The 132,500-nt window shown below is 41.3% G+C and overlaps 4 protein-coding genes and 1 pseudogene across 4 annotated transcripts in view; all 5 read right to left on the bottom strand.

Annotated features, from left to right (window-relative positions):
• Positions 1–23,823: 23,823 nt before the first annotated feature.
• LOC131197910 (vomeronasal type-2 receptor 26-like) lies at positions 23,824–24,567 on the bottom strand. Its single transcript, XM_058182412.1, has one exon. The coding sequence runs from the start codon at positions 24,565–24,567 to the stop codon at positions 23,824–23,826; it is 744 nt and encodes a 247-aa protein (XP_058038395.1).
• An 18,326-nt stretch (positions 24,568–42,893) lies between these two features.
• Positions 42,894–57,905, bottom strand: LOC131197911 (vomeronasal type-2 receptor 26-like; annotated as a pseudogene).
• Positions 57,906–63,570: 5,665 nt separating this feature from the next.
• On the bottom strand, positions 63,571–75,350 carry LOC131197912 (vomeronasal type-2 receptor 26-like). Its single transcript, XM_058182413.1, has 7 exons — positions 75,068–75,350; positions 72,614–72,791; positions 69,285–69,576; positions 67,635–67,766; positions 66,891–66,954; positions 64,325–64,589; positions 63,571–64,192 (listed from the first exon to the last, which is right to left on the bottom strand). The coding sequence occupies exons 1-7, from the start codon at positions 75,348–75,350 to the stop codon at positions 63,571–63,573; spliced, it is 1,836 nt and encodes a 611-aa protein (XP_058038396.1).
• Positions 75,351–91,364: 16,014 nt separating this feature from the next.
• Positions 91,365–113,191, bottom strand: LOC131197913 (vomeronasal type-2 receptor 26-like). The gene is made up of 6 exons (XM_058182415.1): positions 112,968–113,191; positions 106,713–107,004; positions 105,375–105,506; positions 95,790–95,916; positions 92,756–93,610; positions 91,365–91,414 (listed from the first exon to the last, which is right to left on the bottom strand). Exons 1-6 carry the CDS (start codon positions 113,189–113,191, stop codon positions 91,365–91,367), a joined length of 1,680 nt encoding a protein of 559 aa, XP_058038398.1.
• An 8,310-nt stretch (positions 113,192–121,501) lies between these two features.
• LOC131197914 (vomeronasal type-2 receptor 26-like) overlaps positions 121,502–132,500 on the bottom strand; it is a 29,536-nt gene continuing 18,537 nt past the window's right edge. The window contains exons 2-5 of the mRNA XM_058182416.1: positions 130,867–131,151; positions 130,276–130,608; positions 126,323–126,449; positions 121,502–122,400 (exon numbers count right to left, since the gene is read on the bottom strand). Coding sequence (XP_058038399.1) covers positions 121,502–122,400; positions 126,323–126,449; positions 130,276–130,608; positions 130,867–131,151 — 1,644 coding nt within the window. The remainder of the gene's footprint in view (positions 122,401–126,322; positions 126,450–130,275; positions 130,609–130,866; positions 131,152–132,500) is intronic.

The raw sequence follows: 132,500 nt of genomic DNA on the forward strand, positions 1-132,500 counted from the left end.
CAAGGCTTTTTTGTTTGCGGTCGCACTATAACGCCATTTAGTTTCACTTACATAACATGAACGAAACTTATGCGCGGGTGATACAAATAGTATATTTTCAGAAATTTAAATTGTCACGGGGAATTTTATGAAAACCTAATGAAAATCTTTTTAAATAATGCTATGAAAATTTTGTAAAAAGTCAATTAAATAGGAAAGTGCTTCAGTATCGTACAAAAGCCCTACTGCCTACCATGAAAGCTGGAACGCCCACTAGTGGGTGGTAGGGACCAGGTTGACTACCACTGATGTAGTAGGTGCGTGTTGGACTGCTGCTCTTCCGGTTTCTGGCATGTGCATGCGCACTGGCCATCTAGTCTTCCGGTTCTTAGCATGCATGCATGCACAAACACTAGCTGGCCAGTGCACATGTGCACACCAGAAATGGAAGAGTAGCTGCCTGGCGCGTGCATACACACTGGGTGGCTGATCTTGTGGTTTCAGGCAGCTCTGCGCATGTGAAGATCAGCTGGCTGGCATGCCGGAACCTGGAAGAACAACGGGTGATGGCTCGCGTGCCCGGAGAGCAGGGGTGGTATTCATTCACCTTCACTACCGGTTCGCAAAAGTGAAACTGCAAAAGCGCGTGTCTGCTCCTCCATGCATGTATAGACATCAGGAATGGAACGTGATGACCTCCAGATGGGTGGGCGGAGCCTCCCGTAGCTGCCGCTACCGGTTCTCCCGAACCGGATCAAACCGGCTGAATGCCACCACTGCCAGAGAGATGGCTCTACATGCCACCGTTCGCCATCACGGACCTATAACTTATCACTTTGCTGATTGTATGTACAACGGAGAGCTTATTCACCAGAGACAAATTCCTTGTGTGTCCAATCACCCTTGACTGATAAAGAATTCTATTTCCAGGAGTGATGCTTTAGATACCAATACTTCCTTCAGGTCTGCAGCAGAGGTGGGTTTCAGCAGGTTCTGACTAGTTCTGGAGAACTGGTAGTGGAAATTTTGAGTAGTTTGGAGAACCGGTAGTAAAAAATTCTGACTGGCCCCGCCCCCATCTATTCTTTGCCTCCCAATTCCCAGCTGATCAGGAGGAAATGGGAATTTTGCAGTAACCTTCCCCTGGAGCAGGGTGGGAATGGAGATTTAACAGTATCCTTCCCCTGCCATGCCCACCAAGCCATGCCCACCAAGCCATTCTACACCCACAGAACTGGTAGTAAAAAAAATTGAAACCCACCACTGCTACAAACTCATGGTAAACCGATCCAAACTAGACTGCAGAAAATGCAACTTCAGTCTTACATATTGGAAAAAAGAACCCAAACACAAAGTACATGCTTGATGGACATTACCTTACAGATGACCCACACCCTGTTAAAGACCTTGGAGTTTTCATATCAAATGATCTAAGTGCCAAAGCCCACTACAACTACATAGCAAAGGCTCTAAGAGTTGTAAATCTAATCTTGTGTAGCTTCTTTTCCAAAAACACTACACTACTAACCAGAGCATATAAAACATTTGCTAGGCCAATTCTAGAATACAGCTCTCCTGTCTGGAACCCACACCACATTTCTGACATCAATACAATTGAACGTGTCCAGAAATATTTTACAAGAAGAGTTCTCCACTCCTCTGAAAACAACAAAATACCTTATCCCACCAGACTTGAAATCCTAGGCTTAGAAAACTTAGAACTCCTTCGCCTTCGACAAGACCTAAGTTTAACTCATAGAATCATCTATTGTAATGTCCTTCCTGTTAAAGACTACTTCAGCTTTAATTGCAATAATACAAGAGCAACCAATAGATTTAAACTTAATGTTAACCGCTTTAATCTAGATTGCAGAAAATATGACTTCTGTAACAGAATCATCAGTGCTTGGAACACATTACCTGACTCTGTGGTCTCTTCCCATAATCCCAAAAGCTTCAACCAAAAACTTTCTACTATTGACCTCACCCCATTCCTAAGAGGACCATAAGGGGCGTGCATAAGAGCACAAACGTGCCTACTGTTCCTGTCCTATTGTTTCTCTTTTTTCTTCATATATATATATATATATATATATATATATATATATATATATATATATATATATATATATATATATATATATATATATATATATATATATATATATATATATATATATATATATATATATATATATATATATATATATATATATATATATATATATATATATATATATATATGCTTATACTTCCTTATATTTCCTCATATATATGTTTATATACCGCATAATCTTTTTGTGTGATGCCTATATATATTGTTGTGACAAATAAATAAATAAATAAATAAATAAATAAATAAATAAATAAATAAATAAATAAATAAATAAATAAATAAATAAATAATAGAGTTATCAACACCTGGAATGCACTACCTGGCTCTGTGGTTTCTTCCCCAAATCCCCAAAACTTTTATCTTAGACTGCCTACTGTAGACCTCACCCCATTCCTAAGAGGTCTGAAAGGGGCGTGCATAAGTGCACCTGCATGCCTACTGTCCCTGTCCTAATGTTTTGTTTTATTCATACCCTTTACACGGGTATGTAATGTACCCACAGAACCGGTAGTAAACATTTTTGAAACCCACCACTGGTCTGCAGCCTACATCTGGACACGACACTGTAGTTCCCGAATTCAGTAGGAGGAAGATACATCCTGTCAGGCTGTTTCTGATTATATTTAGGAAAGAATACACCTTGACTTCATTTGTAAATAAAGAAAAGTACTTTTACTAAATACATCCGGACTACAGCTGTTCAAAGTTGGATCTGAGACAGAATATGGCTAACATCCCATATCCCCTCGTTAGTCCCTCCTTCCCACAAAAGGTCAGGCAGGCCTGGTCCAATGCCAGCTCCTTCTCACCCCCCTGTGGTAATCTTCTTCCGAAGATCTCCAGCAGTTTCTTATCTCTGGAATGCAGGGTACGTTGGAAAGCCCGGGCGTCTGCCATTTATGCTGATTCAAACATTAGCTGCCCCCTCCCCTCCTTTTATGACAGATGACACTCTTAAAGGGCCCTCTTCTGTTAATCTGAATAGGATAGTATACATCTTAGGTTCATGGCTATTTTACATTAACATACTGACACTGCAATCTAACTACTGAATACAAATTGCACACATATAACACAAATAGAGTGAAGCTTGGAGTGGAGGCTGACACATCCCTTGGCACAGGTTTGGAAATTATTATTATGGCTTAGGACCGGGGTATTTGCGAGACTGCCTTCTGCCACCGATTGCCTCCCAAAGACCTGTGCGCTCCCACAGAGCGGGCCTCCTCAGGGTGCCGTCAACCAAACAATGTAGGTTGGCGGCCACAGGGGGAGGGCCTTCTCTGTGGCGGCACCAGCCCTATGGAACAAGCTACCTCCGGGGTTACGCCAATTCCCTGACCTCCGGGCCTTCAAACGTGAACTGAAGACTTTATTATTTCACCAAGCGGGACTAGCCTAAGACGTATTTTAGTGAAATTTAATGACCAAATATTTGTAGTGTTATTTATTATATTTGTATTATATTGGTGTGTGTATTTTATGGGCTCTTGAGGCCGTGTGGGTCTGGATGGGGAGGAACAGGCTCCGACTCAACCCTTCCAAGACAGAGTGGCTGTGGGTTCCGGCGTCCTGGTACAGTCAGCTTACACCATCGCTGACTGTGGGGGGGGGGAAGTACTGACCCCCAGGGGAGGAGTGTGCAACTTAGGCGTTCTCCTGGACGACCGGCTGTCCTTAGAGGAACATTTGACAGCCGTTGCCAGGGGAGCATTTTATCAGGTTCACCTGATTCGTCAGTTGCGCCCCTTCCTTGACTGGGACGCCTTACGCACGGTCACTCACACCCTTGTCACTTCCCGCCTGGACTATTGCAATGCTCTCTACATGGGACTCCCCTTGAAGAGCACCAGGAGGCTCCAGTTAGTCCAGAATGCGGCCGCGCGGGTGATAGAGGGAGCACCGTGTTGCTCCCATATAACACCTACACTGGCTGCCGGTAGCCTTCCGGGTGCAATTCAAGGTTTTGGTTACCATCTTTAAAGCGCTCCATGGCTTAGGACTGGGATATCTACGAGACCGCCTTCTGCCACCGATTGCCTCCCAACGACCAGTGCGCTCCCACAGAGCGGGCCTCCTCAGGGTGCCGTCGATCAAGCAATGTAGGTTGGCGACCCCCAGGGGGAGGGCCTTCTTTGTGGCAGCACCGGCCCTATGGAACGAGCTTCCTCCAGGGTTACGGCAACTCCCTGACCTCCGGACCTTCAGGCGTGAACTGAAGACTTTATTATTTCAGCGAGCTGGACTAGCCTAAGAATAAAATATTTTAGTTAAATTTTAATGGGTTTTTAATTGGTCTTTACCGTTTTAGTGATTTGGCTATTATAATATTTTGTTTTAATTGGATTTTAAATTGGTTATTTATTATAGTGTTGTATTTTAATATGCCTGTGAACTGCCCTGAGTCCTACGGGAGATGGTGCGGTATAAAAGTATGATTAATAAATAAAATAAAAAAATAAATAAAATATTGGCTGTACACCGCCCTGAGTCCTTCGGGAGATGGTGCAGTATAGAAATGTAATTATAAATAAATAAATAAATATTAGCATATTTATAATTAAACAGTAGAGGGATGCGTGGCTCAGGGGGTAAGACAGCTGAGCTTGTCGATCGAAAGGTCGGCAGTTTGATGGTTTGAATCCCTAGTGCTGACGTGTAATGGGATGAGCTCCCGTGACTTGTCCCAGCTTCTGCCAACCTAGCAGTTTCGAAAGCATGTAAAAAATGCAAATAGAAAAAATAGGGACCACCTTTGGTGGGAAGGTAACAGCGTTCCATGCGCCTTTGGCATTGAGTCATGCCGGCCACATGACCACAGAGACGTCTTCGGACAATGCTGGCTCTTCGGCTTTGTAACAGAGATGAGCACCGCCCCCTAGAGTCGGCAACAACTAGCACGTATGTGCGAGGGGAACCTTTACCTTTTTAAATTAAACAGTTCAATAATACACCAGCTTTTTGCACACCTTTGCCATAGATGGAGTGAAATGAAGCAGTGTATATGAAATTGGTCCTTTTAGCCCATGTTAATGATATGGTACCTGAGTGAATTCAGGATGCCACTGGATTTTGTCTGGATGAATGAGGAAGGATTTTCCTGGAGGTGCTCGTGGATCTATTTCTCCAACCGGGATGTTGATATAAGAGCTATTTGGGAAAGTGACCAAGTTTACAATGTCAAATCCAGCTTGCAGTGTTCCATCTTCGTTCAATTTAATTTCATCTCCAGCATTGTTGTTGAAGGAAATTCTCTGCAGAAATGCGTGGAGCTTGCAGAAAAAAAAAAGAGGGTCAGGTTTAAGGAGAAACAGATATGCTTCCTAATGATCTGAAAGAACACCCGTTTTTAAAATTTGAAATCTTTATGAAGGACTATAACAGTTTAACTGTAATTATTGGACCCTAATCTGTGGGATGTGGTGGCTCAGGGGCTAAGACAGCTGAGCTTGTCGATCGAAAGGTCGGCAGTTTGGCAGTTCGAATCCCTAGTGCTGCCGTGTAACGGGGTGAGCTCCCATGACTTGTCCCAGCTTCTGCCAACCTAGCAGTTTCGAAAGCATGTAAAAAATGCAAGTAGAAAAAATAGGGACCACCTTTGGTGGGAAGGTAACAGCGTTCTGTACGCCTTTGGCGTTGAGTCATGCCGGCCACATGACCACGGAGACATCTTCAGACAGCGCTGGCTTCTTCAGCTTTGAAACAGAGATGAGCACCGCCCCCTAGAGTCAGCAACGACTAGCACGTATGTGCGAGGGGAACCTTTACCTTTATCTTAATCTGTGCTAGATACTAAAAACTCTTTTAGTATTCGGCGATTTTCTTCAGTGATGTTTAGATAGCTGCCTGTTGTGACCTAGGCCCAAGTACTTATTACCAGACACAATCAGTCCTAAACAAATGTATTTTATTAGAACAGCTGAGAATTACTTCATTCTCAGCTTAGTCCAAATTAATTCCAAAACAAATCTTTCAGAAAAAGTCCTTCGGCCTTATCACAAACCTTTGTCTTCTTTGGCACCCTGCCAAAGGCTTTTCTTGGCAAAGCCCCACAAAATTCAGAAACAAGAGACGCCAAATAGATTGTAGCAATGTTACTTTCCTACAAAGAGCCCAAGATCCATTGCTGCTTTTTAAAGCCTTATGGGAGGGGCCAATCATCTCCTGGCCTTAGTCCCGAGTTGTCCTTTTTGTTTTAGCTGCCACCTATTTCCATCTTGGTTCTCCCCTTGATTAGTTTCCATCCATTGCTTCTTGATCTGCCTTCAGGCATTTTTGAGAATAGGTTGACCCCACCTATTCTCTGTGGCAGCCTGCTTCTATCATGTCACCCTAGTCCTCCTTTTCATTAGAATAAGGTAAAGGTTTCCCACTCATATGCATGCTACTCATTTCTGGCTCTAAGGGTGGTGCTCATCTCTGTTTCCAAGCCAAAGAGCCAGCTCTGTCTGAAGACGTCTCTGTGGTCATGTGGCCGGCATGACTCAACTGCCAAAGGCACATGGAACGCTGTTACCTTCCCACCAAAGTGGTCCCTATTTTTCTACTTGCATTTTTTACATGCTTTCGAACTGCTAGGTTGGCAGAAGCTGGGACAAGTAACGGGAGCTCACCCTGTTACGTGGCACTAGGGATTCGAACTGCTGAACTGCTGACCTTCTGATTGACAAGGTCAGCATCTTAGCCACTGAGCCACCAAGCCACCACATCCCTCTCATTAGAATAGACATACCCCAAATCCTGCAACCTTAATTTGTATTTTTTATATATATTTGTTTTCTGAGGTTTTTGCGGGTGTTTGTATGTAGGTCTTTGGTTATTCGGGTTTTCTTCCGCGTAAAATTGGAAGTGTCTTGGCGACGTTTTGACGAAGTCTCATTCGTCATCTTCAGGCTGGTGTTTACAGCTTCGTGCTTCTAGGAGCAATGAATGTTCGCAGCTGTTTCTTCCTTTTAACTGCTAGTGGGGGTTTGAACTGATTGGTTGGGAGTTTGGCTGTGTTTTGATTGGGTGTAGGTGTGTTCTGATTGGTTGGGGGTTTGGCTGTGCTCTGATTGGATGGTGGGGTTGGCTGTTCTCTGATTGGCTGGGGGTGTGTTCTGTTTGGGTGGGGGGGCTTGGTTGTGCTCAGGTTAATCTGAGTTGCAGGGGGATTTGAATTGGTGAGCTGCATTGCTGTTGTTTGTCTTTGCGTTCATGGTCGTGCTACATCTTCATGATGGGTGTCAGTTTGCTGCATGTATGGATTGGAGGGGTTTGAAATGGCTAATGATGCAGCTGTGGCCTGGCTTCTGGTCCCAGGTCGTGCTTCATCATCGGTGTGGGTTTGAGTCTGCTTTCCACGTGGATGTGTGATGGTGACATGCTGTGTGGCATTTGTGAGTGTGGGTCTTGTGTCATTCTTCATGTTAGGGATTCATTTGTTGATAAGGGCGGGTTTCCAAATGGCTGGTAGGTGGGAGGTATCATCTCGTTTATTCATGTTGTGTGGGCATTTTTCTGTCTCGATGGCTTCTCTGATTATTCTGTTGTTGAAGTGTTCAGTTTTGGTGATAGTTCTGGTATTTTTAAAGTCAATTTTATGTCCTGGGGCTTTAAGGTGTTGGACCAGGGAAGAAGTTAGTTCCTCTTTTCTGACTGAGTTCTTATATTCTTCAATGGGTGCACTTATTCTTCTGTTGGTTTGTCCGATGTATGTGGTGCTGCAGGCGGTGCATGGGATTTCATATACTCCTTGATTTTCTAATTCAATTTTGTCTTTGGGATTTCTTAGGATGGTGGATATTTTTCACCATCCTAATGGGATTTTAAATTGGGTTTTATTTTATGTATTGTATTTTAAATTATTGCCTAAATTGAATAAGTTTTTTAATTTTGTTTTATTATTTTATTGTATTCTATGTTATTGTTATTTTATCTGGCTGTTAACTGCCCTGAGTCCTTTGGGAGAAGGGCGGTATAAAATTAAAATATTATTATTATTATTATTATTATTATTATTATTATTATTATTATTATTATTATTATTATTATTATTATTATTATTATTATTATTATTATTATTATTATTATTATTCAGTTTGTGCAGAAGCCCTCCTCCCATATATAAAAGGCACCACAGACAGAATCATTAAGATCCTCCACAAACACAACATCAAGACAGCATTCTGCTACCGTTCCTGTCCTAATGTTTCCTTTGATTGTATCCAATTTCATATAGTTATTACATACTTATGATTATACATATGTTTATATATCGTATAGTTATTTCATGCTTATGCTTATATATAATGTTGTGACAAATAAATAAATAAAAATAAAATAAAATCTTTATAAAAAAGACATCAATAAAGAGAAATCTTACCTGCCAGGCTTCTATTGTCTTTGATTGTATATGATCCATGCCCTTCCATATGTACTGATGTGTCCTAATTGTGTGAGCAGCATGTAAGGCTTGAGCCACAGCATAGACGGCATTGTAGATACTGTAACTATGGCTAAGCAGGCTGGTTTCAAAGAAGGCTGCGAGAAGGTTCTCCAGTCTTTCTTCTCCACTACATTCATCATCTGCAGGAGCATCTTTATTTGGTACCGAGCAGCCAAAAGCTTGCTTCCAGACATCTCTAATAAAGCCATCTTGATTTGCCCTGGAAGGGGTGACAGCCTTTATATATTGTTGGAAACCTGGAAGTTCCTTTTTGCTAATTGAGAAGGAAATGGCCCCATGGAACATTTGCATATCGAGAGCCTTCTGTATGGAATGTAAGGTGAAATCGTTTTGGGCCGTCGCGATCCACACTTTGCGTGTGGAAATTTCCTGTGAGTAATGAGAAGCCGTCATGGGGAAGAATTTGGTCACCAGTAGTGCAGAGGCCAGCCACATAAAGACTATATTTTCCCCATGTAGGATCACTGCATTTGCGGTTTTCTCTGTGAACACGGCGACGTGGCTCACCGTTCGTTCGACCATTTCAAAGAGTTCGTAAAAATGGAAGTTTCTGTCAACCCTTTCGGTGAATTCGGAACAGATTTTGTTTCGCAAGAGCATGGGTTCCATAATTTGGATGAAATGTTCCCCATGTGTGTCATCGGCAATGACGAATCCTACCCATTTCCATCCAAAGTAGAGGAGGAGCTGGACTAAGCCCATGTACTGGAGGGCTTCATCGGGGGCCATGCGATAAAAAGGGGGGAAACGCGATTCATCAGTCGCTACCAGTTGAAAGGAGCCATAGGAAATCTAAAGGAAAGAAAGGAAGAATGAGAGAAAGAGAGAATGACGGCGAAAGATAATTCCTTTTTTTATTGATTGAAACCACTTTATTTTTTAAAAAAAAAAATATGGATGCTTAATATTTTTGTTTAAAGATCTCCCAGAAAGGGAGATATCCTTTTTGAAACTTATATGCCTTTCTCTCTTTCTGTCTCTCTCTTTCTTTCATACATACACATGTATATATACACATACACACATACACACCAGTGGTGGGTTGCTACTGGTTCGCCCTGAATCGGGTGAACCGGTAGCGGTGGTGGCAGCAGGTTCTGTCCACCCACCTGGACGTCTGTTGCATCCACAGGAGCGTCACATATGTGTGTGAGAGTGTGCGCGCCTGCAGGCAAACTGGTAGGGACTAAAATTGAAACCCACTACTGATACACACATACACACACACACACACACACACTTATACACACACATACACATACACACCAGTGGTGGGTTGCTACTGGTTCACCCTGAATCGAGTGAACCGGTAGCGGTGGTGGCAGCAGGTTCTGTCCACCCGCCTGGATGTTTCTGCGCATCCAGAGGAGCGTCGCATGTGTATGTGAGAGCGTGTGTGCCCACAGGCAAACTGGTAGTGACCAAAATTGAAACCCACTACTGATACACACATACACACACACGCATATACACACACACATATACACATACACACCAGTGGTGGATTGCTACTGGTTCGCCCTGAATCGGGTGAACCGGTAGCGGTGGTGGCAGCAGGTTCTGTCCACCCGCCTGGACGTCTGTGTGCATCTACAGGAGCGTCACATATGTGTGTGAGAGTGTGCGTGCCTGCAGGCAAACTGGTAGGGACTAAAATTGAAACCCACTACTGATACACACATACACACACACACACACACACACTTATACACACACATACACATACACACCAGTGGTGGGTTGCTACTGGTTCGCCCTGAATCGAGTGAACCGGTAGCGGTGGTGGCAGCAGGTTCTCTCCACCCGCCTGGACGTCTCTGCGCATCCAAAGGAGCGTCGCATATATATGTGAGAGCGTGTGTGCCCACAGGCAAACTGGTAGTGACCAAAATTGAAACCAACTACTGATACACACATACACACACACGCATATACACACACACATATACACATACACACCAGTGGTGGATTGCTACTGGTTCGCCCTGAATCGGACGAACCGGTAGCGGTGGCGGCAGGAGGCTCCGCCTACCCACTCAGACATCTTTGTGCATTCACAGAAACGTCGCATGTGTGTGTGAGAGTGTGGACACCCACGAGCAAACCAGTAGCAACCAAAATTGAAACCCACTACTGATACACCCCCCCACACACATATACACCCCCCACACCCACATACATACACACATACATATGTGCACACACATACACATAAATATATACACACACATACACACACAAAAACATATACACACATATAAACACACACATATGCACACTCATACACACACACACACACACACACACAAATATATACACACATATATATTTACACACATACACTCATATATACACACACAAACACACACCACATATATACACACACATATACACACTCATATATATACACACACATAAATATATACACAAATATATATACACACACATATATATTTACACATATACACTCATATATATATATACACACATACACACACACATATACACACACACACACATACACACATCTATATATATATACACACACATAAATGCACGAGAAGCACGAAGCTGAAGCCTGAAGATGACAAATGAGACTTTGTCGAAATGTCGCCAAGACACTTCCAATTTTACGCGGGAGAAAACCCAAATAACTAAAGACCTACATACGAATACCTGCGAAATACCCTCAGAAAACACACACATAAATATATACACACACACATATACACACACACACATATATATATACATATACCCACATATACACATATATACATACACACATACATGCACAACCCCCCCAGATAGATATAGTTATAGTACAGGTATAGGTATAAGTATATAATAGATATATCTATATTATATATAGATACATAATCATAATCAATATGGTCATCATCAACTTTTCCTTAAAGGTAATCTAAATGCAGGTAGTCCTTGACTTACAACAGTTGATTTAATGGCTGTTCAAAGTTCGAAGTTACAATGGCACTGAAAAAGCGACACGACCATGTTTCACACTTACGACCATTGCAGCATCCCCATCCTCACATGATAAAAATTCAGTCGCTTGGGAAGTGATCCACATTTACGACCGTTGTAGTGTCCTGGGGGGGTATCATGTGATCCCCTTTTGTGACCTTCTAATGAGCCAAGTCAGTGGGAAAACCAGATTCATTTAACAACCGGGTTAGTAATTTAACAACTGCAGTGTTTCACTTAACAGCGGTGGCAAGAAAGGCCATAAATGGAGCAAAATTCACTTAATAAACATCTCCCTTTATTAAGTGAATTTTGCTAAACATCTCCCTTAAGGGACACCGTGGCTCAGGGGCTAAGACAGCTGAGCTTGTCGATCGAAAAGTCGGCAGTTCGGCGGTTCGAATCCCTAGTGCTGCCATGTAACAGGGTGAGCTCCCGTTACTTGTCCCAGCTTCTGCCAAACTAGCAGTTTTGAAAGCACGTAAAAAATGCAAGTAGAAAAAATAGGGACCACCTTTGGTGGGAAGGTACCAGCGTTCCATGTGCCTTTAGCGTTGAGTCATGCCGGCCACATGACCATGGAGACGTCTTTGGACAGCGCTGGCTCTCCAGCTTTGAAACGAAGATGAGCTCCGCCCCCTAGAGTTGGGAACGACTAGCACGTATGTGCGAGGGGAACCGTAAACATCTCCCTTAGCAATACAAATGTCAGGCTCAGTTGTGGTTGTAAGTTGAGGGCTACCTGTATTTGAATTTAAAGAATAAAAATATTCAGTTCTTCCAGACATTGTCCTCCACGTTTGATAAAAACCAGATATTTGTGCACATTATGCTTAAAAATGTATGAATTGAAATATCAGTGAGGCAGTTAATGACAGGCAGCATAAGCCTTCAGGTTCAAACAACTACGCACTCAGATTCTGTATGTCTTGATTATTCTTACTGAAAGCAATGATATACCGAAGGGAAACACGGATTAATTAAAGCCCACCCTTTATCCTAATTTCTTTACATCTCATTAGTGATACTGATAAAGCATCAAGATGCTTGTTGAAGGGGAAGTCAACTTTGAGATCTTTAGTTATGGCTCCAACCTGTGGGATCTTGAAAAGCTGCAGAATTTCTGCCATGCGTATGGACGTTTCGGGGCTCATCCCTCCAATGATTCCCACAATTTTCTTTTCAGTCCCACAAATATAGTTGGGGACAATTTTATGCAACTTAAAAAGCAGGTCCAGAGTGGTACGATAGGTCATTAGTGCATCCGAGTAGCTGTCGTAGATGTGGAATCCTAGAGTGATGTTGGGCAAGATTTGAGGATCCTTGTTGATCTCTTCCACGGCAAACACTAAAGCCAAGACGTGTTGGTAGAACTTGGTTACCACGCTGCAAATAAAGTAACTTTCTTAAAATGAGAATTGTGATAGGCCACTGAGGAAAAGATGTCCAATGGAAAAAAAACCCCACCGGAAATAAGTTTTGATTTTGCTTTCCTACACTGTCCTTGTATTGCATATATTAGAGATCTAGCTGAATTCTAACAATTTGTCTCTTCAGAATTAAGACTGATATCTTTTATATAAAGTACTGTATTTAATTGTACTCATTAACACAGTGGTTCTCAACCTTTATAGTGTTGCGACCCCTTTAATACAATTCCCCACAATGTGGCGACCCCAACTGTAAAATTATTTTCGTTCATAGGCTTAAGTATTTCCTAAGATTTCATCGCAGTGATAGGCAGCGATCTCAGCGCGCCTCAGCAGCTGCAGAAGGGGAAAAAAAGCGGAAAACTGTTTTTTTTAATTTATTGCGCCTGAAGCCGTCTTGGCTAGCGATCTGAACTGCTTGCGATTGCCTTGAGGACGGAGGCATTAAAGCGGAGACTCCTCCCCTATTAATTTTATTGCGCCTGAAGCCAGATTAGGCTAGCGATTGGGAGTGATTGCAGCTGGCTTGAGAGGGAGACATCAGAGCAAAGATTTCTCTCTTTTTTAATTCAGCGCGCCTGAAGCCAAATTCGGCTAGCGATTTGAAGAGCCTGCAGGTGACTTGTGGAGTCAACCATTGGTGCGCGATTCTTCAACTCGCAAGTATACTTCCCATATTTCTGATGGTCTTAGGCGACCCCTGGCAAATTGTCATTCGACCCCCAAGGGGGTCGTGTCCCACAAGTTGAGAACCACTGCATTAACAGATATTTAAACTGCAATGCCAAAAATGCCCTTTGGAATAATTGGCAAAACCCTGAAAGATTTTATAGAAGGATGACATGAAGACATTTATTTATTTTTATTCATTTATTTATTTTGTCACACAGTATATATAAGCATAAGCCTGAAATAACTATAGAATATATAAGTATATATATAAGCATGAGTATGTAATAACTATATTAATTGGATATAATGAAAGGGAACATTAGGACAGGAAGGGTAGGCACGCTTATGCTCTTATGCACGCCCCTTACAGACCTTTTAGGAATGGGGTGAGGTCAATAGTAGACAGTTTTTGATGAAAGCTTTGGGGTTTTTGGAAAGAGATCACAGATTCAGGTAGTGTATTCCAAGTATTAACAACTGTTACTGAAGTCATATTTTCTGCAATCAAGATTGGAGCGGTTAACATTAAGCTTAAATCTATTGTGTGCTTGTGTATTGTTGCAATTGAAACTGAAGTAGTCTTCGACAGGAAGGACATTGTAATAGATGATTCTATGAGTTAAACATTCCTGTAATATCTGAATAGTTGCCATGTAGAAGAGGTTTACAAAAGAATTCTCATTTTTCCTGCTTTTAGAAAGGAGAGTTTATTGTCATGTAATACTTTTCACGCACCTTTTAGTCCTTAGTAAACCTGTTGTTCAATCCACAATTACAAAAATGTTTCCCTCATAACAATAAGTCACTCCTGCACAAACAGATCAGGAGCATTTGGTGCTGTAAAAGCTAAACGTTCTGCCCTTTGAAATGAAACAAAATTATTGATGAAGTTTATCACTAATTGTTCAGAAGATATGGCCCAAACTCTGAAGAGAAAACAGGTTACTCAGCTGGAAGAAGCAGAATGGGTTGATTTTTCAGTTCAATTTCTTTCTAATTTACTATAGAAATAATCTAAGCTAATCTTGCATAGCTTCTTCTCTGGTAATAGTGTACCGCTAACTAGAGCATACAAAACATTTGCTAGACCAATTCTCAAATAGAAGCTCATCTGTCTGGAACCCACACTGCATATCGGACATTAATACAATTGAGCGAGTCCAGAGATATTTCACGAGAAGAGTCCTCCACTCCTCTGCTCGCAAGAGAATTCCCTAAGCCACCAAATTTCAAATTTTGGGCCTAAGACAATTTAGAACTATGCCACCTTTGGACTGACCTAAGCATAGTACATAAAATTATATGCTACAATGTCTTACCTGTCAATGACTACTTCAGCTTCAACCGCAACAGGACACAAGCACACAATAGATACAAACTTAAGGTAAAACGCTCTAAAACCCGATTGCAGAAAATACGACATCAGTATCAGCCTGGAATGCACTATCTGACTCTGTGGTTTCTTCCCCAAAGCCCCAAAACTTTAACCTTAGAGTGTCTACTGTTGACCTCACCCCATTCCTCTGACTACAACAAAATACCTTATGCCACCAGACTTGAAATCCTAGGTTTACAAAATTTAGAACTCCGCCGTCTTCGACATGACCTGTGTTTAACTCATAGAATCATCTGTTACAATGTCCTTCCTGTTGAAGACTACTTCAGCTTCAATCGCAACAATACACGAGCACACAATAGATTTAAGCTTAATGTGAACCGCTCCAATCTTGATTGCAGAAAATATGACTTCAGGAACAGAGTTGTTAATGCCTGGAATGCACTATCTGACTCTGTGGTCTCTTCCCAAAATCCCCAAAGCTTTAACCAGAAACTATCTACTATTGACCTCACCCCATTCCTAAGAGGTCTGTAAGGGGCGTGCATAAGAGCACAGCGTGCCTACCGTTCCTGTCCTAATGTTCCCTTTAATTGTATCCAATTTGTATAGTTACTATATACTTATGCTTATATATATGCTTATATATTGTATAGTTATTTCATGCTTATGCCTATATATACTGTTGTGACAAATAAATAAATAAAATAAAAAATAAATTCCTAAGGGGCGTGCATAAGCACATCAACCTGCTTACCGTCCCTGTCCTAATTCACACCCCAGTTCATGTACCCATTTATTTGTATCCATTTCATGTATTCATAATTATGTTTATACTTATATCTGTTATCTTATGCATGCTTGACAAAATAAAACAAAAAAATAAATGAGTAGAACAAATTTGTGAGGAAATATGACAGAAGATCTTATTGTCAAAGAAGGTAAAGCTGAAGAACATAGCCGTATGGTTATATATTTATTTTTTTCCTTCTGCACTCCAATTTCTTCTTATTTCTTTCTTAAAGGAAGATAGTGAGTAGGAGAGCACACATTTCTACCCTTCTTGAGAATTTTTCTGTTTCAGCTTTGAATTGCTCTTTCCACGATTGTAAGGTGCCCCATAATCTGTTTGAAGTAGATCAGATGGACCTCCAACTATTACAAAGGATATGTCCATGAAACCTTAGATCTCCAAACCCTACAGTATGTTGAAAGAAGCTCTCTATTTTACACGGATGGAAAGAACAGAGATGGTTTAGATTAAAATCAGGCAAGGGAATGATTTCTTACAATGGGAGGTCAACAGATTCCTCAAAAGGATGTCTCTTGAAATTAATTTCGGGGAACAAGTAATGGATGTGGGACATCAATCCACCAATGAGAAGCTCTCCATCCTGGTACCACTCCTGTGGAATTTTAACGGCTTCCTCTCCAGTGCATTTAAGAAGTTGTACCTTCATGGCCAATTCTGGAATGAGTAAAATGGCAATAATCCCCAACATTCCTGCTCATTTGATCTACCCTGTACTGCTGCTGGCAGAAGCCTTGATTCAAACAGGATGCTACAGACAGTGAAACAGCTGCTTGATATCTGACTTAAGAATACGCCATGCCTCAAAAATTGATGCGTTGTCTTAAGCCTCACCTATGTCTGAATGTCTCGATGCTCAAAATTTGCGAAAGGAAAGTTTATTGTCATGTAATACTTTTCACGCACCTTTTAGTCCTTAGTAAACCTGTTGTTCAATCCACAATTACAAAAATGTTTCCCTCATAACAATAAGTCACTCCTGCACAAACAGATCAGGAGCATTTGGTGCTGTAAAAGCTAAACTTTCTGCCCTTTGAAATGAAACAAAATTATTGATGAAGTTTATCACTAATTGTTCAGAAGATATGGCCCAAACTCTGAAGAGAAAACAGGTTACTCAGCTGGAAGAAGCAGAATGGGTTGATTTTTCAGTTCAATTTCTTTTTAATTTACTATAGAAATAATCTAAGCTAATCTTGCATAGCTTCTTCTCTGGTAATAGTGTACCGCTAACTAGAGCATACAAAACATTTGCTAGACCAATTCTCAAATAGAAGCTCATCTGTCTGGAACCCACACTGCATATCGGACATTAATACAATTGAGCGAGTCCAGAGATATTTCACGAGAAGAGTCCTCCACTCCTCTGCTCGCAAGAGAATTCCCTAAGCCACCAAATTTCAAATTTTGGGCTTAAGACAATTTAGAACTATGCCACCTTTGGACTGACCTAAGCATAGTACATAAAATTATATGCTACAATGTCTTACCTGTCAATGACTACTTCAGCTTCAACCGCAACAGGACACAAGCACACAATAGATACAAACTTAAGGTAAAACGCTCTAAAACCCGATTGCAGAAAATACGACATCAGTATCAGCCTGGAATGCACTATCTGACTCTGTGGTTTCTTCCCCAAAGCCCCAAAACTTTAACCTTAGAGTGTCTACTGTTGACCTCACCCCATTCCTCTGACTACAACAAAATACCTTATGCCACCAGACTTGAAATCCTAGGTTTACAAAATTTAGAACTCCGCCGCCTTCGACATGACCTGTGTTTAACTCATAGAATCATCTGTTACAATGTCCTTCCTGTTGAAGACTACTTCAGCTTCAATCGCAACAATACACGAGCACACAATAGATTTAAGCTTAATGTGAACCGCTCCAATCTTGATTGCAGAAAATATGACTTCAGGAACAGAGTTGTTAATGCCTGGAATGCACTACCTGACTCTGTGGTCTCTTCCCAAAATCCCCAAAGCTTTAACCAGAAACTATCTACTATTGACCTCACCCCATTCCTAAGAGGTCTGTAAGGGGCGTGCATAAGAGCACAGCGTGCCTACCATTCCTGTCCTAATGTTCCCTTTAATTGTATCCAATTCGTATAGTTACTATATACTTATGCTTATATATATGCTTATATACTTATGCTTATATATATGCTTATATATTGTATAGTTATTTCATGCTTATGCCTATATATACTGTTGTGACAAATAAATAAATAAAATAAAAAATAAATTCCTAAGGGGCGTGCATAAGCACATCAACCTGCTTACCGTCCCTGTCCTAATTCACACCCCAGTTCATGTACCCATTTATTTGTATCCATTTCATGTATTCATAATTATGTTTATACTTATATCTGTTATCTTATACATGCTTGACAAAATAAAACAAAAAAATAAATGTAGAACAAATTTGTGAGGAAATATGACAGAAGATCTTATTGTCAAAGAAGGTAAAGCTGAAGAACATAGCTGTATGGTTATATATTTATTTTTTTCCTTCTGCACTCCAATTTCTTCTTATTTCTTTCTTAAAGGAAGATAGTGAGTAGGAGAGCACACATTTCTACCCTTCTTGAGAATTTTTCTGTTTCAGCTTTGAATTGCTCTTTCCACGATTGTAAGGTGCCCCATAATCTGTTTGAAGTAGATCAGATAGACCTCCAACTATTACAAAGGATATGTCCATGAAACCTTAGATCTTCAAACCCCACAGTATGTTGAAGGAAGCTCTCTATTTTACACGGATGGAAAGAACAGAGATGGTTTAGATTAAAATCAGGCAAGGGAATGATTTCTTACAATGGGAGGTCAACAGATTCCTCAAAAGGATGTCTCTTGAAATTAATTTCGGGGAACAAGTAATGGATGTGGGACATCAATCCACCAATGAGAAGCTCTCCATCCTGGTACCACTCCTGTGGAATTTTAACGGCTTCCTCTCCAGTGCATTTAAGAAGTTGTACCTTCATGGCCAATTCTGGAATGAGTAAAATGGCAATAATCCCCAACATTCCTGCTCATTTGATCTACCCTGTACTGCTGCTGGCAGAAGCCTTGATTCAAACAGGATGCTACAGACAGTGAAACAGCTGCTTGATATCTGACTTAAGAATACGCCATGCCTCAAAAATTGATGCGTTGTCTTAAGCCTCACCTATGTCTGAATGTCTCGATGCTCAAAATTTGCGAAAGGAGAGAGTTGCCCCCAACTCTAACGCTGTGCCTAATTTTTCACTGTTTCTTAACTCGCATGTTAAAGGACCAGCAGAAGACGTTGGCCACCATAGTATTTTCTCTTGGTCACCCCAGTTCTGAGTGTCATTTGCCTTACACAAATTCTTCCAATACGGTTGTCCTGTCGAATCAGTGAGCTAGCATATTGGTGTGAAGTCCTATATCTCACGGATATGAAACAATGGAGTTGGTCTAATTTATTGAAATCAAAGAGAAATCAATCCGCTGCTGAATTGGCTTGGCACTGGCTGATCCCCAGTTTAAAAATATAAGCACAAAAGCCACAAAAGAACCCAATTGATGGCATCAGTTTTCTTATTGACCTTGTAATGTTGTTACAATGGCCCTCAGCAGGGAACAATATCTTGGAGATATAGGTCTGGGATTTGCCTGATAATTAATTCAGAAGCATCTTGAGAGCCACTGGAGGATAGACTTGGTGGTTTAATCATAGTGATAACTAGAGGTACGGCAGCTTTGCTCATTGAAATGCTGAAAGCAAACATATTTGTGAGATGCCACAGGAAGAGTTTTCCACGTGTTCTGATGGGAAGGTTTGAGGAGCTGATCTTGAGGTCTATAATTGCGCAGAGGGACTTGAGGAATCAAAGAAGAAGAGCAGAAAGATCAAAGTTTTCTGCTCTGGTTGACATACAGCAGCAGACAGAATTAGTCTTGCCTGCACCTTTAATAAGCCAACCTATTTTGGAATTGTTTTTAAATCCCTCTTAAGTATCTATTTGCATCCTTTGGTCAGCAGATGCCACGAGATAGAAAAGATCTACCAAGGTGGGAAGTCATAATTGTCAACTCGCAAAGCATCCCTGGCCGGCTTTCGAGTTGCCATAGGCCAGGGAGGATGGGAAACTGGCAAAATGGCATGGCAGCCAAAGACAGATGCACATTCCACGCTTATCTCTCTCAAGGCGGTATCCCAGGGTTACCTACAGCAGCCAGAGGGGAGTGATCTCTACAACCCGCAAAATTGTTCCTTTGGCGAATGTGATTGATGACACACCCTGGGGATGGGGGAAGGGAGGAAACAGGGTCATAACTGGAGTGTAAGTTCCGTAGGTCAGAGCTGGCTTCACTTGGGAACATGCCGACATGAAGCTCCTAATAAATAACTGGATTTCTTTTGAAGCTTGATGATATAATGGGATCCAAAGTTCTTGACAAGAGAGGATGTAATTAGATGGAAAGGGAGTCTAGACGCATCTCCCCCAAACTTCGAAGAAGTCAAATGGCTTCTTTCAGAAGAGAATGTGTGGAACAAGGCAGAACCGTTTGCATCTTCTCAGAAGGATGATGTTACTGGAAGAGCAATCTTCCCATTCTTTTGTCAGGATTCAACCTGATAATTAGGAATGGAAATACAAAGGCCTGGTCCAACCTATTCTGATATATTTAGATGGTTCCAAGCAATGAGGGAATTCAATTTTTTTTTACTACCAGTTCTGCGGGAGTGGCTTGGTGGGCGTGGTGTGGCTTGGTGGGAAAGGCAGGGGAAGGATACTACAAAATCTCCATTCTCACCCCACTCCAGGGGAAAGTTACTGCAAAATCTCCATTCCCACCCCACTCCTGGGGGGGGGAGAATACTTCAAAATCTCCATTCCCATCCTACTCCAGGGAAAGGATAATGCAAAATATCATTCCCACCCCACTCTGGGGCCGGCCAGAGGTGGTATTTGCCGGTTCTCCGAACGACTCAAAATTTCCGCTACCGGTTCTCCAGAACCTGTCAGAACCTGCTGAATTTCACCTCTGAGATGTCCCCTGTATATATGAACTGCTGTGGTCCAGAAAACTGTTTGTATTCATTTCTCTGAAAGATATATGGACAGTATGATCTAGCACAGGGGTGTCAAACTCAATTTCATTGAGGGCTGCATCAGAGCTGTGGTTGACCTAGGGAGGCCGGCCAGGCATGGCCAACTGGCTAGGTGTTGTGCCTTGCCCGCCCTCCTCTCCTCAGCCAGGCCCCTCCCATCTCCTGCTATCTAAGCCAGAGACTGATAGTGATGAAGAATTGCCTGGCATGCCTCCAGCCCCCAGCCCTGGCACCATGCCCGGACAGAATGAGCAAAAAAACCTCCCTCCTACAGCGTGTGAGCAAGAAGCCAGCCACGAGCTAGAATTGCCGGCAGCTGAGCAGGAGGACAAAATGTGGACAGATCCCCACTTCCGGAGAATGGAGAGGCGACATCAGCAAAAGGAAGGGAGGGGCAGGCCTGGATAAGTGCTGAGTCATGGAGCCACACCCCATGGCCTATATAAAGGATCTGGTTTTTGGCATTCCTTGAGTCAGGCAAAATCTCATCTGGTTGCTGAAGTCACACCTTGGATTCCTGCCTGCCCTGAGAACTCTGACAGGAATTTGGCAAAGCTGCAGAGGCTTCGTGGCCACGCTTGATACAGACTTCCCAGACGCGGCCGTCAGAGGAGGAATGGGACACGACACTAGGTGTGGCCAACTGAGTATGCGTGCCCAGCTTGATGCCACTCCCCAAACTGCTGGCATGTTTCCTCTTCGCATTGGGTAGACTAGTCCGAAGCCACTCTGGCCCAATGTTTCCTCTTCGCATTTGGGTACACCAGGCTGAAGCCATACTAGCCCAATGTTTCATCTTTGTATTGGGTAGACCGGGCTGAAGTTATGCGGGCCAGCCCCTTACATTTTCCAGGATGGCCCTACAGGCCGGATCCAACCACATTGTGGGCCAAATCCGGCCTGCGGTCATTGAGTTTGACACCCCTGATCTAGCAGGAATAAATAAATAATATCACAGTCACATGGATGAGTTTCTCTAAAATATTCCAACATCATGTATAATATTCATTGTTTCTGCCTTTTTTTGTATTCTGCCTTTACCAAAGGTATATAAACCAGGGTATGCTTCTGTTCTTAATTTCTCAGCAAACTAGTAATATTCTGAATATATATGGTATTATGTAAGGGACGTGGTGGCTCAGGGGCTAGGACGTTGAGCTTGTCGATCGAAAGGTCGGCAGCTCAGCGGTTCGAATCCCTAGTGCTGCTATTTAACGGGGTGAGCTCCTGTTATTTGTCCAGCTTCTGCCAACCTAGCAGTTTCGAAAGCACGTAAAAATGCAAGTAGAAGAAATAGGGACCACCTTTGGTGGGAAGGTAACAGCGTTCCGTGCGCCTTTGGCGTTGAGTCATGCCGGCCACATGACCATGGAGACGTCTTCGGACAGCGCTGGCTCTTCGGCTTTGAAACGGAGATGAGCACCGCCCCCTAGAGTCGGCAACGACTAGCACATATGTGCGAGGGGAACCTTTACCTTATAATATATAATATACCTTATACAGTATTATGGTTTGTATGCAAGCAAACAAAATCAGTTTGTATCTTCAAACCGATTTGATTGCTTTACCTGAAATCGGTGTTGGTCACAATACTATCCTATCTCCTCCTTTTCTAATTCATCCAGCAAAACCACAAAAAAGCAAGGCTTGCATTTGGAAATACTTGATTTCACCTACAACAGAGAAATATTTCTTTCTTATATTAAAAGATCCCTGCCATTAAGAGCTGTCCATTAACAGAATTCCTCAAAAGTACCATACAGCGGGCAACCTTCCTGGATTGAGTTGGGGGTCAGGCAAAGAATTCGGTGGTGGATATATTATCAGTTTTGGAGGAAAAACCCAATTAGTTAATAGTTTTTAAGATGACGGAAAAATCACTCGACAAGCTAATGAATCTTGAGGTTTGTTCACAGCAGGGGTGAAATGCTGCCGGTTCGGCCTGATTCGGCCGAACCGGTAACAATGACGGCCACTGGTTCGGAGAACTGGTAGCGATGGCAGCTCGAGGCTCCACCCATCTGCCCAGTCGTTGTTACTTCCTGGTTTTGACCAGGAAGTAACCTGTTTTTTAAACGCACATGCAGAGGGTCGGCGTGCACACGTGACGCACACACGCACTTCCGAACCTGTAGGGAAAGTAAGTAGATTTCACCCCTGGTTCACAATCTGTTCTTTCTACAGTCTATCTTGATAGTGGCCCAGTTCTTTTCTTACTCCGAGAATTGATATATGAAACATTGAAAACTCTCTCCAGAAAACCCCAACTGAATCATATAGAAAATTGCTTGCCTGAAAATATGAAAATACTTCTCTCACCAAATAAGGACCACCATCCATGGTGCAAGAAAGTCAAATTTATTCAGATTTTACTAGCTACATGGATACTATGCCACCTAACAGATTTACTTTTGAGTTTGGACAGAAAAATTCAATGTGGCTCTGTAAAAGATTACTTATACATGAGAGAGATAATACAGTATGTACCAGGGGTGAAATCTACTTATCTTCCCTACCGGTTCGGAAGTGCGTGTGTCATGTGTGATTTTGAACCCCCTGTACATGCGCAAAGCCTTCTGCGCACGCGCAGAAGGTCAAAGACAGGTTACTTCCTGATTAGAATCAGGAAGTAACAATGTCTGGGTAGGTGGGCGGAGCCTTGTGCTGCTGCCACTACCGGTTCTCCAAACCATGTGCTGCCGCCACTATCAGTTTGGCTGAATCGGTCCGAACTGGTAGCATTTCACCTCTGGTATGCACACATCCAATTAGTTGCTTGTAAAAATTAGATCTTGTTCTTTTTTTCTGTTTTTATGTGTTAATTGCTCCCTAGTGTTGAGTTCAGGCCTCAGTATAATCACATATATTTTGGGGATGAAGATGCACCCCAGTAAACCAACACCGGAAGACAGGATAGAGAAGATCTCCACAGCCACCATGTACTTCCCTTTGGTGCTCAGGTAGGTGGGAGAAAGGTCAGCCAAACATTGCAGAAGACCAACATGCTGAAAGTGATGAACTTGGCTTCATTGAAACTGTCTGGTAACTTCCTGGCTAAAAAAGCCACAGTGAAGCTGAGAAGAGCCAAGAGGCCCATGTAGCTCAAGACGCAGTAAAACATGATGATGGAGCCTTCATGACATTCGACTATCATTTCTCCATAGAGTGTCTCCATGTCTAAACGTGGAAATGGGGGAGATGTACTCAGCCAGATGGCACAAATAGTTACTTGAATGAAGGAGCAGAACCAGATAATAGAATAGGCCAACTTTTGCCCCATCCATTTGTGGAATAGGCTTCCTGGCGTTGATGCTAGGAATGCTACAATGACTGTGATGGTTTTGGCCAATATAGAAGAGATCGCAACAGAGAAGATGATGCCAAAATTTGTTTGTCGGAAGAGGCAGGTCATCCTATTGGGCTGTCCAATGAACAGAAATGAGCAGAGGAAACAGAGAAAGAGTGAGACGAGTAGAAGGTAGGTGAGGTTGCGATTGTTGGCTTTGACAATGGGAGTGTCCCGTTGCTTAATGAAGATTATAAACACCAAAGCTGTAAGTAGGGAAAAAAGAAGAGACAGGGACACCAAAGCAATGCTCAATGGCTGTTCAAAGGAGAGGAAATTCAGGGTCTTTGGAATACAGTCATCGTGAGCTTGGTTTGGAAACTGATCCTCTGGACAACTGTCACAGTTCTCCATGTCTAAAAAGAAAAAAAGAGTTTCTGAACAGATGTAAACTTTTCAGAAGTTTCAGAATTTTTTTTGTGGATTTACCTGCGATGTAAGTTTTTTCTATATCCTGTTGTAACTCTCTATTCAACCTAGATGAGCCATGGTGGCGCAGTGGTTAGAGTGTAGTACTGCAGGCTACTTCTGTAGTTGGTAGTTCAAATCTCACCAGGCTCAAGGTTGACTCAGCCTTGAATGGTGGGCGTGGCCATCTTGATGTTACTCGTGTCAGGGGCACCTATGGTGGCCAAGTGCTAAGGCAGGACTTTCCTGAGACCCTCCCTCCCTGTCATTATAATCTCCTCCCTCCCTCCCTCCCTCTCTCCCTCCCTTCCTTCTCTTTTTTCCCTTCCCTCTTCCCTCTTCATTCTTCTTTCTGCTTTTTTTGTTTTGCTTTTAGTTTGTTTTTTTTGTGGCTCCAGCCCCTGGACCTGGCCCCATGCCTGAAAGTGACTCCGAGAGTGAGGGGGAAGGGCCGGTAAGGCTTACCTCAGAAGCACCGATTCTTTTGGCCTGGCTCCAGGAGCCAAAACCAGGCCAGTCGGAGGACATAATGAGGCCGACATCCCCTGATTCCTCCCTTCCTCAGGCTACACCTTCAGATGTAGCTGATAATCATATTAATCAAGCCTGGATCGACCCGCGCTTCAGAAGATTAGAGAGGCGGCATCATCAAAGGGAAGGGTGGGGCAGGAGCCCCACCCCACAGGATATATAAGGAGCTTTGGGACTGCTCTCAGTTCCACGGGAAGCAAATTAGCTGAACCGTGTTGAAGTGAGCTGAAATCTTAATCTTTTTGAACTTTTTGGCAGGCAGCTGCGTTTTCCCGGCCAGGACTGATAGGAGCCATGAACCCACTGGCTGTAGGCCAACTCATTACTCCAAAGTGAGGACGGAGACAAAACAGTTTTGCTAGCCCTCTGCCAATGAATACAGAGCTTGGGGGTTGCACATGGCCCCTCTGATCCTGTTTGCAGCCTGGACAGCCTTCTGCAGTCCTCTGCCAGAAAAAATGGAGCCACCACAGGCTGGCACTTTGCTGTTTGTGGGGCGGCCCCACGGGCCAGGTCTAAGCACCCCATGGGCCAAATCCGGCCCACGGGCCATGAGCTTGACACTGCTGCGCTAGAGGATAGGAGAATAGGAATTGTACTACTGCATTACTGTTTCCTTTATGCAATGTGCCCATCATATGAATGAGATTGGATTGGATAGATTAGATAGAGAGATGGGGTAGAGCTGGGGCCCCCAACACCCCGGCTGTGGTCCACTTGCATGGAACTGTGCCATGCAAGATGTGGGTGAGCAAAGGAGGAAAAGGAAAATGAAGAGACATAAGCAGGGGTGAAATGCTACCGGTTTAGCCCGGTTCGACCGAACCGGTAGTGATGGCGGTACAAGGCTCAGCCCACCCATCCAGTTGTCGTTACTTCCCGGTTTTAACCAGGAAGTAACCTGTTTTTTACCTCCTGCACAAGTGCAGAAGGGTTTGCGCATGTGCAGAGGGTCCGCGCACATGCACTTCCAAACTGGTAAGGAAGGTAAGTAGATTTCACCCCAGGACGTGGCTGCTGCTTGCAAAAATGGAGTTGCACATGCTCAGGCCATTGACATAGAACAAAGGTTGGACATCACTGGTGTCTCTTTGTTTTCCTCCTTTGTGATACATCAATATAGCAAGCAATAACATTGAAGAGATTCTTGTTAACTGGGATACAAGCTTGGTTCCATTGGGATGCCATGAATCTTACCCATTTGTCCGGATATCATCTTTTCTGGACACGGAGCACAAGCGTAGCAGCAAAATTTCTGCCCTTCGATCTTGTTCTTTCTTTTTCCAAGAGGACATGGGTCATTACATAAGGAGGGAGGTGGTAGCTATCCCCAAAGAAGCAAAAAAGAGGTCAATATTTTTGGGGTTTTATTTTGTCTTACAGTCATTGTAGAAGAACAAGACTGTTGATAGGCAATCCTGACATGACAACTCAACCTCCAAAAGGTTGAAAGGGAGCCAGGAACATAACCGAAGCTGCATTTGATTTGTATTTTATTTAACTGAAGTTTAGCTAATGAAATACAGCCCACATTTATATGTAAATGTGGATTATTTTCCCTATTGTTCCCCAGTCAAGGCTCTGGTTACTATCTTTAAACCCAAGAAGACATAAAGTCTGGTTACAACCCGTCCCACATCGTATCTGTCTGGTTGCAACATTCTCATAGGGTTGGCACGCTTCAGGTCCCATCAATTAAACAATACCACTTATAGGGACCCTGGAAGGGGTCTTTTGTTGAAGAGAAGCTGCTCTCTTGAATGAGGCACCTTCCAAATCCACCCTATTTTTGTTTCAACGGTCGCTGAAGAGATGGTGTTATCCCAGGCCTTTGGTAAAGATGATCAATAGACCCTTTCTTTCTTTCGTTTGTTTCCATGCGCAGCATTTTCTCAACATCTCTGTTCTCTTGACTTGTTTTGGTGTGTCTTTGTATTGTTTCTTGTTTTAAATATTTTTAACAATTTACAAACTCCAAGAGTGACAGACTGTCTGTCCGTCCATGCACCATGCACCATGCACCATGCACCATGCACCATGCACCATGCACCATCCATCCAACCATCCATTGATTCATCCATCTCTCTATCTCGCTGTCTATCTTTCTCTAATCTGACTGTCACTCTGTCTCTAAAATCTCTCTCTCATCTATCTATCTATCTATCTATCTATCTATCTATCTATCTATCTATCTATCTATCCATCTATTATCTATCTATCTATCTATCTATCTATCTATCTATCTATCTATCCATCCATCCACCTATCATCTATCTATCATCTTTCTTTCTTTTCCAAGAGGACATGGGTCATTACATAAGGAGGGAGGTGGTAGCTATCCCCAAAGAAGCAAAAAAGAGGTCAATATTTTTGGGGTTTTATTTTGTCTTACAGTCATTGTAGAAGAACAAGACTGTTGATAGGCAATCCTGACATGACAACTCAACCTCAAAAGGTTGAAAGGAGCCAGGAACATAACGAAGCTGCATTTGATTTGTATTTTATTTAACTGAAGTTTAGCTAATGAAATGCAGCCCACATTTATATGTAAATGTGGATTATTTTCCCTATTGTTCCCCAGTCAAGGCTCTGGTTACTATCTTTAAACCCAAGAAGACATAAAGTCTGGTTACAACCCGTCCACATCGTATCTGTCTGGTTGCAACATTCTCATAGGTTGGCACGCTTCAGGTCCCATCAATTAAACAATACCACTTATAGGGACCCTGGAAGGGTCTTTTGTTGAAGAAGCTGCTCTCTTGAATGAGGCACCTTCCAAATCCACCCTATTTTTGTTTCAGCGGTCGCTGAAGAGATGGTGTTATCCCAGGCCTTTGGTAAAGATGATCAATAGACCCTTTCTTTCTTTTCCAAGAGGACATGGGTCATTACATAAGGAGGAGGTGGTAGCTATCCCCAAAGAAGCAAAAAGAGGTCAATATTTTTGGGGTTTTATTTTGTCTTACAGTCATTGTAGAAGAACAAGACTGTTGATAGGCAATCCTGACATGACAACTCAACCTCCAAAAGGTTGAAAGGGAGCCAGGAACATAACCGAAGCTGCATTTGATTTGTATTTTATTTAACTGAAGTTTAGCTAATGAAATGCAGCCCACATTTATATGTAAATGTGGATTATTTTCCTATTGTTCCCCAGTCAAGGCTCTGGTTACTATCTTTAAACCATGCACCATGCACCATGCACCATGCACCATGCACCATGCACCATCCATCCAACCATCCATTGATTCATCCATCTCTCTATCTCGCTGTCTATCTTTCTCTAATCTGACTGTCACTCTGTCTCTAAAATCTCTCTCTCATCTATCTATCATCTATCTATCTATCTATCTATCTATCTATCTATCTATCTATCTATCTATCTATCTATCATCCATCTATCTATCTAGGCGGCTGCTGGCAAGAGCAACCTAACGCTGGCCACCGCTCTGGGCGAAGCCAGAGCACATGAAATGTCACCCAAGCGGCGGAGACACTGCAAAGCCTGTCCCACCAAAGGCGGCGCCAAGGCAACCCCGGTGCACCAGGAGGAGGTTCAGACCGAATCCGGCGGTGAAGATGAGGAAGGGTCTGCCGAACCGAGAAAGCGCGACAAAGGGACGAGATGAATGCGGAAGCTGCGGTGGTCAACACCAGCGCCAACGCTGCAAGTTTAAGGGCGCCGACCTGCGGTGTGGAAAAAAGGGCACCTAGCTCAAGTTTGTCGAGCGGCCCAACCTTCCGCCGAAAATTCAAATCGGCCAATCAGGCCGGAATCGGCAAGGCGACCCGCGATTGGCTCAAACAAAAAGCGCGGTTCAACCAAACAACTGTGGTCATAGGCGGCGCCGACCAGTGGAGAAGAAGATCTTCACCAAGCCAAAAATAGAGAGTACGGTGCGGCTTGAAGTAGACACGGGATCAGCGATCACCATCATGTCCTGGGACACTTTGGCGAAGTCGCTGCCGTCGTCATGGCGCCACCTGCAAGCACAAGCGGCTACGAGTCCACGACTACCAGGGAATCGCATCCCTGTTCGAGGACCACCTCCGTCCGAGTCGGTCGGTCCACACAAGAAGACCCTGCCCATCACGATCGTCGAAGGAACTCTGCCCAGTCTGTTGGGACTAGACTGGTTTCGTGCCCTGGGCATGGGAGTGACTGGCATCTACAGAAGTGACTGTAACCTGAAAGACATTCTCTTTAACGAGTTGAAGATGTCTTCAAGGACTGCCTGGGCAAGTACAAGGGACCCCTATTTCCTTCAACTTAGACCCCCAGGTAGCCCCCATTAGGCTTAAGGCGAGGAGAGTCCCTTTTGCCCTAAAACCAAAAATCGATAAGGAGCTGGACAAGCTCATAAATCAGGGGATTTTGGTGCCAGTCGATCACGCAAAGTGGGAGGCATCGTCACCCCAATAAAACCAGGACGGGTCAATTAGAATTTGCGCTGACTACAAGGCGGCCTTAACAAAGCCTTACAGAAAAGCGCTTACCCGGTTCCGTGGTGCAACACTTATTGCACTCTTTGGGGCAAGGCAAGTCTTTGCAAAGTTAGACTTGGCCCAAGCCTACCAACAACTGCCCGTGAGCGCCCACAGCCGAAGCCCAAGCGATTGTAACTCACAGGGGGCCTTCAAGTGCACCCGATTGCAATTTGGGGTTAGTGGCACCAGGGCTGTTCCAAAACCTAATGGAACGACTACTGCAGGGGCTCCCAGGGTAGTTCCCTACTTGATGATGTCCTAATTTCAGGGAAAACATGGAGGAATTGGGGAGGCGGTTAAGAAAGGTTTTGGGCATTTTCGGACAGCGGATTAAAAGTCAAGGCAAACAAATGCCAGATAGGGGTCGAATCGTCGATTTCTTGGGCTACGGATAGACAAGAAAATTCACCCTACTGAGAGCAAGGTTAAGGCAATTAGGAAGGCTCCAGCGCCCAAAAACAAAGCAGAGCTGCAGGCATTCCTGGGGCTGGTGAATTTTCTGTGGTCTTTTAAAGAACAAAGCAACCGTTCTTGGAACCGCTGCATAGGCTCTTAGGAAAAATACTGTTTGGTCTTGGGGAAAGTCGGAAAATAGGGCTTTTGAAGCAGTAAAGAACCTGCTCTCAAGTGATAGCCTGCTCATCAATACCACAACTCATTACCCCTAGTGTTGGTTTGCGATGCCTTCCCTTATGGGGTGGGGCTGTACTCAGCCATAGACTCAAACGGCACAGAAGCCCCTATAGCGTTTTACTCTAGAACGATGTCCTCCCAGAGAGAAACTACAGCCAGCTAGATAAAGAAGCACTAGCCATTGTGTCAGGGGTTAAAAAATTCCACGAATATGTCTTCGGGCGGAATTTTGAAATCGTGACTGACCACAGACCGCTACTAGGGATACTGGCTGGCGACCGCCCAACGCCTGTGGCACTTTCGCCACGACTGACCCGTTGGACTATATTCTAGCCGCTTATTCGTACAAGCTGCAGCATCGACCAGGAAAAGAAGTGGGGCATGCGGACGCGTTAAGCGATGCCCACTCCCAGGGGCGACCGAAGACCCCACTCCGGGGGCGCCCATCCTACTTATTGACTCTTTGGACTCTGGCCCAGTCACATCTAAGGAAGTGGCTCGGGCATCATACCGGGACATTGTGTTAAGGACTGTACTCGGTTGGGTACAGAGGGTGGCCGCTCTTGGCGAGCAGTTCAAGAATTTGTTAAAAAACGAGATGAGCTCTCGGCTCAAGGGGGTTGCCTGTTATGGGGTGATCGTGTAATAATTCCTGATAAATTAAGGGGAAAGGTATTGGACCTCCTCCACGAGGGTCACCCAGGGATCGTAAGGATGAAGGGGTTAGCTAGAAGCTATGTGTGGTGGCCACTCATGGACGCAGAGATTGCTGAGAGGGTAGGGAAATGCCAGGCTTGCCAAGAGTCCAGACCCCTACCCCCAACGGCCCCAGTCAGAGAATGGGAAAAGCCCCAAGGGCCCTGGTCAAGAATCCACATTGATTTTGCCGGCCCTTTCCACGGCCAAACGTTCCTAGTGGTTGTTGATGCATTCTCTAAATGGTTGGAGATCATACTCATGAAATCCACTACGGCCGAAGCAGTAATGCCAGCCCTGCGCCATCTATTCGCAACTCACGGGTTGCCGGACACTCTGGTGTCCGACAATGGGCCTCAATTCACGGCAGCCCAGTTTGAAGAATACCTGGCAGAGGAGGGCATCCGACATGCCCTCTCTGCGCCTTTCCACCTTGCGTCGAATGGCCTTGCAGGCGTTCCGTCCGGGCGCTAAGGAGGCATTGTCAGGCTCAAGCCAGGTGACTGGCAAACAAAGATAGACTTTTCCTAGCCGTCCAGCACAGAACCCCAAGCACGGCCACGGGAAAAGCCCAGCGAATTACTAATGGGACGGAAACTCCGATGCCCACTTGACCGTTTGAATCCCATTACACACCAGAGGGTTACAAGGGGAACTAGAAAAGACAAGGAAATGAGCATAGGCGACCGGGTGTGGGCGAAACTATGGGGACGGCCCTAGTTGGTTTGCAGGACAAATAATAAAGATAACCGGCCCAAAATCGTACGTGGTAGAGCTACCAGACAACCGAGTGTGGAGGCGCCACATATATCAAATAAGGAAACAAATAACTGATCAAACCGTACCAAATGAAACAGATCATGACCAATACCAATTTAAATTCACAGCTGACAATGACCCGGGAGGCGCAAGACTTAGCTGAGGTCCCAGAGTTCCAGCGACGCCATCAGGTTCGAGGAAACAGCAGGGACAATTTCCAAAATAATCCAAGGCGGATGGCCAAGAAAAAGTCGGCCAATAATCCGGAGCCCGTTGGCTCAGAGAGAGAGCTGGGAGGAGAAAACAGCCCCTCCAACCAGCTCAAAACACCACCCAGAACTGAACCGCGCAGGTCAGAAAGAACTAGGAGACGCCCAGGTTATTTGCGTGACTACGTCGAAAAATAACATGTAAATAAATATGTAAATAGAGGCAAAGTGTTTTCTGGGAGGGGAGGAGTGTTATGTATTCAGGTTTGTACCTTTAAATATTTGAGCGGGAAATCAGCACGTTGCTGATTGGACGAAGCCTCCAGTAGAACTGTATAAAAGGAGAGGTTTTTCTCCCAGCCAGTTGCTGGGTTCACCCTATATTAAAGAGCTGTTGTCACTACCCTGGTCTCCAGCCTCGTTACTTCCCGAACTTAACAACAACAGAGTTGGAAGGCGCCTCGCCATCCTCTTCTCATACCTCTCCTCCCAGCCACTCCTCACCTGCCCGCCAACCTGGGCTCCTTAGGGCCCCAACAGGAAGCAGTTGTGGAGCTAAGCAGCCACCATGAGAAAGAGTTGGCAAAACAGCTGGCTCAGTTCAAATTGGATCTGAATGAGAAGGAGGCTCAGCAGAAGCACCTCACTGAAGACTACGAGCATAGGCTTTTGAAGCAAAGGGAAGACCTGTGGGAGGCCAGGTACAGGCAACTGGAGGCTCAGTGGGCTGAGATGGTCAGCCAGTTCCAGGCCATGATGCAGTCTCACTGGAACAAGGCCCTCTTCCCTTTGCCATCAGCGTTGCTTCCCTCCAGCCTTCACCAAAGCCCTGTAGCAGGAGGCTGAAGCAGACCCCAAGTCAGAATTTCCCCCCCACTCCGACCCGTAGGAAAAGACCCCGAAGAGGGAGACTCTCTGCAGCAACACAAATGTTCATTGCAGTATCTGTCCCAGGGGCTATAGTTTTATGACTTCTGACTTAGTACAATATTAAAAAATGCAAATATTTTTTCGCGGACCACCGTTGGTGACCGCTGCTTTAACAGATATTTAAACACATAACTCAAAAAGGGTTCATTGGATAACTGAAGAGATAAGTGGGTATAATGTAGACTTGAAACCAGAGACATTCTTACTTGGAGATAGTAACCAGAACTCACAGCAAAGATATTCAGTATTTGTTATTACACATAATTCCGGCGGCAAGGGTTGCCTGTGGACAGTTTTGGAAAAATGAAAAGGTACCAACAGAGGAAGAAATAATCAAGAAAATTCTGGACTGTGCAGAGATGGATAAATTAATGAAAGAAATAAAGGAAAAGGAAGAGACAGAATACTATCAAGTATGGACCAAATGGTACGAGTGGTTGGAGAATAGGAAAAATAAATAGAAATAAAGGATGAAGAAGAGAAGATAACAAATGTGTAAAATATTGTGAATAAAGAAAACTAAATATAAAGGGACGATAAAAACAAAGATAATAAAAAGGAAGGGAAAAGGGGAATATAGAAAGCAGAAAGTAGATGGAATGAAACTGTCATGTAGAAAGAAAACACATATTATGTGTTTGTTATGTATGTTTGTGTTGTGTTGTAATAAAATCAATAAAAACTTTTTTAAAAAAAACCCAAACCTCCAAAAAGAATGTGATGGATAATGTTAAAGGACATGATTGAATGAAAAAGTAAAGCATTCCCTTGGAATAATTGGAGGAATCATGAAAGACTTTAGAGAAGAAAGACAGGATAACATTCTAGAAATATCGGTGTAGTTTTCACATGGAAGAGATCTATAGAAGAAATCCTATTTTTCCTGCCCTTAAAAAGGAGAGACTATATTCATATTAACGTTTCCATGCAAGTTTGGGTCCTTCATTCAGTTCCATAATGCCAAAAAAAAAAAAAAAGAGAGAGAGAGCATTTCCTGCCTGAGCAGTGGTTGGACTAGAAGACCTCCAAGGTACCTTCCCACTCTGTGATTTTGCGATTCTGTTAAAACATTCATCTTATAATGAAAACAATTCCTGTACAATCTTGATTGCAGAAAATATGACTTCAGCAACAGAGTTGTTAATGCTTGGAATGCACTACCTGACTCTGTGGTCTCTTCCCAAAATCCCCAAAGCTTTAACCAAAGACTATTTACTATTGACCTCACCCCATTCCTAAGAGATCTGTAAGGGGCGTGCATAAGAGCAACAGCGTGTCTACCATTCCTGTCCCAATGTTCCCTGTGATTGTATCCAATTCGTATGGTTATTTCATGCTTATACTTATATATACTGTTGTGTTTGACAAATAAATAAATAAAATAAATGATCAGCTCAAACGTGTTCAGTGTTGTTAAAAAACCAATCATTTTGCTCCTTGATATGAAAACGAAATAAGGGACAGTAGGAAGCATTACATACCCCAGAAGAAGAAAAAATAATTGCTACCAACCTGCCTTCCATTGAGGATCTGTATACTGCACGAGTCAAGAAGAGGGCCGTGAAAATATTTACAGATCCCTCACATCCAGGACATAAACTGTTTCAACTCCTACCCTCAAAACGACACTATAGAGCACTGCACACCAGAACAACTAGATACAAGAACAGTTTTTTCCCGAAGGCCATCACTCTGCTAAACAAATAATTCCCTCAACACTGTCAAACTATTTACTGAATCTGCACTACTATTAATCTTCTCATCGTTCCCATCACCAATCTCTTTCCACTTATGACTGTATGACTATAACTTTGTTGCTGGCAATCCTTATGATTTATATTGATATACTGACCATCATTTGTGTTGTAAATGTTGTACCTTGATGAAGATATCTTTTCTTTTATGTACACTGAGAGCATCTGCACCAAGACAAATTCCTTGTGTGTCCAATCACATTTGGCCAATAAAAAATTCTATTCTATTCTATTCTATTCTATTCTCATTCTCATTCTCATTCTCATTCTCATTCTCATTCTCATTCTCATTCTCATTCTCATTCTCTTCTCTTCTCTTCTCTTCTCTTCTCTTCTCTTCTCTTCTCTTCTAAGAAATCTCTGAAGATAAAACAGATTATTGAGTTGGAAGAAACAGAACGGGTTCATTTCAGGGGTGAAATGCTCCTGGTTCGGATCGGATCAGCCAATCCGGTAGCGATGGCGGCGGGTGGTTCAGAGAACCAGTAGCAAAAATCCCTGGTCCCCCCACCCATTCCCACCCAAAAGCCTGGTCACCCGGTTGCCCGGTTGCCTGCTTGCTGCTGCTTTCTGGCTCACTCGCTTTTCCCGCCGGAATGGTAGGAATAGGTTGTAAAAATTTTATTTTGTCAATCACATACAAGATAACAGTTAAAGGATAAACATAATTTGGATACATGAAAAGAGTAAGTAAAAAAAAGGAGCGTTAGGACAGGGACAGTAGGCACGCAGGTGCACTTATGCACGCCCCTTACAGACCTCTTAGGAATGGGGTGAGGTCAACAGTAGACAGTTTAGGCTAAAAGTTTTGGGGATTTGGGGAAGAAACTACAGAGTCAGGTAGTGCATTCCAGGCATTGACCGCTCTATTACTGAAGTCATATTTTCTGCAATCAAGTTTGGAGAGGTTTACCTTGAGTATGTATCAATTATTTGCTTGTGTATTGTTGTGGTTGAAGCTGAAGTAGTCATTGACAGGTAGGACATTGTGGTAGATAATATTATGTATTATGCTTAGGTCAGATTGAAGGTGGATCCGAAATGTCTAAGGCGATACACAAAGAAATAGAGGCATAAAATAAAGTTTTGGAAGTGATTTTTCATTCCACAGTCAATGGCTATATTTAAAATTTTATAGTGCCTAGTAGGTGATGGTGAATTAGGGCCGGTTATTTTTCCTCCAAGTTGGAAGCGCTCTCAGTTCTCAACAGAATATCCGCTTGTCGTGGCCTATTGGATTTTGGTTTAATTAGAAAAGACGATGTTGAATTGACAAATCATTCCTATTTACCAAGCTGCTGTTAAGGATATGTCCATGATACATTTATACTCGTTGATGGAACTACTTGTTTTGCAAAGATGGAAAGAAAAGAGCAGGGTTAGATTAAAATAAGCTAAGAGAGGGATTTCTTACAATGGGAAGGCAACCAATTCCTCAGAAGGATGTCTATCGAAGGTAACTTTGGGGAACATGTAATGGAAATGGGACATCAATCCACCGATGAGAAGGTCTCCCTCTTGGTACCATTCCTGTGGAATTTGAATGGCTTCATCTCCAGTGCACTTAAGGGGCTGTATCTTTATGGCCAATTCTGGAAAGAGTAAAATGGCAATAATCCCCAACATTCCTGCTGATTTGGCTTCTCCTGTGTTGCTGTTGCCAGCAGCCTTGATTCAAACAGGATACTATAGATAGTGAAAATAGGGACATGGTGGGTCAGGGGCTAGGATGCCGAGCTTGTCGATCGAAAGGTCGGCAGGTCAGTGGTTCGAATTCCTAGTGCTGCTGTGTAACGGGGTGAGCTCCCGTTACTTGTCCCAGCTTCTGCCAACCTAGCAGTTTGAAAGCACGAAAAAAATGCAAGTAGAAAAATAGGGACCACCTTTGGTGGGAAGGTAACAGCGTTCCATGCGCCTTTGGCGTTTAGTCATGCCGGCCACATGACCACAGAGACGTCTTTGGACAGCGCTGGCTCTTTGGCTTTGAAACGGAGATGAGCACTGCCCCCTAGAGTTGGGAACGACTAGCACGTATGTGCGAGGGGAACCTTTATCTTTACCTTATAGATAGTGAAAGAAATGCTACCTTTGCTGAGATCTGTCTTCAGAATATGTCGGGCCTCATTCGTTGATCTGGTCCATTTTCTTCAGCCTCCCTTAGGTCTGGATGCTCAGTGAAAAGGAGAGTTGACCTTTGAATCTAATACCTAATTATTAGGCTCTTTTTTCATTTGCAATTTAAAAAATGCCCCGGCTATGAGGCTTTAGCAGAATTTCAGTGGTCTTGTATAATTACTCCAAGATGGTGGTCAGTGTATATTTCACAGGTTGGAGTAATGAAGCTAGTTTCACATAGAGAAATTGGGGAGAATCTGTCAGCTCTGGAACTGACTAGGAATTGGCTGATCAACAGTCTAAAAATATTAAGCAAAAAGCCCACAAGAAATATATATAAATACTTGTGCTACGAACAGCAAATGGATACAAGTTTCTGAGAACCCAAATCCATGGCAACAGTTCTCACATTGACCCTGTCATGGCTGGGGAACACTTCAACCTGTTTTGAGGAATGGTCCTCAGCAGGGAACAATATATTGGAGAGAGATATATATCTATTCTGAGATTTGCCCCTGCCAGTTCCTTCAGAAGCATCTTGAGAGCCACTGGACAATTGACCTAGTGACTTAATCATCATGTATGTGATAATTGGAGAGATGGTGCTGGAGCAAACATGTTTGTGAGCAGAGACATTTTCCTGCTTGCTCTTGGGAATTGAGGAACTGTGCTTGAGGTCTATAATTTGGCTGAGGGGCCTATTGCTCAGAGTTACATACAGGTGAAACTCGAAAAATTAAAATATAGTGCAAAAGTTCATTTATTTCAGAACTGCAACTTAAAAGGTGAAACTGATATATCCGATAGACTCGTTACATGCAAAGCGAGATAGTTCAATCCTTGATTTGTCATAATTTTGATGATTTATGGCTGACAGTTCATGAAAACCCCAAATTCACAATCTCAGAAAATTAGAATATTACATGAAATCAATAAAACAAGGATTGTACATAGAACAATATCGGACCTCTGAAAAGTATAAGCATGCATATGTACTCAGTACTTGGTTTGGGCCCTTTTGGCATCACTTACTGCCTCAATGCGGCGTGGCATGGATGCTATCAGCCTGTGGCACTGCTGAGGTGTTATGGAAGACCAGGATGCTTCAATAGTGGCCTTCAGTTCTTCTGCATTGTTCGGTCTCATGTTTCTTATCTTTACGGTTGGGCAGGTACCAAGTCCTGCTGGAAAATGAAGTCTCCTGGTAGACGGCTGCATTGACCCTGGACTTAATGAAGCACAATACCAGCAGATGACATGGCTCCCCAAATCAACACAGACTGTGGAAACTTCACACTGGACTTCAAGCATCTTGCAGTGCGTGCCTCTCCATTCTTCCCCCAGACTCTGGGTCCTTGGTTTCCAAATGAGATGCAAAAGTTGCTCTCATCAGAAAAGAGGACTTTGGACCACTGAGCAACAGACCAGTTCTTTTTTTCTTTAGCCCAGGTAAGACGCTTCTGACGTTGTTTGTTGTTCAGGAGCGGCTTGACAAGAGGAATACGACATTTGAAGCCCATGTCCAATGTGAAATTTCCACAGTCTGTGTGGATTTGGGGAGCCATGTCATCTGCTGGTGTTGGTCCACTGTGCTTCATTAAGTCCAGGGTCAACACAGCCATCTACCAGGAGATTTTGGAGCACTTCATGCTTCCTTCCACAGACGAGCTTTATGGGGATGCTGACTTCATTTTCCAGCAGGACTTGGCACCTGCCCACACTGCCAAAAGTACCAAAATCTGGTTCAATGTCCATGGGGTTACTGTGCTTGATTGGCCAGAAAACTTGCCTGACCTGAACCCCATAGAGAATCTATGGGGCATTGCCAAGAGAAAGATGAGAGACATGAGACTGAACAATGCAGAAGAGCTGAAGGCCGCTATTGAAGCATCCTGGTCTTCCATAACACCTCAGCAGAGCCACAGGCTAATAGCTTCCATGCCACGCCGCATTGAGGCAGTAAGTGACGCCAAAAGGGCCCAAACTAAGTACTGAATATATATGCATGCTTATACTTTTCAGAGGTCCGATATTGTTCTATGTACAATCCTTGTTTTATTGATTTCATGTAATATTCTAATTTTCTGAGATTGTGAATTTGGGGTTTTCATGAGCTGTAAGCCATAATCATCAAAATTATGACAAATCAAGGATTGAACTATCTCGCTTTGCATGTAACGAGTCTATCTGATATATTAGTTTCACCTTTTAAGTTACATCACTGAAATAAATGAACTTTTGCACGACATTCTAATTTTTCGAGTTTCACCATTTATATGAAATTTGTAGCCATATATGTTTTGTGAATCAATCAATCAATCATTAATGAGTTATCAGTAACTCAATCTCCCTCTCACACACAAAAGGGCTAAATTTAGGCTCCTAATCTTTCACATATGGTGGTAGTAAAATGGTTGCATTCACTATCAAATATATGAGACACCACCAATATATAGGAACTGCTGAAAATGCCTTGGAAGAAAACGTTCAGAAGAAGCTGACTGACCCAAAGAGCTGACAGGGACAAGAATCAATCAGGAACCTCTGTTCCAGAAAACCAAATGTTTTTTATTCACTGACCAGTGATGAGTTCCTACTGGTTCGCACCGGTTTATGTGAACCGTTAGTGGTGGCGGCGGGAGGCTCCGCCCACCCACTTGGATGTCATCTTGGACCGTCTGCTCATGCACAGAAGTGCTGTGCGCAACACACATGCGGAGTCATATTTGCGAACCGGTAGTGAAGATGATACCACGATGATACCACGGTAGTGCAGATGATACCACTCTAATGGCAGAAAGCGAAGAGGAACTAAAGAGTCTCTTGATGCGGGTGAAGGAGGAGAGTGCAAAAGTTGGCTTGAAACTCAACATTAAGAAAACTAAAATCATGGCATCCGTCCCTTTCAATTCCTGGCAGATAGAAGGTGAAGAAATGGAGGTAGTGACAGATTTTATTTTCCTGGGCTCCAAAATTACCGTAGATGGGGACTGCAGCCAAGAAATTAAAAGACGCTTGCTCCTGGGGAGGAAAGCTATGGCAAATCTAGACAGCGTACTAAAAAGCAGAGACATCACCCTGCCAACAAAAGTGTGTCTAGTCAAGGCCATGGTTTTCCCAGTTGCAATGTATGGCTGTGAAAGTTGGACCATAAGAAAGGCTGAGCGCCAAAGAATTGAGGCCTTTGAACTCTGGTGCTGGAGAAGACTCCTGCAAGTCCCTTGAACTGCAAGGCGAACAAACAAGTCAGTTGTAGAGGAGATCAACCCTGACTGCTCTTTAGAAGGCCAGATCCTGAAGATGAAACTGAAATACTTTGGCCACCTAATGAGAAAGAAGGCTCACTGGAGAAGAGCCTAATGCTGAGAAAGATGGAGGGCAAAAGAAGAAGGGGACGACAGAGAACGAGGTGGCTGGATGGAGTCACTGAAGCAGTAGGCATGAGTTTAAATGGACTCCAGAGGATGGTAGAGGACAGGAAGGCCTGGAAGAATGTTGTCCATGGGGTCGCGATGGGTCGGACATGACTTCGCAACTAACAACAACAAGTGAATGTAAGCGGAACCCACCACTGTCATTGACCATAGGTCCAAAATAGTATGACTAGTAGTAGGAAGGGATAAATAATATTATGGTCACTCGAAGGGGTTTCTTTAAAGTGTCTATGGAGACTCTCAGTCAGGCTCGCAATCTAGGCCTCCTCCTGGATGCATGGCTGTCTTTAGAAGAGCATACGGTGGCCGTTGCCAGGGGGGCTTTTTATCAGGTTCGCCTGATACGCTAGTTGCGTCCCTTTCTGGACTGGGACTCTTTATGCATGGTCACTCACGCTCTCGTCACTTCCCGCCTGGACTACTGTAACGCTGTCTACATGGGGCTCCCCTTGAAGAGCACCTGTAGGCTCCAACTGGTTCAGAATGCGGCCACGTGGGTAATAATGGGAACAACCTGAGGCTCCCATGTAACATCTGTCCTGCACGAGCTGCACTGGCTTCCGGTGGTCTTCCGGGTGCAATTCAAGGTGTTGGTTATCACCTTTAAAGTGCTCCATGGCATAGGACCGGGTTATCTACGAGACCGCCTCCCATCGACCCGTGCGCTCCCATAGAGAGGGTCTTCTCAGGGTGCCATTGGTCAAACAATATAGACTGGTGACCCCCAGGGGGAGAGCCTTTTCTGTGGGGGCTCCTGCTCTCTGGAATGAGCTGCCTCTGAGGATACGTCAACTTCCTGACCTCCGGACCTTCCGCCGCGAGCTAAAGACCTTTCTATTTCATTGTGCAGGGCTGGCTTAATGAAGTTTTTATTGGGGTTTTAATTATAGTTTTATATTCCTTCAGCCTTTAATTTAACTAGTTTTTAAATGTTTTTTAACTTTTCTGAGTTGTACTTTTACCCTGGCTGTAAACTGCCCTGAGTCCTTCGGGAGAAGGGCGGTATATAAATTAATCAAATCAATCAATCAATCAATCAATCAATCAATCAATCAATCAATCCAGGTCATAGCTGTCTCAAAGTTGCTTTTTCAAAAAGCAAGTGGACTGTTTTTTTTTTTTTTGTTTGTTTGAGGTAGAAGAAGATGTTTCGCTTCTCCTCCAAGAAACTTCATCAGTTCTGACTGGATGGTGGGGAGAAACAATCCAGTTCCTTTTTGAAAAAGCACCTTTGAAGTTTCTTTAAAATATTCCATTGTCACCTATAATTTCTTCTGTGTTGCCCTACATAAGACCAGGTTTGCTTTTGTTTATGTGTGCTCAGTAAAGTATAAAAAGCTTTGCTGGTATCCAGAATATACTGTATTATTGCTTGTATGCTTGTCAATAAAACAATGTTTTATCTTCAGAGTGATTTTGTTGCTTTACCTCAGCCTAAATTTGTATCTCTTCCTTTTCTAAGCTACCTGATAAAATCATAAAAAGAAAAGGATTTCCTCTGGCTATACTTATTTTAACTGAGGCAAAGAAATCCTTCTTTATGTTTTTTTTTTAAATTTATAATTAAATTTCTATACCTCCCTTCTCCCGAAGGACTCAGGGCGGTGTACAGCCTTATTTAAAACACATAAAATACACAATATAAATCACAAATTTAAAATGCATTTAAAACAAAATATTTAGCAGGCCTAATTAACTAAAACGGTCATAGACCGATATAAAACCTTTAAAATTTAAAATTATAAATAAATTAATACATTAATAAATAAATTAATTAAAAACACTTAGGTTTGTCCCTCCCGATTGAATAATAAGGTCTTCAGTTCCCGCTTGAAGGTTCGGAGGTCGGGGAGTTGGCGTAACCCCGGAGGTAACTCGTTCCATAGGGTCGGTGCTGCCACAGAGAAAGCTCTCTCTCTGGGGGCCACCAACCGACACTGTTTGGATGATGGCACCTGGAGCAGGCCCACTTTGTGGGAGCACACAGGTCGTTGGGAGGCTATTGGTGGCAGAAGGCGGTCTTGTAGATAGCCCGGTCCTAAGCCATGGAGCGCTTTGAAGGTGAGCACTAACACCTTGAATTGCACCCAGAAGGCTACCGGCAGCCAGTGCAGGCCACGCAAGATAGGTGTTATATGGGAGCAACGTGGTGCTCCCATTATTACCCGCGCAGCCGCATTCTGGACTAGCTGGAGCCTCCTGGTGCTCTTCAAGGGGAGCCCCATGTAGAGAGCATTGCAATAGTTCAAGCGAGAGGTGACGAGGGCGTGAGTGACTGTGCGTAAGGAGTATATTTAAAGCTTTATGACATCAAGAATTGCCCACTAAAATAATTGCTCAGGTGGTAACATACATCTCCCAATTTAATTGGAAATGTTGTAAAGTTTCCTAATGACTGTATTATTAGCTTCATCGGCAAAAGTCAATTTATCAGTGGTTTTAAATGGGTCAGGAAATCAGTCAGCAGTCTTCAAAGAATCTCGAAGTTTGTTCTCGGTGTTACTTCTGATGTCTACTTTGATATAAAACCAGATGTTATGTTACTACTAATGAAAACCCAATGGAAAAGCTTAATTAAATCATATGGAAAACTGCTTGCTGAAAAATTAATATACCCTATTCCCCCCCAAAACACATAATCCTCAAAGAATTCTGAGATGAAAGACAAATTCAGTCAAATATGGATGTACACACACACACAGTTCCAAGTAGTATTTGCTTATTCAAAATGGAATCTTGTTCCTTTTTTATTTCTTATGTGTTAATTGCTCTCTAGTGTTGAGTTCAGGCCTCAGAATAATTATATAGATTTTGGGGGTGAAGATGCATCCCAGTAAACCAACACCGGAAGACAGGATAGAGAAGATCTCCACGGCCACCATGTACTTCCCCTTGGTGCTCAGGTAGGTGGGGACAAAGGTCAGCCAAACACTGCAGAAAACCAACATGCTGAAAGTAATGAACTTGGCTTCATTGAAACTGTCTGGTAACTTCCTGGCTAAAAAAGCCACAGTAAAGCTGAGAAGAGCCAAGAGGCCCATGTAGCTCAAGACACAGTAAAACATGGTGATGGAACCTTCATGACATTCGACTATGATTTCTCCATGGAGGGTCTTCATGTCTAAATCTGGAAATGGAGGAGACGTACTCAGCCAAACAATGCAAATACCTACTTGAATGAAGGAGCAGAACCAGATAATAGAATAGGCCAACTTTTGCCCCACCCATTTGTGGAATAGACTTCCTGGCTTTGAGGCTAGGAATGCTACAACAACTGTGATGGTTTTGGCCAATATAGAAGAGATTGCAATAGAGAAGATGATGCCAAATGCTGTTTGTCGGAGGAGGCAGGTCACCCTATTGGGCTGTCCAATGAACAGAAGAGAGGAGAGGAAACAGAGAAAGAGGGAGATAAGTAGAAGGTACGTGATGTTGCGATTGTTGGCTTTGACAATGGGAGTGTCCCGTTGCTTAATGAAAATTGCAAGCACAATAACTGTGGAGAAGGAAAAGAGAAGAGCCAATGACACCAGAGTAATGCCCAGTGGCTCTTTAAAGGAGAGGAAATTCATTGTCTTTGGAATGCACTCATCATGAGCTTGGTTTGGAAACTGATCCTCTGGACAACTGTCACAATTCTCCATATCTGAAAAAAAGAAGAAAAGAGTTTCTGAGCAGAACCTAATTTTTCTCACGTTTCAGAATTGCTTTTCTCAATTTCTCTCCAATGTGTTTTCTAAAACTTTTTGTAACGCTTAAGTCTTCAACATTTTGATTAGTTGATTAGTTGATTAGTTGATTAGTTGATCAGAATATAGCAGAGTAATGCAGTGGGCTAGAGGTGGAGCTGTCGCCTCGCAATCAGGAGGCTGTGAGTTAGCTCCTAGATCAGTGGTTCTCAACCTTTATAGTGCTGCAACCCCTTTAATACAATTCCCCATGATGTGGCGACCCCAACCGTAAAATTATTTTCATTTTGAATTTATCGCGCCTGAAGCTGTATTGGCTAGCGGTCTGAACTGCTTGTGATTGCCTTGAGGACGGAGGCATTAAAGTGGAGACTCCTCCCCTATTAAGTTTATCGCACCTGAAGCCAGATTAGGCTAGCGATTGGGAGTGATTGCAGCTGGCTTGAGAGGGAGACATCAGAGCAAAGATTTCTCTCTTTTTTAATTCATCGCGCCTGAAGCCAAATTCGGCTAGCGATTTGAAGAGCCTGCAGCTGGCTTGTGGAGTCAACCATTGGAGCGAGATTCTTCGACTCGCAAGTATACTTCCCATATTTCCGATGGTCTTAGGCGACCCATGGCAAATTGTCATTCGAACCCCAACGGGGTCACGACCCACAGGTTGAGAACTGCTGTCCTAGATAGAGGCAGATATTTCTCTCTCTGGGCACAATGAGAATATGTCTGCTGAATATAACTCCATATTGGTGACAGGAAGAGCATCCGGCCATTAAACGCTCTGCTAGCGCCATTCAGTTGCCCAGACTCCAACAAGCAAGGATTAAGGAGTCGTTAACCGATGACGATTAGTTGATCAGAATATACAGTATGCTTCAACTAGCTATTTCTATAACAATGAACCTATCAGAACTACCATCCTTCGCTCCAGCCTTGTGTCATGCCCCTGTCGGAGTCAGAACCCGAAGGGGAAGAGAAACAGCGGACAGAGAGTGAGAGAGTGGACCCGTTGGCCGTGGAGGAAACTGAGGAAGTGCAAAGTCAGGCTGGGCAGAGCAGGGGAGAGGTAGAACAAGGGAGAGGGGGTTCAGATGAAGACCAAGGCCCACCCCCTCCTCATCCTAGCCAGCACAGGGAGGAACGGAGAAGAGAGCAACGTGGGTTGCGTGGCTTACGAGGGAGGAAAGGGATCCGATGCTCTTTACAAGACACAGCTGCTGATGAAATTGAAAAGGAGAGGCAAATGGGAGCGAAGATTGTCGGGAACAAACACTGAGTTCATCTGGTGTTTATCTGAGTTCCTCCCAACTGGTTTGATTTACTGCGGTGCTTCTTCACTTCTGGAATTCCTTATTTTGCTTGCCCTGCCGGATTAATTACCTTGTCTTGCCTTGCTGGATTTTTAGTTAGAAGTTTTCTGCTTACAACATTTGGGACTGAAGTATTGCCAGCCAAAGACTATTACAGGTTGGTGGAAGAGCTCTCTTCTGGCCCCGGGTCATCACACCTTGCTTTGCTAGATGTCAGCCTGCCATGAACTATGGGGGGAGAAAACTGGGGAAAGGGGAAACTGAAACCAAGCATTGTGCCACCCTGAGACATTGGCTCAAGGATCTCAAGGTCACGAGCTAAGAAATGGAAAGTACCAACCTTCACAGGGACCATTATCAAAACAACTATCTCAAATATAACTGGGCAATTGGGAGAAAACAGTGGGATGGAACGAAAAAGGGAAAGTTAATCTGGGAAAACTTCTCATGAAAAACCTACGTTCTGGCTTTTCTTTATGGTACCCATGTGGCTTTTAGTAAAAAAAAAAGGATTGTGATGTAGGAAAATGTAAACACTTTTTCCCTTCCATGCTCATTTCTCTCATGCAGGCTGAATAGAGAATTGCAATATTATTGAAAGTGAATCTTAAAATATATGTACGTTAAGAGGAAGTTAAAAACAAAAGATGCACTTGAATTTTTAGACAGACTAGAAAAGTTTGGGGTTTTAAAATGGATGTAAAAAAATGTTTATAGATACTTAAATTGTTTGCTTTATTTAAAGGAAAGAACATATTTACTTTTGTTTCTATTTCAAAAACGTTTCTGGATTTTGTACTGCCGAAGGAGCTGCTGATTCAGTTCTACAGAGGAATTATTGAGTCTGTCATTTGCACCTTTATAACTGTCTGCTTTGGTTCTGCAACCCAACAAGACAGACACAGACTTCCGAGGATAATTAGAACTGCAGAAAAAATAATTGCTACCAACCTGCCTTCCATTGAGGATCTGTATACTGCACGAATCAAGAAGAGGGCCGTGAAAATATTTTCAGATCCCTCATATCCTGGACATAAACTGTTTCAACTCCTACCATCAAAATGACGCTATAGAGCATTGAACACCAGAACAACTAGACACAAGAACAGTTTTTTTCCGAAGGCCATCACTCTGCTGAACAAATAATTCCCTCAACAATGTCAAACTATTTATTAAATCTACACTACTATTAATCTTCTCATCATTTCCATCACCAATCTTTTTCCACTTATAACTGTATGACTGTTACTTTTTGTTGCTATTATTAAGGGTTAAATTGCAACCTATGACCATCATTTGTGTTGTAAATGTTGTACCTTTGATGAAGGTATTTTTTTTTCTTTTATGTACACTGAGAGCATATGCACCAAAACAAATTCCTTGTGTGTCCAATCACACTTGGCCAATAAAATTCTATTCTATTCTATTCTATAAGACCTTCAAGGTCCCTTCCAACTCTGTTATTCTAACTAAGCAATTCTAACTAAATAAAGCAAGCAAATAATATTGAAGAGATTCTTGTTAACTGCGATGCAGGCTACAGAAATGAACTTTCAGGCGTAGGTCCATTGCGGTGCTATAAATCTTACCTATTTGTCTGGATATCGTATTATCAGGACACGGAGCACAAGCATAGCAGCAAAATTTCCGGCCTTCGATCTTGTGTTTTCTTTTTCCAAGGGGACAAGGATCATTACATAAGGAGAGAGGAGGGAGCTGTCGCCAAATAAACAAAGAGGTCAATATAAACCATTTATTTTTGCTTACAGCCAACGAATAAGAACAAGACCTTGACAGTCAATCCTGCCATGAAGCCGACTCCGACAGTTTAACCTCAGAAAATGTTGTCAGATCCAGAAATACAACTGAGTTGTATTTCATTTCCTATTAGTTTAGCCCAGGGGTAGTCATCCTTTTTATACCTACCACCCACTTTTGTGTCTCTGTTAGTAGTAAAATTTTCTAACCGCCCACCGGTTCCACAGTAATGTGTCATGTATCATTGTCTGCGCATGCCTCTCGCACATTGTGGATTGGGGTTGGGGGGGGGGCTCTGGCTACCAGCTCTGCTTGTCTGTTACAGCTGGGTGGTGTGGGGGGAGATGCACGAGCTATTCTGGGACAAGGCTCTTTTGTTTGCGGTCGCATTATAGCGCCATTTAGTTTCACTTACGTAATGTGAACTAAACTTATGCGCGGGCGATACAAATAATACACTTTCAGAAATTTAAATTGTCACGGGGAATTTTATAAAATGAAAATGTTTTAAATAATGCTATGAAAATTTTTTAAAAAGTCAATTAAATTAAAAAAAAAGGAAAGTGCTTCAGTATCGGACAAAACCCCTACCGCCCACCATGAAAGCTGGAACACCCACTAGTAGGCGGTAGGGACCAGGTTGACTACCACTGGTTTAGCTGAAGTTTAATCAATGAAAGAATTATATTCAGACCTTGAATATTTCTGATATTCTTCCACATTCAAGGTGCTGGTTATCACCTATGAAGTCCTATAGGGCATAAGACTCACTGCCCATCTCCCATAGTATCTGCTCAGCTGTTTGAGCTGGAAGTGTTGGCATATTCCTGGTTCCATCAATTAAAGTATGCAATTTATTGGGATCCTGGAAATGCATGTTCCCTGTAATAGCTCCTGCTGTTTGGAATGAGCTTTCTCACAAATTCAAATAGCCCCTAAGGCTATTGAAGGTGAAATGCCCCCGGTTCGCCCGATCCAGTAGCAATGGCGGCGGTTGGTTCGGAGAACCAGTAGCAAAAATTCCTGCCTCTCCTTCCCCTCGCATGCCCAGCTGAGCGATCATCAGAGCTTTTTTTTTTTTACTTTTAAAAGCATTTTTTCCTTTGGTTGAAAAAAATGCTTTTAATAGTAAAAAAAAAAAGCCTCTGATGATTGCGCGGCTCAGCTGGGATCGTCAGAATCTTTTCAAAGCATTTTTTCTACAACCTCTTTGGCCAAAGAGGCTGTAAAAATGTTTTTAAAGGGTTCTGACGATCAGGAACTCAGCTGGGATCATCAGAACTTTTTCAAAATATTTTTTCTACAACCTCTTTGGCCAAAGAGGCTGTAAAAAAAAGCTTTTGAAGGGTTCTGGCAATCAGGCAACTTAGCTGGGATCATCAGGACCTTTTCAAAGCATTTTTTCTACAACCTCTTTGGCCGAAAAGGTTGTAGAAAACATGCTTTTAAAAGTAAAAAAAAAAGTTGGCCATGCCCACCCAATCACATTACTCCCCCCAAGCCATGCCCACAGAACTGGTAGTAACAAATTTTACATTTCACCGCTGTTCTAAGATAAAGGTAAAGGTTCCCCTCGCACATATGAGCTAGTTGTTCCTGAATCTAGAGGGTGGTGCTCAACTCCGTTTCAAAGCTGAAGAGCCAGCGCTGTCCGAAGATATCGCCATGGTCATGTGGCCAGCATAACTAAATGCCAAAGGTGCACGGAATACTGTTATCTTCCCACGAAAGGTGGTCCCTATTTGTCTACTTGCATTTCTTACATGCTTTCGAACTGCTAGGTTGACAGAAGCTGGGAGAAATAACGGGCACTCACTCCGTTACGCGGCACTAGGGATTCGAACCGCTGAACTGCCAACCTTTCAAACAACAAGTTCCGTGTCTTAGCCACTGAGCCACCGCATCCCCTTGAAATGACCCTTATCCTTCTACTATTTCAAAGATTCCTGAAGATATACTGTCCACCCAGACCTTTGGCAAAAATGTTTGATATTCTCTTCTTTTTTTTCCCTGTTTCCATTCAGGTCATATCCTCGTCCATCTTTGCTTTTCTGTGTTGTATGTCTTTGTATGGTTTCTTCTTGGTTTCAATTCCTAAACTGCCCAGAGCGACTAGCAGTTAGGTAGCGTATAAATTTGAACTATTATGGATGGGTACACATTCAGTGAGTACTTTAGACTGGATTTGGCACTTTTATTCACCTATTGAGTCAATCTGAAGAATCTGGGTTAAGGAGATATTATAATTTGGTGCTGTTAAAAGGATCATCACACTATATCAACCGCTTCAAATAAAGCTGCTTTTTGTAATTGACTAATGTTGATCTTTGTCAATTCCAACCCACAACCAATTTCAAAAGGCAGTTCCGCTTGGAACAGCTTACATTCTGCAACAACACCATCAAACCACAAGATCTTCCTACCCCAGGTCCTTGAGCAAGACTCAATAGGTGAATAACAAGGCCAAATCTGTATAAACATCTGGCTGATTGTACAAGCAACTATAATTTACTGGTAATGCATGGAAAGAATCCCAAACTTTGAGGGTTTGAATAGATCTGAGAGTTTGAGGTTGTTAATTGTTTATTTCACAGGAAGAAAAAGATGACTTTTCCTCTGCCAGCATGAAATATATCCTTGAAAACTGACCACATGTAAGTTCCTTCTTCAGATTGAAAGTTTAGATATCCATACTTCCTTCATTTGGGCAGGCCAATATCTGGGCATGTTACTGTGTTTGTACCATTCAATGAAAGTAAATTTCTATTCAAAAGTTGGAAATTCTAAAGAATTAGAATGTCCATCATTAAACAATCCAATAGTACAGTGTTAGCAAACCTATGGCATGCGTGCCGGAAGTGGCACATGAAACTGTTCCGTGCCGAATGCACGGCCTCCCCGGCTCCTTGTCGCATTCCTGCACACAAATGCATGCCAGCCAGCTGGCCACTGCACGCATGGTGCTGGCGGACCCCAGAAGTGTGGCGGTCCATCGCGCATGCATGAGCCGGCACCGGGCCTTCTGGGTTGGCGTCGCGCTCATGTGCGATGGATCGCCACACTTCCAGGTTCGCCAGCACCGCGTGCACGATAGCCAGCTGGCCGGTGGCTGTTTGAGCACAGGAACATGACAGGAGCCGGCGAGGCTGCGCATTTGGCACAGGACGGTTTCACGTGCCGGCCGGCACACGAGAAAGGTTCGCCAACACTGCAATAGTACATTTGTTTTTGGATAGCTTTGACAGAAATTGATTGAAATGTAATTGGGGTCTATTAATTGCTATCAATGGACCACAAGAAAGTCTAGGTGTGAGAAAAGGAGAATATTACGAAATTGTTCTTTTAGTCCACATGGTACCTGAGTGAATCCATGATGCCACTGGATTTTATCTTGATGAATGAGGAATGTTCTTCCTGGAGGAACGTGAAGATCTATTTCTCCAACTGGGATGTTGATGTAGGAGTTGTTTGGGAAAGTCACCAAATTTACGATGTCAAATCCCGCTTCTAGGGCTCCATCTTCGTTTAATTTAATTTCATCTCCAGCATTGTTGTTGAAGGAAATTCTCTGCAGAAATGAGTGGAGCTTGCAGAAGAAACACCAAAACGGTTTAGAGAGAAACCAATATGCTTCATAATGGCCTCATACAACCAGTGGTGGGTTTCTATCGGTTAGCCCTGATTTGTGCGAACCTGTGGCAGCGGCAGGAGGCTCCGCCCACCTGCCCAGACATCATCATGGTTTGTGCATGTGCAGAAGGTTCTACGCATGTGCAGAAGCGATGTGTGTGTTCAAAGCGCGTGTACGATCACAATAGCAAACCAGTAGCGAAGATAAGTGGAACCCACCACTGCATACAACAGCCTCTTTTTAAATTTGGAGCCTTTCCTCACCAGGAATAAAAAAAATATGGAGCACTGCAGCAGCTTAATTGTTATTATTGGACCATATTTTATATTGGACATTAAAATATCTTTCGGTACTCAGTGATTTGTTTTTTGACTTAGACTAACTTTATGGTCTCTTTGAATGTACACCTATTGGCATACAATAAGATGAAATTTCATTGCATACAGCTCTCAAAGGGTCACCACCTCCAATATACACTACATAAACATGGCAAAATAAAGAAATACAAAATTATGCACATACCCACATATATTATGTGACACAGAGATTTGGTGTTATTTGTTGTGGTCCACCAGCAACCTGCGGAGCTGGCAGTGGAGTTGGACAGTGAGCAGGCTGGGGAGGACAATGGGTCAGTCCTGGAGTCAGGGGAAGGCCTGGATGAGGGCTCTGCGTCAGAGGCAGAGATGGGGCCAGGGCCATCTGAGAGCGATGCGCAGACTCCGGAGCCTCCAGAGGTGGATAGCAGAGAGGCAGAGAAACAGGAGGAGCCTGTTCCTAGTGCACGCATGCGAAGAGATGCCAGAAGGCAAGAGCAGCTAAAGCAAAAAGGACAACTCAGGAATAAGGCTAGGAGATGATTGGTCCCTCCCATAAGGCTTAAAAGAGCAGCAACAGCTCTTGGATTCTTTGTAGGAAAGCAATGTTGCTACAATTGTTTCTTGTCTCCTGTTTCTGAACTTCATGGGGTTCTTGCCAAGAAAAGCCTTTGGCAGGTTGCCAAAGAAGGCAAAGGTTTGTGATAAGGCCGAAGGACTTTTTCTGAAGGACTTTGTAATTCTCAGCTGTTCTAATAAAATATGTTTGTTTAGGACTGATAGTGTCTGGTAAAAACTACTTGGGCCTAGGTCACAACATTATTTTAGAAAGTTGGAATAAGAAGAAGCAGTCAGAAGAATATAGTACTGACTTGAATTAATCATTTTAGAAAGTTGGAAAACAACAACACGAAGCAATCAGAAGAATACAGTACTGATTGAACTAATCAAGGAGAGAGCCAACTGAGGAGAAATTTCCAAACGGAACAATTAATCGTGGAATGACTTCTCTCCAGATGTTGTGGGTGCTCCAACATTGGAGGTTATTAAGAAGAGATTGGACAAGCACGCAATGTCTGAAATGGCAGACATGAATCCCACCCAGGGTTCGGATCAGGTTGGGCAAACCGGATGTTAAATTTTAATCTGGTTTGTTGAACTGGTAGTTGCAAGGACTGACTGACCCGGCCTGCCCCTTCCTTCCCAAAAGTCTCCATACCCACATACATTTTGGATGCCATGTAAGTGCCGGGCCCGTGCGAAGGCTCTGGGAGGGCAAAAAATGGGTCTACTGGAAGTTCCAGGGGTCCGGAAATGAGCCCATTTCTGACCTCTGGAGAGCCTGAGGGAGGCCATATTTGCCCCCCAAGAGGCTCAAGGATAGCCCCAGAGACTGGGGAGGGTGAAAAATGGGCCTACCGGAAGTACCAGAAGTCCAGAAATGGGCCCGTTTCTGGCCTCTGGAGGGCCTCTGGAGCCCAGGGGAGGCCATTTTTGCCCTCCCAGAGGCTTGAGGAAAGCCTCCAGAACCTGGGGAAGGAAAAAAATGGCCCTACCAGAAGTACTGGAAGTCCAAAAATGGGCCCGTTTCTGGTTTCCAGAGAGTCTCCAGAGCCAAGGGAGGCCATTTTTGCCCTCCCAGAGGCTCAAGGAAAACCTCCGGAGTCTGGGAAGGGCAAAAACACCCTGTCCACTGTGGTGCAGGAGGCTGAGTAGACCACACTCACCATGGCCATGCCCGCCCAGCACCCGGGCAGAGAACCGGTTGCTAAAATTTCTGAATCCCACCCCTGGGTATAGGGTCTCCTGCCTGAGCAGGGAGGTTGGAATAAAAGACCTCCAAAATCCCTTCCAACTCTGATGGTCTGTTATTCTGTTATTTTTTGCAGAGAACTAGACAGGCAGAAGAAGGTTACAGACCAGTTGAGTTGGTGTCAAAAGAGGGAAAAACTAAGATACGTATTTAAAGCAAACAGCTCCAATAGGTAAACATTTGCAGTTCATGAGTGTTCAATAAAGGTGAACATCTATCATCTTTAGACAGCTGACCTACAATGATCCATAGAGTCTTTTAAGTCCTGGCGCACTGTTTTAACCATGGAGAATCTTTTGAAAAAGCACCAAGAAAGAGGAAATTTTACCTGCCAGGTTTCTATTGTCTTTGATCGTATATGATCCATGTCCTTTTCTACGTTCTGATTTGTCCTAATTGTGTGAGCAGCATGTAAGGCTTGAGCCACAGCATAGACGGCATTGTAGATACTGTAACTATGGCTAAGCAGGCTGGTTTCAAAGAAAGGTGCGAGAAGGTTCTCCAGTCTTTCTTCTCCAGTACACTCCCCATCTTCAGGAGCATCTTTATTTGGTACTGAGCAGCCAAAAGCTTGGTTCCAAAAATCTCTCATAAAGCCATCCTGATTTTCCCCAGAAGGGGTGACAGCCTGTACGTATTGTTGGAAACCTGGAAGTTCTTTTTTGGAAATTGAGAAGGAAATGGCTCCATGGAATATTTGCATATCAAGCTCCCTTTGGAAGGCATGTAACGTGAAATCATTTTGGGCCATTGCGATCCACACTTTTGTTGCAGAATGTTTCTGTGAAGTTTCAAGAGCCGTTGAAAGAAACATTGGGGTCACAAGCAGAGTAGAGGCCAGCCACATAAAGACTATATTTTCTCCATGTATAATCACTGCATTTGCTGTTTTCTCTGTGAACAAAGTGATGTGCCTCACACATCGTTCAGCCATGTCGAAGCCTTCATAAAAATGGAAGTTTCTGTCAACCCTTTCAGTGAATTCAGAGCAGATTTCGTTTCGCGAGAGCAGAGGTTCCAGAGTTTGTATAAAGTGTTCTCCGTGTTTGTCATCTGCAATGACAAATCCTACCCATTTCCATCCAAAGTAGAGGAGGAGCTGGACTAAACCCTCATACTGGAGGGCTTCATCGGGGGCCATGCGATAAAAAGGAGGGAAACGCGATTCATCGCTTGCTACCATTTGAAATGAGCCATAGGAAATCTAAAAAAGAAAGAAAGGAGGAATGAGAGAGAGAGGGAATAGTAAAGTAAGTGAAGGTGTCCATGGATGCATTGTATTTCTATTGATTTAAACCACTTTCACTTTAAAAATATGAAACTTTAATATTTTAATTTAGTTTAGAGATTTCCCCAAAATGGAAAGACTGTTTTAACACCTCTCTCTCTCTCTCTCCCCCTCTGTGTGTGTGTGTGTGTGTGTCTGTCTCTCTCTCTCTATACACATCTATGTCTGTCTGTCTGTCTGTCCGTCCATCCATCCATCCATCCATCCATCCATCCATCCATCCATCCATCCATCCATCCATCCATCCATCTATCTATCTATCTATCTATCTATCTATCTATCTATCTATCATCTATCATCTCTCTCTCTCTGTCTCTCTGTCTCTCTGTCTCTCTCTGTCTCTCTCTCTCTCTCCACACACACATATCTATGTCTGTCTGTCTGTCTGTCTGTCTGTCTGTCTATCTCTATCTATCTATCTATCTATCTATCTATCTATCTATCATCTCTCTGTCTGTCTCTCTCTATACACACACACAGGCATCTATGTCCGTCTGTCCGTCCGTCCGTCCGTCCGTCTGTCTGCCTATCTATCTATCTATCTATCTATCTATCTATCTATCTATCTATCTATCTATCTATCTATCTATCTATCATCTATCTATCTATCTATCATCATCTCTCTCTGTCTGTCTATCTCTTTCTCTGTCTCTCTATACACACATACATCTCTCTCTCTCTCTCTCTGTCTAATATATCACAGCCCTTTTTATTGTAGCTAATCTAAAAAAACACTTTTAATTCATTCTAGGTCTACATTTCTTCCATATGTTGTCCTCCACATTTTTAAATATTAAAACAATATGCTTCTGTACTTTATGCTTAAAATATACATATTGAAATTTCTGAGGCAGTCAGAATGTTAGCCAGAATAATCATGAATATTCAAACAAATACTGTAAGTGTGGATTCTATTTTACAACTTCTCAAAGCAGGGTATATTTCGAAATGAAACTTAATCCAAGTCTATATCTTACACTGTTTTTTATTTCTAAATCTATATCTTTTTACTGATAAACCATGAAATTGCTCCTTCATGAGAAAATCAAGAGCTGATAATCTGTACGTTAGTAGTAATTCCACAATTCCACCCATCCTAATCTATGGCTCCAACCTGTGGAATCTTGAAAAGCTGCAGAATTTCTGCCATTCGTATGGACGTTTCAGGACTCATCCCTCCGATGATTCCCACAATTTTCTTTTCAGTCCCACAAATATAGTTGGGGACAAATTTATGCGACTTAAAAAGCAGGTCCAGAGTGGTACGATAGGTCATTAGTGCATCCGAGTAGCTGTCATAGATGTGGAATCCTAGAGTGATGTTGGGCAAGATGTCAGGATCCTTATTGATCTCTTTGACGGCAAACACTAACGCCAAGACGTTTTGGTAGAACTTGGTTATCACGCTGTAAATAAAGTGACTTGCTTCAAAAGACAATTTTGCTATATATTATGTTACTAGAACAGGACAGGACAGGACAGAACAGAGAAAACAGAGTGGAGAGGTACCTTGGAGATCTTCTAGTCCAATATCCTGCTCAACAGGAAACCTATATAATTTCAGACAAATGGCTGTCCAATCTCGCCTTAAAAACCACCCATAACTTCTGGAGGTACTAACCAATTGTTCTAACTGTTAGGAAATTTCTCCTTAGTGCTAAGTTGCTTCCCTTCTTGATTACTTTCTCTCCATTGTTTCTTGCCTTGCCTTCAGGAGCTTTGGAGAATACCTTGACCCCTTCTTCTTTCTGGAAGCCCCTTAGATATTAGAACATTGCTTTCATGTCATCCTCAGTCTTTCTTTTTATTTTGAAGATACTGCATGAAGAAAAAAAATGACATGAAATATGTTTTGATTTTGATTTTCCTTGTGTTGTGTGTATTAGAGATATTGTGGAATTTTCACAAATTTGACTCTTAAAATTCTAGAGTCACGTCTTTATATAAAATATTTAATTGTACACTTAACAGTTTGTTCAACCATGATAGACCCATACAAAGTAAAGGAAGGGTCATCTACATAGTAGTAAACTATCCCAGAATAATAGGAGGAACTATGAAAGACTTTACAGAAGGATTTCATTTCTGAAATATTGGAACAGTTGTTCTGTAAAAGAGGTCTACCGAAGAATTCCTATTTCTTCCTGCCCTTGGAAAGGAAAATTATTTTTGTCTTAAACTTTCCAGGCAAGTTTTAGTATTTTATAAACTTTCATATAATCCATTAGTAGAAAACAGCACCTTATCATTATAATTAGCTCCTGCTCAATCAGGAGATTAAGGGCATTCAATATTGTAAAAACCAAGGTTTTAGAAATTATTTTTTATTCGCCAGTCAATGTCTTGCTGGTCCTAATGGTCTAAGAAAAGGTTGAGGACATAAAAATACATTTTAAAAATATTATAGAGCCATTTATGTTATGTGAATTAGTACTTTTATTTCTCCAACTGGGAAGAGGTTCCAGTTCTCAATGCAGTATCTGGTTGATTGTCTTTTGGTTAAGTTAGAAAATAGGATGTTGAATTAACAAAACATCTCTATAACTGTCTGCTTTGGTTCTGCAACCCAACAAGACAGACACAGACTTCAGAGGATCATTAGAACTGCAGAAAAAACAATTACTACCAACCTACCTTCCATTGAGGACCTGTATATTGCACAAGTCAAAAAGAGGGCTGTGAAAATATTTACAAACCCCTCGCATCCAGGACATAAACTGTTTCAGCTCCAACCCTCAAAATGACGCTATAGAGCACTGCACACCAGAACAACTAGACACAAGGACAGTTTTTCCCCGAACACCATCACTCTGCTAAACAAATAATTCCCTCAACACTGTCAAACTATTCACTAAGTCTGCATTACTTTTAATCTTCTCATCGTTCCCATCACCAATGTCCTTCCACTTATGACTGTATGACTGTAACTTTGTTGCTTGTATCTTTTTATTTATTTATTTAATTTGTCATAACACCATACATAAGTATAAGCATGAAGCAACAGTAGGACAGGAATAGTAGGCATGTTTGTGCTCTTATGCACGCCCCTTATAGACCGCTTAGGAAAGGGGTGAGGTCAATAGTAGATAGTTTTTGGTTGAAGCTTTGGGGACTTTGAGAAGAAACCACAGAGTCAGGTAGTATATTCCAAGCATTAACAACTCTATTACTGAAGTCATATTTTCTGCAATCAAGATTGGAGCGGTTAACATTAAGTTTAAATCTATTGTTTGCTCTTGTATTGTTGTGATTGAAGCTGAAGTAGTCTTCAACAGGAAGGACATTGCAATAGATGATTCTATGAGTTAAACACAGGTCCTGTCGGAGGTATCCTTATGATTTATATTGATATTGATTGTTTCCTGATTGCTTATTTGGACCCTATTACTATCATTAAGTGTTGTACCTTATGATTCTTGATGAATGTATCTTGTCTTTTTATGTACACTCAGAGCCTATGCACCAAAGGCAAATTCCTTGTGTGTCCAATCACATTTGGCCAAAAATTGTTTCTATTCTATTCTATTCTATTCTATTCTATTCTGTTCTGTTCTGTTCTGTTCTGTTCTGTTCTGTTCTGTTCTATTCTATTCTGTAAAGGATTTGCCCAGCATACTTTTATATTCTTTAGCACATAAAATATAACATTCCTGATTTACAGAGATGGAAAGAAGAGATCAGAATTAGATTAAAATCAGGTGTGAGAGAGTGATTTCTTACAATGGGATGTTAATCGATTCCCCAGAAGGATGTCTATTGAAAATAATTTTGGGGAACATGTAGTGAACATGAGACATCAATCCACCAATGAGAAATTCACCTTCCTGGTACCATTCCTGTGGAATCTGAATGGCTTCATCTCCAGTGCACTTAAGGGGCTGTATCTTCACGGCCAATTCTGGAAGCAATAATATGGCAAGAATTCCCAACATTCCTGCTCACTTGGTTGCTCCTATGTTACTGTTGCCAGAAGCTTCTATTCAAACAGGATGCTATAGCCAGCAGAATAACCGCTACTTACATTGAGATCTGTCTTGAAAATGTATCATGCCTCAATAATTGATGTGGGACCTTTTCTTAATCCTCACTTATCTATGGATGCTCTTGATCTGAATGCCTGGTCTTTTTCTTCACTAGCCCTTTAAGGAATACAGACCTACCTAAATGGTTGTCTTGGTATATTTTTCCCAGGTTGTGAGAATGGACAATCTGTCAGCTTTGAAAAAAAAATCAATAGTCCGAGAAATATTAGCAGAGAATCCACGATATATTCGTGCTATGAACTAGAAATAAGTCACAAAATCCTGAGAACTCATATGTAGGATACCTGTTATCTTGTTGACCTTATGATGGTTTGGGAACAACTTCAACCAGATCTGAGGAGTGACCCTCAGTTGCGAATGGTATATAGAAGGTATTTTATCTATTCTTTGGTTTGCCCCTGCTATTTCCTGAGAGGTATCTTGAGAAGTCACAAGGGGATTGACCTGATAATTTAATCATAGTGTTTGTTATAACTGGAGAGCTGATAACTTTGTTTGTAGAAATGCTGAAGGTGGATCATGTTTGTGAAATGCCACAGGAATGCCACTTGCTTTTGGAGCTTGAGGAATTGAACTCTGTAATTTGGCTCAGTAACTTACTGCCCAGAATTATGTGTATGAAATTTGTGGCCATATATACCATATTTTTCAGAGTATAAGACGCATCTTCCCCCCCCCCCAAAAAAGAGGGTGAAAATCTGGATGCGTCTTATACTCCGAATGTAGCCCCGCCCAGCTTCTCAACCAGAGGTTTCAGCGACTGAAAAAAAGCATCAGAAATGAAGCTTCGGAAACAAAGCTCCCAAACAGAGCTTCAGAAAAGAAGCTCCCAAAAAGCCTTCAGAGGCTTTTTTTCTGAAGCTCTGTTTTGGAGGCTTTCAGAGGCAAAACAACAACAACACAGAGCTCACAACCAAGGAACCTGTTTCTAAAATTCACCTCTGGGAACAGCTGATAGGGGGTATTCTGGGAGGCCAAACCACCTGCCAATCAGTTTTCTTATTTTCCTCCCCCAAAACTAAGGTGCGTCTTATATTCCGGTGCGTCTTATACTCCGAAAAATACGGTATGTTCAATCAATCAATCCATCAATTTCCCTCTCTCACACAAACACACAAAGAGACTAATTTTAGGCTCCTAATCTTTCACATATTGTAGTGGTAGAATGGTTGCATTCACTACTGTGAGAAGTGGAATTATTCCTGTAAAGAACATAGCTGAAGTAACGCCATATTGTACTCCTATAACCTTGATTAACCTGTACTACGCTAGCAGTGTATGTTTATTTATTTATTTATTTTATTGATAATTTAATTTCTATACCGCCCTTCTCCCGAAGGACTCAGGGCGGTTTACACAGAATATAAATAGCAAATTTAAAAAGGAATTAAAAACAAATATTTAGTAGGCCAAATTAACTAAAACGGTCATTAGACCGACATAAAACCCCTTTAAAATTATAATTAAAAAACACTTAAAATACACTTAGGCTAGTCCTACACGATGAAATAATAAAATCTTCAGTTCACGTTTGAAGGTCCAGAGGTCGGGGAGTTGCGTAACCCCAGAGGCAACTCATTCCAAAGGGCCAGTGCTGCCACAGAGAAGGCTCTGCCCTTGGGGGCTGCCAACTGACATTGTTTGGCTGACGGCACCCTGAGGAGGCCCACTCTGTGGGAGCGCACTGGTCGTTGGGAGGCTATCGGTGGCAGAAGGCGGTCTCATAGATAGCCCGGTCCAAAGCCATGGAGCGCTTTAAAGTGGTCACTAACACCTTGAATTGCACCCGGAAGGCTACCGGCAGCGAGTGCAGGCCACGCAGGATAGGTGTTATATGGGAGCAATGCGGTGCTCCCTGTATCACCCGCGCAGCCGCATTCTGGACTACCTGGAGCCTCCTGGTGCTCTTCAAGGGGAGCCCCATGTAGAGAGCATTGCAATAGTCCAGGCGGGAGGTAACAAGGGCGTGAATAATATCTGTTCTATGGAAATATACTGGACAAATATGTTTTGTGCCTTTTAATCGGGACATGCTAATTTAAGCAAAAGCATTGTTCTTGTAAATGGGATTTCTTGTAAATGAGATATCATTAAGGGGGATTCCTGTAAATGAGACTTCATTACGGGGAAGTATGGAAGTTAGAGGACTTTCCAGAGGAAGAAGACACAGCTGAATAAGCCAAAACTGTTACGTAATGTGTGAAAAACAATGATGGGTGGGAGCACTTTGATTGCCCTGTTGTGTGTCTGCAAATGTATTTAAACCATTTATTCAGAATGGCCAGAGGTTCTCTGCATTGGCGGAGAACCCTTTTGCATTTTTAATATATATATCTTTTGGGATATATATGTGTTCTGTCTTCCCTTGCCTCTGTCCGAGTGATGGCTTAATTAGCCGGCACTATCAGCTCTGGCAGCAGAATAGCCAGCGTCTGCCAAGAGCCTCTGTTATCTTCCACGATGCTGGTTAGTCACCCAGGAACAAACGTCAGCTCAATCAGTGGATTTGCTTGTTACAAAGAGACACAGCAGCTCTGGCTGCCTTTTATATCCTGTGGGGTGTGGCTCCATGACTCAGCACTTCCTAGGCCTGCCCCACCCTGCTTCTGTTGTTCCCTCCTCTTCTGCCTACGAATCCTAGAGTCCAACCAAGCCTGATTGCCATCAGCTGGGTCTGAAGGCGTGGCCTTGGGGGGAAAGAGTCAGGGGATGGAGGCCTCGTTATCTCTTCCACCTGGCCTGTTTCTGGCTCCTGGAGCTGAGCCAGGGAAGCCGGTGCTCCCGAGGTAAGTCCTGACGGCCCTTCCCCCTCACTGTCCAAGTCACTTTCTGGCAGCAGGCCCAGCTCCAAGTCACTTTCTGGCAGCAGGGCCGGCTCGGGGGGCGCAGACACAACAATATGTTCATCTTTTAATGTATGTCTTTCTTCAATAAATCTGTTGTGCACTTGTTCATGGTTTTCGTTGCTTTTTATGGGATTTATCCTTAGTCTGTTTCGGACATTACCAATATATGAGATGCCCCCAATACATAGAAATGGCAGAAAGCACCCTTGTAAGACAACATTCAGAACAAGCTGGACTGTCCCAGGGTGTTGAAAGGCTCAAGACTTAATCAGGAACCTATGGCCAGTGGTGGGCTGCTGCCAGTTGTAACAACTGGTTCACCCGGAACTGAAAATGTGAGTGTGTGCGCATCATCGAAAAAACGGCACCTTCCCCCGGCAAGATTGGCCAAAATGTTTAGCAATATATCTCCAAACTGTTGGAAATGTAAACAAATACCTGGCACATATTACCACATGTGGTGAAACTGTATAAAGGCAAGGAAATTTTGGATACAAATTCATATCTGGTTAGTAAAAATGATTAGATAATATATAGAGTTTAAGCCAGAATTATTTTTATTAGGCATTATATCAGATGGCTATGATAAAGGGACAATATACCTTATATTACACATCTTGACTGCAGCAAGAATTGTGCATGCGTAGCAGTGGAAAAGAGATAACATCCCATCAGAGGAAGAGATGATAAGGAAGATACAAAACATTTGCTAGACCAATTCTTGAATACAGCTTGTCTGTCTGGAACCCGCACTGCATATTGGACATTAATACAATTGAATGTGTCCAGAAATATTTCACAATATGAGTCCTCCACTCCTCTGCTCACAACAGAATACCTTATGCCACCAGGCTTGAAATTTTGGGCTTAGAAAATTTAGAACTATGCTGCTTTCGGTATGACCTAAGCATAGCTCATAAAATCATCTGCTACAATGTCCTACCTGTCAATGACAACTTCAGCTTCAACCACAACAATACACAAACACACAATAGATACAAACTTAAGGTAAACATTTGGGCATTTAAATTAGTTTTTTAAGGGATGTTTTTAATTATTGTGTGTATTTGTATTTTATCTGCCTGTTCACTGCCCTGAGTCCTTCGGGAGAAGGGCGGTATACAAATTAAAATATTATTATTATTATTATTATTATTATTATTATTATTATTATTATTATTATTATTATTATTATTATTATTATTATTATTATTATTATTATTATAAACCACACCAAACTTGATTGCAGAAAATATGACTTCAGCAACAGAGTGGTCAATGTCTGGAATGCATTACCTGACTCTGTGGTTTCATCCCAAAATCCTCAAAATTTTAACCTAAGACTGTCTACTGTTGATCTCACCCCATTCCTAAGAGGTCTGTAAGGGGCGTGCATAAGAGCACCAACATGCCTACCATCCCTGTCCTAATGTTCCCTTTAATTGTATTCATTTTATGTATTCAATTCATGCTTATACTTAAATATATTATCTAATGCATATTCAACAAATAAATAAATAAAAATAAACAAATAAAGATACTAGTCTGTGTGGAAATGGACAGACTAACACTAAAAATAAAAGACAAAGGAGATACAGAATATTAGGCTACATGGAATAGATTTTATCAATGGTTGGAAACATGAGGTAGAAGTTGGAATGTGAAAGAATCAGGTTAGGTGGACATGGAAAGAGATACTCTGTATGTATTAGAATGTAGGTAATAGAATGATAGATTAGTTGACATTCGAGAATATGATGGTCAAAAGTAATTGTACAACACTAGTACCATTTAAAATAGTATATATATGTTATTTGTTTTTATCTTTGTTTCATGACAGGTGGAATGTCAGGACAATTACACTGTATTCAATATATTTAAATGTAAACAATAAAAATATATTTTAAAAAAAGGAAAAAAAAGAAAAGCTGGCAATTATATAGGACAAGATAGTGCTATGGCGGGTGAGCGGGGTCAGCCACTGGACAGAACTACCGGTTCAGCCGAACTAGTCCGAATCTGCAGCAGCCCACCACTGCCTGTGGCTCAGAAAACCAAATTGTTTCTTTCATTGACCGTATCCCAGTGATAGGATAACTAGCATGGGGATCCAGTAGGAAGGGAAAATAATATTATGGTCACATGGATGGGTTTCTCTAAAATATTCCATTATCACCTATAATTTCTTCAGTATCAGCTTTTTCCTTTGTATTGCTTTTATAAATGCAAATGTATATAAGTCCTGGTTTGCTTTTGCTTATGTGTGCTCTGCAAAAAATAAAAAGCTTTGCTGGGGATCTAGAATATACTGTATTATTGCTTACATGTATGTAACTTAAATAATGTTGTATCTTCAGAGTGGTTTGGTTGGTTGGTTTACCTGAGCCCAATTTTGGCCACCACACTATCTGTGTGACAAAACTACAAAGGTTTCATCTGGATATACTTGTTTTCACCTAGGCAGAGAAATATTTTTTTATGTGACCATTTTCTTGTGTGCTGATTACATTGTGTACTCCTGAGTATTTAGTAATTGTTTACTAAAAGATACTTTTTGTCTATGTACACAAGCTGAGAGAGAAATATTGAATGTAATTGTTTGAAACATGCACATCTCCAGTAGATTACTTATTTATTCATGGCTATGAGGGTGGCTCTACATATAGATCCAATTAGTATTTACTTATTCAAAATCTGATCTCGTTCTTCTATTTCTTATGTACTAAATGTTCTCTAGTGTTGAGCTCGGGCCTCAATATAATTATATAGATTTTGGGGATGAAGATGCATCCCAGTAAGCCAGCACTGGAAGACAGGATAGAGAAGATCTCCACAGCCACCATGTACTTCCCTTTGGTGCTCAGATAGGTGGGGACAAAGGTCAGCCAAACACTGCAGAAAACCAACATGCTGAAAGTAATGAACTTGGCTTCATTGAAACTGTCTGGTAACTTCCTGGCTAAAAAAGCCACAGTAAAGCTGAGGAGAGCCAAGAGGCCCATGTAGTAAAACATGGTGATGGAACCTTCATGACATTCGACTATGATTTCTCCATGGAGGGTCTCCATGTCTAAATCCGGAAGTAGAGGAGACGTACTCAGCCAAACAATACAAATACCTACTTGAATGAAGGAGCAGAACCAGATAATAGAATAGGCCAACTTTTGCCCCACCCATTTGTGGAATAGACTTCCTGGCTTTGAGGCTAGGAATGCTATAACAACGGTGATGGTTTTGGCCAATATAGAAGAGATCGCAATAGAGAAGATGATGCCAAATGTTGTTTGTCGGAGGAGGCAGGTCGCCCTATTGGGCTGTCCAATGAACAATGAAAGTTTTTTAAGGATTATTTTAATTTGTATATTGATGTCTTATATGCCTGTGAACCGCCCTGAGTCCTTTGGGAGATAGGGCGGTATATAAATTCGAATAATAAATAAATAAATAAATAAATAAAACAGAAGAGAGGAGAGGAAACAGAGAAAGAGGGAGATAAGTAGAAGGTAGGTGATGTTGCGATTGTTGGCTTTGACAATGGGAGTGTCTCGTTGCTTAATGAAAATTGCAAGCACAATAATTGTGGAGAAGGAAAAGAGAAGAGCCAACCACACCAGAGTAATGCCCAGTGGCTCTTTAAAGGAGAGGAAATTCATTGTCTTTGGAATGCACTCATCGTGAGCTTCGTTTGGAAATTGATCCTCTGGGCAACTATCACAATTCTCCATGTCTGAAAAAAAGAAAAGAGTTTCTGAACAGAATCAAACTTTTCCTAAGTTTCAGAACTGATTCCTGGATTTCCCTCCAATGTATTTTCTAAAATTTTTGTAACTCTTGGGGTTTCATATTTTGTATTAGTTGATTGGAATATAAAATAGAAAGGAAAATAAAAATAATGGGAAACTAGGATAGAAAAAAAGGGAAAAAGAGAGTGTCAGGTAAAAGTGGAAAAAGAAAAAAAACACCACATTTTGTCTCTTTTTAGCACAGTAGAAGATAATACAGTGGTGGGTTGCCCCCGGTTCAGATCAGTTCTCAAGAACCGGTAGTAATGGTGGCGGGAAGCTCCGCCCACCCACCCGGATGTCAGGAGTGTACGTGTTCCCATTGCGAACCAGTAGTGAAGGTAAATAGAACCCACCCGTGACAATAATACCATTACTTCCTCAGCTCTTTGCTCTTACACATATGTATTTATGAGCCATTTCTATAACAATGAACTTATCTAATCAACAAAACCAAAATCAAAGTTTCATTTTTTCCAACTTAAGCACAAAATCTAGAGGTCTTTTCCAAATAGAAACAAAATTAAATATGTTCTTTTCTTCATATAAAGCAATTGATTTAACCATCTCTGCTTTTTTCCACGCTGTGGGAAGTAATATAAGCTGCTCAAAAAAATAAAGGGAACACTTAAACAACGCAATATAACTCCGAGTCAATCACACTTCTGTGAAATCAAACTTAATATAACAACAACAATAACAACAACAGAGTTGGAAGGGACCTTGTAGTCCAACCTTCTAGTCCAACCCCCTGCCCAGGCAGGAAACCCTACACCATCTCAGACAGATGGTTATTCAACATTTTCTTAATAATTTCCAGTGTTGGAGCATTCACAACTTATGCAGGCAAGTCGTTCTACTTATTAATTGTTCTAACTGTCAGGAAATTTCTCCTTAGTTCTAAGTTGCTTCTTTCCTTGATCAGTTTCCACCCATTGCTTCTTGTTCTACACTCAGGTGCTTTGGAGAACAGCCTGATTCCCACTTCTCTGTGGCAGCCCCTGAGATATTGGAACACTGCTATCATGTCTCCCCTAGTCCTTCTTTTTCTTAAACTAGACATACCCAGTTCCTGCAACCGTTCTTCATATGTTTTAGCCTGCAGTCCCCTAATCATCTTTGTTGCTGTTCTCTGCACTCTTTCTAGAGTCTCAGCATCTTTTTTACATCGTGGCGACCAAAACTGAATGCAGTATTCCAAGTGTGGCCTTACCAAGGCATTATAAAGTGGTATTAACACTTCACATGATCTTGATACTATCCCTCTTGTTTATGCAGCCCAGAACTGTGTTGGCGTTTTTGGCAGCTGCTGCACACTGCTGGCTTATATCTAAATGGTTGTCCACTAGAACTCCAAGATCCCTCTCACAGTTACTACTATTGAGCAAGGTACCAGATATACGGTACCTGTGCAAACTGTCTGCTTAGGTAGCAACACTAATTGACATTCAATTCTACATGCTGTTGTGCACATGGAATAGACAACAGGTGGAAAGCATAGGCAGGTAGCGAGACATCCCCAATAAAGGAGTGGTTCTGCAGGTGGTGACCACAGACCACATCTCAGTTCCTATGCTTTCTGGCTGATGGTTTGGTCACTTTTGAATGCTGGCGGTGCTGTCACTCTAGTGGTAGCATGAGACGGAGTCTACAACCCACACAAGTGGCTCAGGTAGTGCAGCTCATCCAGGATGGCACATCAATGCGAGCTGTGGCAAGAAGGTTTGCTGTGTCTGTCAGCGTAGTGTCCAGAGCATGGAGGCGCTACCAGGAGACAGGCCAGTACATCAGGAGATGTGGAGGAGGCTGTAGGAGGGCAACAACCCAGCAGCAGGACCGCTATCTCCACCTTTGTGCAAGGAGAGACAGGAGGAACACTACCAGAGCCCTGCAAAATGACCTCCAACAGGCCACAAATGTGCCTGTGGCTGCTCAAACGGTCAGGAACAAACTTCCATCCTTTATAAGGTAGGTAAAATGAGGACCCAGATTGTTGGGGGCAATAAAATTGACTTTGTATATAATATACAAATGGATGAAGACTATTGCTTAACACTGTGTAAGCCGCCCTGAGTCTTCAGAGAAGGGCGGGATATAAATTCAAATAAAAAACAAAAACAAAAAAAAACCATCTATGATCTTTAGATAGCTGACCTACAATGATCCGTAGAGTCTTTAAGAACTCGGCACTCTGTTTTAATCATGAAGAATCTTTTAAAAGAGAACCGAGAAAGAGGAAATCTCACCTGCCAGGCTTTTACAATCTTTGATCGCGTTTGATCCATGTCCTTTTGTACTTTCTGATGTGTCCTAATTGTGTGAGCAGCATGTAAGGCTTGAGACAGAGCACAGACAGCATTATAGATACTGTAACTATGGCTAAGTATGCTGGTTTCAAAGAACGGCGCGGGAAGATCCTCCAGTCTTTCTTCTCCAGTACACTCCCCATCTTCAGGAGCATCTTTATTTGGTACTGAGCAGCTAAAAGCCTGGTTCCAGACATCTCTAATAAAGCCATCCTGATTTTCCCCAGAAGGGGTGACAGCCTGTACGTATTGTTGGAAACCTGGAAGTTCTTTTTTGGAAATCGAGAAGGAAATGGCTCCATGGAATATTTGCATATCAAGCTCCCTTTGGAAGGCATGTAATGTGAAATCGTTTTGGGCCATTGCGATCCACATTTTTTGTGTGGAATGCTTCTGTGAAGTATCAAGAGCTGTTGAAATAAAATTCGAAGTCACTAGTATAATAGAGACCAGCCACATAAAGACGGTATTTTCTCCATATATAATAATAACATTCGCCGTTTTCTCAGTGAATACAGTAACATGACTCACAATTCGGTCAACCATGTCAGATGGTTCATAAAAATGAAAATTTCTATCAATTCTTTCGGTGAATTCAGAGCAGATTTCATTTTGCGAGAACAGGGGTTCCAGAGTTTGTATAAAGCGTTCTCCATGTTTGTCATCTGCAATGACAAATCCTACCCATTTCCATCCAAAGTAGAGGAGGAGCTGGACTAAACCTTCGTACTGGAGATCTTCATCGGGGGCCATGCGATAAAAAGGAGGGAAACGTGATTCATCTGTCACTACTAAATGAAATGAGCCATATGAAATCTAAAGGAAAGAAAAGAGGAATAGGAGAAAGAGAGGGAATAATAAAGTAAGTGAAAGTATCGATGGATGCATTCTATTTTTATAGATTTTTAATCACTTTATCTTTCACAATGTGGAAATAGTTTAATTTGGTTTAGAGATACTGCCTGTCTGCCTATGTATCCTATCCTGTCCTGTCCTGTCCTGTCCTGTCCTGTCCTGTCCTGTCCTGTCTTTCTGTCTGTTTGTCTGTCTGTCTGTCTGTCTGTCTGTCTATCTATCAAGGGACATGGTGGCTTAATGGCTAAGATGCTGAGCTTGTTGATCGAAAGGTCGGCAGTTCAGTGGTTCGAATCCCTAGTGCCGCATAATGGGGTGAGCTCCCGTTACTTGTCCCAGCTTCTGCCAACCTAGCAGTTCGAAAGCATGTAAAAAATGCAAGTAGAAAAATAGGGACCACCTTTGGGGGGGAAAGTAATAGCGTTCCATGCCTCTTTGGTGTTGAGTATGCCGGCCACATGACCACAGAGACGTCTTCAGATAGCGCTGGCTCTTCAGCTTTGAAATGGAGATCAGCACCGCCCCCTAGAGTCAGGAATGACTAGCACATATGTGTGAGGGGAACCTTTACCTCTATCTATCTATCTATCTATCTATCTATCTATCTATCTATCTATCTATCTATCTATCTATCTATCTATCATCTATCACCTATCTATCAACATAGAGAAAGCAGCACTACTTAACTCATTTTTTGTGTTCGTCTTTACACAAAAAGAAAAACAGTCCAACCTATCAGAAACAGCACCATAAAAAGAGATTAAGATCACAAGTTAAAATAGGGAAGAAAACAGTAAGTGAGCACCTGTCCATTCTAGACGAGTTCAAATCACCAGGACCAGATGGATTACACCTTAAGGTTCTGAAGGACTGGGCAGACATGATCTCAGAACCACTGAACTATATTTGTCAAAGATCCTGGAGCATCTGGGAACTATCAGAGGACTGGAAAAGAGTTGATCTTCAAAAATGAAAAAAAAAAATAGATCCAGGAAACTATATACCTATCAACCTAACCTCAGTACCTGGCAAAATTCTGGAAAAAATAGTCAAGCAATGAATCAGTGAACATCTAGAGGCAAACAAAGTAATAACCAAAACCCAACTTGGGTCAAAAACAAATGTCAAAAACAAATCATGCCAGACAAATTTAATTGCATTCTTAGTCAGTGACAAAATTTACGGACCAGAGGAATACTTGCATGTTATTTAATTGGACTTCAGTAAGGCATTTGATAAAGTGAAAATGAAAATTCAAATATGCTCTAAAATTCTTTAAATGTGAATTTATCTTACAACTTTTGAAAGCAGCCATATAAGTGAAACCTAGATTAGTCAAACTCTACACCTTATATTGTTGCTTTTCTGCCAAATTCTACATCTGATAAACCATGTTCCTTGATGGGAAAATGAACAGATTATAATCTGTGTGATAATAGTAATTCCACAACTCTCCCCATCCTAATCTATGGCTCCAACCTGTGGAATCTTGAAAAGCTGCAAAATTTCTGCCATGCGTATGGACGTTTCAGGACTCATCCCTCCGATGATTCCCACAATTTTCTTTTCAGTCCCACAAATACAGTCGGGGGCGATTTTATGCGACTTAAAAAGCAGGTCCAGAGTGGTACGATAGGTCATTTGAGAATCAGAGTAGCTGTCGTAGATGTGGAATCCCAGAGTGATGTTGGGCAAGATGTCAGGATCCTTGTTGATCTCTTTCACAGCAAACACTAACGCCAAGATGTGTTGGTAGAACTTTGTCACCACGCTGCAAATAAAGTGACTTGCTTCAAAAGAGAATTTTACTATGCATTATGCCACTACAGTAGAACGGAACGGAACGGAACAGAACAGAACAGAACAGAACAGAACACTAGAATGGAAAGGGACCTCAGGGGTCTTCTATTCCAACTCTCTACTCTTCTTAAAAACTTCCAGTGTTGAAGCACCCATAACTTCTGGAGGCAAGTTGTTCCACTGACTAATTGTTCTAACTGTCAGGAAATTTCTCCTGAGTTCTACTGGTAGTTTGGTTCTGTCCCTGATGAGTTTCCATCCATTGCTTCTCTTTCTGCCTTCAGATGCTTTGGAGAATAGATTGACCTCCCCCTCCACCACTATTCTTTCTGGCAGCCCCTGATTTACTGCAGCACTGCTATCATGTCATCCCCAGTCCTTCTTTTCATTAAAGAAGATACCCAGCAAGGAAAAGAAATAACATGAAATATGTTTTGATTTTGCTTTCCTATACTCACCTTGTCCTGTGTATACTAGAGATATTGTAGAATTTTCACAATTTGTTTCTTAATATTCAAGATTATTTAGTTGCACACTTAACAGTTACTTAAACTGTGATAGACCATGCAAGTTAAAGGAAGGGTCTTCTACATAACTGAGTACCAAGTATTGCGCTCTCTCAGATGAATAGGAGGAAGTATGAAAGACATTACAGAAGGATTTAATTTCTGAAATATCTGAATAGTTGTTAAGGAGGCTAAAACATATGAAGAACGGTTGCAGGAACTCGGTATGTCTAGTTTAATGAAAAGAAGGACTAGGGGATACATGATAGCAATGTTCCAATATCCCAGGGGTTGCCACAAAGAAGAGAGAGTCAAACTTTTCTCCAAAGCACCTGAGGGTAGAACAAGAAGCAATGGGTGGAAACTGATCAAGGAGAGAAGCAACTTAGAACTAAGGAGAAATTTCCTGACAGTTATAACAATCAATAAATGGAACAACTTGCCTGCAGAAGTTGTGAATGCTCCAACACTGGAAATTTTTAAGAAAATGTTGGATAGCTATTTGTCTGAAATGGTGTAGAGTTTCCTGCCTGGGCAGGGGGTTGGACTAGAAGGCTTTCAAGGTCCCCTCCAACTCTGTTATTATGTTATGTTAAAGAGGTCTACAGAAGAATTCCTATTTTTCCCTTCCTTAGAAAAGAGATTATTTTCATCTTAAAGCTCCATGCAAGTTTTAGTCCTCTGTAATTTTTCATTTAATCTATTGTCACCTTATTACTATTTATTGTAATCCGATAAATTAATCGGTTTTACAATAAATCACAATCCAATCCATTGAGTGTGGTAAAAAATAAATATTTTGCTCTTTGAAATGAGACAAAACGTTAGATAGGAATAAACATTAAATCCTCCAGAAAAAGTGCCTCAAAGCTTTGAAGGGGCTACTGAGTCGGAAAAAAATGAAATGGGTTGAATTTTCCATGAGAATCTGAGTTGAGTGGAACTAATTTATGGATAAATATTCCAGGCTGGGGGTGGGGTGGGGGTCTCAGTGATGAGGAAAGTAAAGCTGAAGAACATAGCCATATATTTAGAAGTTCATGTTTCCTTCCATAGTAAACTGTTTCTCCTCTAAGAGCTTAAGCTTGTGAGTTCGACTATTGCGGCAAACTTTTGTGTTTGAGCTTTGAATTGCTCTGTCAAAGATCATAAGCTGCTCTATGATCTTTTTTGAAGTAGGACAGGTGGACCTCAAATATCTAATCCAATGTTTCTCAACTAGGTTTATTTTTTATTTATTGTATTTTATTTATTTGTCAATCATATATAAGATAACAGGTAAAAGTGTAAACATAATTTGGATACATGAAAAGAGTAAATAAAAAGGAATATTAGGACAGGGACAGTAGGCATGCAGGTGCACTTATGCATGCCCCTTACAGACCTCTTAGGAAGATCAACAGTGGGGTGAGGTCAACAGTAGACAGTTTAAGCTTAAAGTTTTGGGGGGTTGGGGAAGAAACTACAGAGTCAGGTAGTGCATTCCAGGCACTGACCACTCTGTTACTGAAGTCATATTTTCTGCAATCGAGTTTGGAGCGGTTTACCCTGAGTTTGTATCTATTATTTGCTCATGTATTATGGTTGAAGCTGAAGTAGTTATTGACAAGTAGGACGACATTGTGATAGATAATTTTATGTACTAAGCTTAGGTCAGATTGAAGTTGGTGTAGTTCTAAGTTGTCTAAGCCCAAAATTTGGAGTCTGTGGCATAAGGTATTTTATTGCGAGAGGAGGAGTGGAGGACTTTTCTTGTGAAATATCTCTGGACTCTCTCAATTGTATTTATGTCCGATATGCAGTGCGGGTTCCAGACAGATGAGCTGTATTCAAGAATTGGTCTAGCAAATGTTTTGTATGCTCTAGTTAATAGTACAATATTACCAGAGAAGAAGCTACGCAAGATTAGGTTAACAACTCTTAGTGCCTTTTTGGCAATGTTGTTACAGTGGGCTCTGGCACTTAGATCTTTAGAAATCTTGTCACAGGGGGTGGTGGTCTACAAACACTTTAAAACTTGAGTAAGTCTTAGGGGTCCATGGCCATGGCCCATGGTCTTTAAAAGAGGTCTGTGGTGAAGAAAAGATTGAGAAAAAAATAGAGACATGGTATTAATGTCTTCACAACATTTTGGAAATTATTTTTTATTCCCTGGTCAATGCATTGCTGGTTCAATGGTCTAAGGAAAGGTTAAGTGTAGAAAAACACATATTTAAAATATTATAGAGCCTTTTATGTTATGGTGAATTAGTGCTTTTATTTCTCCAACTGGGAAGAGGTTCCAGTTCTCAATGCAGTATCCGGTTGATTGTCCCTTGGTTAAGTTAGAAAATAGGATGTTGACTTAACAAAACATTTGTATTTATCAAGCATTTGTAAAAGATTTGCCCATCATACATTTATATTCTTTAACACACAATGATATAATCTTTCTGATTTACAGAGATGGAAAGAAGAGAACAGGATCAGATTAAAATCAGGTGTGAGAGAGTGATTTCTTACAATGGGATGTTAACTGATTCCTCTGATGGATGTCTATTGAAAATAATTTCGGGGAACATGTAGTGAACATGGGACATCAATCCACCAATTAAAAATTCTCCTTCTTGGTACCACTCCTGTGGAATTTGAATGGCTTCATCTCCAGTGCACTTAAGGGGCTGTACCTTCATGGCCAATTCTGGAAGCAATAATATGGCAATAACACCCAATATTTCTTTTCATTTGGTCTATCCTGTATTGTCTTGATTCAAAGGTGGTATTATAAATTATAAACCGCCCTGAGTCCCTCGGGAGATAAGGCGGTATAAAAATGTGATTAAATAAATAAATAAATAAATAATAAATAAATAGTGGAAAAGCTGTTAGCGCTGTTGAGATCTGTCTTAAGAACCTGTCATGCCTCAATCATTGATGTGATCCCTTTTCTTAATCCTCACTTAAGTCTGGATGTTCTTGATCAGAATACCTGATTGTTAGTCTCTTTCTTCACTAGCACTTTAAGGAAGAAAATGTTGGTCAACGCAATATTTTCCCTTGGTCCTCCCGCTGTGAAGTTTTAGCAGAATTTCAATGATGTTATAAGATCCTCCAATATGGTTGTCCTGGTATCTCTTACGCATGTGAGAGAATGGAGGAAGTTCCACTTACTGAAATTTAGGAGAACCTGTCACTTGTGGAAATAATTGGTAGTCTAATAATATTAGCAGGACATCCAGAAGGAACATACATTTATGTTATGGGCAGGAAATGTTACAAAGTCCTGGGAACCCAATTTAGGGCACCTTTTCTCTTATGGTTGGAGAACACTTCAACCAGTTTTGAGGAATTACCCTCATTTGTGAATACTATATAGATTTTTATCTATTCTTTTATTTCCCCTTGCTATTTCCTGAGAAGCATCTTGAGAGCCACAGGAGAATTGATCTGGTAATTTAATCATAGTGTTTGTTACAACTGGAGAGCTGGTAACTCCTACCTGTAGAAATGCTGAAGAGAACACATTTCTGAAATGCCATAGGAAACATTTATTATTTATTTAATTTGTCAACAAATACAAGAAAACAAGTAACAGAGTAGACACAGATATGGACACATGGAAAATTTTTGGCACATACACACAAAAAAGGATATAAATAGGTAAAACATAGCCATAAACACATAGAATGATTATATATAATTGGGAACAGTAGGACAGGGATGGTAGGCACGCTGGTGTGTTTATGCATGCTCCTTTAGGGATCTCTTAAGAATCATGAAAGGTCCACGGTAGACAGTTTATGATAAAAGGTATGGGGATTAGAGAGACTAACAACAGGATCAGGTAGATTGTTCCAGACATTTACTACTCTATTGCAAAAGTCATATTTTCTATAATTAAGATTAGAGCGAATTACATTGAGTTTAAATCTATTGATGGCCCTTGTATTATTATGGTTGAAATTAAAGTATTCATTTACAGGTAGAACATTTTGGTAAATAATCTTATGAAGTAAGCATAGGTCGAAACGTAGACGATGTAGTTCGAGGCTTTCTAGACCTAAGATTTCAAGTCTGGTGGTATAGGGAATTTTATTTCGAGAAGAAGATTTGAGAACTCTCCTAATAAAATATCTCTGGACCCTCTCTAATGTAATGATGCCTGAAATACAGTGAGGGTTCCAGGCAGGTAAACAGTAATCAAGTATAGGTCTGGCAAAGGTTTTATGAGCCCTAGTTTGGAGTACAGTGTTATCAGAGAGAAAACTTCGTAAAATAAGATTTACAACTCTTAAAGCCTTCTTTGCAATGATGTTAAAGTGAGCTCTGGGACTTAGATCTTTAGAAACGAGTACTCCTAGGTCCTTGACAGATCATTTTAGATCATTACCAGCCAGCAAATATTTGAAGTTCTTATTTCTACTGCCAATGTGCAGGACTGAACATTTGTTAGCAGAGATTTGGAGTTGCCAATTGTTAGTTCATTTAGATACATAGTCAAGATCATTTTGAAGGGTAGCAAAGTTGTCTGTGGTGTTGAATAGTTTAACATCATCGGCAAAGAGGACACAGCTGCTTATAATTTGATCACAAAGGTCGTTGATATAGCAGAAAGAGTGTTGGACCTAGAACGCTGCCTTGGGGAACACCGCCTTTGACAGGTGCAAGATTTAATAAGGCACTGCCTATTTTGACCACTTCTTGCCTGTTTGACAGGAATGCAGCTATCCAATTATGTAGGAGTCCAGAAATGCCATAAGATTTAAGTTTCAGAAGTAGTTTGTCGTGCACAACTGAATCAAAGAATTCAGCATCACTCACATCGATGGGTGCTTCACCTTAGCCTTGTTCTACTATTCACCTTGTTCACCTTGTTCTACTATTTCTTATATATTAAATGTTCTCTAGTGTTGAGCTCAGGCCTCCATATAATTATATAGATTTTTGGGATGAAGATGCATCCCAGTAAACCGGCACCAGAAGACAGGATAGAGAAGATCTCCACGGCCACCATGTACTTTCCTTTGGTGCTCAGGTAGGTGGGGACAAAGGTCAGCCAAACGCTGCAGAAAACCAACATGCTGAAAGTGATGAACTTGGCTTCATTGAAACTGTCTGGTAACTTCCTGGCTAGGAAGGCCACAGTGAAGCTAAGAAGGGCCAATAAGCCCATATAGACCAAGACACAGTAAAACATGGTGATGGAACCTTCATGACATTCGACTATGATTTCTCCATGGAGTGTCACCACTAAGTACATACTAGATGGACATTACCTTACAGACGACCCCCATCCCGTTAAAGACCTTGGAGTTTTCATGTCAAATGATCTAAGTACCAAAGCCCACTGCAACTACATAGCAAAAAAAGCTCTAAGAGTTGTAAACCTAATTTTGCGTAGCTTCTTTTCCAAAAACACCACACTACTAACCAGAGCATATAAAACATTTGCTAGACCAATTCTAGAATACAGCTCACCTGTTTGGAACCCTCACCACATCTCTGACATCAATACAATTGAACGTGTCCAGAAATATTTTACAAGAAGAGTTCTCCATTCCTCTGAAAACAACAAAATACCTTATCCCACCAGACTTGAAATCCTAGGCTTAGAAAACTTGGAACTCCATTGCCTTCGACAAGACCTAAGTTTAACTCACAGAATCATCTATTGTAATGTCCTTCCTGTCAAAGACTACTTCAGCTTTAATTGCAATAATACAAGGGCAACCAATAGATTTAAACTTAATGTTAACCGCTTTAATCTAGATTGAAGAAAATATGACTTCTGTAACAGAATCATCAGTGCTTGGAATACTTTACCTGACTCTGTGGTCTCTTCCCATAATCCTAAAAGCTTTAACCAAAAACTTTCAACTATGGACCTCACCCCATTCCTAAGAGGACCATAAGGGGCGTGCATAAGCGCACAAACGTGCCTACCGTTCCTGTCCTATTGTTTTTCTTTCTTCTTCCTATATATATATATATATGCTTATACCTCCTAACATTTACTCATATATATTTTTATATACTATATAATCTTTTTGTATGATGTTGTAACAAAATAAATAAATAAAATAAATAAATGTCAAAATTTGGAAACGGAGGAGAAGTACTCAGCCAAACAATACAAATACCTAGTTGAATGAAGAAACAGATCCAAATAATAGAATAGGCCAACTTTTGCCCCACCCATTTGTGGAAAAGGCTTCCTTGCTTTGATGCCAGGAATGCTATAACAACCGTGATAGTTTTGGCCAATATAGAAGAGATCGCAACAGAGAAAATGATGTCAAATGTTGTTTGTTGGAGGAGGCAGGTCACCCTATTGGGCTTTCCAATGAACAGAAGTGAGCAGAGGAAACAGATAAAGAGAGCGATAAGAAGAAGGTAGGTGATGTTGCGATTGTTGGCTTTGACAATGGGAGTCCCGTTGCTTAATGAAGATTGTAAACACCAAAGCTGTAACCAGGGAAAAAAGAAGAGACAGAGACACCAGAGTAATACCCAGTGGCTCTTCAAAGGAGGGGAAATTCAGGGTCTTTGGAATGCACTCATCGTGAGTTTGGTTTGCAAACTGATCCTCTGGACAACGGTCACAATTCTCCATATCTGAAAAGAAGAAAATAATTTCTGAACAGAATCAAACTTTCCCCAAGATTAAGAATTGCTTACATTTTAGAACGGTGGGGAGGGAGAAAAGAGGAGAGAGTAGGAGATAGGAAAGAGGAGAAGAGGGATAGAAGAGGGAGAAGAGGAAGGAAGAGGGGTAGAAGAGGGAGAAGGAAGGCGTAGGGTGGAGGGAGGAGAGGATGTAGATAAGAGAAGGAGAGGAAGGTCTGGAAAGTAGAAGAAGATAGAAGAGGGAAGAGAGTTAAAAGGGGGGTGGTGACTGGGCAAGCCCGACTAATTGTATATAACTGTACATTGGATGAGCTGTTGGATATGATTGTAAAAATAAAACTTTTTTTATAAAAAAAAAATTGCTTTCCTAGATTTCTTTGCAAAGTAAAAATATCATAAAACCTTTTGTCACCCTCTATTAAAAAAAAAACCAGTACGGAAGGGAAAAACTATTTAGATTTTCCTAGATTACAATCCTTTTGGCTAAACCTAGAGTGCACCACCTTTAGTAGCATTTCTGAGCAAGAGAATAGCATGACACATTTTCCAAGGAGCTGTCAGCTAGTGGAAAAGGGAAAGGAGAAGCCTTAGATCAGTGGTCACCAACTGATGGTTTGTGGATCACTGGTGGTCGGTGATAAAATTAGGGGTCCTCAAACTATGGCCCCTGGACTGGATATGTGCAATGAATGTTTGTGTTGCTGCAGAGAATCTCCCCCTTTGGGGTCTTTTTGTGTGGGTCAGGGGGGAAGAAATTCTGATTTGGGGTCTGCTTTAGCCTCCTGGTGTGGGGTTTTGGGTGAAGGCTGGAGGGAAGTGCTGCTAGTGGCAAAGAGCCAGAGGACCTTATTCCAGTGGGACTGCATCATGGCCTGGAACTGGCTGACCATCTCACCCTGCTGACCCTCCAGGCGCCGGTACCTGGCCTTACACTCCTGCAGGTCTTCCCTCTGCTTGGAAGGGAAGCAGACTATGTTCCTAGTCCTGAGTGAGATGCTTCTGCTGAGCCTCCTTCTCAGTCAGATCCAATTTGAACTGAGCTAGCTGTTTTGCCAACTCTTTGTCATGGTAGCTGCTTAGCTTCAACAACTGCTTCCTGTTGGTGCCCTAAGGAGCCTGGGCAGGCAGGGAGGAGTGGGTAGGAGGAGAGGGGTGAGTAGAGGCCAGCAAGGGACCCCTTGATGAGAGTGACATCAAGTTGGTAATGCCCACCCAGTCACATGATCACTTAGCCACACTCACCCAGCCGGTCATTAAGCAGATCATATTAGTGGTCCATGAGATTTAAAATTATGAATTTAGTGGTCCCTGAGGTTCGAAAGGTTGGGGACCCTGGCATTAGATCCTGGAGAACAGGCACTAGACAATAGGAGAATAGGAAGTGTTCTATCTGAAGTGGGCTTGCTTCATGGGAGGTGCCCCAACATTTGAGTTAGATTCAACCTCAAGGATAGAGAGATGGGCTACAGTTCTTCTTTTTCCTACCTTGAGATGCATCCATAAAGCAAGCAATAATATTGAAGATAGTCCTTTTAATTAGGCTGCAGAAATGACTTTTCAGACGAAGTTCTTTTGGGTGCTATGAATCTTACCTATTTGTCCGGATATCATCTTTTCTGGACACTGAGCACAAGCATAGCAGCAAAATTTCTTCCCTTCAATCTTGTTCTTTATTTTTCCTAGCGGACAGGGCTCATTACATAAGGAGACAGGAGGAAGCTATCCCCAAATAGAAAAAGACGTGAGTATTAACCCTTTGTTTTTATTTTTGCTTACAGCCAATGAATATGAATTTTTTAAAATCATTTTTTAAAATTTTCTTTTAATACAAACATTTCATCTTTCATTAAACAGTGTGTCATCTGGGTACAAATATTTTGTGCAATAACAATTAAAACTTTCAGCCATTTTTAATATTTTATCTATTCTTTTAATACTGATACCTCATATACCTACTATTATAACAATCCTCTTCTTAGCTTATTTAACTTTGTTAAAACATTTTCCATATTTCACTCCTCTGTTTTTCTTTTTAATTTTCACATAACATAACATAACATAACATAACATAACATCAGTTGGAAGGGACCTTGGAGGCCTTCTAGTCCAACCCCCTGCCCAGGCAGGAAACCCTACACCATCTCAGTCAGATGGTTATCCAACATTTTCTTAAAAATTTCCAGTGTTGGAGCATTCACAACTTCTGAAGGCAAGTCGTTCCACTTATTAATTGTTCTAACTATCAGGAAATTTCTCCTTAGTTCTAAGTTGCTTCTTTCTTTGATCAGTTTCCACCCATTGCTTCTTGTTCTACTCTCAGGTGCTCAGCCCGACTCCCTCTTCTTTGTGGCAGCCCCTGAGATATTGGAACACAGTTATCATGTCTCCCCTAGTCCTTCTTTTTGTTAAACTAGACATACCCAGTTCCTGCAACCGTTCTTCATATGTTTTATCCTCCAGTCCCCTAATCATCTTTGCTGCTCTTCTCTGCACTCTTTCTAGAGTCTCAACATCTTTTTTACATCATGGCGACCAAAACTGGATGCAATATCTGGTTCTCCGGGGAGCTGAGAGAGATGAAACGCCGGAGAAGATGCCTAGAGAGTGTTTGGAGGTCCAGCAGGTCCGAGGCTGATCGGACACTAGTGAGGTCCTTTACCAGGACTTACCTAGTGGCAATGAGGGAGGCGAAACGCTCCTACGTTTCCACCCTCATTGCGTCGGCAGATAACCGCCCGGCTGCCCTGTTTCGGGTGACCCGTTCCCTCCTTCAACAAGAGGGGCGGGATGACCCCTTACAGGGTCGAGCCGAGGAGTTTAACGGTTATCTATACGATAAAATCGTTCAGCTTCGTGATGGTTTGGACCATGATTGCGATGATTCAGCTGAGGTGACAGAGACTCGTCTTGTTGAGGTTATTTGGGATGAGTTTGATTCTGTGGCTCCGAGGGCGTGGACAGGTTGCTGGGGAGGTTGCATGCGACCACGTGTTTACTGGACCCGTGTCCTTCCTGGTTAGTACTGGCTGCTCAGGAAGTGACACGAGGCTGGTTCAGGGATTATAAATGCTTCTTTAGTTGAAGGGTTTTCCCGCCGCCTTGAAGGAGGCGGTGGTGAGACCTCTCCTGAAGAAGCCTTCCTGGACCCAGCTATTTTGGGAAATTATCGTCCAGTCTCAACCTTCGCTTTTAGCGAAGGTTGTAGAAAATGTGGTTGCATGGCAGCTTCCCGGCACCTGGAGGAAGCTGTCTATCTAGACCCGTTCCAGTCCGGCTTCCGGCCCGGTTATAGCACGGAGACGGCTTTGGTCGCGTTGGTGGATGACCTCTGGAGGGCCAGGGACAGGGGCTGTTCCTCTGCCTTGGTCCTATTAGATCTTTCAGCAGCTTTTGATACCATCGACCATGGTATCCTGCTGCGCCGGTTGGAGGAATTGGGAGTGGGAGGCACCGTTTATCGGTGGTTCTCCTCCTATCTCTCTGACCGGTCGCAGTCGGTGTTGACAGGGGGGCAGAGGTCGTCCTCGAGGGGCCTCACTTGTGGGGTACCCCAGGGCTCGATTCTCTCGCCTACCCTGTTCAACATCTACATGAAGCCGCTGGGCGAGGTCATCAGTGGGTTCGGGGTGAGTTATCATCTGTACGCTGATGACACTCAGCTGTACTTTTCCACCCCGGACCACCCCAACGAAGCGGTCGAAGTGCTGTCCCGGTGCCTGGAAGCCGTACGGGTCTGGATGGGGAGAAACAGACTCAAGCTCAATCCCTCCAAGACGGAGTGGCTGTGGATTCCGGCACCCCGGTACAGTCAGCTGCATCCGCAGCTGACTGTTGAAGCAGTTAGTGGCCCCAAAGGAGGTGGTTCGCAACTTGGGCGTCCTCCTGGATGGCGGCTGTCCTTTGAGGAACATCTGGCAGCCGTCACCAGGAGGGCTTTTACCAAGTTCGCTTGGTTCGCCAGTTCGTCCTTCCTTGACCGGGATGCCTTATGCACGGTCACTCACGCTCTGGTTACGTCTCGGCTGGATTATTGCAATGCTCTCTACATGGGGCTGCCCTTGAGGTGCACCCGGAGGCTGCAGTTAGTCCAGAATGCAGCTGCGCGAGTGGTAATGGGAGCCGCTCGAGGCTCCCACGTAACACCTCTGCTCCGTAGCTTGCACTGGCTTCCTGTGGTCTTTCGGGTGCGCTTCAAGATCCTGGTTACCACCTTTAAAGCGCTCCATGGCTTAGGACCCGGGTACTTACGAGACCGCCTGCTGTTACCATATGCCTCCCATCGACCCGTACGCTCACAGAGAGGGCCTTCTCAGTGCCGTCCGCCAAACAATGTCGGCTGGCGGCTCCCAGGGTAGCCTTCTCTGTGGGAGCACCAACGCTCTGGAACGAACTCCCCTGGCTTCGTCAAGTTACTGATCTTCGGACCTTCCGTCGTGAGCTAAAAACATACTTATTTATTCAAGCAGGACTGGCATAAATAGTGATTTTAAATTGGGGTTTTAGAGATTTTAAACATTTGTAAATTTTTTTAAATTTTTAAATTATCGGCCATTTATTAATAGTTTCTTTTAATTTCTTTTAATTGTATATACTCTGTATTTTATTTCGGCTGTACACCGCCCTGAGTCCTTCGGGAGAAGGGCGGTATAAAAATCTAATAAAACTAAAACTAAAACTAAACTAATATTCCAAGTGTGGCCTTACCAAGGCATTATAAAGTGGTACTAACACTTCACGTGATCTTGATTCTATCCCTCTGTTTATGCAGCCCAGAACTGTGTTGGCTTTTTTAACAGCTGCTGCACACTGCTGGCTCATATCTAAATGGTTATCCACTAGGACTCCAAGATCCCTCTCACAGGTACTACTATTGAGCAAGGTACCACATATACGGTACTGGTGCATTTTGTTTTTTTGGCCTAAATGTAGAACCTTACTTTTTTCACTGTTGAATTTCATTTTGTTAGATAGTGCCCAATGTTCAAGTCTGTCAAGATCTTTCTGTAACTTGAGCCTATCTTCTGGAGTGTTGGCTATTCCTGCCAGCTTGGTGTCATCTGCAAATTTGATGAGTTCCCCATCTATCCCCTCGTCCAAGTCATTGATGAAGATGTTGAAGAGTACTGGGCCTAAAACAGAGCCTTGGGGTACTCCACTGCATACTTCCCTCCATGTGGATGTAGTTCCGTTGAGGACTACACGTTGAGTGCGGTTGGTCAGCCAGTTACGAATCCATCTGGTGGTGGTGCTGTCTAACCCACATTTTTCTACTTTATCTAGTAGTAGGTTATGGTCTACTTTATCAAATGCTTTACTGAAGTCCAAGTAAATTATATCGACAGCATTCCTCTGGTCTACTAATTTTGTCATTTTGTCAAAGAATGCGATAAGATTAGTCTGGCATGATCTGTTTTTGACAAACCCATGTTGGCTTTTGGTTATTACTTTGTTTGCTTCTAGGTGTTCGGTGATACGATGCTTGATTATCTTCGAATGTTATTGTCAAACTGTTGATATAATAACTCATATACCATAATAATCAGATTCTTCCTTTTCTTTAATTGCCACTGTTAATCTATTCATTTCTGCACATTTTCTAATATTTTCTTAATCACATTCTCATCTGTAGGGAACTCTTCACTTTTCCAATTCTGTGCAAATACAATTCTGGATGCAGTTATTTCATTAATAATCAAATGTACATTTTCTTTACTATAAACTTCTGGTAAAATCCCCAGCAAGAATAATTCAAGTTTGAAATCAATATGTTGATAGCCAATGAATATGAATGGCCCCATGGCCCTTCAGCCTCATTCAGGAGACCAGAGGACAAATAAATTGCTTTCGGCCGGGGGGGCCGTAGTTTGATGCCAGAAGGGGGTGGTAGCATGCAGGTGGAGGCCCGGGGCAGGCCGAAGCTGGGGAATGGCACGTTCCCCAACCTGGCTGAGGTGAATGGCAAGCCAGCAGAGGCTCCTGGGCAAGACTGGACCTGGGGAATGACGTGTTCCGCAACCCGGCCAAGGCAAAAAGTGGGTGGGTGGAGGCTCCTGGGCAAGACTGGACCTGGAGAATGATGTGTTCCGCAACCCGGCCAAGGCAAACAGTGGGTGGGTGGAGGTTCCAGGGCAAGGCTGGAGCTGGGGAATGACGTGTTCCGCAATCCGGCCAAGGCAAACAGTGGGTGGGTGGAGGCTCTGGGGCAAGGATGGAATGGGTCTTGGGGAATGGCATGCCCTGGGCCCTGACCCGAGGCAAAGGGCGAGCCGGTGGCATGCTTACCTTTGGTGAGCAGAACGGATGAGGTGCAGAGGTGAGGCACAAAGATTAACTGAGCTGCGTGGTGTAGGCAAGATATATAGGATGGGGCAGGGTGGGATGGGCGGGGTGAGTGAGCGAGTGTGTGGGCGGGGGAAGGGTCTGCCAGAGGTGGTGTTTGCCCATTCTCTGAAGTGCTCAAAAATTCCGCTACTGGTTCACTTGAACTGGTCCGAACCGGCTGAATACCACCTCTGACTGCAATGTAGTTGGATCCTAAAACTAGTTGCTATCTATGGGCTAAAGGAAAGGCTACAAGTGTGCAAAGAAGTGTATATGAAACTGGGTCTTTTAGTCGATGATATGGTACCTGAGTGAATTCATGATGCCACTGGATTTTGTCTGGATGTATGCAGAAGGTTTTTCCTGGAGGAGCTCGCGGATCCATTTCTCCAACTGGAATGTTGATATAGGAGTTGTTTGGGAAAGTAATCAAATTTACAATGTCAAATCCAGCCTCTAGGACTCCTTCTTAATTTAATTTAATTTAATTTCATCTCCAGCATTGTTGTTGAAGGAAATTATCTGCAGAAATGAGTGGAGCTTACAGAAGAGAAAGGATAAGGGTTAAAGGCGCACATATATGTTTCCTAAGTGGTCCAAAATACGACCCTCTTTTAAATTTATAGTGCTTCTTTCCCAGGGATCAAAAACGATGGAGGACTGAAACAGTCTAATTGTTACTACTGAACCATAAACCATATTAGACAGTAAAATCGTCTCTTGGTACTCAGTGATTTTGTTTAGTGACATCAATCAGATAGTTTGAAAAGTGTATGAAGAAATAATGGGAAGATAATCTACTGCAAAGAAATGAGTAAGGCAGAAGTTTGAAGACCAGTTGAGTTGATGTGGTAAGGAGGAAAAGCTGAGATGAGTAGGGACAGGACAATACCTTCAATGGGTCAACATTTGCAATACATGAATGATGAATAAAGGTGAACATCTGTGATGTTTAGATAGCTGACCTACAATGATCTGTTGATTCTTTAAGTCCTGCCAGTCTGTTGTAACCACGGAAAATCTTTTACTCTTGTCATTAATTTGGGGCCAGTTACCAATGGTTTTTCTAGGATAAATATCAAATCGTCAGCGAATGCTTATAATTTATATTTTTCTTTTTTTAATTTCCATACCTTTTCTTTCTACGTCTTGTCTAAGATTCCCATTTAACACTTCCAATGTTAATATAAATAGCAATGGAAATAATGGACATAATGGATATGTGCCGTCATGATCCACACTTTTCGTGAATCAAGTTTTTGTGAAGTATCAATAGTTGTTGACTCAACGTGTGGGGTCAGAAGTACAGTAGAGACCAGCCACATAAAAACTATATTTTCTCCATGTATAATCACTGCATTTGTCGTTTTCTCTATGAACAAAGTAACGTGCCTCATACATTGTTCAACCAGCTCAAATTGATCATAAAAATGGAAATTTCTGTCAACCCTTTCAGTGAATTCAGAGCAGATTTTATTTTGCGAGAATAGGGGTTCCATAATTTGTATAAAATGTTCCCCATGTTTGTCATCTGCCCATTTCCATCCAAAGTAGAGGAGGAGCTGGATTAAACCTTCATGCTGGAGATCTTCACTGGGGGCCATCCGATAAAAAGGGGGGAAACGTGATTCATCAGTAGCTACTAATTGAAATGAGCCATAGGAAATCTAAAGGAAAGAAAGGAGGAATAAGGGAAAGAGAGAGAATGATAAAGTAAGTGAAAGTATCGATAGATACCTTCTATTTCTATTGGTTTAAACCTCTTATAGATTTAGAAATATGGATTTTTAATATTTTAATTTGGTTTAGAGATTTCCCCAAAAGAAAGATACCCATTTTGTTTTCTGTCTGTCTGTCTGTCTGTCTGTCTGTCTGTCTGTCTGTCTGTCTATCTATCTATCTATCTATCTATCTATCTATCTATCTATCTTTCTATCTATCATTTATCTATCATCTATCTCAGGCCTTTTTCTTCTAATTCGAACCACTGAACTGCCAACCTTTCGATTGACACGCTCAGCATCTTAGCCACTGAGCCCTGTCATACTTATATACATTATGTTTAAAACATACAAATTGAAATCAGTGAGGCAGTTAATGGTAGCCCCAATAATCATGAAGATTCAAATATGATCTAAAATTCTTTAAATGTGGATTCATCTTACAACTTTTGAAAGCAGCCATATATTGAAGTTAAACTTAGGTTATTCATATTCTACACCTTATACTGCTTTTTTTTTCTGGTCAAATTCTATATCTGATAAACCATGTTCCTTGGTGGGAAAATCAAGAGATTGCAATCTGTGTCATAGTAGTAATTCCACAATCTATGGCTCCAACCTGTGGAATCTTGAAAAGCTGCAGAATTTCTGCCATGCATATGGATGTTTCAGGGCTCATCCCTCTGATGATTCCCATCACTTTCATTTCAGTCCCACAAATATAGTTGGGGACAATTTTATGCAACTTAAAAAGCAGGTCCAGAGTGGTACGATAGGTCATTAGTGCATCCGAGTAGCTGTCATAGATGTGGAATCCTAGAGTGATGTTGGACAAGATGTGGGGATCCTTGTTGATCTCGTTTACAGCAAACACTAACACCAAGACGTGTTGGTAGAACTTTGTTATCGCGCTGTAAATAAAGTGACTTGCTTCAAAAGAGAATTATGCTACGAGTTATTCTTCTATCCAGTGAGAAGAAAAATCATGAAATAAGTTTTGATTTTGCCTTTCTAGACTGCCCTTATGGTGTGCATTGAAAGATATTCGGGAATTTTTGTAATTAAATTTATCTCTTAAAATTCAAGATTCATATCCTGATATAAAGTATTTAATCGTAAACTTGAAAAGATAACTAAACTATAATAAAAAGGTAAAAGTTCTCCTCGCACATACGTGCTAGTCGTTACCGACTCTAGGGGGCGGTGATCATCTCCGTTTCAAAGCTGAAAAGCCAGCGCTGTCCGAAGATGTCTCCGTGGTCATGTGGTTGGCATGACTCAACGCCAAAGGTGCACGGAACGCTGTTACCTTCCCACCAAAATATGATACCAAACTATGATAGACCTATGCAAAATAAAGGAAGGGTGATCTACATAGTTGAGTATAGAGTAATGAGCTATCTTAGATTAATAGAAGGAACTATGAAAGACTTTACAGAAGGATTTCAATTCTGAAACATTTGAATAGTTGTCATGTAAGTGTACAGAACAATTCCTATTTCTTCCCATCCTTGGAACAGAGAAATTATTTTGATGTTAAAGTTCCAGACATGTTTTAATCCTCCGCAATCTTTCATTTTATTCCTCATTTGAAAACATTCCCCTTATAACAACAAGTAGCTCCTCACAATCAGATCAAGCGCATCCAGTGTTGTAAAAACTAAAGAAGAAGTGACTCAAAGTTATGGAGATATTCCTGAGTAGGAAAAAAAATGGAATGGTTTGATTTTTTCAATTTGGAATTGGAGCTGAGTGGAACTAATGTTGTATTACAGAAGATCTTATGATGAGGAATGTGGAGCTGAAGAACATAGCCATATGTTTAGAAATTCATGTTTCCTTCCACAGTAAACTGTTTTTGCTCTAAGAGCTTAAGAGAAGACTGGGAGTAGAAGAACCCACATTTCTACTACTGCTGTGAACTTTTGTGTTTGAGCTTTTTCAAAAATTATAAAATGCTCTGTGATCTTTTTGATATCGCTCCTCAAGTATCTAATCAGTACATGAAAAAAAAAATAGAGAGAGCATATTAATAACTAATGCCTCCCCAAGGTTTTGGGAAATATGTTTTATTCCACAGCCAGTACATTTCTTGTTCTAATGGTCTAAGGCAGTGGTTCTCAACCTGTGGGTCGGGACCCCATTGGGGGTCAAATGATGATTTGTCAGGGGTTGCCTAAGACCATCAGAAATATGGGAAGTATATTTGTGAGTCGAAGAATCGCGCTCCAATGGTTGACTCCACAAGCCAGCTGCAGGCTCTTCAAATCGCTAGCCGAATTTGGCTTCAGGCGCAATGAATTAAAAAAGAGAGAAATCTTTGCTCTGATGTCTCCCTCTCAAGCCAGCTGCAATCACTCCCAATCGCTAGCCTAATCTGGCTTTAGGCGCAATAAACTTAATAGGGGAGGAGTCTCCGCTTTAATGTCTCCATCCTCAAGGCAATCGCAAGCAGTTCAGATCGCTAGCCAATACGGCTTCAGGCGCGATAAATTCAAAACGAAAATAATTTTATGGTTGGGGTTGCCACATCGTGGGGAATTGTATTAAAGGGGTCACCACATTGTGGGGGATTGTATTAAAGGGGTCGCAGCACTATAAAGATTGAGAACCACTGGTCTAAGGAAAGGTGGAGTATAGAAAAAGATATATTTAAAATATTACAGGGCCTTTTATGTTATGGTGAATCAGGGCTGGTATTCTCCAGCTGGAAAGAGGTTTCAATTCTCAACTCAGTCTCAGCTTGCCCTAATCTATTATCCTTTAAATTAGAATATTGGATCTTGAATGAACACCTTATTTCTATTTATTAAGCTGCTCCTACAGTTATGCCCACCCAACATACATTGATATTTTGGAGCATATGAGGTGGCTGGATGGAGTCACTGAAGCAGTCGGCATGAGCTTAAATGGACTCCGGGGGATGGCAGAGGACAGGAAGGCCTGCAGGAATGTCATCCATGGGGTCGGGATGGGTCAGACTAACAACAACAACAACAACAACAACAACAACAACAACAACAAAGCATATGTTGAAATGGAAAGAACAGAGCAGGATTCTCTGTTTACAGAAATGGAAAGAACAGAGCAGGATTCCATTAAAATCAGGTAAGAGAGCGATTTCTTACAATGGGATGTTAATTGATTCCAAAGAAGGATGTCTCTCGAAATTAATTTGGGGGAACATGTAATGGACTTGGGACATCAATCCACCAATGATAAGTTATTTTATTTATTATTTATTATTTAGATTTTTATAACGCCCTTCTTCCGAAGGACTCAGGGCGGTGTACAGCCAGATTAAAACAGTACAATATACAAATTAAAACCACAGTTAAAATAACCTATTCTATAAATGGCCGAAAATTAAAACCATCAAATTTGACCCATAAATAAAATACTCCAATTAAAATTATTAAAATTCGAAAAATTTAAAAAATTTAAAAAATTAAAAATTAAAAAAAAATTAAAATTAAATTTAAAAAATTAATTAAAGTTCTCCCTCCTGGTACCATTCATGTGAAATTTTAAGGGCTTTGTCTCCAGCGCACTTTAGAGGTTGTACCTTCCAGGCCAGGTGTAGAAGTAGTAATATGGCAATAATGCACAACATTCCTACTCATTTGGCTTCTCCTATATTGCAGTTGCCCAAGGTTTAGACTCAAACAGATGCCATAGACCGCAGAATAACTTGAGATTACATTGAGATCTGATTTAAGATTTTGTCACGGCTCAATAATTGATGTGATTCCTTTTCTTACTCCTCACTTTCACGGGCCGGTGAATGGTGCAGGCTGGTAAGGCCTGTTATTAAGAACAGCCTGTTATTAAGAACACAAAGCCTGCAATTACTGCAGGTTCGAGCCCGGCCCAAGGTTGACTCAGCCTTCCATCCTTTATAAGGTAGGTAAAATGAGGACCCAGATTGTTGGGGGGGCAATAAGTTGACTTTGTAAAAAATATACAAATAGAATGAGACTATTGCCTTATACACTGTAAGCCGCCCTGAGTCTTCGGAGAAGGGCGGGGTATAAATGTAAACAAAAAAAAACAAAAAAAAAACTTCTGTTTCTATGATCAAAGTGTGAAAGAACAGAATTGCTCTTGATTCAAATATCTGGTTTTAGGGCTCTTCACTGGCAATTTAAGAAAGCATCAGCCAAAACCAATACCAAGCAGATTAGCTACCACAATTTTTTCTCTTGGTCTTCTAGCAGTGAGGCTTAGCAGAATTTTAGTTGTCTTGTAGAATTCCTACTACATGAATGCCCTCATGTATCTTGCATAAACAGCATTATGGAGGAAGTCCCACTTATTCAAATATGAGAGAATCTGTCAGCTGTAGAATTGAAGAGCAGTCTGAATATATTAGCACAAAAGCCACAAGTGCTGCGTACGTGTGGTAAAAACAACAAATAATTTCAAAATCCTGAGAACCCAATTGATGACTGCAGTTGTCTTACTTATCCTGTGCTGGTTGGGCACACTTCAACCACTTTTTGAGGAATGTCCCTCAGTATGGAATGATACATTGAAGGTTCATAACTATTCTGCTATTTGCCCTTGGTATTAACTTCAGTTGCATCTTGAGTGCCACTGGAGGATTGATGTTACTATAATCATAGTGTTTGCGATAACTAGAGATAACTTTAACTTTGCTAGTGGAAATGATGAAACAAATATGTGTGTGAAATGCCAGGGAAACTTTTGTGAAGTTGAGGAGCTGTGGTTAAGGTGTCGTGTCCCACTCCTCCGCTGACGGCCGGGTTGGGGCAGTCCGTATCAGGCGTGCCTCTGCAGCTCTGCCAAAGTCCTATCAGAGTTCTCAAGGCAGGCAGGAGACCAGGAAGTGACTTCAGCAATCCAAGGTAGACTTTGCCTGACTCAGAGAATGCCAGAAAGCAGATCCTTTATATAGGCCATGGGGTGTGGCTCCATGACTCAGCACTTATCCAGGCCTGCCCCTCCCTTCCTTTTGCTGATGCCGCCTATCAATTCTCCTGAAGCGAGGATCTCTCCAGGCTCCAGCTGTTGGCAAGTCACATTCCTCAGGCTCACATGCTGTGGGGGAGGGGGAGGGGTCTAGTTGCTCCGTTTGCCTGGGCATGGAGCCAGGGCTGGAGGCTGGAGGCACGTCAGGTCCTTCGTCTTGCTCAATCTGTCTGGGCATGGTGCCAGAGCTGGGGCCTGGAGGCATGCCAGGACATTCCTCAGCGTTCGGCAGGAGATAAGAGGGACTCGGCTGCGGGGAAAGCGAGCGAGACACAACATAAGGTCTCTATTTTGGCAAAATGGCCTTTTGTCCAAGATTCTGCATAAAAGATGTGTGGCCATATGCATTCTCTTAACATGTCAATTAAACACACAAACAAACACATGTGAATGATGGAAAATATACATGTCCTAGGATAATGTCACAGGACCCAATCTGTGTTGGTCACTAGGACCACAGGTTTAATCTTGTGAGCTTTTGGACTTGTGACAGCTATTAAGTCATTTCCTTGTGTTGTCAGCTAAGTACCTGGTATGTTGGTGGTAAATCAGCACTCCTTTTGATTGACAAGGGGCCTGATTCCCAGGTTTGAATCATTTCCCTGACTAATTTTGTACCTGCTCAGCCAACAATCTTAGTAGCTGCGAAATTGAATGTATTTTTTTTCATTGTAACGTGAGGGCTTGACAACACAAGGAAATATTAGCCAACAAGTTAATAGCTGGCCAGGAGGCGGAGCTGTCGTCATGCCAATACTGTGTACTTTCCATAGGACTCTATGGAAGTTCACCAAATTCATCCTGCTAGAGTGTCTCTTAGGACTTAAGCCACCCTGGAGGGGTGGTGAAGAAGAGAGGATACTCTGTAGATCACAAGGAGACTGCAAACTCCTTGTTTGATCCGGAGGAAAACTCTCAATCTAGCAGAAAGAAGAAAACAGCCATTGAGTGCCTAACCGATGCTGTGACAGCCCAATGGGAGAGGAATGAATGAAGACTGAGGAATAGTGTGGTTGTACTGGGTGAGAATTTTCCAATTTCTGTTGAGGAATTTGCCCCTTCAAAAATTGGCTTGAGTGACAGTGGGACTGTAAAAGAGGGTGGTAGATTTGTTCACCTTCCACCCACTGAGAATAGCATGAGGAAATAGATTAGCTAAGCAATTGATTCTGTCTGAAAGTGAAACTGGGGCTTTCCGGCTGGAAAAAAAGCCATGTGTTCATCAGTAATCAGATAAGTGCCTTAGAATCTCTATTCTCACTTGTAGAAAACATGTTTTCTACAAGTAAGAGTACAAGTAAGGTTCTGCTGATGAGGAACTCAGGTGAGATCGCCAGAGGAGACTTTAATTTTTTTTTTAAGTTTAAAATCTCTTCCGATCTCAGCTGAGGGGAGGGATCCTCAAAGGCTTTTTTTTTACTTTTAAAGGCATGTTTTGGCTGAAGAAAAGCCGGCTTTAAAAAAAAAAAACCTCTGCTGATGGTGCGGCTCAGCAGAGGCAGGGGGGGGTGGGGCCATGGATTTTTGCTACCGGTCCTCTGAACCAGCAGCTGCCATTGCTATCGGATCGCATGAGCCGGTCCGACCAGGAGCATTTCACCCCTGCTTTATACCTATTCTGGTATTTGCTCTTGGTATTTCCTCCCGAAGGAGATGGAGAGCCACTGGAGGATTAACCTCTTAATTTAATCGTAGTGTTTGTGATAACTAGATAGATGGTAACTTTTCTAGGAGAAATGATGAAACAACTGTGAAATGCCAGGGAAACTATTTTGAGATTGAGGAACTATGGTTGAAGTCTATACTTTGGCAAAGTCACCTTTTGTCCAGGATTTGTTATAGAATAGAATAGAATAGAATTTTTTATTGGCCAAGTGTGACTGGACACACAAGGAATTTGTCTTGGTGCATATGCTCTCAGTGTACATAAAAGAAAAGATACGTTCATCAAGAATTCTAAAGTACAACACTTAATGGTAGTCATAGGGTATAAATAAGCAATCAGGAAACAATCAATATCAATATAAATCATAAGGATACATGCCACAAAGTTGAATCATACAGTCATAAGTGGAAGGAGATGGGTGATGGGAACGATGAGAAGTTTAATATTAGGGCAGATTTAGTAAATAATTTGACAGTGTTGTGGGAATTATTTGTTTAGCAGAGTGATGGCGTTCAGGAAGAAACTGTTCTTGTGTCTGGTTGTTCTGGTGCGCAGTACTCTGTAGCATTGTTTTGAGGGTAGGAGTTGAAACAGTTTATGTCCAGGATGTGAGGGGTCTGTAAATATTTTCACAGCCCTCTTTTTGACTCGTGCAGTATACAGGACCTCAATGGAAGGCAGGCTGGTAGCAATTGTTTTTTTCTGCAGTTCTAATTATCCTCTGAAGTCTGTGGGTTGCAGAACCAAACCAGACAGTTATAGAGGCGCAGATGACACCTCTATAACTAGAAATAGCTAGTATATATTAAGTAGGTAAAAGTAAAAAGTTGAGGCAGTAATATTTCATTCTACTGCACAAAAAAGAGTCAGAATTTCTTTCTTTCTTTCTCCTCCTTTATATTCTTTCCAATGTCTATCTTGATATTTACCCATTTTTTTTTCTTACTACCTGAAATGGTTTCTAAAACATCAAAAACCCAAATAGGACAATTTAATTCACTCATATGGAAAACTCCTTGTCGGGAAAATTAATATAGACTTCCTCCCAAATAACTCTCTGAAGAATTCTAAGATGAAAATTTAGTGGAGTTTGTTTGTACTTGATTAACTACATGAGTAAATTTACTAAAAGATACTTTTTATTTGTACTAAAGGAATTGAGACAGAAATATTGAATGTGATTATTTGAAACATGCACATCTCCTACATATTATTTATTTATTGATGGATAAGAGGACAGCTCTACATATAGACCCAATTAGTATTTACTTATTCAAAATCTGATCTTGTTCTTCTATTTCTTATGTACTAAATGTTCTCTAGTGTTGAGCTCGGGCCTCAATATAATTATATAGATTTTGGGGATGAAGATGCATCCTAGTAAACCAGCACTGGAAGACAAGATAGAAAAGATCTCCACAGCTACCATGTACTTCCCTTTGGTGCTCAGGTAGGTGGGGACAAAGGTCACCCAAACACTACAGAACACCAACATGCTGAAAGTAATGAACTTGGCTTCATTGAAACTATCTGGTAACTTCCTGGCTAGGAAGGCCACAGTGAAGCTGAGAAGAGCCAGGAGGCCCATGTAGCTCAAAAGACAGTAAAACATGGTGAATGAACCTTCATGGCATTCTATTAAGATTTCTCCATGGAGGGTCTCCATGTCCAAATCTGGAAATGGAGGAGAAGTACCCAGCCAAACAATACAGATACCTAGTTGAATGAAGGAACAGAAGCAGACGATAGAATAGGCCAACCTTTGCCCCACCCATTTGTGGAATAGGCTTCCTGGCTTTGATGCCAGGAATGCTACAATGACGGTGATGGTTTTGGCCAATATAGAAGAGATCGCAATAGAGAAGATGATGCCAAATGTTGTTTGTCGGAGGAGGCAAGTCACCTTATTGGGCTGTCCAATGAACAGAAGTGAGCAGAGGAAACAGATAAAGAGAGAGATAAGAAGAAGATAGGTGATGTTGCGATTATTGGCTTTGACAATGGGAGTGTCCCGTTGCTTAATGAAGATTGTAAACACCAAAGCTGTAACCAGGGAAAAAAGAAGAGACAGAGACACCAAAGTAATGCCCAGTGGCTCTTCAAAGGAGAGGAAATTCAGGGTCTTTGGAATGCACTCATTATGAGCTTCGTTTGGAAATTGATCCTCTGGACAACGGTCACAATTCTCCATGTCTGAAAAGAAGAAAATAATTTCTGAATCGAACAGCATGCCACATGGTCACAAGCCACAGTCATCCCTACTTTCAAAAAGGGAGACCTCAGCCTAGTTGAAAATTACAGACCAATCTCTTTATGTTGCGTCACCTACAAAGTCAAGGAATCAATCATTAACCAATCCATTACCATTCACAGAAACAAACAACCTACTCTCCAACAAACAATTTGGTTTCAGGAAAAAAATTATCCTGTAATCTGCAACTAATACACTGCAAAAACATATTAACTACACATCTCGATCAGGGCAAAGCACTAAACGTAATCTACATAGAGTTCTGTAAAGCCTTTGATTCAGTGGTACACAAGAAACTACTTCTAAAACTAAAATCTTATGGCATTTCTGGACTCCTGCATAAATGGATAGCGGCTTTCTTGTCTAACAGGCAACAAGTGGTCAAATGAGGAAGCACTCTACAAAATCCTGTACCTATTAACAGCGGTGTCCCGCAAGGAAGCGTTTTAGGATCAACAGCCTTTATACTTGACATAAATGACCTTTGCGATCATACTAAAAGTAACTGTGTTCTCTTTGCTGATGATGTAAAACTATTCAACACCACCTATAATGCTGCTACCCTCCAAAAAGACTTTACCTATGTGTCAGATTGGTCAAACAAATGGCAACTTCAAATCTCATCTAACAAATGCTCTGTCTTACACTTACAATCAGAACATAAAATACAAGCTAGATGGATATGATCTTGTAGACGACCCTCACTCTGTCAAGGACTTAGGAGTACTGATTTCTAAAGATTTAACTGCCAGAGCCCATTGTAATAACGTTGCCAAAAAGGCATTAAGAGTTGTTAACCTAATCTTGCGTAGGTTCTTCTCTGGTAATATTGCACCACTAATTAGAGCATACAAAACATTTGCTAGACCAATTATTGAATACAGCTCATCTGTCTGAAACCCGCACTGTGTATTGGACATTAATACAACTGAGAGAGTCCAGAGATATTTCACAAGAAGAGTCCTCCACTCCTCTGCTTGCAATAGGATACCTTATGCCACGTGACTTGAAATTCTGGATTTAGAAAATTTAGAGCTACGTCGTCTTCAGTATGACCTGAACATACCGCATAAAATCATTTGCTACAATATTCTACCTGTCAATGACTACTTCAGCTTCAACCACAACAATACACGAGCACACAATAGATGCAAACTTAAAGTGAACCGCTCCAAACTCGATTGCGGAAAATATGACTTTAGCAACAGAGTTGTTAATGCCTGGAATGCACTACCAGACGTTTTAGTTTCATCCCAAAAACCCAAAAACTTCCACCTAAGACTGTCTACTGTTGACTTCACCCCATTCCTAAGAGGTCTGTAAGGGGCGTGCATAAGAGCACCAGTGTGCCTACCATCCATGTCCTAATGTTCGCTTTAATTATATTCATTTTATGTATTCAATTCATGCTTATACTTCTATATATTATCTAATATGTACTCAACAAAATAAATAAATAAATAAATATAGATTTAACTAAGGATAGAGAGATGGCCTACAGCAGTGGTGGCAAATCTTTTAGAGACCGAGCGCCCAAACTGCAACCCAAGACCCACTTATTTATTGCAAAGTGCCAACACGGCAATTTAACCTGAATAATGAGGTTTTACTACCTAAAATAATGATAAGCAACTGCAGAGTTCAGCTAATTGTTTTAAGAAAAAATGTGATAAATGCACTTTTATGCCCCTCCATTTTTTTCTGCTTTTGAAATATTACATTTAGCAACAATATCATTTCTCTCTTTCCCTCCCTCCCTCTTTTCCCCCTCTCTCTTTCGCTCTCTCTCTCCCTCCCTCTCCTTCCCTCCCTTCCTCTCTTTCTCTGTCTCTCTTCCTCTCCCCCCTCTCTCCCCCCCTTTTCTCTCTCCCTCCCTCCTGCGGGACAAACGCAATGGAGCTGGGCTGGGTTAACGGCGCACATGCCCATAGAGCGGGCTCTGAGTACTATCTCTGGCACGCGTGCCATAGGTTCGCCACCACTGGCCTACAGGATTTCTCTTCTTTTTCCTGCCTTGAGATGCATCAATAAAGCAAGCAATAATATTGGAGAGATTCTTTTTAATTAGGCTGCAGAAATGAATTGTTAGACAAAATTTCATTTGGGTGCTATGAACCTTACCCGTTTGGCTGGATATCATCTTTTCTGGACACCGAACACAAGCATAGCAGCAAAAAATTTTCCCTTCAATCTTGTTCTTTATTTTCCCAAGAGGGCAAGGATCGTTACATAACGAGACAGGAGGTAGCTATCGCCAAAGAAACAAAGAAGTAAGTATTAAACTGGGTTTTGTTTTTGCTTACAGCCAATGAATATGAAAGCGATAGTAAGAGAGTCAGCTCTGCCATGAAGTAGACTCAGACAGATGTGGTGGGCCTGCCCTAAGATTAGGAAATTTTGGGATATGATAAAAAAAATGACTGGATGAAATAACAGGGCAGAAAATAGAAAGAAAACCAGAAGTATTTCTCCTGGGTATTCTGGAAGGGAAAATGGGAAAAAAAATATACAATATATCATATTATACATACTGATGGTGAGTAGAATTGTGATAGCACAGAATTGGAAACATCCAGATATCCCTCTGGTCCAAATTATAATAAAAAAATTATATGAACGTGCAGAAATGGACAGATTATCTATGGAAATGAGGGAGAGGGAAGACACCAAGTGCTATTTAATATGGACTAGACGGTATTCCTGGCTGGAGAGTAAATATAAAACTTAAGGGAGATTTTTGTTATGAGATCAAGTTGTGAATAGAAGATAAAATAATTTAAACAAGCTATTAAAATGAATGTGTTACCTAGATTTTTGTTTCTGTTCCAGATGATACCTATAATTAAAAAGGATAAAAATTTGGAAGATTGGCAGAGTGGGATTAATAAATTTATATGGCAGGGTAAAAAGGCGAGGGTTAAAATGAAAATAATACAGGATTCACGGGAAAGAGGTGGTTTAAGAATGCCTAATTTTAAACTATATTATGAAGCAGTAACCCTCTCAGTAATAAGTGACTGGTTTAACTTAACAGAGGAAAGAATTTTGAATATAGAAGGTTATGACTTGTTATATGGATGGCATGCGTACTTATTTTATGGAAAAAAAGTGGATAGGGCTTTTAAGAATCATGTGTTGAGAAGTGCTCTTTTGGCCTGGAATAAATATTCCTATAAATTAGATTATAAGATTCCTATATGGGCGAGCCCTAGACATGCAATAGAGAATATAAATATAGAACAGAAACAGGAAATGATTACATATAAAGAACTTTTGTATGCTGAAGGAGGTAGATTGCAATTAAAATCATTACAGGTATTAAATGAAGAAGGGAGGAATTATACTTGGTTTCAATATGGGCAAATAAGTGCTAGATGGAAAGAAGATCAAAAAATTGGTATAATGCAAAGGGAGGAAAATTTAATAAAGCAAATTAGAAATCAGACCCAGGAGCATATAAATGTGTATAATGTGTTGCTTGAAATAGATTCGGAAAAGGATTTGGTAAAGGATTGTGTGATAAAATGGGCACAGAATATTCAGGAACCAATAATGTTGGAAACATGGGAGAAAATTTGGGTTAGAAATGTTAAGTTTACACAAGCACAGAATTTAAGGAAAATTTTTATAAGATGTTTTATAGATGGCATTTAGATCCCAAAAAATTATCATGTATGTATCCTAATATCCAAGCGAAATGTTGGAGGTGTGATTGTGATGATGCTACATATTTTCATATTTGGTGGACTTGCAAGAAAATTAAGGTCTTTTGGATAAGAATTTGGTGGATTATTCAAAATGTACTGAAGAAGAAGATAAAGTTCCTGCCACAATTTTTCCTTTTGGGAATTATAATGGATTGTACAGGGATTGAGACTAAACTGATTTTGAACTTAATAACAGCAGCAAGACTGTTGATTGGACAATACTGGAAGAAAGAAGAGATACCTACAATAGAAGAATGGATATTGAAAGTTATTAACTTGGCTGAGATGGCTAAAATCTCAGCGTTTTAAAAAGACAATACGCAGGAAAGATATTTAATTGAATGGAAAAAATGGATTGATTATCTACAAAACAGATATCAGATTAAGAAATATCAGATTGCCTTTGAATAATTAGAAAGTTATTTTATGTAATGGGGAGGGGGTTGGGAGACGAAAAGCTTTGGATGTGGTTATTTGGATTGGACTTTACCTTGTGATTGACCCGGGAAGCCGGGGTGGGGAGGAGGGGATGTTTTGTTTTTTTTTTTGGGAGGAGGGGAAAAAGGGGGAAAATGTTTTTGTTTTTTTTAAAACTCTTTCAATAAAAATAAAAAAAAAAAAAAATAATTTAAACAAGGATGTAAATTTAAGATAGAAATATTTAGAAGTAGAATTTGTGTGTAGAGGTTAAATAGGATAGAGATACCGATGTAGAAAAGCTGTTGCTAGTATTGTAATTTTGATGTGTCTGTCTTTGTTTGTTTATATTTTTTGTGTGTTATGTTTCTTTTGTACTGTGTATTTTAACGTTTGGAAATTTAATAAATATTATTTTTAAAAAATAAAATATGCCATTTATTGGGACCCTGGAAGGGCATGTTCCCTGTAACAGCTCCTGCTCAAGAATGAGCCTTTCCCCAAATTTAAACGGCCCCTACTCTTTTACTATTTCAGAGATCTCTGAAGAGATGCTGTTCAACAAACTCTTTGGCAAAGATGACCGATACTGGGGTTTTTTTGTGTTGTTTGTGTTGTGTTGTTTTTGTGTCTTTGTATGTCAAGAGCCCCGGTGGTGCAGTGATAAGAATGCAGTAAGGTAAAGGTAAAGGTTCCCCTTGCGCATACGTGCTAGTCGTTGCCGACTCTAGGGGGCGGTGCTCATCTCTGTTTCAAAGCGGAACAGCCAGCGCTGTCTGAAGACGTCTCCATGGTCATGTGGCCGGCATGACTCAATGCCAAAGGAGCATGGAACGCTGTTCCCTTCCCACCAAAGGTGGTCCCTATTTTTTCTACTTGCATTTTTACGTGCTTTCGAAACTGCTAGGTTGGCAGAAGCTGGGACAAATCACGGGAGCTCACCCTGTTACATGGCAGCACTAGGGATTCGAACCGCCGAGCTGCCGACCTTTCGATCGACAAGCTCAACGTCCTAGCCCCTGAGCCACTGCGTCCCTTAAGAATGCAGTACTGCAGGCTAATTCTGCTACCTGCCAGCAGCCTTCAGTTCAGCAGTTCGATTCTCACCGGCTCAAGGTTGACTCAGCCTTCCATCCTTCTGAGGTCAGTAAAATGAGGACCCAGATTGTTGGGGGCAAGATGCTGACTCTGTAAACTGCTTAGGGAGGGCTGTAAAGCACTGTGAAGCGGTATATGTCTAAATGGTTTTGCTATTGCTATTGTATGTTTATTTTTTCTAAAAAAGTTTAACAACTGGTGACTGGCAGTTGAGCGGCATATAAAACTGACCTATTATGAATGGATGCACAGTCAGTGAGATGTTTAGACTGGATTTGGCATTTTTATTCACCTATTGAGTCCATCTGAAGAACCTGGGGTAGGGAGATGTTATTATTTGATGGTGTTAAAAGTATCCTCGTAGTATGTCAGCTTTCCAAATAAAGCTGACTTTTGCAATTGACTGATGGTATATGATAAATGATATATATGATATAAAAAAGAGCCAGTCAACAAATAACTCAAGGAATGGGAAGAAAGATGAGTAATTTAGAGAGGCAAGTATAGAAAATTATCAAATCACTGAGGCAATTTCACACATAACTGACAATGTAAAGGATTTAACTGCAATCTGGAATACAAATCTGAACACTAATCTTCATTATGATGATGGTTTCAATACAACTGTCTCAGCGCAACTGAAGCAAGAGCTCCAAGCAAATCTACAACTGTTGTTGTACAAAGTTGTTAAGAGAACAACTTTGGAATGTTTTCTTCATGGATATTAACGAGGTTGAGAATTCCTTAAGAAAAAGAGATTTGATAGACATTCTAGTCAGTAGTGGGTTTCTACCAGTTCGCCCCAGTTCGGGTGAACCGGTAGAAGCTGCAGTGGGAGACTCTGCCCACCCATCCGGACATCATCCTGGATGCTCTGTGCATGCAAAGAAGTGCCACGTGCAAGCAAAACAAGTGCCCACGGGTGCCCACAGTGATGGTAAGTGAAACCCATTATTGACTCTAGTGAAGAAAAAGATTTTAATATACAATATAATATAATATAATATAATATAATATAATATAATATAATATAATATAATATAATATAATATAATATAATATAATATAATATAATAATATAATATAATATAATATAATATAATATAATATAATATAATATAATATAATATAATATAATAATATAATATAATATAATAACAACAGAGTTGGAAGGGACCTTGGAGGCCTTCTAGTTCAACCCCCTGCCCAGGCAGGAAACCCTACACCACTTCAGACAAATGGTTATTCAACATCTTAAAAATTTCCAGTGTTGGAGCATTCACAACTTCTGCAGGCAAGTCGTTCCACTTATTAATTGTTCTAACTGTCAGGAAATTTCTCCTTAGTTCCAAGTTGCTTCTTTCCTTGATCAGTTTCCACCCATTGCTTCTTGTTCTACCCTCAGGTGCTTTGGAGAACAGCCCGACTCCCTCTTCTTTGTGGCAACCCCTAAGATATTGGAACACAGCTATCATGTCTCCCCTAGTCCTTCTTTTCATTAAACTAGACATACCGAGTTCCTGCAACCATTCTTCATATGTTTTAGCTTCCAATCCCCTATGGGGGGGGGGGATGGATCTTATTCTATGAGAATAAACTGGGAGGAGTGACTTAAATATAATGAGTTCATTGGACTTTGGATGGATTTTTTTGCAAATCTCACACAAGTAATTGAAAGAAAGCCCTAATGCAGTTTTGGGTTTATAAAGTGAATTGAATTTGGAAGTCTGAATACTAGGAGGAAGTCAAAAAGAACTATTCAATTTATCAATTTTAGAAATATGTTTAAATATTTTATTATTTGATGGTGTTAAAAGTATCCTCGTAGTATGTCAGCTTTCCAAATAAAGCTGACTTTTGCAATTGACTGATGGTATATGATAAATGATATATATGATATAAAAAAGAGCCAGTCAACAAATAACTCAAGGAATGGGAAGAAAGATGAGTAATTTAGAGAGGCAAGTATAGAAAATTATCAAATCACTGAGGCAATTTCACACATAACTGACAATGTAAAGGATTTAACTGCAATCTGGAATACAAATCTGAACACTAATCTTCATTATGATGATGGTTTCAATACAACTGTCTCAGCGCAACTGAAGCAAGAGCTCCAAGCAAATCTACAACTGTTGTTGTACAAAGTTGTTAAGAGAACAACTTTGGAATGTTTTCTTCATGGATATTAACGAGGTTGAGAATTCCTTAAGAAAAAGAGATTTGATAGACATTCTAGTCAGTAGTGGGTTTCTACCAGTTCGCCCCAGTTCGGGTGAACCGGTAGAAGCTGCAGTGGGAGACTCTGCCCACCCATCCGGACATCATCCTGGATGCTCTGTGCATGCAAAGAAGTGCCACGTGCAAGCAAAACAAGTGCCCACGGGTGCCCACAGTGATGGTAAGTGAAACCCATTATTGACTCTAGTGAAGAAAAAGATTTTAATATACAATATAATATAATATAATATAATATAATATAATATAATATAATATAATATATAATATAATATAATATAATATAATATAATATAATATAATATAATATAATATAATATAATATAATATAATATAATATAATATATAATATAATAATATAATATAATATAATAACAACAGAGTTGGAAGGGACCTTGGAGGCCTTCTAGTCCAACCCCCTGCCCAGGCAGGAAACCCTACACCACTTCAGACAAATGGTTATTCAACATCTTAAAAACCTCCAGTGTTGGAGCATTCACAACTTCTGCAGGCAAGTCGTTCCACTTATTAATTGTTCTAACTGTCAGGAAATTTCTCCTTAGTTCTAAGTTGCTTCTTTCTTTGATCAGTTTCCACCCATTGCTTCTTGTTCTACCCTCAGGTGCTTTGGAGAACAGCCCGACTCCCTCTTCTTTGTGGCAACCCCTAAGATATTGGAACACAGCTATCATGTCTCCCCTAGTCCTTCTTTTCATTAAACTAGACATACCGAGTTCCTGCAACCATTCTTCATATGTTTTAGCTTCCAATCCCCTATGGGGGGGGGGGGATGGATCTTATTCTATGAGAATAAACTGGGAGGAGTGACTTAAATATAATGAGTTCATTGGACTTTGGATGGATTTTTTTGCAAATCTCACACAAGTAATTGAAAGAAAGCCCTAATGCAGTTTTGGGTTTATAAAGTGAATTGAATTTGGAAGTCTGAATACTAGGAGGAAGTCAAAAAGAACTATTCAATTTATCAATTTTAGAAATATGTTTAAATATTTTTATTAATATTTTATTAATAGTGATATTTTTAAAGACAAGCCTACACTTCTAAATCGGATGCTAATAAAAATGTTTTCTTCCTTTGAGGTTAAAGAACTTGAGAGAGTAATCAATTTTGTAAATATCAATCTAGATAGTTCATAAAGATTAATAAGTACAAACAGAAATACAGTATATGGTAGATTATTTCCCAAGCAAAAATGAAAAAAAAAAGTAAAGATGATTAAATTAAACTGCCCCTTTATTCAAAGAAAAGAACGTGTCTAATTTTGTTTCCCTTTGGAAATCACTTCTGGATGATGTGCTTCTGATGTAAAAAATGGAACTTTAATTTTGGTTTTGCTGATTAGAGAGGTTTGTTGTTGTAAAAATGGCTAGTATATATGCTTGTATAAAAGTAAAAGTTGAGGCTGTAATGTTCTTATCTTCTACTGTGCTAAAAAGAGTTAGAAGTCACTGGCTTTTTTTTTCTTTTTCTCCTTCTCTCCCCACACTAGGGGTGAAATCCAGCAGGTTCTGAAGAATTGGTAGCGGAAATTTTGAGTAGTTTGGAAAACCGGCAAATACCACCTCTGGCTGGCCCCAGAGTGGGGTGGGAATGGAGATTTTGCAGTATCCTTCCCCTGGTGTGGGGTGGGAATAATTTTGCAGTATCCTTCCCCTGCCACACCCACCAAGCCACGCCCATCAAGCCACACCACGCCCACCAAGCCACACCCACAGAACCGGTAGTAAAAAAAATTGGATTTCACCACTGCCCCACCCCTTTTCCTTTTCCCTCCCTTAGATTCCCATTATTTTCATTTTCTTTGTATTTTATATTCTGATGAACTAATAAAAAATTTAAATAAGAGGAAATACTCAATAGATGGATAACAATGCCAAATCCAGTGTCAACATCTGGCTGAACGACAGTCAATTTACTGGCAATTAAAGGAAAGAATCTATAACATGGAAGGTTTGAATAGAGCTGAGAGTTAGAGGTGGTTGTTTATTTTCACAGAAGAGTAGAAGACATTGCCTCTGGCAGCACCCTGTGGCTACATAAGATTTACTTGTCGAGAATGAATCATATTAATATTTATTCCCGTTGGAGAGGCAAACATCTGGGCATGGGACTGTATTTCTGCCAATCAGTGAGAGCAAATTTCTTTACACAGGTTGGAAATTCTAAAAAATTAGTTTATGCAAGCATTAAACAGTCTGATATTAACATCTTTGATAGAGATGGGCTGCAATGTAATTGGATCCTAGGAGTTAGTTGCTATCTATGGACTAAATAAAAGTCTAGACACATGAACAGCAACTGTATATGAAATTGGATCTTTTAGTCGATGTTATGGTACCTGAGTGAATTCATGATGCCAATGGATTTTGTCCGGATGTATGCGGAAGATTTTTCCAGAAGGAGCTCGCGGATCCATTTCTCCAACTGGGATGTAGATATAGGAGTTGTTTGGGAAAGTAACCAAATTTACAATGTCAAATCCAGCTTCTAGGACTCCTTCTTCATTTAATTTAATTTCATCTCCAACATTATTATTGAAGGAAATCCTCTGCAGAAATGAGTGGAGCTTTAAGAAGAAATAGCATAACTGTTAAAGAGAAACCAATATGAAATAGAAATAGAATAACAGAGTTGGAAGGGACCTTAGAGGTCTTCTAGTCCAACCCCCTGCTTAGGCAGGAAACCCTACACCACTTCAGACAAATGGTTATTCAACATCTTCTTAAAAATTTCCAGTGTTGGAGCATTCACAACTTCTGGAGGCAAGTTGTTCCACTGATTAATTGTTCTAACTGTCAAGAAATTTCTCCTTAGTTCTAAGTTGTTTCTTTCCTTGATTAGTTTCCACCCATTGCTTCTTGTCCTGTCATTGGAGAATAGTTCGACTCCCTCTTCTTTGTGGCAGCCCCTGAGATATTGGAACACTGCTATCATGTCTCCCTTAGTCCTTCTTTTCATTAAACTAGACATACCCAGTTCCTGCAACCGTTCTTCATATGTTTTAGTCTCCAGTCCCCTAATCATCTTTGTTGCTCTTCTCCGCACTCTTTCTGGAGTCTCCACATCGTTTTTACATCGTGGTGACCAAAACTGAATGCGGTATTCCAAGTGTGGCCCTACCAAGGCCTTATAAAATGGTATTAACACTTCATGTGATCTTGATTCTATCCCTCTGTTTATGCAGCCCAGAACTGTGTTGGCTTTTTTGGCAGCTGCTGCATACTGCTGGCTCATATTTAAATGCTTGTCCACTAGGACTCCAAGATCCCCCTCACAGTTACTACTATTGAGCGAGGTACCACATATACTGTACCTGTGCATTTTGTTTTTCTTGCTTAAAAGTAGAACCTTACTTTCTTCACCACTGAATTTCATTTTGTTAGATAACCTACAATGAGCCGTAGAGTCTTTAAGTCCTTGGCACTCTGTTTTAGCCATGCAGAATCTATTGAAAAAGCATCGAGAAAGAGGAAATCTTACCTGCCAGGCTTCTACAATCTTTGATCGCATTTGATCCACGTCCTTCCGTATGATATGATGTGTCCTAATTGTGTGAGCAGCATGTAAGGCTTGAGCCACAGCATAGACAGCATTGTAGATACTGTAACTATGGCTAAGCAGGCTGGTTTCAAAGAAAGGTGCGAGAAGGTTCTCCAGTCTTTCTTCTCCAGTACACTCCCCATCTTCAGGAGCATCTTTATTTGGTACTGAGCAGCCAAAAGCTTGGTTCCAAAAATCTCTAATAAAGCCATCTTGATTTGCCCTGGAAGGGGTGACAGACTTTACATATTGTTGGAAACCTGGAAGTTCTTTTTTGGTAATCGAGAAGGAAATGGCCCCATGGAACATTTGCATATCAAGCTCCTTTTGTAAGGTATGTAATGTGAAATCGTTTTGTGCCGTTGTGATCCACACTTTTCGTGTATTAAGTTTTTGTGATGTATCAAAAGTTGCTGAATCAAAAATCGGGGTCGCTACTAGAGTAGAGGCCAGCCACATAAAGACTATATTTTCTCCATGTATAATAAATACATTTGCTTTTTTTTCTGTGAACAAAATCGCGTGCCTCACACATTGTTCGATCAAATCATATTGATCATAAAAATGGAAGTTTCTGTCAACCCTTTCAGTGAATTCAGAGCAGATTTCGTTTCGCGAGAGCAGAGGTTCCAGAGTTTGTATGAAGTGTTCTCCGTGTTTGTCATCTGCAATGACAAATCCTACCCATTTCCATCCAAAGTAGAGGAGGAGCTGGATTAATCCGTCATATTGGAGAGCTTCATCGGGGGCCATGCGATAAAAAGGAGGGAAACGCGATTCATCAGTCGCTGCCAATTCAAATGAGCCATAGGAAATCTAAAGGGAAAAAAAAAAAGGAGGAATACGAGAAAGAGAAAATGATGAGAAAGAGGATGGGTGGATAGCTTCTGTTTTTATTGATTTTTAACTACTTTATTTTTCAAAACATGATTGTTTAATAATATACTGTACATTTGGTAAGAGAGGGAATGATAAAGAAAGTGAAAGTTGATTCAACCCACTTTAGGTTTAAAAGTTAGGAGGTTTAATATTTTAAATTGGTTTGGAGATTTTCCAAAACTGAGATATCCATTTTGATACTTTTCTGTCTACCTGTCTACCTATCTATCATCTCTCTCTCTCTCACTCTCCATCTCTATCTATTTTCTATTATCTATCTGTAGGGGCGTGCATAAGAGCACAAGCATGCCTACCGTTCCTGTCCTATTGCTTCCTTCCATTATATCCAATTAATATAGTTATTACATCTTATGCTTATATAGTTATTTCATGCTTATGCTTATATATACTGTTGTAACAAAATAAATAAATAAATAAATAAAAAATAAATCTATGTATTTATGTATCTATGTATCTATCTATGTGTCTGTCTGTCTGTCTGTGTATTTTTCTCTGTCTATCTAACTGAATCAAGGGTTTTAATTCATTAGAGGTCAACAATTTCCATATGTTGTCCTCCACATGTTTAACCGTTAAAACAATATGCTTGTGTACATTATGTTAATATTTTCCTTAAAAATCGAGATTCTCTTTCAGTCTCTGGTAACTCTAAATTCTTTATATCTATCTATCTATCTATCTATCTATCTATCTATCTATCTATCTATCTATCTATCTATCTATCTATCTATCTATCTATCATCTATCGTTGTCTATCTGTCTATGCCTATCGTCTGTCTGTCTGTCTGTCTGTCTGTCTGTCTGTCTGTCTGTCTGTCTGTCTGTCTGTCTGTCTGTCTATCTATCTATCTATCTATCTATCTATCTATCTATCTATCTATCTATCTATCTATCTATCTATCTATCTATCTTTTCCTTGTAGTTAACTGAATCAAGGGTTTTAATTTATCCTAAGTCAACACATGCCATATGTTGTCCTCCACATTTTAAAATGTCAAACCAATATGCTTGTGTACATTATGTTTAAAATATACAAACTGAAATCAGTGACACCGTTAATGGTAGCCCCAATAAGAATGAAGATTCAAATATGCTCTAAAATTCTTTAACTATGGATCCTACCTGTGGAATCTTGAAAAGCTGCAAAATTTCTGCCATACGTATAGATGTTTCAGGGCTCATCCCTCCAATGATTCCCATCATTTTCTTTTCAGTCCCACAAATATAGTTGGGGACAATTTTATGCAACTTAAAAAGCAGGTCCAGAATGGTACGATAGGTCATTAGTGCATCCGAGTAGCTGTCATAGATGTGGAATCCAAGAGTGATGTTGGGCAAAATGTGAGGATCCTTGTTGAGCTCTTCCACGGCGAACACTAAAGCCAAGATGTGTTGGTAGAACTTGGTTATCACACTGTAAATAAAGTGACTTGCTTCAAAAGAGAATTTTATTATATGTTATGCTACTAAAGAGATATCCAGTGAGAAAAAAAATCATATGAAATAAGCTTTGATTTTGCCTTTCTAGGCTGCCCTTAATATATGCATATTAGAGATATTGCTGAAACATTTATCTTATAACAATGACTAACTTTAATTAATTTAATGTTAATTCATTTCCTGACTCTGTGGTCTCTTCCCAAAATCCCCAAAGCTTTAACCAAAGACTATCTACTATTGACCTCACCCCATTCCTAAGAGGTCTGTAAGGGGCGTGCATAAGAGCACAAATGTGCCTACCGTTCCTGTCCTAATGTTCCCTTTGCTTGTATCCAATTCATATAGTTTTTCTTTTTTTATACTTATGCTTATATATATGCTTATATATTGTATAGTTATTTCATGCTTACGCTTACATATACTATTGTGACAAAAATAAATAAATAAAAATAAAATAAAATAAATAAAACTTCTGCACAATCAGATCAAGGGTAATGAGTGTTGTGAAAACTAAACATTTTGTTTTTTGAAATGAGACAAAATGTTGGATAGCAGTAAACATTAAATTTCCCAGAAGTGCCCTAAAGCTTTGAAAAGATTCACTGAGTAGAAAAAAAAAATGGAATGGGTTGCATTCTCATTTTCCCATGAGAATCTGAGTTGAGTGGACCTAATATATGAGTACATATTGCACAAGATCTGATGATGAGGAATGTAGAGCTGAAGAACACAATCATATATTTAAAAATTCATGTTTCCTTTCACAGTAAACTGTTTTCTGCTCTAAGAGCTCAAGAGAAGACTGGGAGTAGAACCCACATTTCTACTATTGTTCTGAACTACTGTGTTTGAGCTTGGGATTGCCTTTTCAAAGATTGTAAAATGCTCTGTGTTCTTTTTGAACTAGGATCTCAACTATCTAAATATCTAAAAATCTAAATAATAAATAAATATCTAATCGATACAAGAAAAAAAAATAGAGACGTGTTCTTGGAAATTATTTTTTATTCTGCAGTCAGTGTATTACTGGTTCTAATGGTAAAGAGTATCAATATATATATATATATATATAAAATTTATTTATTTTATTTATTTATTTTGTCACAACAGTATATATAAGCATAATCATGAAAGTAACTATATAATATATAAGCATATATATATAAGCATAAGCATGTAATAACTATATTAATTGGATATAATGAAAGAAAACAATAGGACAGGAACGGTAGGCATGTTTGTGCTCTTAGGAATGGGGTGAGGTCAATAGTAGACAGTTTTTGGTTAAAGCTTTGGGGATTTTGAGAAGATTTTGAGAAATATAATAGAACCTTTTATTTTATGGAGAATTAGGGCTGGTGTTTTTCTCCAACTGGAAAAAAGTTTTAGTTCTCAACTCAGTATCAGCTTGTCCTGGTCCATTGTCCCTTTAACTTAAATTAGAATATTGGATTTTGAATGAACACATTATTTCTATTTTTTAAGCTGTTACTAAGAATATTCCAATCATGCATTGATATTTTGTAACATATGTTGATGGAACCTCTGAGTGTTACAGAAATATATATTTATATACTATGTAATCTTTTTGTATGATACTTACATATACTGTTGTGACAAAATAAATAAATAAATAAATAAATAAATGAATGGAAAGTGGAGAGCAAGATTAGATTAAAATCAGGTACGAAAATGTTTTCTTACAATGGGATGTCAATGGTTTCCAGAGAAGGATGCCTGTTGAACTTAATTTCGGGGAACAAGTAATGGACTTGGGACATCAATCCACCAGTGAGTAGTTCTCCCTCCTGGTACCATTCATGTGGAATTTTAAGGGCTTCCTCTCCAGTGCAGTTTAAAGGTTGTACCTTCATGGCCAAGTCAAGAAGCAGTAATATAGCAATAATCTCCAGCATTTCTACTCATTTGGCTTCTCCTGTATTTCTGTTGCCAGAAGTCTAGATTCAAACTGATGCTATAGAGAGCAGAATAACTGCTGTCTACATTGAGATCTGACTTAAGAATCTGTTATCTCTCAATAATCGATGTGATTCCTTTTCTTACTTATGTTTCCATGCTCCAAGTGTGAAAGGACAGAGTTGCTCTTGATTTAAGTATCTGATTTTTGGGGCTCTTTCTTCAATGGCAATTGAAGAAAACTTCAGAAGACTTGGATAATCACAATATTTTCTCTCGGTCCTCTAACTGTGATGTTTTAGCAGAACTTCGATTGTCTTATAGAATTTCTCCAAGATGGTTGTCCTTGTAAATCTTGCATGTGTGGGACTATAGAGCAAGTCCCGCTCATTCAGATATGAGACAAATCTGTCATCTGATGACTTCAACCACTTTTGAGGAATGGCTCTCAGTGTGAAATGTTACATTGAAGGTTTATACCTATGCTGGTGTTTGCTCTTGGTATTTCCTCCCGAAGCAGATGGAGAGCCACTGGAGGATTAACCTCTTAATTTAATTGTAGTGTTGGTGATAACTAGAGAGATGATAACTTTTCTAGGAGAAATGATGAAACAACCATGTTTGTGAAATGCCAGGGAAACTGTTTTGAGATTGAGGAACTGTGGTCGAGGTCTATACTTTGGCAAAGTCACCTTTTGTCCAGGATTGATTATAGAATAGAATAGAGTAGAATAGTTTTATTGGCCAAGTGTGATTGGACACACAAGGAATTTGTCTTTGGTTCATATGCTCTCAGTGTACATAATAGAAAAGATACGTTCATCAAGAATTCTAAGGTACAACACTTAATGATAGTCATAGGGTACAAATGATCAATCAGGAAACAATCAATATCAATATAAATCGTAAGGATAGTGTGGGCATGGATACGGGCGCTTTCGTGTGCACACATGCACTTTCGGCACACAAGGACAAAAAGGTTAGCCATCACTGTACTATAGAATTCGTTAAATGGCAAAAACTGTGGGATAGAAATTATAAATCGACAATGGCAACTACCTATAAGGAAAACCTGTACAAAATGTTTTTCAGGTAGCATTTGCCACCCGCAAGGCTAGCTAAGATATTTGAAAACATGTCCACCAAATGTTGCAAATGTAATTAGATATCGGGGGTTTCTACTGTCACATATAGTGGACATGCCCTAAGGCAAAAAAAATAAAATAAAAAAAATTGGATGAAAATACACACATGGTTAGAAAAAATGTTAAAGCAACACATAGATTTAAAGCCAGAAATATTTTTATTAGGTATAATACCAGAAAAATATGATAAAGGGAACATATATTTAATACTACATGTCTTGATAGCAGCGAGAATTGTATTTGCACAGCATTGGAAGAATGAGGAAACTCCTACAGATGAAAATATAATTAGAAAAATACTAGACTGTGTAGAAATGGATAGGTTAACACTAAAGATAAAGGACAAAGAAGACACAGAACATTTTTTAACATGGGATTTGTTTTATCAATGGTTAAGACAACAGAGGTAGAAATTAGAAGTTGGAAAATTATTACTAGATATGTAAAGGATTATTATTATTATTAATAATATAATACAAGTAAACCGACCCAGAGAATACACTGTTTACTAAGCACTTATGTATGTTATATGTATGTATAGTATAGTATAGTATAGTATAGTATAGTATAGTATAGTATAGTATAGTATATAATGTAACGTAACCTAATGTAACATAACATATAATATATAATATAATATATAATATAATGATATCATATCCTGTTTTCCCAAAATAAGACCCAAACGGAAAATAAGCCCTAGCATGATTTTTCAGGATGCTCATAATATAAACCCTACACCCCAAAAAACCCCCAGTTAAGATTATCAGCCAGATGAATGCATTAGTACCATATTTCCCCAAAATAAGATCTATCTAGAAAATAAGACCTAATGCGTCTTTTGGAGCAAAATTAATATAAGACCTGGTCTTAATTTTGGGGAAACATAGTGTGTGTGTGTGTGTGTGTGTGTGTGTGTGTGTGCACAAAAAAGTGAGAAAGAAAAAGTTATTTTTACAGAGTTGTGGTCTTTTTTTTTTTGTTTAAAAAAATTCCAATTCATATTGCATCCAATCTACTTTTCAAATGGAACTGGAAGAAATATTTAAAACATCCATTTGGTTTTTGGAAAATGTACTTCTTTTCCTTAAGATATAGATGTTATGGATCACCTTTATTTAGATATTTATATATTTAATTATATATATATATATATATATATATATATATATAAATATAATTAGAGCAGCCTCTAATAAATATTGATAGATCTTGATAGATATGTAGTTATCATCTTAATTATTTGAAGCAGCTAATGCCTGTTGGATAACCATCTGTCTGAGATGGTTTAGGGTTTCCTGCCTGGGCAGGGGGTTGGACTAGAAGGCCCCCAAGGTCCCTTCCAACTCTGTTATTATTATTATTATTAAACAAAAGACTCTCTACATAAAGAAAGGGAGCCGTCTTTTCTTCAATGTTTTCATTCTTGAGCAGGTTCACAGCTGGCTCAACGATTATATTAAAGAATATAGAAGAGGTTATTTCTTCATAACTGAGTGCAATAGCCACCACATTGAATCTCCTCATCTTTTCATGAAAAACAAAAAAATCCACTTCAAATTATGCAGCCAAAACAGAATAAAATGGGCCAAGAGAAAAGATTATTATCTATTCCTGATGGTTTTATGTTATGTCGGAACTGTAGACCTATTCCTGATGGGTAACTGTATTATCTATTCCTGATGGTTTTATGTTATGTCGGAACTGTAGACCTATTCACAGGGCAAAGTGCTTGGCTGATGGCTAGCACATCTGTTTCCAAGTTTAATTCTTACAATCAGCAAAAGTCAAGGAATTAAGTAAGCAGTTCAAAGGGATTGGTTATCCAGACAGCTGCCTCCAATGACATATGATGGTATAAGGTGAAAAAGACAAATAGTCTGACCAGATATATGGATTTGATCCATTCGTATTTTTAAAACAAATATTTATCTCCTAAGGCTGAATTACTATTCTTCTTCTCATCCTTCCTAATACCTATATCCCGTATATTACGGCTATATCCATCTTGCTTGTATCTTTACCATTTATATGGTTTTATTCAGGGGTGAAATTTACTTACCTTCCCTAATGGTTCACCAATGTGCAAGCGCCGTCATCTGCACATGCACAGAGGCTTAAAATGACGCAAAAAAGCAACATCATGACGTCCGTGCAGGTGGGCGGAGCCTCCCTCAGCTACCGCTACCGCTTTGCCCGAGCTGGATAGAGCCATCTGGATTTCACCCCGGTTTAATTGTTTCCTATTTTGATTGCTTATTAGTATCCTATGACTATCTCTAAGTATTGTGTCTTAAGATTTTTGATGAATATATTTCATTTTTTCTTTATATACACTGAGAGCATAGGCACCAAAGACAAATTCCTTGTGTCCAATCACACTTGGCCAATAAAGAATTCTATTCTATTCTATTCTATTCTATTCTATTCTATTCTATTCTATTCTATTCTGTTCTGTTCTGTTCTGTTCTGTTCTGTTCTGTTCTGTTCTGTGCTATGCTACGTTATGCTACACTACTCTACTCTACTCTACGCTATGCTACGCTATGGTATGCTATGCTATGCTATGTGATGCGATGCTATGCGATGCGATGCTATGCTATTTATATTTTTAAAACAAAGGATGAAGCACTGCCCCCAACTTTTAAAAGGACAGGACAAACTGGCAGCCACAGAATTATAAAGCCTCAGTAAAAAAACAACACCTCTGTTGGAAGGCTTGAAAGAGCAGGTTAGGGACAAACTATCTTGAAGAAAATCTACCCCATGCAGTTGCTAAGAGAGGTCAACGTCTTGAATGGCACATGATCCATAAAAGACACTTGACATCAAGCTTCACCTTATGGATCAGACTGACTCTGAATTGATTTCTTACAATGGGAAGGTAAATGATTCCTCAGAAGGGTGCACGTTGTACGCATAGTTGGGGAACCCATAATGAAGGAGGGATGCTATGCCACCAATGATGTATTTGCCTTCCTGGTGCCATTCATGTGGAATAGGCACTGCAGAAGTTCCCATGCATTTAATGGTTCCTACTCTGATGGTCGTCTGGGAGGTCAGTACTAGGGCAACACTCAACCATACTTTAGCCCTCATAGTCCTGCAGGCAAACATCATTTGTCTGCATTGTCTCTCTCTCCTGGTGGTCTGCAGCACCATTCCTGCGATCAGCCTTGGTTTATCTCAGTCGTTTTGATGGAGCTGTAACTGCTGGGGAAAAAGCTCTTACAATTACAAAGTTATGCTCTGAGAATTGGCTGATCCTCCAAAGCCCCCTTCCTTATGCAAAGCTGCCCAAAATTCAGATGGAGAGGGTTCTTAATGGACACCCAAATTTAACCTTATGCATGAATGGAAGTGTGGATAATTTTGCTGGTTTTGTCGTGTCCCACTCCTCCACTGACGGCCGGGTTGGGGAAGTCCATATCAAGCATGCCTCTGCAGCTCTGCCAAAGTCCTATCAGAGTTCTCAAGGCAGGCAGGAGACCAGGAAGTGACTTCAGCAATCCAAGTTAGACTTTGCCTGACTCAGAGAATGCCAGAAAGCAGATCCTTTATATAGGCCATGGGGTGTGGCTCCATGACTCAGCACTTATCCAGGCCTGCCCCTTCCTTCCTTTTGGTGATGTCGCCTCTCCCTTCTCCGGAAGCGTGGGTCTATCCATTGCATCGTTTCGTCTCCAGCTGTTGGTAATCTCAGCTCGTGGCTGGCTTCAGGCGCACATGCTATCGGAGGGAGGTTTGTTTGTTCGGCCTGTCTGGGCATGGTGCCAGGGCTGGGGGCTGGAGGCATGCCAGGACATTCTTCAGCACTATCAGCGTCTGGCAGGAGATAAGAGGGGCCCGGCTGCGGCAGGGGGAGCGAGCGAGACACAACAGGTTTTCACTTCCGCTGATTTTTTTGTTTTGTTTTTTTTATTTGCATTTATATCCCGCCCTTCTCCAAAGACTCAGGGTGGCTTACACTATGTTAAGCAATAGTCGTCATCCATTTGTATATTATATACAAAGTCAACTTATTGCCCCCAACAATCTGGGTCTTACCTACCTTATAAAGGATGGAAGGCTGAGTCAACCTTGGGCTTGGTGGGACTTGAACCTGCAGTAATTGCAAGCAGCTGTGTTAATAACAGACTGTCTTAACAGTCTGAGCCACCAGAGGCCCCTAGTGTTGTCCTCTAGTGCAATTTTCAGATCTCCAGAGAGTTGACTCATGGCATTAATTACAATATTCATGATAAGTAGGGAAAAGGTAATGTTAGGTGTAATCTTGCAGAAGTGAAAACGTTTGTGTAACATCAAAACAACTTGATTTGGATTATTGCAATTCCTCAAACTTTGGAATAATATAGATAACATTGCTTGGCAGAGGGGACAAGGAAGTGAATTAGATCGTATGCGGATGGACAAAAATAAGGAAAGGGAGGCAGTTCCTTGAGATAGCCATGACTTATACTGTGGAGGGACGCGGTGGCTCAGGGGCTAGGAGGTTGAGCTTGTCGATCGAAAGGTCAGCAGCTCAGCGGTTCGAATCCCTAGTGCTGCTGTGTAACGGGGTGAGCTCCTGTTACTTGTCCCAGCTTCTGCCAACCTAGCAGTTTCAAAAGCACGTAAAAATGCAAGTAGAAAAAATAGGGACCACCTTTGGTGGGAAGGAAACAGCATTCCGTGCGCCTTTGGCATTGAGTCATGCCAGCCACATGACCACGGAGACGTCTTCAGACAGCGCTGGCTGTTCCGCTTTGAAACGGAGATGAGCACCGCCCCCTAGAGTCGGCAACGACTAGCACATACGTGCGAGGGGAACCTTTACCTTTACCTTATACTGTGGAGGGTTACATACTGTAGGTGATCACCAGTAACTGATTTGTAGACAGAGCATATAGTAGTGGCCAAAATTGTGGAAACCTTTTGGGAAAAGTGTATTTTCTAAAACTAGCTAATAACATCCCTTTTTTTGGGGGGAGTAGTACCATAAAATTATATATCTCATATATATATATATATTTAACCAAGAATGTAATGCAATAACTTTTTTGAAGGATTTGCTATTAGAATAGCAGTTACAGTAAAAGAAGAAAAGCGAAACACGTAGAAAAAAATGAATATACAAAAATTATCATCATAGAAAAAATGAGATATACAAAAACAATCACCCTGTCAGTTAATACTTAGTTGGGTAACCTTTAGCATGAATTACGGCCTTACAACGTCTTCCCGTGGAGTGAACCAAGTCTTTTAGTTCTGCAGTTGTTATAATGTGAAACCAAGATGGAATGATCCTATACTAGGACCTACCTAGTGGCACTGAGGGAAGCGAGGCGTTGCTACGCCTCCTCCCTCATTGCGTCGGCAGATAACCGCCCAGCTGCCCTGTTTCGGGTGACCCGCTCCCTCCTTCACCAGGGGGAGCGGGATGACCCGTTGCAGGGACGTGCTGAGGAGTTTAACGGTTATCTATACGATAAAATCGTTCAGCTTCGAGACGGTCTGGACCAGAATTGTGGCGATTCGGACGGGACGGCTGAGGGCGGTCTTGGTGATATTGTCTGGGATGAATTTGACCCTGTGGCTCCCGAGGACATGGACAGGTTGCTGGGTAGATTGAATGCCACCACGTGTTTACTGGACCCGTGCCCCTCCTGGCTGGTGCTGGCCACTCAGGAGGTGACACGAGGCTGGCTCCAGGGGATTACGAGCGCTTCCTTGCTGGAGGGAGTCTTTCCGGCCGCCTTGAAAGAGGCGGTGGTGAGGCCCCTCCTCAAGAAGCCTTCCTGACCCGCTGTTTTAGGTAATTATCGTCCGGTCTCCAACCCGCTCATGCGAAGGTTGTAGAGAGTATGGTGGCATATCAGTTTCCCTTGCACCTGGAGGAAACTGTCTATCTAGACCCGTTCCAGTCCGGCTTCCGGCCCGGTTACAGCACTGAGACGGCTTTGGTCGCGTTGGTGGATGATCTCTGGAGGGCCAGGGATAGGGGTTGTTCCTCTGCCCTGGTCCTATTAGACCTCTCAGCGGCTTTCGATACCATCGACCATGGTATCCTGCTGGGCCGGTTGGAGGGATTGGGAGTGGGAGGCACCGTTTATCGGTGGTTCTCCTCCTATCTCTCCGACCGGTCGCAGACGGTGTTGGCGGGGGCAGAGGTCACCCGCGGCGCCTCACTTGTGGGTGCCGCAGGGCCGATTCTCTCGCCTTCTGTTCAACATCTATATGAAGCCGCTGGGTGAGATCATCAGTGGCTTCGTGTGAGGTACCAGCTGTACGCTGATGACACCCAGCTGTACTTTTCCACACCGGCCACCCCAATGAAGCTATCAAGTGCTGTCCCGGTGCTTGGAAGCCGACGGGTCTGGATGGGGAGAAACAGGCTCAAGCTCAATCCTCCAAGACGGAGTGGCTGTGGATGCCGGCATCCCGGTACAGTCAGCTGAGTCCACGGCTGACTGTTGGGAGCGAGTCATTGGCCCCGATGGAGAGGGTGCGCAACTTGGGCGTTCTCCTGGATGTACGGCTGTCTTTGAGGACCACCTGACGGCCGCCTCCAGGAGAGCTTTCCACCAGGTTCGCCTGGTGCGCCAGTTGCGCCTTTCTAGACCGGGATGCTTTGTGCACAGTCACTCACGCCCTTGTGACGCCTCGCCTGGATTACTGCAATGCTCTCTACATGGGGCTCCCCTTGAGGGGCATCCGGAGGCTACAGTTAGTCCAGAATGCAGCTGCGCGGGTGATAGAGGGAGCCCCTCCTGGCTCCCGTGTGGCACCTATCCTGCGCAGGCTGCACCGGCTACCTGTGGCCTTCCGGTGCGCTTCAAGGTGTTGGTGAACGTCTTCAAAGCGCCCATGGCATAGGGCCGGGCTATTTACGGGACCGCCTGCTGCTACCGGATACCTCTCACCGACCCGTGCGCTCTCACAGAGAGGGACTCCTCAGGGTGCCGTCGGCGCGACAGTGTTGTCTGGCGACGCCCAGGGGAAGGGCCTTCTCTGTGGGGGCTCCCGCCCTCTGGAACGAACTCCCCCCAGGACTCCGTCAACTTCCGGACCTCCGAACCTTTCGTCGCGAGCTTAAAACTCACTTATTCATCTGCGCTGGACTGGGTTAGTTTTAAATTTATGGGTTTTTTAATGGGTTTTTATTCTAAATTTTAATCTTGGCCAATTTAATAAGTTTTTTAACTGTATTTTAATTGTATTTATTGTATCATTGTGTATTTTAATTGGCTGTGAACCGCCCTGAGTCCTTCGGGAGAAGGGCGGTATAAAAATTTAAATAATAAATAAAATAAATAAATAAATAATGATTGCTTCTGTTAACTGGGTTTTATTGCTGGGTCGCTTCTGACTAACAAGTTTCTTTAGTCAGCTCCATAGATTTTCAATTGGGTTAAGGTCTGGGCTATTCCTAGGCCATTCCAGCAGTGGAATATAGTTATCTTGAAACTCCCTCCTAAAAAAAGTGGTGTTATTACCCATCAAACCTCAAAAATACACTTTTCCCAAAAGGTTTCCACAATTTTAGCCACTACTGTAATTTGTACAGCTAGGTAACAAAAAGTTTGTTTCTTGTACTGATTTAAACCCCAGATGTTGTAATTCAGAGTTCAAAAGTTTTATTTAGCACACAAGGCAAAAGCGTTGAGTTTTGAGTCTGCCCAACTCCTTTGCAAAGGGCGCAAACAAAGCCCCTTTTAAGTCACGTGTGATGTTATCTGCATATCAGAATAACTGAATGACAGAGTTGGAAGGGCCCTATGAGATTTTCTAATCCAACCCCCTATTCTGTTGTGTCTCGTCTGATCTCACCACAGTCGGGGTCTTCTTATTTGCTTCCGAACACGGAGGAATGTCCTAGTATGCCTCCCAGCCCCAGCCCTGGCTCCATGCCCAGGCAAACGGAGCAACTAGACCCCTCCCCCTCCTCCACAGCATGTGAGCCTGAGGGAGGTCAATTACCAACAGCTGCAGACTGGAGTGACACTCGCGTCAGAAGACTTGATAGACGGAGGCAACAGAAGGAAGGGAGGGGCAAGCCTGGATAAGTGCTGAGTCATGGAGCCATACCCCATGGCCTATATAAAGGATCTGCTTTCTGGCATTCTTTGAGTCAGGCAAAGTCTAAACATATCTTGCTGAAGACACTTTCTGGTCTCCTGCCTGCCCTGAGGACTTTGCTAGGACTTTGGCAGAGTTGCAGAGGCACGCCTGATTCGGATTTCCCTGACCCGGCCATCAGCGGAGGAGTGGGACACGACATATTCAAGCAGGAAACCCTATACCATTTCAGGCAAATGGTTGCCCAATCTCTTCTTAAAATCTGTGGAGCACCCACAAATTCTGGAGGCAAGTCATTCCACTGTTCAATTATTCTTTCAGGAACTTTCGCCTTCATTCTAGGTTGGTTATCTCCAGTGGTGGGTTGCTACCAGTTCTCCCCGGTTCTTGCAAACTGGTAGTGGAAATTTTGAGTAGTTCGGAGAACCGGTAAATACCTATGCCTGGCCCCGCCCCCGATCTATTCACTGCCTCCCGACAGATCTAGATCGTCTAGAAGGAAAAAATTAGGGCTCACTTGACAAAGAAGATACTTGACATTTAGGCCAAAAAAAACACAAAATGCACCAGTACCGTATATGTGGTACCTTGCTCAATAGTAGTACCTGTGAGAGGGATCTTGGAGTCCTAGTGGACAACCATTTAGATATGAGCCAGCAGCGTGCAGCAGCTGCTAAAAAAGCCAACACAGTTCTGGGCTGCATAAACAGAGGGATAGAATCAAGATCACGTGAAGTGTTAATACCACTTTATAATGCCTTGGTAAGGCCACACTTGGAATATTGCATTCAGTTTTGGTCGCCACAATGTAAAAAAGATGTTGAGACTCTAGAAAGAGTGCAGAGAAGAGCAACAAAGATGATTAGGGGACTGGAGGCTAAAACATATGAAGAATGGTTGCAGGAACTGGGTATGTCTAGTTTAATAAAAAGAAGGACTAGGGGAGACATGATAGCTGTGTTCCAATATCTCAGGGGCTGCCACAAAGAAGAGGGAGTCGGGCTGTTCTCCAAAGCACCTGAGGGTAGAACAAGAAGCAATGGGTGGAAACTGATCAAAGAAAGAAGCAACTTAGAACTAAGGAGAAATTTCCTGACAGTTAGAACAATTAATAAGTGGAACGACTTGCCTGTAGAAGTTGTGAATGCTCCGACACTGGAAATTTTTAAGAAAATGTTGGATAACCATCTGACTGAGATGGTGTAGGGTTTCCTGCCTGGGCAGGGGGTTGGACTAGAAGGCCTCCAAGGTCCCTTCCAACTCTGTTGTTATGTTATGTTAAGAGGAAAAAAAAAACCAAGACACCTGGCTTGTTGGCTTTAAATTGAGAGACCAAGAAGCCTCTCAACTGATCGGCTAGAATGAAAAAATCAGGACTCGCTTCTCAGCCAGGAGATCACTTGGCAAGGAAAAAGAAGGAAAAAAAAAAAAGACGCCGTCGCTTTAAAATGATAAGCCAAGAAGCAGCTGCTGGAAGGAGGTTTTTACTTGCAGAAGCGAAGTGACATTCAGCAGTTTGTTTCTGGGTCAGCTGAACAACAAACTGAATAAGAAGAGGAATTCTTATATGGTTCTACGTTTTTGAAGTTTTGGGGTTTGTGCAACATGGGCTTTGTGTTTCTAAAAAGGTTAGGGCGATTTCCATTGTGAAATATCCTGTCTTGAATGCGTTTTCTGCCTGCTTGTAAATGGAGCCGAACTTCCGGCTTCCACTTTCTGTTATCTCTAAGTACCGGTAGCTATTTTCTTCTTACAAAGTTTCCTTTATGCAGCTGGCAGGAATGTGGAATGAATATCAGGCAGGTTCCTTGTTAGCAGCTTGATTTTTCGTTGCTTTTCTGGGAGCCTTTTCTTATGTGTAATATTTTATTTGGGGAAATGAAGAGGGGGGAGTTTGATTCCTTCCCAGAGCAGGTTAGTGGGGTGGGGAGGGAATGGGGATTTTGCAGTATCATTCCCCATCATGCTCGCTATGCCACGCCCACCAAGCCACACCCACAGAACCAGTAAAATAGTAAAATTTTTTGAAACCCATCACTGCATAAATCCATCTTAATATGCTATTTCTGGTATGTGATGTTTTATATATATACAGAGAAAGCAGCCCTCTTGTAATCTTTGACTTTTAGGCTTGCTGTCAAACATCAGCCATAATACTACTGACAGTTTTGAACAATATGCAAGTTGTATTACACGAATGGTTATTTCATATGTGAAATTATGACTGAAATGTTTCTGCACCTATATTGGTTCACACTGTCAGGAAGTTTCTCCTTAATTTTAGGTTGCTTCTCTCTTTGTTCAGTTTCCATCCATTGCTTCTTGTTTTGCCTTGTGGTTCTTTGGAAAATACATTGCCCCTTCTTCATTCTGGCAGCCCCTTAAAAGCCTACTGCCTATCACATTCTTGGGCAAAGGATGTGAGCCATTTCCTCCTTTCAGTGGTCCATGAAAGTGCATTTATAGTATGTAGATAATAAAGTTGAAAAAAGGTGAACAACATTTTTACAGAACTATAGATACATTGAGGCTGGGTGTGACAAGAAATGTCTGGGAGGGGAGTGGCCAGACGAGGCACCCCCTTTTTTTTTTGTTTACATTTATACCCCGCCCTTCTCCGAAGACTCAGGGCGGCTTACAATGTATAAGGCAATAGTCTCATTCTATTTGTATATTTTTTTACAAAGTCAACTTATTGCCCCCCCAACAATCTGGGTCCTCATTTTACCTACCTTATAAAGGGTGGAAGGCTGAGTCAACCTTGGGCCGGGCTCGAACCTGCAGTAATTGCAGGCTCTGTGTTCTAATAACAGGCTTCTCTACTGCCTGAGCTATCCCAGCCCCTCCCTTGATGGGAGTGACATCGAGTTGGCCACACCTACCTAGTCACATGACCATCAATCCACGCCCACTGTCACATGACCATCATATGGATAGTGAGGGTCAATGGTTTGAAATAGGGGTAAAAGACAATATCTCCAGTTTATAACAGAGCTCTTGCAGCAGTGCCAAGATTTCACAAGCAATTGCACTCTGATTCAGGTGACCGTGAAGGCATAGATAAACCTCCAAGAGGCCCTAAGAGCTCTCACAGAGTGCTAACTACCAGAGGACAGCAAAGAAATATAATCCTTCCATCTCCCCTCCCACCATCCTTTCAGAACCTATCCTTCCATCCGTCCACCATCCAGTCTCAACTGTCAGTACCTATCCTTCCATCTTCCCTTGCCATGATAACAGATGAAGTTTCTTGGATGAGAAATGAAACATTTTGTTCTTCTTCCTCAAGGAAAAAAAACAGTCCAGTTGTCTTTTGAAAAAGCACATTTGAGATTCAGTCTTGTTCTTTTTCTATTTCTTATGTATTAAATGTTCTCTAGTGTTGAGCTCAGGCCTCCATATAATTATATAGATTTTTGGGATGAAGATGCATCCCAGTAAACCGGCACCAGAAGACAGGATAGAGAAGATCTCCACGGCCACCATGTACTTTCCTTTGGTGCTCAGGTAGGTGGGGACAAAGGTCAGCCAAACGCTGCAGAAAACCAACATGCTGAAAGTGATAAACTTGGCTTCATTGAAACTGTCTGGTAACTTCCTGGCTAAAAAAGCCACAGTGAAGCTGAGAAGAGCCAAGAGGCCCATGTAGCTCAAGACGCAGTAAAACATGGTGATGGAACCTTCATGACATTCCACTATGATTTCTCCATGGAGGGTCTCCATGTCCAAATCAGGAAATGGAGGAGAAGTACCCAGCCAAACAATACAGATACCTAGTTGAATGAAGGAACAGAAGCAGACGATAGAATAGGCCAACCTTTGCCCCACCCATTTGTGGAATAGGCTTCCTGGCTTTGAGGCTAGGAATGCTACAACAACTGTGATGGTTTTGCCTAATATAGAAGAGATAGCAACAGAGAAGGTGATGCCAAATGTCGTTTGTCGGAGGAGGCAGATTGCCTTATTGGGCTGCCCAATGAACAGAATTGAACAAAGGAAGCAAAGGAGGAGAGAGATAAGGAGAACATAGGTGAGGTTACAATTGTTGGCTTTGACAATAGGAGTATCCCTTTGCTTAATGAAGATTGTCAGGACAAGACCTGTAGTAAGAGAGAAAAAAAGACCCAAAGCAGTGAAAGCACTGCCCAAAGATTCTTCAAAAGTCAGAAAGTTCAGTTTCTTAGGAATACATTGCACCCGAGCTTCATTTGGAAAATGATCCTTGGAGCAAGCCTTACAGTTTTCCATGTCTGGAAATAAAAGAAAAGATTATTTGGAAAGAATGCCAATCATCCTTTGGAGTGGAAGCTATTTTATCTTCTGGTGTTTTGGAATGTGTTTCAAATACTATGGAAAAGTGTATAGTCCATATCACCATAGTGATAGTTATAGTTCCGTGATGGTGATGCATGCACACGCCAGCCAGTGATATTTGGGCCTTCTGGGCCTACCAGAAGTAGGAAAATAGGCTGTTTCCTGCCTCTGGAGGGCCTGTGGTGGGTGGGGAAGGCCCATTTTTCTTTCTCACCTGGCTCCAGATCCTCTCTATGAATCTAGGGAGGGTGAAAACAGCCTTCCCCAGGCTCTCTGGAGGCCCAAAATGTTCCATTTCCTCCTAGAGAGGCTCTGGAGGCTGGAGACAGCAAAAAAGTCACTTCCTGTCCAACCGGAAGTTGGAAAACGGGCCATTTTGGGCCTCCAGAGGACCTGCGAGGGGTTGGGGAAGGCTGTTTTCACCCTCCCCAAATGCATTGAGAGGATCTGGAGCCAGATGAGAAAGAAAAACAGGCCTACCAGGCCATCATGTGCCAGGAGAGGGGGGAGGGGGATTGCGCGTGCATGCACAGGGCGGGGCACATAGAATTATGGGTGTGGGCATGCGCGTGAACCTTCCCCCCCTCCCATCCTGGCACGCAATGGCAAAAAAGTTAGCCATCACTGTTATAATTCATATCACCTCTTGCTCACCTATGCTCTGTAGCAGCCCCTGCTGTCTGATGCTCTGTAGCCCTGATGACAAACCTATGGTGGCACGCAGAGCCCTCTCTGTGGGCACGTGAGCCATTGTCAGCCAGTCTTCGTGGGTGCTGGAGTGTCAGAAAATGGCCTGAAAATGGCCTGAAAAATGGCCTATTTCCAGGCCATTTCCAGGCCATTGTTTTGGTCTTCAGGTTTCCAGTGCTCCAGCACGCGGGCATGCATACACATACATGCGTGTTCCACTTTGGGCTACTCAATGCCAAAAAGGTTTGCCATCACTGCTCTATAGCATCAACTCCAACCTGCTTATACTCCAAAGTAACTGCTTGCAATGCCGATTCATCTACAACCCTTAATTGCCGTCTTGCTTTCCTAAGACTGCAGTCACGTTTGGTCCTTTCTTAATGACCCACATGGTCTCTGCGTTACAATAGTAACTGGGACTACTGAGATCAGAATGGGACAACTTGCTGTGGGCAATTCGCGGTGGCCAACTTGATATGGGACAACTCACTGTTGTCAGGGTTCTGACAGATGCCCTAATTAAATCATGAGCCTCAAGCCAAAAGAAATCCAGTTATTTATTAGGAGCTTCATGTTGGCACATTCCCAAGTGAAGCCAGCTCTGACCTTACATAATTTACACCCCAATCATGACCCTGTTTTCCCCCTCCCCCCAGGGTGTGTCATCAATCACATTCACCAACAGAGCAATTTAATGAGTTGTAGAGGTCACTCCCCTCTGGCTGCTGTGGATAATCCTGGGATACAGCCTTGAGAGACAAAAATCTGGAATGTGCATCTGACTTTGGCTGCTGTGCCGTTTTGCCAGTTTCCCATCCCCCCTGGTCTATGGCAACTTGAGAGCAGGCCAGGGATGCTTTGTGAGTTGACAACCGTAGGACCATTCAAAAAATCAATTCCATTATTTAAAATAATTTAAAATTTGTCATTCACATTTCATTTTGTCCCTACCTTTCCATCGTCTCTTTAATGATTCTACTACAAGATTTTTTAAATCTTAGCGTAAATCTTGTTCTGCGGTGAGTTGTCCTGCAGTGAGTTGGCAGGAATGAGTTGGCCATTATGAGATGGCCCTGACAAATTGTCCTAGACCACCCCCTGAGATTACCATTGATAAGTGGTGTAATTATGTGACATTGTGCTTTATGATGGCATCACTTAGTCATATCAATCCCAGTCCCAATTATCATTCCAATGTTAGGACTACATATACTGACATTCTTTCTTTTCCTATGCCAATTACATGGTCATAAAGATTCCACCATAATGGTCCTCTGAAGTTTTTCATGCTACCTTGGTTCTGGAGCATGTAGTTTGTTTGTTTTTTTAATTGAAAAAGTTTTAAAAAAACAAAAACATTTCCCCCCCTTTCCCCCCCCTCCCTCCCAGAAGACCCCCCCCCCGGCTTCCCGGGTCAATCACAAGGTATTGTTATACATAAACCAAACATAGAGTAACATTTTTCCCTTCTAATCCAATTAACCTCATCCAAATCTTTTCATCTCCCAACCCCTCCCCATTACATAAAATAATACTTCCTAATTATTCAAAGGCAGTCTGATATTTCTTAATCTGATATCTATTTTGTAAATAATCAATCCATTTTTCCCATTCAATTAAATATCTTTCCTGCGTATTGTCTTTTAAAAAAGCTGAGATTTTAGCCATCTCAGCCAAATTAATGACTTTCAATATCCATTCTTCTATTGTAGGTACCTCTTCTTTCTTCCAGTATTGTCCAATCAACAGTCTTGCTGCTGTTATTAAATTCAGAATCAATTTAGTCTCAATCCCTGTACAATCCGTTATAATTCCCAAAAGAAAAATTGCAGGAACTTTATCTTCTTCTTCAGTACATTTTGAATAATCCACCAAATTCTTATCCAAAAGGCCTTAATTTTCTTGCAAGTCCACCAAATATGAAAATATGTAGCATCATCACAATCACACCTCCAACATTTCGCTTGGATATCAGGATACATACATGATAATTTTTTGGGATCTAAGTGCCATCTATAAAACATCTTATAAAAATTTTCCCTTAAATTCTGTGCTTGTTTAAACTTAACATTTCTAACCCAGATTTTCTCCCATGTTTCCAACATTATTGGTTCCTGAATATTCTGTGCCCATTTTATCATACAGTCCTTTATCAAATCCTTTTCAGAATCTATTTCAAGCAACACATTATACAATCTCTTTATATGCTCCTGGGTCTGATTTCTAATTTGCTTTATTAAATTTTCCTCCCTTTGCATTATACCAATTTTTTGATCCTCTTTCCATCTAACACTTATTTGCCCATATTGAAACCAAGTATAATTCCTCCCTTCTTCATTTAATACCTGTAATGATTTTAATTGCAATCTACCTCCTTCAGCGTGCAAAAGTTCTTTATAAGTAATCATTTCCTGTCTCTGGAGCATGTAGTTTTTGATGGATATCCATCTCTTGCTTTAGCATGGACACAAATACAAACTGTCAGCCTCCGCTTTAATTAAGTGTATTTCTCTTACTAGACTGTTTTACTGTTTTATTACTTCGTTAAAGGATTGCTTCTTACTGAATGTTTTACATGATTTATGGGAGAGGTAGGGAGGTTTCTACCGTAGCTAGCATTCGGCTGACTTTGCATGTGTGGGGGAGGAAGATAATCTTTCAAGCAGTTTTTCAATCAGACTTTTGAATTGTTTTGGCGCGTGAATGTAACGGGAGTTGCCTGCTTCACATTCCATCCAGAAGATTGACAGAGGGAGAATATTGGAAGTGAAACTACACATGGCCAAGGAGGAAGATGCCATTGGTTATAACTATTTGAACTCTAGTGTGGGGGAGGGCTCAGCAGGGGATATGTCGTCTGTGGTTTTTGTATATTTCCAGTTCTGGCTTTGCTTCCATAGCTTTCAGACTTGTTTAGTAAAAATTACCAATTTCTTCGAAATGATGGAGTTGGGTCTTTATTTTTTTAAACATTGATCTGAGGCATGCTGACACAAACATACTCATGGATACTCACGTAAAATTCCTAATGCACGTGTACATTTAAATAAATAATTTGATTGCTGTATTATTACAATTAAAAATAAATATTAAAACGCACTGTAAAATGTGTGGTTATGATAAAATCGTAATGTGATGGCAGTTTTGTTTTTAACTTATTTTTCTTACCCTTCTGACCTGAGATCGTTCTTTCTGGACATGGAGCACAATCATAGCAGCAAAAAAATTTCCCTTCCTTCTTTGTCTTTCGGTATCCAGGTGCACAAGGGTCATTGCATAAGGAAAGGGGTGGCACCTATTTAAAAATAGCTGTGTTCATTATTAGGAACAAAGTCTTAGCATTTGCTTTATGGTAAATGAATTTCCAGTATTTAACATTTATAAGCAGGTGGATGGACTAGCTGTTGGGGGAGCAATTGAGGCATAAAGGTAGTCATACTTTAGTGATTGGAATTTGGATTGGATGGGTGACTCGGTCATTAAGCCATTGAGTATGGCTGTGCTTACAATTTTATCTCAGTTTTCCTTTGCTTTATAATATCAGAAGGATGTGAACCCTAAGAGTTGGCTGAACCCAAACAGTAGGGAACTGGGCTCAGATAAAGTCAGACAGAAGGGTAAATCTTATAGCCTCCCCCCGCCCCATTTCCTTGCCATTAGGAATGCTCACCCTGGCACTGGAATAATTTGCAAGAAGAGAATTAATATTCATATTTGCATTCATTTGAGAGAAAGGGATTGCAAGAGAGTAAGCAGGCACACACTAGGCAATATGCATCTACTGTAATTAGATCTACTGTCTGATGAGTCATCTTTTCCAAGACACTTTGAAATGACTTTCGAAAGGAATTCTTATTTAAAACTATATCTATCACATGCTGATTTTATATGGGAAGTCTAAGCATGTGTCCCAGGTTATGCATGAATTCTATCACTGAAGGTCACGCCATTGACACCCACCTGAGTGAATTTTTTGTTCCATTGGATTTGGTCTTTCTTGATCATGATGGTTTTCAATGGAGGATCCAGCTCCCCAACTTGGATTTTTACGTAAGATTTATTTGGGAATGTGACCAAGTTTATAATGTCAAATCCAGCTACTAATTCACCCTGTTGATTGAATGTAATTTCATCTCTAGCGCTGTTGTTGAATGAAATCCTCTGCAGAAATGAATGTAGCTAATAAGAGACAGAGTGGGATACGGTATGGAAAGAAATGAAGAGTATTATTAAAGAGTTATTATTTCCAATAAATTATCTGGAAGGATTAAGATTTTCTACCAAGAAAAGAGAAAAATTAAAGAAAAACAGGTGCTAATGGGTGGCATCTAGCTGTTTAGGCACTACTTATGGAAATTAAAATGAAATGTTAAATCAGCATAATGTTAGATGATAATGTAAAATAACATCCAAAATAATGATTGGCGGGCTTAAAAGATAGTACCAGCTTTAGCATCCGTGGAAACTAAACCTGTCTCTAACACTATGAGAAATATAGGTTTATGTTGTATTGTGATGTCAAGGAATGCAGTCCTTTGCTTATTGTTGAATAAGACAAATATTCAGGCTGGAATTCAAACACTACACTACTAACCAGAGCATATAAAACATTTGCTAGACCAATTCTTGAATACGGCTCGACTGTTTGGAACCCATACCACATTTCTGACATCAGTACAATTGAACGTGTCCAGAAATATTTTACAAGAAGAATTCTCCACTCCTCCGAATACAACAAAATACCTTATGCCACCAGACTTGAAGTCCTGGGTTTAGCAAATTTAGAACTACGCTGCCTTCGACATGACCTGAGTTTAACTCATAGAATCATCTATTACAATGTCCTTCCTGTCGAAGACTACTTCAGCTTCAATCGCAACAATACACGAGCACACAATAGATTTAAACTTAATGTTAACCGCTCCAATCTTGATTGCAGAAAATATGACTTCAGAAACAGAGTTGTTAATGCTTGGAATACACTACCTGACTCTGTGGTCTCTTCCCAAAATCCCCAAAGCTTCAACCAAAAACTATCTACCATTGACCTCACCCCATTCCTAAGAGGTCTGTAAGGGGCATGCATAAGAGCACAAACGTGCCTACCGTTCCTGTCCTATTGTTTCCTTTCATTATATCCAATTAATATAGTTATTACCTACTCATATATATGCTTATATTGTATAATTATTTCATGCTTATGCTTATATATACTGTGTGACAAAATAAATAAATAAAATAAATAAATAAATAAATTCAAATCTTTAAAAACAGATAGAGCAATATTCTAATTTTGTTCTTATATGTGAGAAGAGGACGACAAAATATTACTGCTCATAAATAGATCAGTTGTGAGGCATATCACATAATTTCTCTAGTACAAAACTATCAGATATCAGTTGTTTAAGGAAAGTAACACCATCGTATAATGAGGAATAGAGTGACTCTCAAAAAAATGAATGTACGTTTTTAGTGATTTGGCTATGATAATATTTAGTTTTAATTGGGTTTTTAATGCTTATTTATTATATTGTTTTTTAATATGCCTGTGAACCGCCCTGAGTCCTACGGGAGATGGTGCGGTATAAAAGTATGATTAATAAATAAATAAATAAATAAATGTAGAACTCTACACCAAGGTAGGTAAGCAGAGTTCTTTCTTATTCCTCTAAATCTCAAACTCATGTGAACATACTTCTCTCTCTTCAGAATGGCAAATGAATGAGCATTTCAAATCAAATGTAGAAATTCCCGGGGCTTAGCGTAGGGCAGGTTTCATAACCAGATGATTTCATATGAATTCTGATGGTTCACCCCCTGCCCAATAAGCTCTTTTGAACATCTCTGCCAGGCATAAGACTCCTGAAATGTAACTATGAGATAAGATGCTTAGTGTTTTCAACACTATACAGGTACTCCTTGGATTATGATCAGTGGTGGTATTCAGCCAGTTCAGACCGGTTTGGGCGAACCGGTAGTGGTGACCTGCGGGTGGGCCCCGATGGGCCCCGCTTCCCCGGAACTGTGCTGTTCTATTTAGCCACATTTTCTAAGCTCTATGCATGCGTGCAAGCTGCACGCATGAGCAAAGCACATCTGCGGAAGGCTGCGCGCATGCGTGGAAAGCGCGCTCGAGCGAAGCGAGCATGCACATGTGCGCACTCTTATTTTTGGCGCGTGGCGAACCGGTGGTAAAATTATGTGAAACCCACCACTGTTTATGACCATTTGTTCAATGACAGTTCAAAGTTACAAAGGTGCTGAGTAAGGGGGACTTTTGATGGGTCCTTGGAGTTCTAGCCATTTCGGCATCTCTATGCTGACATTATTGTGAGGTGGCCGCTTAGTGCCCATAATGTTACAGTGAGCTATGGTCATGCGATCATAATTTCTATCATTCTCTACTGGCTTCCGAACAAGCAGATTAATGGGGAAGCCAGCTAGAATCCAGTAGTTACGGTCATGTGTGATCCTTGCTTAGCCACATGCTTGGTCCTTGTTTTAGTGACAGTAATGGGGACTGCAAAAATTGCTGTTGCTGATCGATGAAATCGTGTGGTTTCAGGCTTTATGGCCATGTCTCATTGTGACAGCTTCTGGTTCTAATTGCCACAGTAGCCCAAGGACTATCTATAATGTCCGAATAAACTACAGTAATAAAAAAAGAAGCTTTGTCATGAGAGATTCAATATTGTACCATTCTATTGTGTCAATAAGGGCTCAGGGGCTAGGACGTTGAGCTTGTCGATCGAAAGATCGACAACTCAGTTGTTCGAATCCCTAGTGCTGCCGTGTAACAGGATGAGTTCCCATTACTTGTCCCAGCTTCTGTTAACCTTGCAGTTTCGAAAGCACGTAAAAATGCAAGTAGAAAAACTAGGGACCACCTTTGGTGGGAAGGTAACAGCGTTCTGTGCGCCTTTGGCATTGATTCATGCTGCTCACATGACCACGGAGACGTCTTCGGACAGCGCTGGCTCTTCGGCTTTGAAATGGAGATGAGCACCGCCCCCTAGAGTTGGCAACAACTAGCACATATGTGCGAGGGGAACCTTTACCTTTACCTTTATTGTGTCAATGGAGAGAATTTCAGATAAGCTTTCATAAAGAGCACATTTTACCTGCCAAGGGTGTACATTCTGGAATGACTCCTTGGTTTCTTCTCTCCGAACTCTGTGCTTCAACCTAGATATCTGAGCAGCATGTAAGGCGTGTGCCAAAGCATGAACCGCATTGTAAATGCTGTAGCTGTGGCCAGTCATGCTCATTTCAAAATAAAACGCAGAGAGATCTTCCAGCCTCTCATCCCCAGTACATGCCTCTTCAATGTTTCTTGCTTTGTCAGAATTAGGAATATAGCAATCAAAGGCTTGCTCCCAGAAATGTTTGATAAAGCCGTTTCCATTTGCATCAGCAAGTTTGATCTTCTGAAGAAATTTCTGGAAGCCCAGAATCTGTTTGGAGTGAATTGCAAAGGAAAGAGTCCCATGGAACATCTGGATATTAAGTCCTTTATGCACAGTATGCAATGTGAAATCTATCTGCGCAGTTGTGATCCATACTTTTCCTGTAGAGATTTTCTCTTTACGTTCGGAATCGGTTGGAAGACATGTGGCCAGTGCAATAGATGCTACCGATATAAAGGCTATAGTTTCCCCATATACAATGACTGCATTGGCTTTTCTCTCTGTAAATACGTTGATATGACTCACTATTTGGTCCACCATTTGGAAAAAGTCACCGGAATGCATAATCTGGTCGAGTCTCTCGGTGAACTCTAAACAGATTCTATTCTGCAAAAGCTTTTGCTCCAGAGTCCTTGAGAAACGTTCTCCAGCTTCATCGTCTATGGTGATCAGTCCTACCCATTTCCATCTGAAATGCAGAAGGAGCTGGATTAAACCCTCATACTGAAGGGCTTCATCTGGAACCGTACGGTAGAAGGAAGGGAAATGAGATTCGGCTGTGACTTTAGATTCAAATGACCCATAAGAAATCTAGGGGAAGAAAAGAACGAAACATGAAAATGAGAAAGGAACACAACGGGTATAAGTTAGATTTATTTTATATACTTTAAAGGAGAATAGTTGTTGCTCAGGGTTGAAATGAGGGGTCCTTGGTGCTTTCTGAGCTTGATTGTTTTCTTTTTTTTTTGAAAAAGATTTTTTATTTTTTTATAAACCTAATAATAATAAAAAATCATTGTGAATAGATTATCAGTCAGGTACATCCTTAAACATATTTCAAATTTCACCCCCCATTATGGTCTAATACAATATATTTTCTTCTCCTTTTTAAAATTAATTGTTATCTGCACATATCTAATAAAAAAATTCTATTCCATCCCATTTTGAAAAATATTTAAATGAAGTATAGTCCCCATATTTATTTCCCCAAAATATCATTAATAAATCTGTTAATTTCTTGAATTTCACAAATCTAAACATATTTCTGTATTACTTAATCAGAGGTCAGACCATCTAACAACTCCCTCTTAAAACTGCCCAGAGATCACATAGACAATTTCCATCTTACTTAGGAATAGTCCTGAACTCACAAAGACTATTCCCTCTTATCATAGCTTGGTTGTTTTCTTGCAGGGGTTTCATTACAGTGGTGGGTTGCCCCCGGTTTGGACGGGTTCTTGCAAACTGGTAGTAAAACCGGTGGGAGGCTCTGCCCACCGACCCCAACGTCATCAGGAAGCTTCTGTGTATGTGCGGTCCCGTTGTGAACCGGTAGTAAAGGTAAGTAGAACCCACCCTGGTTTCATTACCCAAACTAGGTAATATCATTAGTGCCGATGCTTGCTAGCATGATTGTTTGACTGGAACTGATGATGTTACCTAGTTTAGGTAATGAAATGTCTGCAAGAAAACAACTGAGCTCTGAAAGTGCCCAGGACCCTCATTTGTATACTTTCTTTACAATATATTTAATTCCAGTTTTATTTTTTTCTTCCAGAAGAATCCCAAACTTGGTTTATATAAATATATCCTTGTTGTCATCTGTTTTAGGACTTCTGTTCAGTGGATATTATGCTTATAGTAATGCAGCCAACATGTCTAGGATCAGTAAAGTCCCATTTAAAACAGATAAGATTCTTTCAAACAGCCGGTTGGAATAGTGGTGAAGGCATTAAGTTAGAAATCAGGAGACTGTGAATTCTAGTTCTGCTTGAGATATAAAGCCAGCTGGGTGATCTCAGGCTCGTCACTCTCTCTCAGCCCTAGTAAGCAAGCAATGGCAAACCGTTTTTGAAATCCTGTCAAGGAAACTACAGGGCAATCTCAAGGTAGTCACCAGAAGTCAAGACTGACTTGAAGGCACCTACACACACACATAC

Source organism: Ahaetulla prasina, chromosome 4 (genome assembly GCF_028640845.1).
Source record: "Ahaetulla prasina isolate Xishuangbanna chromosome 4, ASM2864084v1, whole genome shotgun sequence".
Classification (NCBI taxonomy): domain Eukaryota; kingdom Metazoa; phylum Chordata; class Lepidosauria; order Squamata; family Colubridae; genus Ahaetulla; species Ahaetulla prasina.

Excerpts from the sequence above, each read along its gene's own strand:
- LOC131197910 (XM_058182412.1), bottom strand. The coding sequence starts at position 24,567 with ATGGAGAACTGTGACAGTTGTCCAGAGGATCAGTTTCCAAACCAAGCT.
- LOC131197912 (XM_058182413.1), bottom strand. The coding sequence starts at position 75,350 with ATGTACTTAGTGGTGACACTCCATGGAGAAATCATAGTCGAATGTCAT. Across the intron at positions 67,767-69,284 it reads AGCTTTTCAAGATTCCACAG|ATTTCATATGGCTCATTTCA; the intron begins GTTGGAGCCATA and ends TCTTTCCTTTAG. Across the intron at positions 64,590-66,890 it reads AGATTGTAAAAGCCTGGCAG|ACATGGAGAATTGTGATAGT; the intron begins GTGAGATTTCCT and ends TCTTTTTTTCAG.
- LOC131197913 (XM_058182415.1), bottom strand. The coding sequence starts at position 113,191 with ATGAGGGCTAAAGTATGGTTGAGTGTTGCCCTAGTACTGACCTCCCAG. Across the intron at positions 107,005-112,967 it reads GAATCATTTACCTTCCCATT|TGTGATAACCAAGTTCTACC; the intron begins GTAAGAAATCAA and ends CTTTATTTACAG. Across the intron at positions 93,611-95,789 it reads GATGATATCCAGCCAAACGG|ACATGGAGAATTGTGACCGT; the intron begins GTAAGGTTCATA and ends TCTTCTTTTCAG.